Raw genomic sequence first — 119,217 nt, 5'->3', positions numbered from 1 at the left:
ATTGTGCCACAACAGTTGTGAACGGCCATGTGGGTGCTGGAAATTGAACCCGGGTTCTTTGGAAGAGCAGCCAGTGCTCTCAACCACCAGGCCATCGCTCCAGCTCTGACCCTTGATTTTTTGTTTCTTTTGTTTTGTTTTTCGAGACAGGGTTTCTCTGTGTAGTTTTGGTGCCTATCCAGGATCTCGCTCTGTAGACCAGGCTGGCCTTGAACTCACAGAGATCCACCTGCCTCTGACTCCTGAGTGTTGGGATTAAAAGTGTATGCCACTACTGCCCAGTTCCAGGTACATTCTAATGCTCCTGGGTAAAAATCATGGCTGGCTGCCCTGCTGGTGGTGGAGCCAGCATGGGGACCAATGTAAGTCAGTAACCTGGGCTTCCTGGGCTGTTGAGGGACACTTGTAACTGAGACCTGACCTGAGGCTTCTTTCAGGACTGTCCCTGATTTTGGTTTTAATTTTTTTTTATAACTTTAATTTTATTTAAAGCCTACAACACCCGGTATTCCCAGGCAGTCTCCCATCCAAGTACTAACCAGTCCCAACCCTGCTTAACTTCTGAGATCAGACAAGATCGGGCGCTTTCAGGATGGTATGGCCATAGACTGTTTTTAATTTTATTTAACTTTATTTTATGTGCATTGGTGTAAAGGTGTCAGACCCCCTGAAACTAGAGTTACAGACAGGTGTGAGCTGCCATATGGGTGCTGGGAATTGAACCCAGGTCCTCAGGAAGAGCAGCCAGTGCTCTTAACCACTGAGCCTTCCTCCAGCTCTGGTCGCTGATTTTTATATCATTCTCATGGAGGTGGGACACCTCAGGCTTGTCACTTTTCCCGCCTCCCCTTTCCTTCCTTGCTATGCCATTGATCTTGATAATTAGATTCAATAAGCCAGGGCTGGAGTTTTAGCTCAGTTGGTAGAGGCATGCATGAAGCCTTGGGTTCGAGTACTAGCACTGCATAAACCTGGTGTGGTGCTGCATGCCTGTAACCCTAACACCAAGAGGTACAGGGGCAGGAGGATCAGAAAGTCAAGGTCATCCAGGGTCACATAGCAAATGTGAGGACAGATTGGGCTACGTGAGACTCTGTGATGACTACTGTTAATTGTCAGCTTGGTGGAATCTAGAGTGGCCTGGGGAATATCCAGAATCACCTAGAAAATGAGTCTCCAGGCATGCCTGGAAGGCATCATCTTGATTATATTAAAGGGTCTCACCGTGTAGCCCTGTCTGAGCTTAGAGCTCTCACTGGAAATCACCTGCCTGTGTCTCTGGACTTCTGTGATTAATCAATGCACCACCACAAGGGAAGAGCCATTTTACCTGTGGGCGGGACCTTTCCCTGGGCAGCAGAGCCTGGGCTGTGTAAGGGAAGCGAGACCAATGAGTAGCAAGATCAGTCTCTCTCTGCTTCCTGGTTTGTAGATGTGCTGTGATAGCTGCTTCAAGAGTCTGGTATCTTAACTTCTGCACCATGACGGTCCATATCTTGAATAGTGAGCCAAGATTAATTTTCTCTCCCTTAAGTTTCTTTTTTTGTCTGGCCTGGAACCTGCTCAATGGACTCAGCTGGTCTCAAATTCACAGAGACCTACCTACCTACCTACCTACACCTCCCAAATGTTGGAATGAAAAGAATGAAAAGTTTATGGTACTATGCTTGACTTAAAATGGCTTTTTTTTTTTCTGGAGCTGAGGATGGAACCCAGGGCAAGCGCTCTACCACCTTTAAAATGGCTTTTATCAAAGTATTTTTTTTTAAATATTTTATTTATTTATTATGTATAGTGTTTCCTGCCTGCATGTACACCTGCAGGCCAGAAGAGGGCACCAGATCTCATTACAGAAGGTTGTGAACCACCATGTGGTTGCTGGGAATTGAACTCAGGACCTCTGGAAGAGCAGTCAGTGCTCTTAACCTCTGAGCCATCTCTCCAGCCCCTTATCAAAGTATTTTATCATAGCAAATGGGAAAAGAAATTAAGATAGCCAGGCAGCAGTGGCGCACACCTTTAATCCCAGCACTTGGGAGGCAGAGGCAGGCAGATCTCTGTGAGTTTGAGACCAGCCTGGTCTACAGAGAGAGATCCTGGACAGGCACCAAAACTGCACAGAGAAGCCCTGTCTCGAGGAAAAAAGAAAGAAAGAAAGAAAGAAAGAAAGAAAGAAAGAAAGAAAGAAAGAAAGAAAGAAAGAAAGAAAGAAAGAAAGAAAGAAAGAAAGAAAGAAAGAAAGAAAGAAAGAAACGAAACGAAGACCCTGTGTCAAAACAAAGTAAGTACCATTCAATTCAATAATTAATCAATTCTATATCATAGAAGCTTGTGAACGCCTCCTCCCCTGGAGGCTATCAGTAGCCTAGCCATGTTCAACAGACCATCCCCACCTCTTTGTTGACCCCTCTTCTTCCTTACAGTGACAGCCTTCCCCAAGTCCTTGTTCTCTGAGAGGACTCGCAGCTTCAGGATTCTAGGGACTTGAGGCCACACCTGCTGGGGTTTTTACATGGGACCCTGGGGTTCTGTGTGATATTGCTGATGATCCAGATGTTGGGAGACAGGGGACTAGCCCAGGTTATGGTGGTCTGAATTGATCTTTACATGTATATCAGTGTGTCTGTGTACACAAGGAAGCCAGAAGAGGGTGTTGGATTTCCTGGAGATGGCATTACAGACCATCAGAAACTACCAGAAGTGGGTGCTAAGAACTGAACCTCAGTCCTCTGCAAGGTCAGTAAGGGCTCTTAACTGTAGAGCATCTCTCTAGCCCCTTAATGAATAATCGCCTTCTTCCCCCCACTCCCCAAGACAGAGTTTCTCTGTCTGTCCTAGAACTTGCTCTGTAGACCAGACTGGCCTAAACTCAGAGATCCACCTGCCTCCCGCCTCCCGATTTCTGGGATTAAAGGTGTACACCACCATGCCTGGCAATTTATTTGTTTTTATTTCACATGCATTGGTATTTTACCTGTATGTCTGCCTGTCTGTATGAGGGTGTCGGATTCCCTGGAACTGGAGTTACAGACAGCTGTGAGCTGCCATGTGGATGCTGGGAATTGAACCTGGGTCCTCTGGAAGAGCAGCCAGTGCTTAAACCACTGAGCCATCTCTCCAGCTTCCCAGTGTTTTTTTTTTTTCCCCTCTTTTAAGATTTACTTATTATTATTTTATGTGCATACATGTTTGTCTGCAAGTGTGTATGTTCACCATGCACATGCCTAGTGCCTGCAGATCCAGAAGAGGGCACTAGGCTCCCTGGAACTGGAGTTACAGATGTTTGTGAGCCTTCATGTAGGTTCTGCAAACCAACTCTAGTCCTCTGAAAGAGCAGCAAGTGCTCTTAACCTTCCCAAGTTTGACAGTTTCAAACAGTCAAACACAGCTGGGCGGTGGTGGTACACACCTTTCGTCCCAGCACTCGGGAGGCAGAGGCAGGTGCATCTCTGTGAGTTGAAGGCCAGCCTGGCCCACAAAGAGAGTTTGAGGACAGCCAGGGCTACACCAGGGAAACCACGTTTCAAAAACAAACAAACAAACAAACAAAAAAACAAAACAAAAAACCCAAAAAATCAATACTTGGGAGGCAGAGACAGTCAGATCTCTACAAGTTTGAGGCTAGCCTGGTCTACATCGCAAGTTCCATACCAGCCAGGGATACATAGTGAGATGGTGCTGGTTAGTTTTATGTCAACATAGACATATTTGAGAAAAGGGAATCCCAATTGAGGAATTGTCTTTATAAAGTTGCCTATAGGAAAGTCTGTGGGGCATTTTTCTTTATTAATGATTGATGTGGGAGGGCCCAGCTCCTGTGGGTAGTGCCAGCTCTAAGCAGGTGATTATAGGTGTTATAAGAAAGCAGGATGAGCCTGGGTGGTGGTGGTGGTGGTGGTGGTGGTGGTGGTGGTGGTGGTGGTGCACACCTTTAGTCCCAGCACTCAGGAGGGAGAGCCAAACGGATCTCTGTGATTTGAGGTCAGCCTGGTCTACAGAGCAAGTTCTAGGACAGCCAGGGCTGTTATATAGACAAACCCTGTCTTGAAACACATCCCCCACCTTCACCCCCCCCAAAAAAAAAAGTAAAGAAAGCAGGATGAGCGATTGTGCCTTGGGGAGCAAACCTGCAAGCAGCGTTCCCCGATGGCCTCAGCTTCAGTTCCTGCCTTCAGGTTCCTGCTTTGATTTTGTTTTGTTTTGGTTTGGTTTTTTTTGAGACAGGGTTTCTCTGTGTAGCTTTGCGCCTGTCCTGGAACTCACTTGGTAGACCAGGCTGGCCTCGAACTCACAGAGATCCACCTGCCTCTGCCTCCCGAGTGCTGGGATTAAAGGCGTACGCTACCACCGCCCGGCTTTTTGTTTTTGTTTTGTTTTGTCAGGTTCCTGCTTTGAGTTCCTGCCCTGACTTCTTTCTCTCCATGATGAACCGTGATCAGAATGTGTAAGCCAAATAAACACTCTCCTCCCCAAATTGCTTTGGGTCATGATCTTTGTCATAGCAATAGGAAACACATTAAGACAGAGACATTATCTAGGGGGGACAAAAGGGGGCAGCTTGGTTGGGACTGTCTGAGTGGGTGATGTAATGGTGCCTGGAATCAGAGCCTGGAATGACAGGCATCCTGACCAGCGTGTCTGCCACAGACTTCTTGGCTAGCACTGAAGGACCATTGTGATCCAGGCCTGAGTGATTCCCCAGCCCAACCTATACCTAGTCCACAGTGACTTTCCGAGTCAGAGCTATAGCCAGCACCAGCTACTGCTTGCCGTTTGCCCTGTGAGCGGTGCGCTGTGGCACTTCCTGGGACCACATAGGCTCTACTCTGCGTGTGTACGCATGTGTGTGACATCCGCGTGTGTGTACATGTGCATTTGACTACGTGGGTGCGTGTGGAGGCCCAAGGCTGGCGACAGGTGTCTTCCTCAATGGCAATGGCATCGTCCCTAGTTTTTGTTTGCTTGCTTTGTTTTTGAGACAGGGTCTTACTATGTAGCCCTGGACGGCCTGGAACTATCTCGACCAGGCTGGTCTCAGACTCACAGACATCTGCCTGCCTTTGCCTTCTGAGTGATGGGATTTTTAAAAACAAAAACAAGAAACAAACAAACAAACAAAACAACAACAACAACAACAAAAAACATACCCAACTTCACCTTAAAATTTTACTTGTTCTCACATGGCTTTTCAAAGACCTCTCGCTCTCATCTGGAGATACGCAGCTGCCGTGCCTGAGGCGGTGAAAATGTTGGTAGACTCATCCCACTCTCCCACTCAGATCAGGAAGTAAGCTCTCAGATGCCGCTCCAACACCATGCCTGCCTGCCTGCCTGTCACCATACTCCTCACCTCGACAGTCATGGACGAAGCCTCTGAAACTTAGACCATCTGTGTGAGGGAGGAGGCTGCTGCACCTGAAGGCCTTCGTGGACCTGCAACTCAGGATTCTCCACCTCACCAGCACTGAACCACGCAGAAGGTTCCAAAGATGGATGCAAAGAACCCAAAGACACTGTTGGATCTTGCTATCCAGAGTCTGCTGAGAAATGAGTCTGCAGCAATCCAAGCTCTGGAGGATATTCCAAGAGATTTTTTAAAAATTGTAATTACTTTATTTGATAAACTTAATCACTATTTTATTTCAAAATAATCTCATTTTTAGAAAAAATGCAAATAGAATTTATAAATAAGATTTTTTTTCTGGCCCTTTTAGGTTAAGTGCTGACCTGACACCCTTATACCTTTCTACTGTATTAGTGTGGTTTTCCTACAAATTATCATAATCATGCCCATCAAACTCTGGTAATTAACAATGTTTTATGACTATCCTTGAATCCCGAGACCTCCTACAATAGTCATGGGTCTTTAGTCTCCCTCTTTTTGGAATAGTTCTTCAGTCTTTGTGATAAACTTGACACAAACTGGCTATTTTGTAGTTTGTCCTTAAATTCCCTTGCCTCGTGATTAGATTAAGATTATGTATGGACAGTGGTAACATCACAGAAGTGACGCTGTGTTCTCATAGCTCACTACTATCTGATGAGACATGATTATGACTTGACCTATGGGGAATGATATTTTCTCTAGTCACGTCGGTTGTTATGGTTGTTACATGCCAATTTATTTTCCTTTCTGAAGAGCTTCCTTTTCTCTTTGTAATTAAGAAATATTCTGTAGGATTTATTTGAAACATTGAGTAACCCCACTCCAAGAGACCTTTTTGGTTCCACTGTTCATTGCTGCTTTCAAGAGTGGGCATGAGAATACACTGAGTGATTTGGTGAAAAGTTGGCCCTTTTTCTGTCTCCATATTGGGTCATCAACTGTACAGGAGCCTCAACATGAACTCCTGAAAACCATGATTGAGAATCTTCCAGTATGTCCTGCAAAGAACTCTGCTTCTCCGTAAGACTGTATAATAGGAACATGGAGAGACACAGGCGGTTATACCACAGTCTGCTACTCTCCCCGAAGGAGTAACAAGTAAATGCTGAAGATTTCTGTGTGAGGCCCTTGACCCCAGACTTGGTAACACATTGAAGACTGATTGGATTCAATGTTCATTATGAAATCTGTCACTGAGGGTTTTACTGATGGTGAAAATGTTGGTAGACATTACAGTTGTTACATAAGAGAAAGCCAGGAACTTGAAGACTGGAGGGGATTTAGGTGTATAAAGGATTGTCGGGGGAGGCTGAATTTTCATGGGAAAGATTGGTTGTTAGTTAGTACAAGGAGTGTCAGCTATGGATAAAAGAATTAGTTCCTAGATGTCATCGTTGATTCCACTCTGTTTCATTATCGTTGGCTATTTCTCAGCTAGTCTATCTCCTCTTACCCCTACAGGAGACCTAAACTGAAGATCCTAGATTTAAGGCAAGACAACGACTGTAGGACTGTAGCTAGAGTTTTCCTGCCTGGCCCACAGTCAGGACAAATCTCTGTCACCTGCCAGCCCCACAGCCGCTCAGACCCAACCAAGTAAACACAGAGACTTATATTGCTTACAAACTGTATGGCGGTGGCAGGCTTCTTGCTAACTGTTCTTATAGCTTAAATTAATCCATTTCCATAAATCTATACCTTGCCACATGGCTTGTGGCTTACCGGCATCTTCACATGCTGCTGGTCATGGCAGTGGCTGGCAGTGTCTCTCTGCCTCAGCTTTCCGCTTCCCAGAATTCTCCTCTCTCCTTGTCCCACCTACTTCCTGCCTGGCCACTGGCCAATCAGTGTTTTATTTATTCACCAATCAGAGCAATTTGACATACAGACCATCCCACAGCAGTAGGACCACATGCCATGAAGTCAGCATCAAGGAACCTTTCTGTTTTCATTCTTGTGCCTATTCTGACAGCTCTATCCTGAAAATTGAAGGACAGCTTCCTTTTGGAAATCCAGAGTCCATGATTCAGTACCCCAGGCCTGTAGAGTTACTAGTGGACCTTTCCCTAGATGGCTCCTTAGTGGAAAAGAAACTTTTGGTTTTGCTTAAAATTAGGGAGAGTTCAGGGTCTTTGCACATATGCTGTCGAGATTTGCACATTGATACACTGTGTGACAGCAAACGCACCCTGAAATTTCTTGATCTCAACTGTGTTGATCAGTTGTCAATTGATATGGGTTTGCTGAGTGATATCTCCAATGTCCTGTCCCAGATGGCCCACCTAGAGAGCCTTAGTCTGTCTCAAGTCACTTTCAGATCTCTGAGTGGGAAAGTCTTTAAAAATTTCCTCAGTCACTTGCGACGTACAAACAACCTTAAGGACATCAGCTTGTGTTCATTCTTTCTCACAGGTCATCTGGACAGAGTGCTCAGAGTCCTGCCACCTGGTCTGAATTTCTTGTATCTGCCATTCTGTGATCTTTCATACAGAGACTCGGATTTCTGGCCCAGAGCCCTCAGGCCTCCTGCCTAAAGCTGCTGAGTCTTGGCAACAACCGAATGTATTGGGATGATTTGGGGCTCTTTCAAACTTTCCTGGTAAATCTTTCTGGTACTCTTCGGCATCTAGAGATAAATCATTGCCTTATAAATGATTCTGCAATCTCTGTCCTCTTCCCTGCCCTGATTCGTTGTACTCATCTCCCTCCATGTCCTGTGCTTTGCTTCTGACCCCATCACACTGCGTATGCTTGTGACTATCATGAATAATTTAACACCCTTGAAGAAGCTAAAATATGTGATTTATCCCATCCCTGTACATTGCTATGAACTATGGCCTTTTCAGGGGAGTTTAGACCAAAGGAAGCTTGCTATTGTACAAATATCTGAAGGTGATGCTAGAGCTTGCAGAGGGGGCTGACATGAACTGGATCACTTACTTCGAATAAATTTCACAGTCCAACACAGTTTCAGCATGATATGTGCTATTTAAGTACTAAATGCTATTTTCTGGACCCCCCAAAAAATATATATATATAAGGTTCTTTACATTGTAGGAAATTACCCTTAGGGAATATAGGTATGTAACTGATACCTACACAGAATAATTTAGAAAAAAAAAAAGGAGGACTTTGAGAATTCCTGTGTATCACTTGTCTACCATTGATTATTTCATTTTACTGAGCACAGTGATGTGTATTGCATATAATACAGGATGATCAGGTCCTAGGGTGCTCTATCTCTGCCCATACAGTTTGGTTCGCCTGTTGGTACACCACACAAATCAGAACAATGACAGCCTTTCCTGCCTTTATTTGTGGAAGTGGAAGGGGCGGTGTTTTTTTTTTTTTTTTTTTTTTTTCCGAGACAGGGTTTCTCTGTGTAGCTTTGCGCCTTTCCTGGAACTCGATTTGGAGACCAGGCTGGCCTCGAACTCACAGAGATCCGCCTGCCTCTGCCTCCTGAGTGCGGGCGGTGGTTTTTTGAAGACAATGTTTTCATCCTCTAAGTTACTTGAGGCTGGTTTTGGTTGCTTTGGGGACTCCATCGGATTTCACAGTGGGGCCAGGAAAGAGAGACAGCAGAGGCTCTGAGGCTGCAATGGAGCCTTGAAGAACGTAACTATAATTCCCCACTTCGTTGATGTAGGCCCGCTCTCAAGTTTCCACTGCTTCCCACGAAGTCCTCCGCTGGCTAGCCAGCCTTTGTCGCATGAATTTTTTAGATGGGATCTAGGGTCCTTGCCATAATATTCCCCCTACTTCCTTTAGTTCTCGTACTCTACTCCCAATTCTGTTAATTCTGTCATTTCCTTAGCTCTCTAAATCATTCCCTGTATGTATCTCGCTTCTCTCTTTCCATTAGCTATGCCCCATTTGGTGTGATACATACTGGCCATGTGTGAGTACTGAGTCCAACTTATACTCCAGAACATAACATAATTATAAATTCAGTTTGCATATCGTACACTTGCTTAGAAATGATGTATGTAAAGTCTATAGTTAATAACTTACACAGGGCGAAGGAAGTGCCTCAGTCATCTAGTTGCTTACCACACAAGCCTGCCTGTGCTCAGATCCGAACCTAGCATTTGTGTAAAAAGCAGAGCAAATGCCCAGCGGTGGTGGCGCACGCCTTTAATCCCAGCACTCGGGAGGCAGAGCCAGGTGGATCTCTGTGAGTTCAAGGCTAGCCTGGGCTACAGAGTGAGTTCCAGGAAAGGCACAAAGCTACATAGAGAAACCCTGTCTCGAAAAACCAACCCCCCTGTCTCAAAAAAAAACAACCCCCTCAAAAAAAAAAAAAAAAAAAAAAAAGCTGAGCATCCAAGTGCATATTTGTCACTCCAGTGTGAAAAGGTGGAGGAAGGAAGAGCCTTGTGGCCATGTGGCCAGACATTCTAGCAAATTAGGGATTTGAAGTTCAGTGAGAGATCCTGCCTCAGAAAATATGTGTAGAAGAAAAAAAAAAAACCAGATACTGACTTTTGGCATGCATGTGAGCATGTGTGTAAGCGCGCGCGCGCGCGCACACACACACACACACGCAAGTACATGCACCTCCTCCCACACATGAACATGGACACATAAAAATATCTTACTGGTGTGAGCTGGAGAGATGGCTCAGAGGTTAAGAGCACTGACTGTCCTTTCAGAGGTCCTGAGTTTAATTCCCAGCAACCACATGGTGGCTCACAACCATCTGTAATGAGATCCGGTGCCCTCTTCTGGCCTGCAGGCATACATGCAGGCAGGAAACACTGTATACATAATAAATAAATAAATCTTTAAAAAAAAAATCTTATTCATATTGTTAATTTCTTGAAACAGCATACTGCATCGCAAAGACACGGCAAAGATATAATTAGGATTTGTTCCCTCCACATGTTGAAATGCCAAAATGACTGCATTTCATGGACTAACAAAAAGAGCAGACTGTATGTAATCATTTACACATAATGTTTTCTTACTGAAATAAATTAGTAAAAGCAATGGCTTAGATCCTTATATTGTTTTCTTTTTTAAGTGAGGTCATATGCGGTTTCAGTCTGACCACAGATAAAAGTAATTGAATTTTGTTTTTAGTGGTGATACTGGTAAATATATCAAACTATATTTTATAGGCATTATTATAATGACAAAGCTGGCAAGACAGTTAACATGTGTTTTTTATTAATTTTTTGGTGGTAACATTATATTTCCAAGTTAGTAAGAAAAAGCATGTTAAAATATACTGAAATTAATGTGTCATATTTCTTTTGTGATACATTTCAAATTGGTTCATATTTTCCATAATGCTTGTATCATGATACAATGTATAAAATTTCAAAGACCTACTAAAATGCCAGTGTAATGAGTGATTTACTTACATTGTTTCCAAGTTAAAAATTGTGGAGTTTTTGACGCTTTGTATTAAATAAAAATACTAAAAATAGAAAAATTTTTTTTTACTTGTTTGGGTAAGGCAGCGGTAGCACACACCTTTAATCCCAGCACTCGGGAGGCAGAGGCAGGCGGATCTCTGTGAGTTCGAGGCCAGCCTGGGCTACAGATCCACACAGAGAAACCCTGTCTTGAAAAAAAAAATTACTTGTTTGTTTAACTTATGGTGTGTGTATGTGGCGTATGTGCAGACATACTTGCTATGGTGTACAGATCCGACTTCATGGTTGGTTCTCTCTTTTCACCTTTATGTAGGTCCTGGGGATCTAAGTCTGGTTGCCAGAGCTTACACAGCCAGACCCTTTACCCACAGAGCCATCTCACAAGCCCACTGCCTTTATTTATTCATTCATTCATTCATTCATTCATTCATTCATTCATTTAAAGGAGGCACTGAACCTGGAGATTGCCAGGGAACCCCAGGGATCCACATGCAGGTTATTCTCAAATGCTTTTACTACCTTCCAGCCTCCTCATCTTCTTTCATGGTCAGTTGTAAGGCATGGATCAAGGCCTGGCTCAGGCTGAGAGTGGGGCTTGTGTGCCTGTAGTCCCAGCCTTGGTGATACAGTTCAGATGATGCTGAGTTCCCAACCCACCTGGACTATTTAGTTCTGTCTCCCATGTGAGTCCCAGGATCGAACTCAAGTCCTCAGACTTGATGGCAAGTGCCTTTTGCTCACTGAGTGTTCTTGCTGGTCCAGCCTGGACAACTTAAGAAGACACTATTTGAAGAAAAACAAAAGAAAAAAGAAAAAGAAAAAGAAAAAAAAAATGGAGCCTGGCGGTGGTGGAGCATGCCTTTCATCCCAGCACTCAGGAGGCAGAGGCAGGTGGATCTCTGTGAGTTCAAGGTCAGCCTGGTCTACAGAGTGAGTTCCAAGACAGCCAGGGCTGTTACATAGAGAAACGCTGTCTCAAAAAATCAAAAACCAAAACCAAACCGAAAAAACCTGAATGGACTAAAATGTACCTTTACTACCTCCCTGGGCACTGTATTCTTTCCTTCCTTCTTTTTTTGATAGTGAGTACACACGTGTGTAGTGTGTGTATGCAGTGTGAGTTGTCTGTGCCTGTGTGAGTGAGGAGGTCAAAGTACACGAGATTTCCCGTTCTTACCATTCTCTACCATGTTTCCTGAGACAGGGTCTCTCACTGAACCTGGATCTAGGCTGACAGCCGGCAAACCCCAGTGGTCCTCTTCCCAGCCCCCACTGCACTGATTAAAGACAAAGACACCCAGCTTCCCCGCCCCCTCCCGAGACAGGGTTTCTCTGTGTAGTCCTGGCTGTCCTGGAACTCGCTCTGTAGACCAGGCTGGCCCTGAACTCACAGAGATCCATCTGCTTCTGCCCTGAGTGCTGGGATGAAAGGCGTGTGCCGCCACCACCAACCGGCAGACCCAACTTTTCAGGAGGGTTCTGGGAATTTGAATTCAGGTACTCATGCTTGCAAAGCAAGAGCTCTTCTTACCCACCAGGTCTTCTCCCCAGCCCCCCCCCCACTTCTTCTGTTTGTCAGGACCTTCCAATGCGGCTCCAGACGGTCTCAAATTTTATCCTGCCTTAGCTTCCTAAATGCTTAGATTACAGGCCTGTGCCACCACAGCTGGCTTATCCGTGAAATACGAGTACAGTCCATCTGAAAGGAGGCCACCTATAATAAAAGGAGGCAGTGTGGCTACTAAATTAATTAACGTAAGCAATGAATTAGTGAACGTTAAGACAGGGCCATATATCCCTGAACTGGCTGTGCAGCCACAGGTGACCTTGAATTTCTGATCCTCCTGCCTCCACTTCCTGAATTTGGGGAATCAAGGGATACCATCTCCACTCCCTGTGGATGTGGTGTTAGGGGGTGGAAGCCCAGGACCTCATTCATGCTAGGCAAGACTCCAACAACTGAGCTACATTCCCAGCCCTGGTGCCTGGAGCATTCGAGACAGGGTTTCTCTGTGTAACAGCTTAGGCTGACCTGGAACTCACTCTGTAGACCAGGCCGGCCTCGAACTTGGAGATCCGCCTGCCTCTGCCTCCTGAGTACTTGGATTAAAGACATATGCTCTTGGCAGATTCTTATGTAGCCCAGGCTGGTCTTGAACACCTGATCACCCTGCCTCCAGCTGCTGAGCACTGGGATTACAGATGGGGGACTTGCTTGTCTCTGAATGGGTGTACTGGGACAATTGGCCAAACCTAACCTGTCAGTCAGAGATGGGGCTCCAGTCCCACAGCTCCAGCTGCATTCTGTCTGTCTGCTGATTTGTTGGTTTGGAGACAGGGTCTCTCTGTGTAGCCCTGGCTGTCCTGGAACTCACTTTGTAGACTAGCCTGGCCTCGAACTCGGAAATCTGCCTGCCTCTGCCTTCTGAGTGCTGGGATTAAATGCATGTGTCACCACCACCCGGAGGCTTTCCATCTTTTTTTTTTTTTTTTTTTTTTTTTTTTTATTATTATTATTATTTTAGGTGCTGATTACAGGCCATGCTCAGTGTCTTTCATTTTTTCAATTGGAATTATGCTTGACACATGGGTCGTGAACTCTTGCGCCCAACCCCTGCCCACCCACCCCACTCAGCCTCCTGAGTTGACAGGACTGCAGATGCTCTCTACTATATCCTCCTGTACTTTGGAGATATATATATATCTTCCGAGGACCCAGATTTAATTCCCAGCATCCTCATAGTGGCCCATAACCATCTGTAACTCCAGCTCTAGGGGATCCAACAGACTCTTCTAGCCTCTGCAGCCACCAGACATGCATGTGGTACACACATGTACATGCAGACAAAACATTCATACATATAAAATATACATTTTAGGGCTGGAAAGATGGTTCAGCGGTTAAGAGCTCTGGCTGCTCTTCCAGAGGTCCTGAGTTCAATTCCCAGCAACCACATGGTGGCTCACAACCATTTGTAATGAGATCTGTTGCCCCTTCTGGTTTACAGGCATACATGCAGACAGAACACTGTATACATACATAATAAATAAATAAATCTTTAAAAGTACCTATACATTTTAAAAAATCCGATACGTGCTGGACATAGTAGCACACACATATAATTCCAACACTGAGGAGATCTTGGCAGCAGGAAATTGAGTTCAAGGTCAGCCTGGCCTACACAATAAGCCCCTGTGTCAGAGCTCTGCAAGCCTGAACCTCCAGTACTCTGAGAGGCAAGGCTTCTCAGTTCTGAAGTCCAAGGCTAACATGGTCTACATGGTAAGCCAATGCTCCTGGTTCCAAGAATATTTAATATTAAGATGTAGCCATCAGAGGCTGATGGTGCAGCTTAGCCGACAGCATGCGTGCTGAGGAGCATGCATGAAACCCTGGTTATCTCCTATATAAACCAGGGCTGGTGGTTCATATCTATAATCCTGGTACTTTAAAATTAGAGGCAGGGGGATCAGAAGTTCAAAGTAAAACAAAACAGAACAAAACAAACAAACAAACAAAAAACTTCAGCTACAAGGTGAGTTGGTGAAGGTCAGTATGGGCTACGTGAGACCAGAAAGGTCCAGTAGCTATAGCCCCTTACTGTCAAGCTTGAAGTCTTGAATTCAATTCTTAGACTCCCCAAAATTCTCCTTTGCCTCCGACACACTTGCCATGGCATGCACGTGCCCACAGACAGACATACAAATAAAAAAATGTAATTATGGTCTGGGGAGCTGGCTCAGCGGTTAAGAGTACTGGCTGCTCTTCCCGAGGTCCTGGGTTCAATTCCTAGCACCCACAGAGCAGCTCACAACTATCTGTAAGTCCAGTTCCAGGGGACCTGACACCTTCACACAGACACACGTGCAAACAAAATGCCAGTGCACCAAATGATAAAATAAAAACAAACAAAAAACCAGCACAAGCTGGTGAGATTGTTTATCTCAGTGGTTCTCAACCTTCCAAATGCTGTGACCCTTTAATACAACTCCTCATGTTGTGGTAACTGTTAGGATCCGCTCTTACTTTTCCACCAGCCTGGCTTCTCCCTTCTATCCCCTCTTCTTTCTTTCTTTCTTTCTTTCTTTCTCTCTTTCTTTCTTTCTTTCTTTCTTTCTTTCTTTCTTTCTTTCTTTCTTTCTTTTTTTTTCTCTTTCTTTCTGGAGCTGAGGACCGAACCCAGGGCCTTGTGCTTGCTAGGCAAGCGCTCTACCACTGAGCTAAATCCCCAGCCCCCCTCTTCTTTCTAATAAAAGGCCATTCTAACTCTGGTAGCCATGGCCCCATGACTTTTCTGCCGACCAACTACCGCCGTTCATCCTTTCCGTGACCCCCCACCATAAAATTATTTCATTGCTACTCCATAACTGTAATCTTGCTACTGTAATGAATCGTAATGCAAATATCCGACATGCCACCCAGGGGGTCGAGACCCACAGGTTGAGAGCCACTGGCATTAGTTGGTAAACATGTTTGTCAAATAGCTTCCTGAAGACTCGAGTTTGATACCTCAAACTCATGTTTAAAAAAAAAAAGCATATGTGGTGACATCTGTCTGTAATCCCAGCACATACTTCTGCAAGATGGGAGGCAGATTCAAGAATGACCTGGAAGGTCTCAGAAAGCCTAGCGTAGAGAGCGCTGCAAAAACAAGAGAGACATTGGCTCAGCCCGGTGAAAGGAGAGGACTATTCCAGAAAATTGACCTCTGACCTCCACACATGCACCACAGCATGCCTACACGCGCGCACACACACCCACACATACACACACACATACTAAATAAATAAATGTAAAAAAAAAAATGTTCTAAGATGTGGGGGCTTGAGAGATAGCTCAGTATTAAGAGCGCTTGCTGCTCTATTGTCTTAGGTTTTTATTGCTGTGAAGAGACACCATGATCACAGGGACTCTTATAAAGAAAACATTTTATGGGGCGGCTCGCTTACAGTTCAGAGGTTTAGTCCATTATCCTCATGACAGGGAATATGGTGGCGTGCAGGCAGACATGGTGCTGGAGCTGAGAGTGCTACATCTTGTAGGCAACAGGAAGTCAACTGATACACCGTGTGAAGCTTGAGGAAAGAGACCTCAAAGCCCGCCCCTACAGTGACACACCCCCTCCAACAAGACCACACCCACTCCAACGAGGCCACACCTCCTCCAAGACCACACCTACTCCAACAAGGCCACACCTCCTCCAACAAGACCACACCTACTCTAACAAAGGCCACACCTCCTCCAAGACCACACCTACTCCAACAAGGCCACACCTCCTCCAACAAGACCACACCTACTCCAACGAGGCCACACCTCCTCCAACAAGACCACACTTACTCCAACAAGGCCACACCTCCTCCAACAAGACCACACCTACTCCAACAAGACCACACCCACTCCATTAAGGCCACACCTCCTAATAGTGCCACTCCCTTTGGGGGCCATTTTCTTTCAAACCACCACATCTATTATAAAGTACCCCTGTTCAGTTCCCAGGACCCTCATCAGATGGCTCACACTTGTAACTCCAGTTCCAGGGATATCTGATGCCCTCTTCTGGACTCCATGGGCACCTGCACACACATACACATATAACAAATAAACAATTTGGGGGTTTTTGTTTGTTTGTTTGTTTGTTTTGAGACAGGGTTTCTCTGTGTAATGGACCCTGGCTATCCTGGAACTCACTTTGTAGACCAGGCTATCCTCAAACTTACAGAGATCCGCCTGCCTCTGCCTCTGGAGTGCTGGGATTAAAGGTGAGTCACCATGGCATGGCTAGGTTTTGTCTTTTTTTTTTTTTTTTTTTTCTTTTTTTTAATGATAGGATGTTTAGCCAGACGGCGGTGGGGCATGCCTTTAATCCCAGCACTTGGAAGGTAGGGCCAGGCGGATCTCTGTGAATTCGAGGCCATTTTGGTCTACAGAGCAAGATCCAGGACAGGCACCAAAACAACATGGAGAAACCCTGTCTCGAAAAACTAAAAAACTAAAAAATAAAAAAGATAGGATGGGAGCTGGAGAGATGGCTCAGAGGTTAGGAGTACCGGTTGCTCTTCTAGAGGTCCTGAGTTCAATTCCCAGCAACCACATAGTAGCTCACAACCATCTGTAATGGGATCTGGTATTCATTTCTGGAATGCAGGCATACATGCAGGCAGAACACTGTATACATAATAAATAAATGAATCTTTTTTTAAAAAAAAGATAGGATGTCTCCTTGTTCTCTGGTTTCTACTTCTCCAGGGGTCACATCATAAGCATGTACCACCAAACCAGGCTACATAAGTCATAACCTGATGCATTGACCAAATACAAGTCCTGTTAGCTTCAGGTATCTGGGCTACAGAGAGCAGGAAATCACCGCTAGACTCAATGGTATCATCTAGTGATCTCCCTCAGCCTTAGGGTTGGTGGAATCTAAAAGTAAGTTCAACTTCGAGATACCCCCTGGACTTTATCTATTAGAATTTAGGTCAGATAGGAAAGTTCAGGTAACTGACCCAAGATAAAAGGCCTAGATATAGCCCAAGATAATTTTGGCTGCAGACCAACAACATTCCATGTCTGCCGCACTGTACAGCAGTCCCCGTATCTCTAGATGTCTGCCCTCCCTTAGAGATGCAGTTCATATTGCAGAGAAACTCTGTCTCAGAAAAATAAATAAGTAAAAAAAAAAAAAAAAAAAAAAAAGAAAGAAAGAAAAGAAACTTTAAAAAAATGTTATTTTAGGTGTATGGTTGCTTCGCCTGCATGTATGTGCACCACATGGATGACTGGCGTGCTCAAGGAGGCCAGAAGTGGGTGTTGGGTTTCCTGGAACTGGAGTTACAGAGGGTCGTTAGTTGCCACATGGATGTTGGCAATCAATTCAAGTCTTTTTCTTCTTTTTTGTTTGTTTGTTTGTTTTTGAGACAGGGTTTCTCTGTGTTGTTTTGGTGCCTGTCCTGGAGCTCACTCTGTAGCCCAGGCTGGCCTCGAACTCACAGAGATTTGCCTGGCTCTGCCTCCTAAGTGCTGGGATTAAAGGCATGTGCCACCACCGCCCAGCAACTCATGTCTTAACTGCTGAGCCACCTCTTCAGCCCTGACAAATTACTTTTTAAGTATGTATAGTCCTCAAAATTCTTTTAGTAGTAAGGGAAAAAAATCTGAATGCAAGTTATACCTTATGTGTAATAATTAGTAATGTAGCTGTGATCTAAAGTGAACTTCTGCTTCTCATGTGTCTTTGTGTGAATGGTTGAATTATGTTGAGCACTTGCTTAGGTTGCTTAAGCCCCCTTTGCCGGGGCTGGAGAGATGGCTCACTTGGTAATGTGCTTGCTCTCCAAGTATGGGGACCTGAGTTTGACTCAGCACCTATGTAAAGAAAAAAAAAAAAAAAAAAAAAAAAAAAAAAAAAAAAAAGCCAACCAAACCTGAGTGTGATGATATTTATTTGTAATCCCAGTCCTGGGGAGAAAGAGACAGGCTTGGCCAGCTAGCCAAGCCCGGTTAGTGAGTTCCAGACTAATGAGAGACCGTTTCCAAAAAAAAAAAAAAACCCAAGATGGTGGTATATTGTATATCAGGTGTAGGTGTTCACGTGGGTCTGTGGAATCAAGAGACAGTGGCACCTCAATGATGAATCTATACCTTTCCCAACTGCAGGGGGCGGATTTCACCTCTAAGGACTGAACTGCTCTAGTTTAGCAAAGGGCCATTTTATTGTTACACAATTCACACCTTTAGCAAGTCCAATATGCAAATTCTCAGGCAAGGAATTCCCAGGTGTCCTGGGCTGTTCCTAATCTAAGTTTGCATAGGCTTTGATCCCCTAGGAAACTCTCAGATAAGACTTCAAACGGAAGGTACAGGAGACAGGAGGTAGCAATCACAAAGGACAGATCTAAGCTGGGTGCTTACTCTCCGGAGTCAAACCGGCTGTATGTCTTTTTTGTTTCTTTGCGTAGCCCTTGGCTACTGTCCTGGAACTCCATCTATAGGTCAAGCTGGCCTCCAACCCCGAGATCCACCTGCCTCTGCCTCTGAGTGCTGGAGTTAAACACATGCTGGTAAGCACATTTGGGAGGCAGACGCAGGCAGATCTCTGTGAGTTCAAGGCTAGCCTAGACTACATAGTGAGTTCCAGGATAGCCAGAACTGCATAGTAAGACCCTGCCTCAAAAAACAAAAACCCACCAAAAATCCAAGGTGTATGTCACCTAAGAACATCACCTGAGGTTGAACATTGTCAGGAAGTCTGAAGCCCTCTCTTGACCTCCAAGGCCACCAGGCACACATGCGATAAACATACACACATGCAAGGGAAACACTCATACACATAAAAGAAAGAGACCAAGATTTTTAAATGCTTATTTCATTTCTGATTGTGTATATTTGTGTGTCTGCATGTGGGTATATACACATGTGAGTGCAGATGCCCCAGAAGGCCAGAAGAGGGCCCTGTAGCTGAAGTTACAGTTGTAAGCAGCCTGATGAGGGTGCTGGGGAGAACATGGATTTTCTGTGATCTTAACTGCTGAGCAAGCTTTTGAGTCTTCTGGTTTTTATTTTTTATTTATTTATTTTTGGTTTTTTTGAGACAGGGTTTCTCTGTGTGGCTTTGGAGGGAGCCTGTCCTGGAACTCACTCTGTAGCCCAGGCTGGCCTTGAACTCACAGAGATCTGCCTGCTTCTGCCTCCCGAGTGCTAGGATTAAAGGTGTGCACCACTACCGCCTGGCTTGTTTTTATTTTTATTATTATTTTTTCCTGGGGTTTACTTTTTTGGTTTTTTTTTTAATATTTTATTTTTTTCTATTATCAGCTTGATACATTACAAATTCTTATCCTAATAGTGAAATGCTTCACTTTGCCCAGTGATTGAGTAAAACCCAAACTTATTATAAACCACAGTCATCCTAGGGTTCCCCCTGCTATATAGCCTCCCTGGGTCTGTGGGTTGCAGTCTGATTGTTCTTTGCTTTATATCTAGTATCCACTTATGAGTGAGTATATACCATGTTTGTCCTTCTGGGTTTGGGTTACCTCACTCAGGATGACATTTTCTAGTTCCATCCATTTGCCTGCAAGTTTCATGCTGTCATTGTTTTTCTCTGCTGAGTAGTACTCCATTGTGTATATGTGCCACATTTTCTTAATCCATTCTTCAGTTGATGGGCATCTAGGTTGTTTCCAGGTTCTGGCTATTATGAACTTTTTTTTTTTTTCTAGCTGAGGATTGAACCCAGGACCTTGTGCTTGTGTGCTTGCTAGCCAAGCACTCTATTATTTTTTTAAAGCTTTTTTTTTTTTTTTAATATTAAAGCCATAGGTCCCTTATTTTTACACTTTATACTTTATTTGTGTGTGTGTGAGAGAGAAAGACAGACAGACAGAGATTGAGTTTTTAAGAGTTGTATCTGATGATCTCCTGCCATCCTGGGAGGTTGAGGAGGCTAGCCTAGGCTTTATGTGCATTAGTGTTTTCTCCTATGTGTAGGTCTGTGTGAGGGTGCTGGATCCACTGGATCTGGAGTTACAGACAGTTGTGAGCTGCCACGTGGGTGCTGGGAATTGAACCCTGGACCTCTGGAAGAGCAGCCGTTGCTCTTCATCTCTGAGCCATCTCTCCAGCTCATGTGTGAGCCCTATCTTAAAACCAAAACTTCGGCTCCATTCAAAGTAGCTTGAGGACATCTCCAGGGCTTGTAACCACCCTGGATATGATTCACTCCTTTGTCCAGGGCAGGCAGCCTGGGAATGACATCTGCCCTCTGGTCATACAGTAATTGTCTTCCTTATCAGATCTAGGCTTGAAGTCTTGCTGTTTTCTGTGGTTGCATTCAAGGAATGCTTGTTTTCCTAGAAATTGGCCTCAAGTTCAAGTGTACAGATGCTGTATCTTCTTGTCTTTTTGGCTGAGATGAAGGGCTGTAAGAATACTGATTCTGGCTTTTCTTTTCTTTCTTTCTTTTTTCCCCCCACATATGTATGTGTGTATGGTAGGCATATCTGTGTGTGTGTTTTGTGGGTTCACCTGTGTGTGTATGCATGTGCACATGGATGTCAGAGTTAACACTAAGAGTCTTTGCTTGCTTACCACCCTATTTATTGAGACGGGCTCTCTCAGTTGAACCCAGGGCTTGCCAATATGGCAAGTGAGCCAGCTTGCGAGGGGGCTTCTGTTACAGGGATTCACTTGCCTCTGCCTCCCGAGTGCTGGGATTAAAGTTATGTGCCACCACCACCCAGTTTGAAAGCTTTTTCTTTTCTTTTCTTTTTTTCCCTAGAACTGGTTCCGCAGACCAGGTTGGCCTTGAACTCACAGATGTTGGGGAATATTATTTTAAGGTGTGTTACTTTTGTTTATGTTGCATTAACTCTGTGGAGCTGTGTTACTGTGCCTGTCTAAAACACTTGATGGTCTAATAAAGAGCTAAACGGCCAATAGCGAGGCAGGAGAAAGGATAGGTGGGGCTGGCAGGCAGAGAGAAGAAATAGAAGGAGAAATCTGGGAGAAAAGAAGTAGCCAGAGAAGAAGGAAGACAACAGGGGCCAACTACCCAGCTACACAACAAACCAAGGAGTAAGAGTAAGATTTACAGAAAAGAACAGGAAAAGCCCAAAGGCAAACGGTAGACGGGATAATTTAAGTTAAGGAAAGCTGGCAAGAAACAAGCCAAGCTAAGGCTGGGCATTTATAAATAATAAGCCTGCATGTGTGATTTATTTGGGAGCTGGGTGGTGGGCCCCCCCAAAAGAGCAAAAGCAATAACACCCAGAGATCTGCCTGTCTCTGTCTCTGGAGTGCTGGGATTAAAGGCGTGTGCCGCCACCCAGCTGAAAGCCTTTTCTTTAAATAAAAATTTTCAAGTTAATTGGAAAGCCATGACGGGTACACATCTGTAATCCTTAAACCTTCAGGAGACTCAGACAAGGAGGATGGGATGTTTAAAGCCTTCCCAGGCTACAATGTTGAGTTTGAGAACAGCCTGAGCAATTTAGTGAGACTCTGCCTCAAAAGCACCTGTAAGTAAGGGGCGTAGGAGACAGCTCGGTGGTGCACTGCTTTGCCTAGAATGGGGGTGGCCCTGGGTTCAATCTCTACCTCTAAAACTGAAAAAAAAAATTCTAGAATCTCCAGTAAGGAGTCTTTTCTCTATTAAACTGTGAAGGAAAATGATATCATCAGTGTCCAAAGATATTTATATATTATTTATTAGTATTATATACTTATATAAGCCAAGTGGTGCACACCTTTAATCCCAGCACTCAGGAAGCAGAGACAGGCATATCTCTTTGAGTTCGAGGCCAGCCTGGTCTACAGAGAGTTCTAGGACAGCCAGGGCTACACAGAGAAACCCTGTCTTGAAAAACCAAAAGAAAAAAAACCCCAAAAAACAAAAACAAAAAACCCACAAAGAAAAAAAAAAAGATATTTGTATATTGAAGATGAAAAGGGTTTTAACCTGGGGGTTGAAGACACGAACAGAAAATTTGTAGGCCACTGTGACTTGTCATGAAGCACTAAGCATCTATGAAGACTTCAGACCCGGCATGTACTCAGAGGCTGACGAGTAAGGGTCGGAAGTTCAAGGCCAGCCTGGGTTACAGAGTGAGCCCCATTTCAAAGCCAAAACAAAACAATGACATTCAACAAGTCCTCTCCTGAAAGGATTGAGAATGTGTAAGAGACGAAAACCGTTTACTGCAGTAAGGGATGGTTACTCAGGAACCAGTTTGGACTGGAAAATACAAGTCGCTGGAGAGGCACTGCTGGCCCACGAAGGAGCTTGAGTACATTTCCAGCAGTGGAAAAGGCTGGCTGAAGATGAAGGATGCCATCCAAAGCCAGTCTTTCCCTGTCAGGAAAGTGGGCAGAAGGGTGTGGACAACTTTAGTATTCTGAGTGATGTTCACATAGATGTTATGATAGTATATTGTTACAAATGGTTTATCATTATTAGTACTGTTATTATTTCATACAAGGTCTCAGTATCCCTGGCTGGCTTCTGATTTTCTGTATAGCAGAGGATGGCGCCGAACCTCCCTCTTCCTGCCTCCGTCTACCAAGGGCTGGGGTTACCCATATGTCCCACCATGTCTGGTTTATGTAGTGCTGAGGGTAGGGGTTTGTGCATGCTAGGCAAGCACTCTACCAACTAAGCTACATCCTGGCCCTAAATCTTCAATTTTAGTATTACTTATTTTTACTCTTATGTGCCTAATTAAAAAAAAAAAAAACAACTTTGTAATGTTTCCTTTCTTTGTTGTTTTGAGAGATGGTCTTACCAGGCAACCTTGGAAGCCCTGAATTTCTTACTTGGACCAGTCTGACCTCCAACTTGTGTTCATCATCCTGCCTCTACTGCCTGAGTGCTGGAATTTCAGGCGTGTATCACCACACTCTGCAGAACTTTTGTCCTAAGCATGTATAGGGGGAAAAAAAATCATAGTATGTAAGTTTGGACTGATTTCAGGCATGGATCTCAGAACACAACCCCCGCGGCAAAGGAGCAGGACTCTTGTTTCGGGAGTTTGGAATTTGGTTAAATATTCCAAAGATCAGTGAAATCCCAGCGCAAAGAAAAAGTTGTTCTTTTGACAACTTAATGAATAGCTCTGGACAGAGCCGACAAAGTTGAGTCAGTCACAATCGGATTAGGCAAGTGAACGAAGGGTGTAAATATTGTTAGGGGGAAATCGTAAAAAACGTAGGCGGCTTCTGTAATCAGATTGCTTCCCAGGGATCCTTAAAGACTCCGTGGAGTGCAAAGAAATCCAACATGGAGATTCTAGACGAGGCTTTGTGGGTGCGGTTTCATGCAAGAAAGTCGAGCAGGGAACGCCAATCCTTGAACCCGAATTCAAAGGCAGGGTTTTGGAACTACATCAAAAGACTGGCTAGCACGGAAAGTTTTCCAGCAAGCGACAAAGAGGCTGGGAGGCTGGAAAAAGCCTTGTGGCCGCCACCTACCGAGAAGCAGCGGGTGGGGGAGGGCGCCCGAATATTCGGCTGGCTGGCGTAGGGGGTGGGCAGAAAAAATAGGAAAAAAACAAATGAACAAACACTACAAATTCACTCAATTTAGTGTTTTGCATTAACATCCAAGTTCTTCAGACACGGGCTTTTTAAACTTTTGGATTTAACTTAGATGAACAGTTAGTTGTTACTCTCGAAAGTCACTGATCTTATTTAACAGTTGAGAAGTAAAAATAAATTTAATGGACGGAGGAGGAGCTTTAAGTTAAATCTCTTTGCAGTTGTGGGAACAGTCGGAATTGTTCCAATTTTCTTTCTAACTGTAGAGGTGTGCAAAGACTCGAGAGAGGAAAAAGTGGAAATCACGAGTTCCCCACCCCCTCCCATCCGTTGCCTGTCCCAAGTTAGGGCAAGTCCGTTCTGGTTGCTTCTAAAGCCAGCTTTGAAAACATTGAGTTCTTTGTGTCCCGGCGCTGGGGGACTTCCCTCTGCAAAACAGGCGACAGGCCAGCCCCGGGGCTCCCCTGGTCTTTGCAATGCCCTCCAACTTTGCAATTTGCAAGGGAATGTAGGTTGCGAAGAGTTATTTAAGTGGAAGTTGTGGCCTGGAGCAGAAGCAAGGTGGGGAGGGCACCGCGATCTAGATCTCCGTTTCTTTCCACCCCACTCCCCTCCCCCATCCGGACGGCCGCGCAGGCCCCAGGTGCAGCCATGTTCTTGCTCCCACCACCCGCGCTCCTCCATTGACAGTCCTAGCCGGAGAGGGCCGGGCGCCGCGGCGCTCCGGCTCGGCCTAGAGGGGGGCGACGGGGGAAGAGAATCTGGGTTCATCGCGCAAGGCTGCCTGGGAGTTATAGTTCGGGGTACCCACCCGTCGCGTAGGTGAGCGCCAGTCTAGGACTACAACTCCCGGTGGGCGGTGCTGCTCGCGCGCACGCGCAGCGGCACCTTCGAGGAACAAAAAAAAAAAAAAAAAAAAAAAAAAAAAAAAAAAAAAAAAAAAAAAGGGGGAAAAAAAAGGAGGAGGAGGAGGAGGGTGAGAGAGAAGCTCGGAGAGCAGAGAAAAGGGGGCACCGGCGCCCCCCCCCCCCCGCCGCCCGCTTCCCTGCACGCGCTCGCCGCCCGCCTGCCGCGGTTACCCCCGGGCTTCGTCCCTGGTTGTTTTTTTTTTTTTTTTTCTTCTTCCCCCCCGCGTGCGGCGATCCGAGCGAGGAGTGGAGGCCCCGCCGGGGGCGGCCATGCGGCGGTGACAGGAGCACGGCCGAGACGCACGGGGCCCCCCTCGCCCTCTCACCTCCACCCCGTTCGCCAGCTCGCCTCAGCCGAGGCCCCTCCGGCCTCCGCCCGCTTGCTGTCCGCCTTTCCCCCCTTCCCCGACCCTCCCCGGCTGCACTTCGGGTGAGTCCCTGTCGCCTTAGAAGGGTCCCCCTCCTCTTCCCTCGTGTCCCCCACCCCGTCCTCCTCCTCCTCCGCCTCGGGGTGCCATGGCGAACAGGGGCGTCTTTATTCGACACTTTTCTGTCCCGTGTCCCCCCCCCGCCGCGGGGGTTCGTGTGCACCGACCCGGGTGTGAGAGTTGGGGGGTCGCTCTGGCGCGTTGGGAGTGACGGCGGATGGGACAACTTCGGGGTGAGGAGCCGGACGCTCTGTGACCCTTTCCCTCCCCTGACCCCCCATCGTCGTCGTCCGTCCCCCCCACCACCCCAAAGTCCACTCGACTTGGGGGCCTTGGCCGCGGACGCGACGCGGCTCCGGGGGAGGGAGGGGGAGGGGCGGCGGAGGTTGCGGGGCGTGTTGGGGGGGGAGAGGGAGAGAGGAGGCGACAGTTGCACGCGCGCACCCGCGCGCGGTGCGTGGGGGTGGCGGGACGGGGGGGGGTGGCTCGCGGCGTTTTGCGCGTGCGTCTCATATTCTATACCTGGGCTCGTGTGCGTGCGTGAGTGCGTGCGTGTGTGCGTGCGTGAGTGGTGGTGGTGGTGGTGGGGGGAAGGTTGTTCGGGGGAGGGGGTGGTCTCGCGCGCGCGTGGACGAGCGGGCGGGCGGGCGGGCGAGCGGACCCGCGGGGCCGCGCAGCCCCTTCTCCTGGGCTCCGATTGGCCGAGTCGGGCTCTCCGGGGGCGCGCGCCCAGATGGGGGCGCGGTGCCAAGGGCCCCTCCTGAGCCCCGTGGGGTCGCGCTCGGGCTCGGTGTGTGTGTGTATGTGTGTGTATACGTGTGTGTGCGCGCGCGCGCGCGCGTGTGTGTGTGTATCTGGGGCTCGCGGCTCCGAGGGCAGCAGACGGCGCGCGATTGGCCGGCGGGCACGGCGGGGGCGGGGCATCGGTGCCCTGGTAACTGCGGCGGGGGCCCTGGCAGGGGGGCGGGGAGCTCCCAGGCTCCGGAGCCAGCGCCCGCCCTGGCCTGGCCGGTGCTCCGCCCTGCTCCCAGGTGGAGCCCAGCCGTGGGCTTTGTCCCGAGCTGTTGGCTTGCGGATCCCGCGGGGCTCCAGGACTGTTTTTGGGGGGTGGGGTGGGGTGGGGGAGAGGAGGAGATGGAAATAAACACAATGACCGGAAGGAAGACCTTAGCCTTGAGGCTATGGAAATAATCAGTATGGCTTGGGCAAGCACCCAGACGGCGGGGTTAAGAGAAGGGATGGGGGGAAAAAGTTTACTTCTGCACCTCTGTTTTTTTTTTTTTTTTTTCTCATCAAGTTGTTGCCTTTTGGTGGGGGTGGGGGGTGCGGGAAACCTCAGGATGTAGTTTTGGCTGGTCTGGAACTCAGAGAGTTTCGCCTGCTTCGACCTCCCGGGTGCCAGTGCAACCACGTCCTGCCCAAGTTTGTTTGTTTATTTATTTTAAATCTTTGAGTAAGGTATTTTGTAGCTCAGGCTAGCATGGAACTCGCATTGTAGCCGAGGCTCGCTTTGAGCTCTCGATCCTTCTGTCTTCACCTTGTAAGTTTTGGGATCACAGTTGTAGCGCCCAAGTTTTGCTGTTTAGTGTATTTCCCCCCCAACCCCCCGCGCGTCGCGGCTTTGTGCTCCTTGGCTGCTGAGAGTGCAGATCTGAGATGGTGCTGGGGGAGCGCCGGCTGTGTTTGGGAACAGGAGGTGAAGCGAGGTGCAGTGACCGTCTCACACCGCCTGGTTGTCTCCGGGCGTTTCCAGGGCAAAGGGGAAACTAGTTTGCAAATAAGGGGGTGCAGGTACGGTACCCACAAGCCCTGGTTTCGGATGTGGAATGGCTGATATTTCTTTTCAGTTTCTTGCCTCGGGCTCCTTTGTTGCCTGAGTCCCGGGATCTTGCCTCACTCCCTGGAGGCACGGGAAACTTTCTCACTTACCTGCAGTCATTTCTGTAAGGCCTTTTATGTGTTACGAGTTGTTTTCTCTTTCACCCTGTTAAGATATAGACCAACCGTTCTCTGTTCTTCGGGTCATCCTTGGGCAGGGGCATGATGATGATACCCATGTTTGCCATTTTGGGAGACGAAACCTAGTACGTGCCTTAGGCAAGCACTCTACTACTGAGCACAGCTCCCAGCCCCGCCCACCCTCCCCCATCCTCACCCCGTTTTACTTTTTGAAATAAGAGTTTCACTAAAGTTGCCCAGGTTGGCTTTGAATTCCCTCTGTAGCCCAGACCATCTTTAAACTTGGTAATAATTCCCTGTCTCAACTGCTTGAATAGCTGGGATGATGGACCTTGGGGAGGAGGTTAGGTTCTGCCTTTGTCCCTTTGCTCTTTTTATTTTATTTATTTACATATTTCTTTTACATCCTGGCCCCAGTTTCCCCTCCCACCTCTCATCCAGCTCCTCCCCCCTTTGTCCCCCCCCCACTCCTCCCCTTCTGTTCAGGAAAGGGCCAGCTTCCCATTGATATCAACAAAACATGGCATATCAAAGTTGCTGTAAGACTAAGCACCTCCCCCCCCCCCAGTGTCTCTTTGCTCTTTAGGTGGCAAACTCTGGTTAGGTCCTTGTCCAGTCCCCATGTCCTCTGCCAGGTGCCGGGTTTATAGTGCCGCGCAGCTGTATTTGAGTATGTTTTTTCAGCAGCAGGTGTGCGCCTTTGGCCAGCAATCGAGAAGTTAGGGACTTACTCTCCGTAAGCAGGGGCCACGTGACTTCATCTGGGCGGCTCTGGTTCTCTGTCCCACCTCTGTCTGCTTCTGTAGAGGACTGATGAGGTCATTCCAGAGGCTGGGGTTCTGCAGGTCTGGGTTGGGGCCTTGACCATGTCTGGAATTGTGGGTAGCCCAGGCGGGCATGTAAATTACAGTCGTCCTGTGTCAGCATTCTGAGTGCTTAGATGAGAGCCATATACCACTACCACTTGTTTGAAAGCAGGATCCAGATGAAAATAAATGGAACTGTTTATTCTAGAATGCTTGCTAGACTGGTTGAGAGTTATTATTATTTTTTATAGTGTATTTGATGTGCATTGGTGTTTTTGCCTGCATGTATGTCTGTGTGAGGGTGTCAGATCTTGGAGTTACAGACAGTTGTTAGCTTCCATGTGGGTGCTGGGAATTGAACCCGGGTCCTCTGGAAGAGCAGTCAGTGCTCTCAACCACTGAGTCATATCTCCAGCCCTGGTTGAGAATTTTTAAAAAAGTGAATCGTAATTACAAAACTCAGCTCCAGTTTGAAAAGTGACTGTGGGTTCAAGTGCTGAGTTAAATTTGAAGTCTAAATAACCCTGACGGTTATTCCACTCTGAGTTTCTGAGTTATTATTTTAGTCATGACACAGTTTTCCCTACCCTCCGCCCCCCATCTTCCACTCACAGAGCTGGGGAACAAAGCCCAGGCAGTTCACATGGACGTTTCTTACCCGGTCTTCTCCCAGGTGTGCCGGAAGAAGCACCCCACACTCCCCACCGAGTGTAAGGATGGGTTGAGGGCCAGAGTGTGGCAGTTGCACTGTTGGGACATGCAAAGGTGTCTTTGGGATTTGCTCGTCCCCAGCCTTCCGATCTGCCCTCCACAGCTTCCCCCTGTCCACGGACCTCGCCGGGGCCACTCTCCGATGGTTCCTTGTTCCCGCAGCCCTTGCCTGTTCCTGCGCCGCCCGTTTGCTTATTTTCGCTTTGGCCAGTGGGAAAGTGAGAGTATTTGGCCCAGCTAGAGATCATTGGAGGGCTTGGAGGGTTTTCTTGGTTGTGACCTGATTAAAAACAATGTAGGCTGGGTGTGGCAGCTCACCCCTTCAGTCCCAGCATGTCTCTCAGGAGGCCAGCCTGGTCTACATATCAAGTTCCAGGAAAGCCAAGGAGATCTTGTCTCAAAACCAAACCAAACCAAACGAAAATAGAATGGCTGAGTAGGGCACTGCTGAGTAGGAAGGCTGAGAGTTTTATTGTACTCCATATAGGACTCTATATACTTCTGCCTATTATAGATGTGGCAAACACACATATATACATACACACATAAATACCCACAAACAGACCAAAAGCATGTATAGTGCTGGAGGCCTGCTTTACCACTAAGCTGCATCTGCTACTTGGTCTTTTAAAGCATTGGTTTATTTAGACTTTGTATCTTTGAGAGCCAATACTTCCTTAGCATTGGTTTATTTAGACTTTGTATCTTTGAGAGCCAGTACTTCCTTAGGTTTTTGGTGGTACTAAGGATTGAATGAGGGCCTCAGCTTATTCCAAGAGCTCTTCTGCTAGCCCCCCCCCCCCCACTGGTGGATGTAGTAGTAAAGCTCCTAGAGCTCTTCACACCAGCCTTGTTTATTACCCCCCCAACACACACACACCTTTTTTGAGATAGCATCTCACTGTGTTGCCTTGGCTGGCCTGGAACTCAGAGATCCAGTGAAATAAATGCCTGGTCTTAGTCGTAGACTTGATTTTTGCATTGCCTAGGCTTTGGACATGCTGAGCAAGGACTCTGTTACTGAGCTGTATCCTGGCCCTGGTCTTAGATTTTCTGACACTTAAAATTACATTATCTCATTTACGTTTTTTGACTAAGGAGGATGGCAACATATGCCATATGATCACAGAAAGGGGAGGGAAGCCATGTATATAAAACACATTAACTCCATGCATTTCTTTTTCCCCTCTTCAGGACAGGGTTTCTTTGTAGCCCTGGCTGTTCTGGAACTCTTATAGACTAGACTGGCCTCGAACTCAGAGATCTACCTGCCTCTGCCTCCCGAGTACTGGGACTAAAGGCGTGCACCACCATGCCCAGCTGTTTGTTTGAATGTTTTCTTTGGGAAGAATTTGCATAGATCTGGGCAAATCTCTTCCTAGCATAGAAGCACCATGTAGGAATTGTTGGCTCCTTTGTGAAGAAGCAGCCCCAGGCTGCATTTTCCAGTGTTGATCTGGGTTCTCACACATGCTGAGCCAGGCAGAGGCTCCCCTGAATGTCAACCCTGACTCCGAGCCCCAGATTCGCCAGTGCAATCTTCCGTGGTTTCCACATTTTCTCACTTGACAGTTTATTTGTGGAATATTCATACAAGTACATAAAATTAGCTTGGATTCCGGCACCCATTTAACAAATCATATTCATAGAAGAAAGTTGTCAAGGCGCTCGCCAGGCAAGCGTCCGGACTGGGACTTGCTCTTCAGCACCCACATAGGACAGTCAGCTGCAGCAGTGACCGTCTGTGAGCCCACTGCTGGGGAGGTGAGGACAGCAGCAGCCCCACCCCAGCTGAGCCCTGAATTCCAGGTCCAGTGAAAGACTCTCAGAAACAGGTGGAGCGCTAGAGGAAGATCTCTGCTTCTCCACGATGACAGACATCTGTCGCATACTCAGAAGGATGTAGTGGCACTAAGGTACAGCTCAACTTTAGCCTCCACCTTTACTGAATATATGATTTTGCAGAGTGCATTCCCAGCAAAGAAATTTTTGTGGTGGCTAAGTATACACACAAACATCTAAAGTCAGTGTTTACAAAATACCAGTGTGGGGCTGGAGAGATGGCTCAGCAGTTAACAGCACTTACTGCTCTTCCAGAGAACCTGCTTCTGTTCCTAGCACCCATGTTGGGCAGCTCACAGCCTGTTACTCCAGCTCTGGGGTGTCTGATACCCTCTTCTGGCCTCTTCAGGCACCTGAATCACATGCACACACACACACAGACATATTTACTCATAAATAAAAATAAATCAACCCCCTCCCCTAGATATCGTTTCTTTGTGTAATAGCCTTGGCTGTCCTAGAACTCGCTCTGTGGATCAGGCTGACCTCGAACTTAAAGAGAGATCTGCCTGCCTCTGCCTCCTAAGTGCTGGGATCAAAGGTGTGTGCCACCACCACCCATCATAAAAATAAACCTTAAAACACAAGAAATTCAGCTATGTGCTTTAAAAAACTATGTAAGATACATGTTAAGCATAAAAACTAAAATATATTAAAAAAGCAAAAGAAATGGAAATAAATACATCACCATGCACAAATATACCACTAGTCACGGAAAAGCTGAAATGACTGCTAACTCACAAAATAAGACTTTGGAAAAAGCTGTGTCGTTTAGGCACAGTAGAGGCATACCATGATCAAAGGTGAGTTCAGAAGGAATATTACAACACTTTAAAATGGTACACAATGACAAAGTTCCAAACTACGTGGGCGCTTCGACCCCAACTCTGGTCCTCCTGAAGAGCAGAAAGTGTATTTAACTGCCGACTCATCTCTCAGCCCCTACATTTTATTTTATTTTATGTTGTTGGGGTGCTGGGGATTGAACCCAGGGCTGTGTACCAGGCAGGGCTCTACCACTGAGCTACATCTCTAGATCTTAGGCAAAGCAAGTCTTGGTTTCTATACTTTTAAAAATAGGCATTTGGTATAAGGTGAGCAAACCTTTGGCGTGTCAAAGCATTGGTTCATTCTGATGCTGTCCTAGTTATTATGCTTCATCAGAAAATAGGTTATTTTATTTAGTGCAGGGGTAATTAAAGCAGCTGGCTGAGAACTGAGCCACTTTTAATTTATCGGGTTTAGGTATGAAGTCCTTAGCCACATTCTCAGAACAGCCATTTAGGGTAGGGGTGCATACATAGGCTATTGCTGTTTCCTAGGCTACAAAAAGTCCACCCAGATGCAGGTCTTCAAACGCAGGTGACTTTAGTGTGTAGCGTAAGGTCGGAGAACACATCGATTGTGTGCTGGCAGAGCAGGCTCCTCGTCAGGATGCTGGACTGTGGGCTTGAGAAGATGGTAAAGTCCGAGCCCAGGGCCTGAGCTGGATCCTGGAACCTGTGTTCAAAAGATTTGCAGGTGGTGTGTGCTTAAAGTCCCAGTGCTGGGAAGTGGAGCGGGTGAATTCCTGGGGCTCCCTGGCTAGCCAGCTTGATCTGTAAGTTCCAGGCCAATGGAGATTCGGTCTCAAAAACAAATTGGGCACCTTAAGAACAAATGGGAAATTGACCACTGGCTCCACACCTGTGCTCGTGTGCCTGGGAGTGCGCACTGGGGTGAGGTGGGGAGGGTGTTGATTTTCTTTTTTTCTCTCTTGATTTTTGAGACAATGTCTCATGTAGCCCAGACTCCAGTCATACTTGCTATAGCTGAGGATGGTCTTGAACCCCCCGATCCTCTGGCTGGGATTACAGATGTATGCCACCACACCTGGGAGTGGGCATCTTTTTGACTGTTTCCCTGGCCCTTCTAGATGAATAGGAGTTCCCCGTTGGATCCTGTTAGAGCCTCATTAGTGGGCTGTGCGTTCATCTCACCCTGACCTTTAAAGCAGAGCTACTTACATTTTCTACTCTTCATACCCCTTTGCCTGAGAATTCTTATGTGAGCCATGTATAGATTTAAAATCGGTACACAAATCAAACCTTTACTGATGAAAATTTATATTTTAAACCATTTTTGGCGTTCATACAATTTTACTTTTTATTAAAGATGGGACCTGCTGGGCAGAGTGATGCATTCCTTTCATCTAATCCCAGTACTTCTGAAATTGAGTTTGAGGCCAGCTTGGTCTACATGGCGACTTCCAGGCCAGCCCTGACTATCCAGTGAGACTTTGTCTTAGTTCCCCTGCCACACTCAGCCCATTCGAAGGGGGGTTGGGAGGGTTCTGGGTTTCAGCAGCCTAGCCCAGCCAGGGCTGCAGTCCCTGTAGTTCTGGCTTGGGCACCGTGCGTTTCCTGGCAGTTCTTGCACATTTTTATTTTGAAGACAGGTTCTCACTGTAGTCTGGGCTCAGATTCATCCGCTGCTTTAGCACCCCAGGTGCCTTCCGACTTCTGGCTTCGGAGTTCTGTAGGTACCCCCTCCTCCTTTTATTTTCTGAGACAGGATCTCATGCAGTCCAGTGGATGGAACTTCATACATAGTTGAGGGATTTCTGATCCTTTATCTCTCAAGAGCTGTATTCTAGGCATGTACTACCACACTCAGTCCATGGGACTCAGGGGATCAAGCCCAGGGCCTCTCTTAAAGCTTTCTTGACTGACCTACATCTCCAACCCTTGACTCTTTGAAAACCGTAGGAGTCGTTTTACAGGGTCTATGTCAACTTGGATCTGTCCATTTCTTTCTTCCTCATGGTTTCCCGGGTGAAGTGTTGAGGGCTGGGCTTAGTGATGTGTTTTCTTGGAGTTCTGTGTCTCCGTGTCTGGAGTCAGTGTTGTCTTTCTCCCTTGGTTAAGATGGAGGTTCCTCTGTTTCACTTGGTGAAGAGATGGCACTTGGGGACAAGGACATGGTTGTCCAAGCCCGTAGTCTAACCCCCTCTGCTTTTCCTTCTAGGGTGTTGGGGATGGGCTTCAGCACTGACCGGAGTGCTGTGTCACGGAGCCACACCATATCCCTACCGCTGTTCTTAGGTTACAGTGGAAAGTGTGTTTGCCAATTGTATCAAGGGAACGTCAGCCTTTTATAATAAACATCAAGATTCCAAGATAAACCAATAGCATCAATAAACTACCTTAAACGTATCTCAAAACAGAAATTTAAAAACACATTTTTAATAAAAATTACTAAGGAAACAGATTAAATGGAAGTGTGTTTCTAAACTGTTGAGTGTTTGTTGGTGTTTGGAGTTATGAAGAGCAGGTGCTTTTGGGTCAGTGCCTGGTAACTGTAGACAGAACAAGGGGTGTCTAGCACACACCCTTGATGTTACAGGGAGGAAGGCTCGGCGGCCTGAGGTGTTGCTGGAATATACTAGTTCACTGTTGAGAGCCCAGCACACTGCAGTGTGGCTGAACTTGTTAGGACAGCGGTGGGCTTGACTGTTATGTTAGTCTTTCTTTGTGTTGTAGGCATCATTTTAGAACAAAGTGAGCGACATTTTAGAAGATGGATTTTTACTTTATGGAGGACTGACCATTTTGTCCTTTTTTTGTTTTGTTTTGTTTTTTCAAGACAGGGTTTCTCGGTGTAGTTTTGGAGCCTGTTCTGGATCTCACTCTGTAGACCAGGCTGGCCTGGAACTCACAGAGATCCGCCTGCCTCTGCCTCCTGAGTGCTGGGATTAAAGGTGTGCACCACCACCGCCCGTACTAACCATTTTGAAGTATCTTATAAATAAAAGTTTCGGAGCTGAAGAAATGGTTCAGTGGTTAAGCACCGGCTGCTGTTCCAGAGCACCCGGAGCCCCAGCACACACATGGCAGCTCACAATCTCTGACTCCAGCTCCAGGGGACCTGACACCAAGAAAAGAAAAAACATTTCTTGAAGTTGAAGATCTCATTTTAGTTTTTCCTTACAATTAAGTGGTAGTTAAGTTATTCAGGATTTTTCTTGTCTCTTTTAGCCTTTTAATTTTGTAGTGAGTTTAGCAACTTAAATGATTTGATAAAATTTGGAGGTGTGTGTGTGTGTGTTTGAAACAGTGTCTTTCTGTATAGCCCTGGCTATCCTGGAAATCAATATGTAGATCAGGCTGGCCTCAATCAGACATCTGCCAGCCTCGTCCTCCTGAGTTCTGGGATTAGAGCTGTGTGCCAGCACCTTGGGTCTAAGTGCTCTTACTTTTTTTTTTTTTTTTTTCCGAGACAAGGTTTCTCTGTGTAGTTTTGGTGCCTGTCCTGGATCTTGCTCTATAGAGCAGGTTGGCCATGAACTCACCTGGCCCCTCCTCGAGCGCTGGGATTAAAGGCATGCACCACCACTGTCCCTGACTAGTGCTCTTACTCTTAACCCCTGAGCCAACCCTCCACTCCCCATCTCTTTTTGTCCGAATGGTGATAATGTGCAAATCTTTACAAGCTCTCTTCCTTTGGCTCATGATAAAAGCAGAAATATAGTCAGGACAGATTGACATGGAATTCATTACTGATCAGAACTCTGAGGACACAGATGAACCTGATCCCTGATACTCATCTCCACCAGGAAACAGAAGAAGCTCTGAGAGAATGGACGGTGTCTGTTTTCAGAGCTGAGAGGAGGCACCTCATCTATTAGACAGCAGCCTCCTGGGCTGGGAGACGGCACAGCACAGAGAAATCATAGCGGGGGAGTACAGGAGAACTGCTCCTGCAGACCCCCGCCAGGAGACCCAAGGTCCAGAAGAGGTGGCAGCTGGGGCACTCCCGCACGTGACCCTCACCACTCCTGTTCTGGCCTTGTGTGATTTGGGGTCGCTGGGTGGGAAAAGCCAGGGACAAGCAGTCGGTAGTTCCCAGGATGCTTGGCCTGGAGTAGCAGGATGTGGGCTCCAATAGGCTGGATGGGGCTCCTTCCTGTGTCTGGTGCTTGCTTAGCTGCCCTGGCCTCGGATCCTGGTCCCTGGGGTTCACATAATTTCCGTGTGCTTTAACAATGGCTGAGTACTACAAGTACTACAAGTACTCGTAACTACCAGTAACAACCAGAGTACTGTCTGCCTGCATGTGTTTGAGGAGCTTCCGGGGGGCCTCCATTGAGTGAGAAGGTACAGGTCCTGACTACAGTAAGAGCACAGATCTTGCATCTGACAGTTCAATTGGTGAAGGAGAGGGAAATCAACACCATGTTTGTGGCTCTGTAGACCGCTAATGTCATGGCCACCGTGTGAGGCAGGTGCCTGGTGCAGATGGCGAAGGCACTGAGCCTGTGGGTGGAGGACACACCCTGCACCCGTGTGCACAGCTGTGACAACAGGCCAGGTGCCTGTCACCCCAGGAAGGGCTGGCTGCACAGATTCTGCGGCAAGTTGGCACTACAGAACCCAAAAGCCACTGCAGAGGTGGCAGCAGCCCAGACTTTGGCTCTGTTTTGTGCACGGTGGCGGAAGTTGGCCAGAGAGCAAGGATGCCACCCATCCCGGGCCAGTCTTCATTTCCATGACAGGCGGCCTGAGGGTGAGTACGCAGGGATGACCCCACTTGGCTCTCCTTCCTCACAGTGCATTTCAAAATTGCTGTCAGTCTCACCGGGCCTGGCTCACAGTGAAGCTTTGTTCTGGGTGTGTGTCTGAGCCGGAACAAACCAGGATCTGCAGGGTTTGCCCTGTCCCCGGTGGTGGTGATGATGATGATGAGGAGGAGCAGGAGGAGGAGGTCCTCCTGGTGCCTGGCCTGCTTTTCCATCTCTTTCCCAGGATACTGCTGCTGCCTTTGCTTTGTGAGAAGTGTTCAGTTTGCAGTGGACTGGTGCTGATCACAGCTGGTCCTGGGTTATCCTCTTGTGGCTAGTCACTGAAATTGGTCCAGCCTAGGCTCCTGACTAACACATTGTTTTTGCCATGGGGTCATGGTAGAAGCATTGGCAAGCTTGTGGCCCGAGGCTCTTGCTTGTGCTTTGGGTGGGAATGGAGAAGACAGACAATATATTTTGTGTTCTTGAGCCTAGCTGTACATGGAATCTGTGCAACCTTGAGATATTAACTAAATTAATAAAACTGCTTTTATACTTGAGTTGGCCTGAGTTGGGAATTTGTAATCTCACAATTTAAGATCTGCCTGATAATTCATACTGTTATTTAGACAATAAATATATTTACAGCAGGGCTAGAGAGTTGGCTCAGTGGTTACGAACACTTGTTTTTCTAAAAGACATGGGTTTGATCCCAGTACCCACATTTTGGCTAACAACTAACTCCAGTCCTGGGGGATCCGATACCCTTTTCTGACCTCTGTGGGCACATAACACACAAACATACATACAGGCAAAACATTCATACACATAAAATAGTAACTCCAGCTGGGCATGGTGGCACATGCCTTTAATCCCAGGAAGGAGGCAGAGACAGGCAGCTCTCTGAGTTAGTCTGGTCTACGGAGTAAGTTCTAGGGCAGCCAGGGCACACAGAGAAATCCTGTCTTGAAAAAGAGAAGGGGGAGGGATATGTACAACAAAGAATATTTAAGGCACTAATCATTCTTACTGAAAACAACTGAGAGTGCTCTGAAATTATACATTTTTTTTTTTTTTTTTAAAAACAAACCTAAGAGGGCTGGAGAGATGTCTCAGTGGTTAAGAGCTCTTTGTCTGCTCTTGCAGACAAACAAAGTTCAATTCCTATCACCCACGTGGTGGTTCAATCATCTGTAACTCCAGTTCTAGGGGATCTGATGTCCTCTTCTGACCTCCATGGGCACCAGGCATGTACGTGGTACATATAAATAAATACATACAGGTAAACACTCATACACATAATAAAAATCTAAAACAATTGAAGAAAAAAACCCAAGAAATGTTCCCCCAGAGAGGCATTTGGAGAGAAGAGGAAGAGGGCGCAGCTGGACAGTGCACTTAGAGCCGTTCTTCACACAAGACACGCAGTCAAGGGAACGAGAGTGCCAGTAATGGAAATGGGAGCCCCCCATGCTCTGTTTGGAAAGGAAGCACGTTGGGGTAAGAAGTTGAGAAATCAGCACAGGCATCGAAGTCGTTGGTCAGACGTAGGATGCTTCAGGTGAGATCCAGCGGGCAGGGCTGCTGAGGACCCTTGTTTGTGGTGATTCCGGGAGGAAGCGGCTTCATTCTGACTTCAGATTATAAACAGCTTTACAGAATTAAGGTATCAGCACATAAAGACAAAATTAAATAAACAAATGTGTAAGTATAGGAGATATGAGCAAGAACCACTAGAAATAACAAACAACTCTGCCCAGACTGGAGGTCTTTTAGTCACCAGAGACTTGTGAAAATTCTTTTAGGTCTGAACAAATCTAAGACATTTTTAGGGGTAGGAAACACAAACGTGACAGAAGTGAGTGAAACGGAGGGTAAGTCAGAAGAAGTCTGGTTCAGCAGCGAGGGAAGAATGAGCAGTGGTGAGATGGCAAGAGACCTGGGATGAAGGTATCCACTATGCACAGGGAAGCTGAGCCGCCTTTTTGTTTTGAGACAGGCTCTCACTTTGTGGCCCTGCCTGGCCTCTGCCTCCCGAGTGCGCGGTTAAAGGTGTGAGCCACGATGCCCGGCTCAGGCTGAGGCTCAGGCTGAGGCTTCATGGGAGACGGAGAATGGCAGTCTGAAGAGGTGGTGGCTGAGTTTCCCCCAGCCAGACATATATACATATATAAATATAGCCCATCGTTAGCCCTGTGAGTAACAAACATGGAGTGGAAAGAAATCTGCCCTGGATACATGGTGACGCCATAGAGAGTGAAGACAAAACATCTTAGAGATAAGTGGAGGTTATGTGCACAGGGATTATCTTTGAAGGACGCTGTCGATGGCTTTACAGAGACAGCGGTGGAGGACAAAATATGACTCCGAAAGAGATGGAAGGGTTTGAGTGTGGAGAATGGAAACAGCCGTTAGGTGGAGTTTCCATTGCTGTGAAAATGCCCCACAAAAAGACTTTTTAGCAAACAAAACCGGAGTTTGTCACTGGAAGGCAGTTCTGAAGGACTGATGTCAGGCAGAGGGACTATCTGAGACACAAGAATAAGCAGAGAATATCATAAGTAAGTGATTGTTTTAAATAGATATAAATGGTTTCAAACAAAAGTGATGCTGCATTAAAAACTCAGAATGTATGGGCTGGAGAGATGGCTCAGTGGTTAAGAGTACTGGTTCCCATTCTAGAGGACCCAAGCTTGGTTTCCAGCACCCACATGGGAGCTTACAACCGACTATAACTATAGTTCCAGGGGATCTGACACGGTCTTCTGGTTACCACAGTACCGGGCATACCATGGTGCGCATACATGCATACATACAGCTAAAACTCTCACAAATAAATCAAAGGATAAAATAAAAACACTCAGAATTAGGCCAGCAAGATGGCTCAGCAGGTAAAGGCACTTACCACCAAGCTTGGTAATTTGAGTTGGATCCCTGGGATCCATGTGGTGGAAGGAGAGACCAGATTCCTACTGTCTGTCCTCTGACCTCCATATGTCCATGGTGGCACATCCCTACCTCTACCTACACTAAACAAATGAACGAAAAAACGAAAACCAAAACCAAATTCCGAAGGTGTTAACGTCACCATAACAATTTCCAGAATCAAAAGAAGAACAAGGGTTGGAATGATTGGCAGTTTATACAAATAGTGTATAGCCGGCACCAGGATTGGACATCATCGTCTTCACGATGGGCACAGGGTATAGAGTGAAGATGCTTTAGAAAGGAACTTAGGCCGGGCGCTGGTGGTGCACGCCTTTAATCCCAGTACTGGGGAGGCAGAGATAGGTGGATCTTTGTGAGTTTGAGGCCAGCCTGGACTGCAGAGCGAGTTCCAGGACAGGCACCAAAACTACACAGAGAAACCCTGTCTCAAAAACCAAAAAAAAAAAAAAAAAGAAAGAAAGAAAGAAAGAAAGAAAGGAACTTAGCTCTCCTAAATGTTGGTAAGTCTGATGGAGTTAGTACGTTTAAACATTTCTGGTATCGATGATCATATATCAGCTATAAAGATGCTTGTTTGTTTCAGTACTGAGAATTTTAAAAATGTTAAACTAGGGGCTGGAGGTGTTGCCCAGTGGTTAAGAGGGATGGTTGCTCTTGTAGAGAACCTTATTGGGTAGCTCATGCCTGCCAGTAACTCCATCTTCAGGGGCGACTGTTCAGGCACCCCAGCAGGTACAGATACATATACAAACAGTGTGTGCACACACAAACACACTCACTCTTTCTAAATAAGTAGACTCTTTAAAGTACGTTGAGATCGAAAGGTCACGGTACTTTTGCTGAGCTGCTGAGAACTCCATGGCATTATTTGACAGACTGCTGTGCAGGTAGGTAGGTACCTACAACTCTTTGAGAATGTGGAGATCCACTAACGGCTGGGACAAGGTCAGCCCCCTGCGGCAGCTCCCAGCTCCATCCCCAGCCCTTCAGGCTCTTGTCTGCCGACACATGACTTGGAGCTGTGTTTGCGGTCTCTTCTCAGACGACCTGTCCGTTTCCTTCTTTTTCTGTAGGTGTTCTGTGCCAGTAACCTGTGGAGAACATTGTCTCCGAGATGAGAGACTTGCTTACTGGCTGAGGGTCCTTGCTGTTCAACCCTTGCCTGACTCATTCTGTTAGCCCCAGGGTGCCTCTGGGGGCTGAGAAGGGAGATGAGTGTGTTCCATATAGCTTGGTCTCTTAGTTGTCCATGGGGACTTCGTGTGATGATGAAAACGCTCTGTGTGTAGGTGCAGGTGGCTCTTCTGCATTTGAGATGTGGCTAGTGGTCCTGAGGAAGGAACTGAACCTTTAATTTGCTTCCATCTTAGCCTCAATATGACTAACTGCGTGTGGTTGCCGGCTCCCACGCTGGAGGACCCTCCCTGGGCTGTTTCTCTAGTGCAGACTTTCTGCCGTGGATGGTGGATGTCTTCTCCCCACACCCTCCTCCTCAGGAGTGTGGGAGATGCACACATCCTGGGGAGCCAGACCCTCGTGTGACCTCCAGGAAGGGTCTGCTGTGCCTGTGCGTTCTCACATCAGTTCCCCTTTTCCCTTTTCTAGTGGTACTGGGGCTAATGAGAGCTCAGAGTTGGTGGCCAGCACCTTTGTTTATGGAAGACACAGCCGGGCACAGTCCTGGGCTCTGCAGTTTCTGGGAAATGTGAGACGGGACAGTCGCCAGGTGAGGGGCTCTGTCAGTGGCCCTCCCAGGAAGACTGCTCAGGAAATTGCCTCTTGGCAGCAGAGATGGGGCCAGCGAGGTACTAGAGCCCCTGACAAAAGTCTTCCCTGCCCTCAAGCCCAGCTGGACTCCTGCCTCTACAGTCAAGAGCACTCTCCCTTCAAGGAGTCCGTCACCCCCTCCTGAGTAGCTCCAAAAAAGGAGGTTAGCAGCAGGTGGTGGGTGGCACCTGTGGGCTGTTGATGGGGGTGGCATTTGTCTGGATTAGACAAAAAATAAATACGATCTTTATTTGAGAATTTCATACTTGCTTGCCCTCACATATAATATATTTTGATCATGTCTCCCTTCTCTTGTTGAGACAGGGTCTCACTCTGTAGCCCTGGCTGGCCTGGATCTCACTCACAGGGATCCACCTGCCTTTGCCTCCCCAGTGCTGGGATTAAAGGCTCTCCGGTGTCTTAAAGCACATCAAGGTGACTTTAGGGCAGGTTTATGGCAAGCAAGTCTGGAAGCCGGTAGTAGATAAAACATCATCCTAGTTTTTTGTTCTGATTCCAGTTAGGGCCACATGGCTTGGACAGAGCCCTGCAAGTGTAAAATGAGAACGTCTTCTGTATTTATTTAATTATTCATTTATTTATTCCTTGCTGGGAAGTTTGAAAAGTGAGCTTTAGAAGAAATATGAGCTTTCAGAAATGACAGGATATTTTAAGTGAATATCTGTGATTATGGAAAAACGATTATTTAATTATGACACCTCTCTATATTCCATATTTGTACAGGTTTATCGAAGAGAAAAGAATGCAGCACAGGCTTTCCTGTGTGCTGTTTGCGGGCTTGTGGCTCCATCTCCTGACTCTGTCTCCAGTCGTCATGGGGGCCTTGTTTTTTGAGACAGTATAATTCAATAGTTTAGCAGAGGAAAGCGACCTTGGTGGGTTGGAGCCAAGGGGCACCACAGAGTCACACCATGCAACAGAGCTCACTGGAAGGTTTATTGGGGAGGTGCAGAGGTGGCTGCTGAGGGAGAACAGAAGTAGAGAGACAGAGAGAGGTGTGTAGGAGTCTGTCAGAGTCCAGCTTCGACCTGTTGAAGGATTCTTGGGGCGAGGAGAGAGAAATGAGAAAGGATTAGATAGAAATCTAGGCGGAGACAAGAAAGAGACACAGGATAGCTTCTGGAGGGCCCTGGGTCAATACCGAGTCATCTTGAGGTTTATTCCAAAGGGGTTTTTATACAATGCCAAGGGGCAAGGCAAAAGACCTCCCCCTTTCAAGATCAAAGCACACTGTATAGCCAAGTGCAGACCCTTCAAAATACCTGGTAACCATGCCCATAGTCAAATCATCCCCTTATGCAGCTCTGATGGGTAAAGCAAACCCAGACCTTGTGACCTTGAATAAAGTCTTACTAGGAAGCCTCAGTGGGCCTTCACAGAGGGAAGGGGTTGCCTTTTCTAAGGGGATATATATAGCGCATGTGCATAGGGAGGGTACTCTTCGTGGTGGCTGCAGTAGCTACAGGGTCACATCTTGCCTGCTGCTGATTAGGTCCTCGAGAGCAGGCCAGTGTAAATGCCTGAATGCTAACATTCCTCCCTCTTGTTTATTATAAAAAGGTGAGGAAATAGGAAGGGATAGCTGGTGAGGTGGGAATGGGGGCGTCACACTCTAGACTGCTTTCTGCTTTCTGGGGGTGTCAGCATCTTGGGGGGAACCTGAGAAAGCTGGGATGCTGGCCAAGTCCTGGGATAGCTGTCTGTTTCACTGCTGTCTGGTGCTAGGAAAGTGCAGGTCTAGTCGAAGCAGTTGTAAGGTTGGTTGGACCACTTGGGGCTAGCCACTTTGAGGCCGTCCGGGATGCAGGTGTTGAGAGGACCTGGCAGGATGCTGGCAGAGCAGAAGATTAAGTTTAGTAGGGGAATTTTTTCTTAAGTCCTGGTTATTAAGGGAGGGGGGGAGTCCCAAGACCAGGGGAAGGTGGGGGAGATCCCACCCTCAGAAATAGGAAGTAGGTCGGGAAACTTAGGCTGTTGATTGACAATACTTATCTGGAGTGCATCTGACAGTGTATCTGACCTGTTCGAGATGGATCCAAGTTGACTCCCTGGAGCTCACAAGAATTTTTTGAGTTTACAAAAAGATGGTTTAGACACATCAGCATCCCCGCTGTTTGTAACCTGTACTGAAATCCACATTGTGGAGAAGGCAGTCTATTCACGCCTTTGAGACATAGGGGACCCAAAAATGATTCTGGTTCAAAGCACTAATGCTCTTTTCTCTATCCAGAAGACTGAGTGTATATAGATTAGACAGATGTTTTTAGCACAATGAGAAGCACTTTTAAGTCTATAGAAGACAACCAAAGGGAATTTAAAATCCTGAGCTTTTGGCTATGATAATAGTGGTATTCTGCCGGGGCTAGATGAATATCTCATCAGAGTTCCATCGGTCAATGTTAAGACTATGAACTTCTGGAGTGTTAATATACAGTGGAATAGCAAGGGGAAGACATCTGAAGCATTTCATCTTTTATATGCCGTAGATCACTTTCTTTTTATCACCACTTACGCTTTCTCATCCTCAGACCTTTATAACTTTATAACTTGCATTTACACACTTTAAGTCACTTTCTTAGTCCCTAAAACATCTTTCTTAGATCCTCACATCTTAAGCCTTTATATCTTCACATAAACTTTACACCTTAAAACACCTTCTTTGTATCTAATTGCCCAGGTGGTTGATTACTGAGAGAAGGCATTGCAAAGTGAGTTCCTTTAAATAACAGAATAGTAAGAAGCTACATTGGAATCTGTTCTGCTCTTTTCTGAGTCTGGTAATGGGGTACATTGTGTCTAGACCTAGTAGAAGCTCTAGCCGAGAGAGGCCGTGGCCTGAGTTTACACAGAGAACCGAGAAGGCAGAAGGCAGGCAGCCGAAGCTTTGGCTGCTGCTCTTAAACTGACAGAGTTCTGAGAAGGATACATTTTACCCGAGTTAGCTCAAGTGCAGACCAAGCAGCTTCCAAATCCAATAAAAATGACACTTACGCTACCCCAAGGCCCTCCGTGGTGGTAGGAGGTCTCAGGGCAGCCCCAGTCTTCAGCTGCCAGGCCCAGAAGGTCCGTCGGACTTTGTGGAGTAGGAACTTGGGTGGGGGAGGGGGGCGGACTGCCTTGTCTAGGCAAAGCGGGGCAGTCGATTTCCCAGTGTCCTGTTTTCCACAGTCTGGACAGGGTCTTGGCAGCAGTTGAGGTGAAAGGCAGTTTTTTGCTTCCTGGCTGCATTGCCACATTTAAAGCAAGCTCCAGGTGGAGGTTCTGGGCCCATCCATCTTGTTTGGAGGAGATAGGGGTGCTGCCAGGAACTGGCGTGTTTTTCTGTCACGAAAAGCTTTTTTTTGTTAAACATTTAAATGCCACAATCTCCGATCTCTGAAGCATTTGAGGACTATCTGTGTAGTAGGGTGTATCTGCATAGACAAATTTTGCTTGTTTCTAGTTTTTTTTTTTTTTTTTTTGAGACAGGGTTTCTCTGTGTAGCTTTGTGCCTTTCCTGGGACTCACTTGGTAGCCCAGGCTGGCCTCAAACTCACAGAGATCCGCCTGGCTCTGCCTCCTGAGTGCTGGGATTGAAGGTGTGTGCCACCACCGCCCGGCTAGTTACTTGTTTTAAGCTTAACTTTGAGAACTTATATAGAGGACTAAATAAGGCTTATCCCTGTAATTATATCAGTACTTCTCATGTCTACAATTAAAGAACTTAATCATTTATAAGATGACTATTAACTTGTGTTCCTTAACAGTCTATATAGTAAGGTAGTACCTTTTGTAAGACTAGGACTTGACATTCCATTCCTGTCAGAATAAATATCAAAATAAAACCTTTTAATCATAGATAATGGGCTCAGTAAAGAAACCAAAATAGCCATTCTGTGGGTAAAAATAGGAACAAGTTAGTTCCAAACTGCTAAGGCTGTCTCCCGAGAAGACAAGTAATAATGTCAGGGAAAGATCCCCAAGGCAAATGGGAACGGGAAAGGGGCCTGTGAGCTGGGGTGGGGCCTGTGAGCAGAGACTGAGGGAGCCCAGAGGCCAGCACTGTCCTGGACAAGCCATGGGGGCCTCTGCCCAAATGCCCACCTCTGTGAAGGGACCCTCTCTGGGGACCAGAAACTCCATTATAGAATATATATATCTTATTTATCAAATACCTTGTTTATCAAACATGTTGCCACTTACCTAAATTCTCTAGAAGCTTAGTGTTGAACACTTGGCAAAGACATAAATACTTACTTTAAATCTCTAAGTCAGCTTTTGTTAATCTGAGTAGACCTTTTGTAACCGTAAATTTTTATCACCATATAGAGTGTATTCTAAAACCAGAGTTGAATTACATATACAGTATTTTGTAAAAATCTAACCTTATATTTCTATTATCATACTAAAGTCCATACCAACCCCAAATGTTTGAGACTTGTTGCTTTTCTTCCTCTCATCTGCCTGCCTCTCTCAGGTCCCCACTATTCTGGTGGATGCTCCACCTCAACTCTCCTCCCCCACCTCTCTCCCCAGACCCTGCCCCTCAGAAAGCCCCACAGCTCCTCCCCCAGAGATGCTCAGGACCACTCCCACAGGGTATTTAAACTGCACCCTAGAAAACAGACACGTGGTTTTTCGGTCTCTCTTCCCAGTCCCCTCTCTGGGGGGCTGGAAAATCATCCGGGAGCACTTTACCTGTTAAATTGGGGGTTTTTGTTAATTTGGTTTGGTTTGGGCTGATTTGGATTGCTGTGTCAGTGGAGAGGCTTATGGGGTACAGAAACTTTTCACCCACTCCGACACAGCCTTTCATCCTTTCGCTCTTCACTCCCACTCCCCCAATAAACCTCTTGCACTAACTCTGTTTTGTGTTTGCTCAGTGGCACAGCTTGGCAGGGCTGGCTGAAAGGTACCCACTTCATGCTCTTACCAGGGCTTGCAGACGAGGCCACAGAAGAGAAACGAGAGAGAAAAGAGGCAGAGAGGGAATTAGAGACCAAGGTAAAGAGGCAAAAAGAGCAAGCTGTGCCTGGCGGGCATTTTTGAAGGGCGCACGTGTCGGGTAGCTGACGGTGGGAAGGCACCTGGCAACGGGTGGTGACGTGACTAATTGCCAGCAGAGGCAGGCTGCTGTCCCTGAGGGAACTAGCATTCCTCTTTGAGAGTTCACTTAAGGAAAAGGGGTCATGCGTCTTTAGCCAGGCCATCCACCCCAGCTACCTCCCACAAAGGGGGAACTGTGGTCGGGTTAGGCTGGGTGGAGAGAGATGGAGGGGGTCCCACAGCGGAGCGGGAGTGGGGAACGGGGACTGAAGGCTGCTGGTGGAGTGAAGGTGGGTGCCAGATTGGGACGGTTAGAAAGGACTGTTGCAGAAGAGGAGGAAGAGGAGACTGAAGGAGCTGGAGGGGGAGGAGGAATTGTACATTGAGATCGGTAAGGTGGAGCTCATTAGCAGGGTCAAGAGCACTGGAGGGTTCCTCTGTTTCAGACTTCATAGCTACTAGGAGCTGAGTGGAGGCACAGGAAGAACAGAGGGAAGGCTTGGACATAGGGTACCTCCTTCCATCTACCTGATCGCTGGCAGAAGTTGCAAAGGTCCCGTCATAATATCGGGATCTTAGGGTGTCTGTAAGCGGCCACTTGGATTGATAGCGAAGGGGAATTGGGGCCAGATTTGACTGCAAAGGTAGATAGGTTTAGAAGCCCTTAAGTCAGGTGCCAGGTGTAGAGGTCTGAGGTTTTCCAAAAGGCATCCCATGGGTGGAGCTTGGAAGTATGATGGAGGATGCAATTTCCATGAGTGAGGTAGAGGAAGAAAATCCAAAGCCTGAAGGTCAGGTGTCCCAGGGATCCAGAGAGGATTGGATTGTGGGTACAACTGTTCAGTATGTTGTCATGCAAGAACCAAGGGCTTTGAACCCAAGTGAGACATGGTTGCCTGGTACCAGGGCTTGCAAACGAGGTCAAAGGATGAGAGACTGCTCGAGATTTTAAGCTCCACTCATGGGAAATGGCCAGAGGTGAGTGTGAGTGAAAAGAGTCAACTGTAGCCTTAAAGATTGGTTGGAGGTTCCTCTGCCTCCAAGAATACCAGAAAGGTGCCTGGCTCAACAGACACTCCTGCGGACCCAGGGAAGTGTTTACACCAACCCTGGGCACCAATGTAATAGTTTATTGGAGGAAGGTGACCTTGGTGGGTTGGAGGCAAGGAGCACCAGAGTCACCCCATGCAACAGAGCTCGCATGGAGGTTTGTTGGGGGGAGGTTTATGGGTGTGTGTGTGCAGAAGCAGCCTCTGAGGGAGAGCAGAAGGGAAGAGAGAGGGCTGGGAAAACCCTGCCTTTTATAAGGGGATAGATATGGTGCTTGCACGTAGGGAGAGTGCTCAACTTGGTGGCTGCGGTGGTGTCACATCTTGGCTGCTGCTGCTGCGGAAGTGCCCTGCTAGGTCCCCAAGAGCAGGCCAGTGTAAATGCCTGAATGCTAACCGTTGTTTGTAAATGTGAGGTGGGGCTGGGGGGGCTCTGGTTCTCAGTACAAAGCCTTCCTCCTAGGCGGGTGTAAGTGAGTTCCTGGTGGTACCCGAGTCTAGTGTCAAGGCAGGCACAGTCAGACCCCAGCCTGTATTAGCAGGAGACAGTCTCCCTCAGGGAGGGAGGGAGGGAGGGAGGGAGGGAGGGAGGGAGGATTCTCATGAGCTCGTCTGCAGAGCTCACAGCTCTGTAAGTGCCACTCTGGAGCACTGGGCCCTGTTAGAGGCATGCCCAGCAGTTTGCAATGCGGTCACACACACACACACACACACACACACACACACACACACGCACACAGGAGGATTTTAGAACTTAGTATTTCAGTCATCCTTCCTTAAGTTCATCTTATGATAAAAATGCTTGCTTAACTTAGAACCTACTTAAGTTGAAAGATGTTAACAACATGTGATTTGCATACTATTTATAGAAAATCAATTTTAGAGTATTTGGTTTAATTTTACCTCAGATTGTCTTGTGTCTCCCCTGCTGAATGCTAATGGAGTGTCTGTGTGGGGTCCTTGTTTTTGCTTCTAAATTAAGTTTGGCAAAATAGTATCATAAAAATTTCAGCCTTGGCTGTTGTCCAAGTATTGAGGTTCCTGGCCGTCACTGTTCACGTTGTGTGGGACCAACCTTCATAATGGCACCTGAGTTCATTCCTTCCTGTCAGCCTCTCCCCTCTGCTCCCACTTCCCACTGTTTTACTTCTGCCTCACGATTTGACTCTTCTGGGTCCCCTCGGGACTGGAAGCGTTCATTGCACTTGGCCTTCTGCGTCTGACTTACTTCACTTGAAATACTCTTGAGGTTCATCTGTGTTACAGCGTGAATCATATCTTAGTTACTTTTCTCCTGCTGTGAAAAGCACCAAGGCAGCTTATGAAAGACAGCATTTAATTTGGGGCCCACGGTTCTAGAGGGTTAGAGTCCATGACCATCATCTCAGGGAACATGGCAGCAGGTGGCAGGCAGGCAGGCATGGTGCTGGAGCGGGAGCCGAGAATTCACATCTGATCTGCAAGCATGAGGGAGAAATAGAGATGGAGCTAATGGGAGTGGCTTGGGCTTTTGAAAGCCCCCAGTGGCACCTCCTCTAACAAGGTACACCTCCTAATCCTTCTCAAACAGTTCCTTCCACTGGGGACCAATTGTTCAAATATATGAGCCTGTGCAGGCCATTCTCATTCAAACCACAAGTCAGAACCTCCTTTTTTTTTTTCTCTTGAGACAGGATCACTAGCCCAGGCTGGCCCTGAATTTACTACGTGTCCAAGGATGGCATTGAACTCCTGATCCTTCTGCCTCTGACTCTTAGTGGTGAGACTGCAGCTGTACACAAGGACTGGGGGCAGAACCCAGGCCCTCATGCATGCCAGGGAAGCACCTCAGCAGCTGAGCCGCATCTCCAGCCCAGTGTCCTTTCTTTCTTTTTCTTTTTTTTCTCCCCCCTTTGGTTTTTTGAGGCAAAGTTTCTCTGTGTAGTTTTGGTGCCTGTCCTGGAACTCACTCTAGCCCAGGCTGGCCTGGAACTCACAGAGATCATCCTGGCTCTGCCTCCCCAGTGCTGGGAATAAAGGCGTGCGCCACTGCCGCCTGGCTCCAGTATCCTTCTTTTAAAGACTGAGTAATACTCTACATGCATAGCTCACATTTCATTTACTCACATACTGGTAGCTTTGGAGTGTTGCCACTGTTAAGACTGTTAAGAATGTAAGAGTACAATCCCAAATGTGGAATGGCTCAATTACATAATCTCTACCACCACCACCACCACCACCACCACCACCACCACCACCACCACCTCCATCACCTCCATCACCTCCATCGCCAGAATGTTTCTCCATGTCGCCTTGGTGGTCCTGGAACTTGCTCTGTGGACCAGGCTGGCCTTGAACTCACAGATCTGCCTGCCTCTGCCTCTTGAAAGGTGTGCACCACCACTGTCCAGCAATTTCAAGGGTTCTAAGCCTTCTACATCTTTCCCTGTGGTTACTAGTTTATAACTTTTTGTTGTTTGAAGTTTGGCTGAGCCTTCTTGCTGATCCTGTAGTACCAAAAACTATCTCTGAAGTGAGTAATGCGCTGTGTTACAGAGTTCTGGGTGCTACCCAGTGCCCTGCATCCTGTTCCCTTCCTAGAGAGAAGCGGCTTCGCCCAGCCTCAGTACCGCCATCTGTTCCTCCTGTCAGTGCACACAGGGGAGAGGCAGAAAGTTGGTTGCTTTCCTGGGAATTGGATCATGAAGTATGGCGCTCTCCCTAGAGAGCATGTCACTGGGCCCGGCCATCTTCTGGGTTTAGTTGGGATGTGACGTTAAACTAATTTTATGGAAATGACACAACATGGAAAGTTAAGCATGTATCTTATCTTAAAGGAAAAGAGTTTGGGCAACTATGAAGCTCTGAGTGCCGTGGGCTGTGATGGGTCCCTGGGGATTCGTGGAGAATCGGTCATGGCGGGTTTCCCACATTCACTTTCTGGTGTTTCTCTTGTGCAGGAATCATGGCCCAAGTAGCGATGTCCACACTACCTGCTGAAGATGAGGAGTCCTCGGAGAGCAGAATGGTGGTGACGTTCCTCATGTCTGCCCTGGAGTCCATGGTGAGACACTGGTTGTTCATTGTTGGATAGGATTGGGCTTCTAGACAAAACGCTTGTGTTCCTATGAAACATTAATTTAATTAATTATTTTTATCGCATTGCTGGGGATTAAAACCTAGGACATTGCCTTTGCTAGGCCAGCACTCTACTGCTCTGCAGCACCCTAGGCCTTTTTAAAGCCAGCTGACCCTGCACTTTTTGATCATTTTGTCTCAGTTGCTCCAAAATGCTAGGATTATGTTAGGCAAGCCCTCTACCAACTGAGCCACATCCTCCCACTCCAAGATTTGAGCTTTCAAGTCGTATTTTACTGCTGTGTGTTCGAACATTATGTTGCTGGGGGAAGCTAGGCGTGGCTCCAACCTTGTGCTATACCCTACACATCTTGGCCCTCAAATTCTAAAAAATACTTGATCTCAGCTGGGCGGTGGTGGTGCACGCCTTTAATCCCAGCACTCGGGAGGTAGAGGCAGGCGGATGTCTGTAAGTTCGAGGCCAGCCTGGTCTACAGCGCGAGTTCCAGGACAGGCTCCAAAACAACACAGAGAAACCCTGGCTCAAACACACACACACACACACACACACACACACACACACATGCAAAATCTCACTGGAGTAGCTTTAGAAAAGTCAATCAGAAACTGAGTAGAACCCTAACGTTTTGGAAACCGAGGCAGGCAGGAGGATCTTGTGTTCTAGCATAGTTTGGGCATATAATGAGCCCTATTGCAGTATACCAAGAAATACTCCAAAAAAGCAAGAAATCTTAGGAGTGGAATTGCAGAGTGGCCGTATGAGGGGGCCTCAGGTCTCCTCTCAGGATGGTGGCACTAATTCTCTGGCTGCTCTTGACCAGCATCACCTCAGTGTGTCGAGAGTCCCAGTCCTGCCCAGTGTAGCAGCAGCGACCCTTTGGACCCTGCTCTGCCGCAGGCCTCGCACGTGCAGGTCTGCAGATCTGAGCCTGTTCCTGAGGAGTCGGACTTCAACCCACAAAGGTTTTCTGCTTTTGTGGTTGTTCTTATTTTGTTTTGTCTTTGGTTTCGAGACAGGGTTTCTCTGTGTAGTTTTGGTGCCCGTCCTGGATCTTGCTCTGTAGACCAGGCTGGCCTCCAACTCACCATATTAAGATGAGTTTAGATTGTTAGCGTTAGGTTTTTAGATTTAACTAGAAAGCAATGGTACTTAAATCGCTACGTGTACTCTGACTTTGACTGTTTCGGTTTCAGTGTAAAGAGCTGGCCAAGTCCAAGGCTGAGGTGGCCTGCATCGCCGTGTACGAGACGGACGTGTTTGTTGTTGGAACTGAGAGAGGACGTGCTTTTGTCAATACCAGAAAGGATTTCCAAAAAGATTTTGTAAAATATTGTAAGTGGAGTGTTTTTATCTTGTGTAGCTTGTACATTTTAAATATAATTATTTCTGGATAAGACATCTCAGACTTTGAAAGAGTGAGTTATGCCGGAAAGAGACAAGAGACGTTCTGACTTGTTTGTAGGCGTGGTTGGGGACAAGTCACCGAGGTGGTCACGTCAAAGGAAGTATGAGGAGGGTGCTGGCAGGTGTCTGAGTGCATTTGCTGCAAGAGTGGACAGGAGCTGAACAACTCTGGAAGATAAGACCAAGCTGCAGAGATCGAGGGAGGGCGAAGCCTAAGGCTCCAGGCCTGTTAAGGGACAGACCCTGGCTTGGGTTTTTAATAGGGCTCCTTGGTGTCTCCCCTTGCCCTCCTGGTCCTGTTTAGACAGCAGCCTCCAAGCCGCCCTTGCTCTTTCTGTTCACATGGTCTTCTGGGTACAAGAAGCTGGCATTTCAGGGCCTGCCTACCTACGTTCTTCTAACTCTCTCCTTTCTCCTGCTCTTGGGGGACGGGGTAGTGACCTCTAGCTGCTTCGTGGTGGAGTCTGTGGGTGGGGTGTAGGTCCAAGAGAACGAGCACTCTTATGAGGTGTGTCCTGGGGCAGGTTCAGGTGTGGCCGCATTGTGGTGGGCAATGTCTCTCAGTCTCCATCTTCAGAACCAACTGTAGAAGCAGAGGAAGTGGAGGAGAGAGCGCTAGAGGTTAGTAGAGTGTAGCCCTGCAGGGACATTGTTCCCAGGGAAGTCCCGTGTCCCACTAGCCATCAGTCCAGGCTGGTCTCGAGGGATGAGGCCAGGATCTGCTCTCAGGTATTTTAGTAACTGTTGGAGTGGCTAGCGTCACAGTGTGAGGCCCCTCCATAGGGCTTCTACAGAAGAAGTTTAACCATCAATTGGTCCACAAGTAGGCCCTGCAGTGTTGAACTGAGCTAAGGCCATGATGTCCTATTTATTATCTGAGTAGCATTTTTCTTATCCAGAAGAAAACCACTAGAGAGAAATAGTTGCCTAAATAACCTCTCATATGGATTTAAGCCTAATGCCCAGGGAATGTGATTCCTTAAACAATTAAAGAAAGATGCCAGTGGGTGGTGGTGGCACACACTTTTAATCCCAGCAGTCAGGAGGACTACACAGAGAAACCCTGTCTTGGAAAAAACAAATAAAAAAACCCATGCCAACCATTCAACTCCATGGCTATATTTTCCTGCTTGGGTAATAAAGACCACACAGGTAGCAAGTCATATTTATATTTTTTTTACTGTCAAGGTCACTTGAGGATCTGGTCCACAGGATCAGATGGCCTGAGAGGAACCCCTGTCTCCTCTAGCCCACCTTTTAGCAGTTGTTCCATTTATGTGAGGAAAGTCAAAGGCCTCACTTGACTGTGGCTTGAAATCAGGGAGGGAAATTTTCTTCTGTATTGACCCTCCTCTATGTAGACTGGACATTGCTTAGAGCTCTCCAGACGGGCTCTCCATGGCCTCTCTAAACGAGAGAACAGGTGACACTACACATCTTTTTTTTTTTTCACACAGGGTTTCTCTGTCTACCTCCAGCTGTCCTGGAACTTGCTCTGTAGACCAGGCTGCCCTCGATTTCAAGAGATCCGCCTGCCTCTGCCTTCTGAATGCTGGGATTAAAGGTGTGCATCACTATGCCCAGCTGTGACTACCTACAATTATAAAATATTTTGAGAGATGCCCTAGTCCTGGGACCTATTGACTTTGGAAGGCAAGGCAAAAAATAGTCTCTCTTTTCATCCCTCTGACCACGTTAGTGTAGCCTCTAAATGGCAGTTGAACACGCAGAAGGAATTACACCAGTCTTTTAACTACTGTGGAATATTTAGATAAAGCTTGGGCAGAAATGAAACAAATAAGCTTCGATTCTGTAAGCCAGTCCTTGTAATTGTTACTGAGAGTAGATCAGTAGGTACTCTACTGCTTGAAGCACAGGCTTGACGTCAGTGTTTTGAACTTTGACCTTTTGTATCCCTTTTATTTATTTTTTAAAAAATATTTATTTATTTGGTTTTTGAGACAGGATTTCTCTGTAGCTTTGCGCCTCTCCTGGAACTCATTCTGTAGCCCAGGCTGGCCTCGAACTCAGAGATCCACCTGCCTCTGCCTCCCGAGTGCTGGGATTAAAGGCGTGCGCCCCCACCGCCCGGCTGTATCCCTTTTATAACTTGTTCAGACTCTGGTAATTTGCTTAAGTTTCCCAGCTTTCTTTTCTGGAGAGGCATCCAGCCATCTGTAAGACAGATAACATTAACAAATGAGCAGTCAGCAAGCCTGACTGTGGGGATCTTTTACAGGTTGCTGCAGCTGACGTCATGGCAGTTGTTTGGCTTAGAAGATAGTGCTATGTAGCACCATCTTAATAAAAACACATTGGAACCAAACTATACACATGATAAATCAGTAGTACCTGTGTACATACGTACGTACGTACGTACTGTTAAGGTCTGTTCCCAGGTAAACCTTCGAGAAAACACAAGGTAATCTTTTATAGTACACGGAGTGATCTACCCTAACGGTGCTTTAGGTTCTGAAGGAGTGTAAGTAACAGATACCCAAAAGGCGTTTGTTCCTTTGTAAAACCTAATGGTTTACACTGTGAGTCCGGTGACAACTGGCTGGACCCAAAGGACCTGGCTGACCTCCTTATAGTCAGCGTAGATTTTTGCAGATGAGTCTGATCACCTGTTGGGTCTTACATTGGGAATGGCATTGATAAGCTTTCCTTTCAGAGTCTAACTTTTATGAGGTCATGAGTGAGTGGCACTCTTAGTTACTGTCTCCCCTCCCCCTCCCCCTTGTGACAAAACACCATGACCAAGGCAGCTTATACAAAGAAGCATTTAATTGGGGGCCTGCTTAGAGTTTCAGAGGGTTAGTCAGCATGGCAGGGAGAGTGGCTGCATGCATGCATGCAGGCAGGCATTGGAGCGGTAGCTGAGAGCTCACATCTTATCTGCAAGCTGCAGCAGACAGAGACAGAGATGGACTGACTGAGACAGACCGACTGAGATTGGGCCTGAGCCTGGCAGGGGCTTTTGTAACTTCAAAGCCCACCCCCACTGACATACCTCCTCCAATGTGGCCACACCTCCTAATCCTTCCCAAACAGTTCCACCATTTGGGGACTAAAGATTCAATCATATGACCCTATGGGGGCCGTTCTCATTCAAACTACCACAGCTGGTAAACACCCACGATCAAAAGGAGGGTCGAGCTAATAGAAGTATCTGCCTTTACCTATGTCTAACCTGACTAGACTTGGGGTGACCAACTGCTTGGAAGCTTGGCACACCCTCTCTTCAGACTGTGCTAATGAGAAGGCTCTGTGGATGTGGTGTGTCCAAACTGCAAGGGAAACATCCCATGGGATATTGGGTCCTTGCCTCCCTCCCACCTAAAGGTCTGAGGGTCTAATTCTGCCCAGTGTGTGAGCAGCTGAGGGGCAACTTCAAAGAGTCTTGGAACTTGTTTGCCCCATTAGCAGTGAGATAGAGAAGAAACTGAAGTCTTGAGCATGGCTTGACCAGTCTGTCAACGGGAAGCAGCTGGTGTGATCTGTCTGGTCTGTCCCAGGGAGAGGCCAGACTTCGTAGGATTACCACACCTACCATGGAGGTCTCCTGCCATCTCCCAGGTTCCTCCTTTAGCCTTCCTTAGGAGTCATATTGTGGTCTTGTCCCCTGGCAATGGAGAATCAGTTCCAGGTCTCCTTTAACTGTTTCCCAAGATATTTATGATAGCACCCATGCTCAGAACACTTGGTTAAAGCACACAGCTCTGCCAGGCATTAGAAGCTCCGGTTACTGAATCCACTAAGCACATGCTATGTGATAAGACATTTCTAGGGATCCGTAACTCACCCAGTTTCGTAGAACTGGAGACCACCAGATGCAAAAAGGGAGGCAGGTAAGCTCCAGTCCTGTAGGCGTGATCTCGAGCATCTCAGAGAGAGGCACCGCCACTTGCCGAGCTTTCCCAGGGGCGGGGTCTGGAGAGAGAAAGGTATGGCCGAGGTGAGGCTTCCACCTAACCTGTCATCACGTTCCTGCCTGATCTCCAGATGGGCAGGCTGAAGGCCTTTGGAGGTGACAGCTCCTGGTGTGCCAAGTTTCACACCCGTGACATGGCTTGAGTCAAGTGTTGTCCTACCGAAACAAGGTACAAGCAGCTCATGGGTCCGTTTAGACTTGGCGTCAAGGATTCAGGCACATAGCGGGCCTGCATTTGGCCTGTGCTTCTCTGCCCATTTTCAACAGCAATGGCTTTTCAGATCCACCTTCCTTATTGTGTCTCACCGACAAGAGGCCAGGAGTTGTAACAAGCAGAACCTATAACATAGAAAGCAGTCACAGAGAGGGAGATGCCTCAGCGGGAGAGGTCTGCAGCTGTCCCTGGTGGGACAGAGAGTGACTGTGCTCTGAGCTCTGCCCAGGCCAGGCGCAGGCCCAGGGGCTGGTTTAGGAGGTGGAAAGGCAGCACTGGGACCAGTGTAACTAGGTGCTGGACCCTTAGGAGAGTCACTCCAGGTGCTCAGGACACAGTGGCCTGATTTGAAGCCACCAGGTTATCTAAGCCGGAAAAGTGACAGCTCTTTACATCCACAACAGGGAGAAGCCTAGGACTAGGACCCAAGCTAGGTGTTTTATAGGGTCCTGGGTCCTCCCTATCCCCACTGCCCCTCTTTAGATCCCAGAGTGCGGGGCTTACAGGAGCGCTGGGGATCGAACCCAGAGCTTCCTGCATGATTGTCAAGTGCCAGCTAGCTGTGTTCCCCGCCCTGTTTCCTTGGGATACCGTCTCATGTGGCAGCCCTGGCTGGCCACCAAATCTCTCTCGCTCTCTCACTCTGTTTATTTTTATTTTATGTGCATGGGTTTTTTTGACTGCATGTGTGTCTGTATACCACATGCGTGCAGCACCCACCAAGGCCGGAAGAGGGCATTGGAGTCCCTGGAACAGGTGTTTCAGAGGGTTTTAAGCTACTAATGGATGCTGGGAATTCAACCTGTATCCCCAGTCTTCCTGCCTCAGCCTCCCCAAGAGCTGGGATTACAGGTGTAAACCACCTAGCCCAGCTAATTTTATTTTTACTATATTTATTTATTTTTGGTTTTTCGAAACAGGGTTTCTCTGTGTAACCGAGCCCTAGCTGTCCTGGAACTCACTCTGTAGTTGTGGAGTTGGCTGGCCTCCAACTCCCAGAGACCCCCCTGCCTCTGCCTCCCAAGTGCTGGGATTAAAGTCTTGTACTACCTCACCCAGCTCTAAGTTTTTGTTTTTAAATTTCCCCTCATTCCTTTCCTCCCTGAATTTTCATAAGAAATTATGTTAGGATGTAGTGCCTGGGCGTGGTGGGTCATGCCTGTAAACCAGCACTTAGAAGACCAAGGCAGAAGGACTACCAAGAGTTCAAGACCATTGGTGGCTACATTGAGGCAAGGCTAGGTGATTTCGTGGTACCTTATCTCCAAAAGGGAGGAGGGGAGGCAGAAAGTTAGGAAGGCCGGAAGAAAAAGGCGTAATAAAACTATTCTTCCTAAAGGTCAAGTGGTAAGTTGGTGGCTGTGCTAGTTAGTGTGTGTCACCTTGATACTAACCAGTTCCCTAGGAAGAAGGAACCTCACTTGAGAGATTGCCCCCAGCAGATTGCCCTGTGGTCATGTCAGTAGGGGCCTTTTCTTGATTGATGATTAATATGGGCGGGTCCAGCCCACTGTGGGCGGCGCCACCCCAGCAGGTGGTTCTCAGTTGTCTAAGAAAGCAGGCAGAGAAGGCAGCAGGCAACATCCCTCCATGGCCTCCGCTGTCACTTCCCTCGGTGACGTCAACGGTTTTCCTGCCATGATGGTGTTTATTGCGGCAACGGAGACAAACTGGGACAGTGGATGTGAGCCTTTGCCCCACTGGTTATTTTACAGGCGTTGAGGAAGAGGAAAAGGCAGCCGAGATGCATAAGATGAAATCTGCAACCCAGCCAAATCGGATGAGTGTGGACGCTGTGGAGATTGAAACACTCAGGAAAACGGTGGAGGATTACTTCTGTTTTTGCTATGGTAAAAGCACAACACTTTGCCATTTAAGAAAAGTGCATTCTATAATGGTATTTCCTTCTTTTAAAAAATTGTGTTTGTGTGTACACACGTGTGCATTTATGGGTGTGAAGGTCAGGACAACTTGATGGAGTTGGTTCACCCTCAACTTTGTGTGGATTGGGAGATTGAACTCAGGTTTGTGCAAGAGTTCCTGTCTCTTCCTCTGGGCAGCCTCCCTGGTCAGTAAGATGCATTTCCTTCCTTCCTTCCTTCCTTCCTTCCTTCCTTCCTTCCTTCCTTCCTTCCCTCTTTCTTTCGTTCTCTCTCTCTCTCTCTCTCTCTCTCTCTCTCTCTCTCTCTCTCTTTCTTTCTTTTATTTTTTGAGACAGGGTTTCTCTATGTAGTTTTGGTCCCTGTCACAGAGATCCGCCTGGCTCTGCCTCCTGAGTGCTGGGATTAAAGGCGTGCATCACCGGCGAGATACATTTTCTAAATGGTGGATTTTATAATTGATTTGACATTCATATAGCATACTTTTACAAATTGAGTAGATTCATTTGTGTATTTAAGAGATTAAGTCAAGAGAATTCAGAAATACATATAACTTACTTATTTTTTTTTTTTCCACTATTGGGCTGGCATGGTGGCATGTGAGTGGACCTCTGCGTTTCAGGCCAGTCTGGTCTACATAGTGAGAACCTATCGCAGAAGACAAAAAGAAAAAAAAAAATCAGCTACAAATTTCATTGTTCTTCTTGTGCGTATGTGTCCGGGAGGGGCTTGCGCCTGCATGTCCTGCTGTGCATGAGGAGTTCAGAGGGCAACTTCGTGGATTCAGTGCTCCCCCAGTATGTGAGGTCTGGGTTCAGACTCGGGCAACGAGGCTTGCATGGCGAGGACCTTGATCCTTTGAGCCATTCGACTGGCCCGAGAGTTCCTGTTTTTGACATCAGTGTTTGTCCTCAACTCTCTGCACAACCCCTCTGCCTTTGTCCCATCATATGGCACAGCCAATCGTACTGTCATCTTCATAATTTGTTTTGGTCTGGGGGTGAACCCTGCGCCTCACTGAGCAATTGATTGACAACTGAAATGCGTCCATCCTTAGCCCGATTTTTTTTTTTTTTTTTTGTATGACAGGGTCTCAATAATCCTCATTCTCGTCAGCGCAGGCAGGCTTTGAACATTCCTGGATCCTCCTGCCTCAGTCTTCCACTTAGTTGGACTTATGGATACACCATGCTGGCTGGAGTGAGGCCTGTTGTGCATTTTGTATTCTGGGCCTTTGGGGTGATTTCAGCTTCCGGAATTAGCTGACATGGGGGTTGACGTAGTGTTTCAGAGTGTTACTGGAAATTCTATTTTAAGTTAGTGTTGAAGTCAGAGACTGTGAGAAAAATCAGACTGCCACTTACTGATCTCTGGCAAGCTGTTTTTATATATTTATTTGCTTTTTTATTTTTATTTTTTTCTCTTTCTCTGTGTAGCCCTGGTTATCTTGGAACTCACTCTGTAGACCAGACTGCCTCAAACTCAGAGATCCTCCTGCCTCTGCCTCCAGAGTGCTAGTGCACCGCCATGCTCTGCTTGTGATAAGCTCTTGACTGGTTACTTTGTATGTGTGTCTGTAGAGGGGGTATATGTGTGCAGATGTGTATCCGGTGAGTCTGTGGAGGGGTGTGTATGTGTGTGTGCATGCAGATGTGTACCCGGTGTGTCTGTGGAGGGGTATATGTGTGCAGATATGTACCCCGTGAGTGCATGTGGAGGGGTGTGTGTGTGTGTGTGTGTGTGTGTGTGTGTGTGTGCGCAGATGTGTGCCCCGTGTGTCTGTGGAGGGGTGTGTGTGTGTGCATGTGTGTACCCAGTGAGTGCATGTGGAGGTCATGTGTCTTTGTCATCTCTCACTACTTCATATTTCTTTGAGAAGTTTTTTAATATTTATATTTATTTATCATGATTGTACACACCAGTGTGTCTATGTCCTCGTACCCCACAGTGTTATCCCGCTCTCACCTGCTGAGCCATCTTGTCAACCCTCCTTTACTGATTTATTCAGTTAGAAGTTAAAATGTTTTTATTTGTGTGACTTGTTTTACCTGCATGTGTGTCTGTGTATCATGTGTGTCTGTGTACCGTGTGTGTGCCTGTTGTCTGTGGAGGCCAGAAGAGCATGTTGGATCCCTTGGAACTGGCCTTACAGACGGTGGTGAGTGGCATGTTGTGGAATATTAGTTGAAGATGTGTTACATTTGTTTATGCTGTGGTATATTTGTCTAATGATGCAAAGATGTGTTGCATTCTTATATGTTGCATTTGTTTAATTCTCTAAAGCTGTGTTACTTGCCTGCCTAAAATACCCACCTGATTGGTCTAATTAAGAGCTGAATGGCCAATAGCTAGGCAGGAGAAAGGATAGGCGGGGCTGGCAGGCAGAGAGACTAGCTAGGAGATATCTATGGAAAAGAAAAGGATGAGGAGGGAGAAAGGAGGAGAGGAGGAACCCAGGGGCCAGCCACACAGCCAGCCATGGAGTAAGAAGATAGGAGATATATAGAATAATGAAAGGTAAAGAGCCCAGAGGCAAAATGTAGTTAAAGAGAAACAGAATAATTTAAGTTAGAAAAGCTGGCTAGAAATAAGCCAAGCTAAGGCTGGGTATTTGTAAGTTAGAATAAGTCTCCATGTATTTATTTGGGAGCTGGGTGGTGGGTCCCCAAAGAGATAAAAACAACAACAGCGGCAGTGTGAGTGCTAGGACTCGAACTCAGGTCCTCTGGAAGAGCAGTGCTCTTAGCCACTGAGACATCTCTCCTGGCCCTGCCATCTTACTTTTTTTTTTTTGAGACAGGGTTTCTCTGTGTAGCTCTGGCTGTCCTGGAACTCACTTTGTAGACCAGGCTGGACTTGAACTCACAGAGATCCACCTGCCTCTGCTTCCTGAATGCTGGGATTAAAGGCGTGTGCCACCACCACCATCTTACTTTTTGAGATTGGTCTTCTTACTGAATCTGGAGCTCACTGACTGCCTAGACTGGGTAGCCAGTGAATCCCATAATTCCCTTTTTTCAACACTGGGTTATAATGAGCCTACCTGGCCCCGCTTTTTATGTGGGTGGTTGAGATCCAAATATGGGTCCTCATGGTTAAGTGGCCATCAGTTTACATACTGAGTTATCTTCCCAGTGGCAGTTATTGAGTTTTTAATTGTGACCCTGGGGTCATGCTAATTCCATGTTTTCCTTCCATAGGAAAAGCTTTAGGCAAATCCACAGTGGTCCCTGTGCCGTATGAGAAGATGCTCCGTGACCAGTCAGCTGTGGTGGTACAAGGCCTTCCCGAGGGAGTTGCCTTCAAGCACCCTGAACATTACGACCTTGCAACCTTGAAGTGGATTTTGGAGAACAAGGCGGGGATCTCGTTCATCATTAAGAGGTGAGGTGCCTTCCCCTCTGTTACCCACATACTTAGTACATACGTGTTGACCGGATCTGTACAGCTGTGCAATCCAGACGCTGTTTGTGTTGCTGCTTCTGCTAGTCTTGGGTTTTCATAGGTGGTTTTGTCTTTTGTTTTTATGCAGACCTTTCCTGGAACCGAAGAAACACCTCGGTGAGTACATTCCTTTGTTTACACCTTAGCCTGCTGGATTCCTGGTTATTGTCTTTGATTTTCTTTGAGTCAGGGTTAGTGAAAAACCTGTGGCAGCTTACTGAGGTAACTGAGTGGAGGCTACGTGGTGTTTCCATTTCCCGGGTCCCGCTTCCTCTGCCAGATCCTAAGAGGGACTGGCGAGTGAGTATCACTGGAAAGGCAGAGCAGTGCTGAAGGCAGGCGTGTGTTCACCACTGAATGGAGTATGTCCACCTTTGAGTGTTGCTCATGTGTTAGGAGATGTCCACTGACATCTGACCGTGACCAAAAATGTAACGTCCCTACGTCAGAGCTGCTGAGAGGAGTTGAGGAAGATCACTGCAGGACTGTTACAGCAGGGCTTCGTCTGGGGTGGGCTGGCCATTCCACTTAAGTAAGGCAATGAACAGGAGACAGTGGTTCCTTCAAGCCAGGTCCACTTGACATGCTGTAGATGTAACCAACTGTCTTATTAAATAAGAAACACAGAACCAATGTAAAAGAGAAAGCCAAGGGGTCAGAGCTCAGAGCTAAAATCTTACCCTTCCTCCTGTGGTGCTCCTGCTTCTCCGAAAGAGACCTATTTCCTGTGTGTTTGTCTTTACATAGTCTTTCTGTTCTGCTTTCTCATTGGTTGTAAACCCAAACACGTGATTGCCTCGTCACTGCCTGTATGTACAGCCCCCCAGGTCTTAAAGGCGTGTGTCTCCAATGCTGGCTGTATCCTTGAACACACAGAGATTTACCTACCTCTTCTACCAAGTGCTGGGATTAAAGGTGTTTGCTACCACCGCCACACTCTTGCTATGGCTCTAATAGCTCTGACCCTCAGGCAACTTTATTCATTAACATACAATTAAAATCACATTTCAGTACAAATAAAATACCACTATAACATGCCATGTTAGTTGTGTGTGTGTAGGGGGTGGGGTGGGGTTAGGATTTATTTTTCATGTATACAGTGTTCTGGCATGTACATGCCAGAAGAGGGCACCAAATCTCACTGTAGATGGCTGTGAGCCACCATGTGGTTGCTGGGAACTCAGGATCTCTGGAAGAGCTGCTAGTATTCTTAACCTCTGAGCCATCTCTCCAGCCCCGTGTGTATGTATTTTTAAAGTTTTATTTATCTATTTATTTTTTAAAGTTTTATTTTTATTTGTGTGTGTCCATGGAGGCCAAAGAGAAGGCATCAGATTGCCTGGAGCTGGAGTTGTGGGCAGTTGTGAGCTGTCCGTTGTGGCTGCTGGGATCTGAACTCGGGTCCACTGCAAGAGCAGTGTGCACTCTTAACCCTTGAAGTGAGTTGCTGGCCCCTACGTGACATGTTTTAAAGGTGATACTCGGTACCATAGAAGACCTTTCTAGCACATAAAGATGGAAGGGAAAAGACACATGGATATGAGTACATGTGTGGGTGTGCACATGCGCGCACGTGCACACACACAGCCTTTTTAAAAAAAAAATTGATGCCTGTTCCTCCTACTGCCTTTAGCTATGGCTCTAGGGTTTTAGGTCATCATAAATTACATTGATTTTTTTCACTCAGAGAATATTAAGATATTGGGATTATCTATATATTCTCTGAAATTTGCGGGATCAAACAGTCTTTTTTAAGTTGCGTGTTCTAGAATGTTGCTGCCTCCTTTTCTTTGTTATTTCAGAGTTTGGAAGTTATTTTTAGTTACTGAGATTTTTTGTGTGTGTGTGTGTGTGTGAGATGTTTTCCTTTCTGTCCTTTAATTGCTTGGATTATGAGATGAAAATCAGAGATGTATAGTTTTTAATTGATACACATTTCTTTTTAATGTTTAAAATATTTTAAAATACATTTTTAAATATTAAAAATTTTCCTTTTGATAATGTGTGTGCTTAGTTTATTAAGAATACAAAAGTGGGAATCTTCCTACAGTGGCCATAGTTTCTTTGGAATAAATATATTGCATCCCCCCCCAAAAAAAAAAAATCTGAGGTAGCTGGGTGGTGGCGCACCAAAACTATACAGAGAACCCCTGTCTTGAAAAGCCAAAAAAAAAAAAAAAAAAAACTGAGGTAGTCAGCTTGTCCTTGGACACATTGTGAAGTCTAGGCTGGCCTCAGATTCCTCATCTTCCCACTAGGTGTGTGTAACTACATCTGACTTATACCTATTTTCTGGTAATTGAAAAAAATTAATTTGATCAGGTTTTTTTTTTTGTTTGTTTTGTTTTGTTTTTGAGACAGGGTTTCTCTGTGTAACAATCTTGGCTGTCCTGGAACTCACTCTGTAGACCAGGCTGGCCTCGAACTCACAGAGATCCGCCTGCCTCTGCCTCCTGAGTGATGGGATTAAAGGCGTGTGCCACCGCCGCTTGGCTGGATCAGTTTTATTAAGATGCAACTGACATATTTAAATGCACAGATTTTAGGAGTAGAAGACATGATTTTTAGCAGATGCACAGTCTGACCATTCGAAATCCGGGCTGGAACCCAGCTAGTGGCAGAGTCTCGGCTCAGTGTGGGAGGCTGAGGTCAGTGTCTAGCACTGGAAAGGCAGCAACAGGTCGCTTCTTGTTTGGTTATTTGAGCCAGCGTGGCCTCACAGCCCCAGACCTCAGCCTCTCCTCTGGTGCCGGCCATTGTGGTCAGCACCGCCATGATGAGCTCAGTGGTGGCCAGTCACTGACAAGCGCTGTCTCCAGTTCTGTGAATTGTCTTTTTGCTTGCTTGATGGTTTTTTTATTATGTCTGTGTACTTGTGCATGTGTGGATCTGTGCAGATGCTAGAGTTAGCCGATACTGGATTATTCCACGCCATTCTCCTTGTATTTGAGACAGGGTCTCTCACTGACCTTGGTGCTCACCAGCCAGCCAGTGAATTCCTGGCTCTGCCCTACTTCAGCTCCAGCTTTTATGAGGGTACAGGGGATTTAAACTCAGGTCTTTGTGCTTGTGTTACAGATCCTTAAGCTACCGAACCATCTCCCCAGCGCCTAGTTTTACATTTAAAAAAATATTAAATTAAATGTATTTCATGGCAGGAGGGCACGTGTGCTACAGCACATGGTGGAGGTCAGAGGGCATCTGACTGGACGTAGTTCTGTCTGTCATAGATATTCTAGGGACCGAATGTGGGTTTTCAGGTTGGCAGCGAGTTCTGTCGCCTGCTGAGCTGTCTCGAGAGGCCCGGTCTGAATGTTTAGAGGAAATGGTTTTTCTCCGTTTGTCCCTGTGCCCTGGATGTCTGTCTTCTCTGACGAGCTGTCGTTTGCGGGGTGGGAGGTGACTGTAGCATGAATCTTCAAAGTTCTTATTAATAAAATCAAACCCGAGGCCAGTTATTGGGGTCAATGCTGGTAGATCAGAGAGACAGAACAAGCCACAGCTATCTCACCTTGCCAATTCCTCAGCTGGTCCCGTTTCCTCAGACTGGAAGCTTCTGTGTCCTCATCCCAATGGCTCTCAGCTGAACTGTGCTGCTAGAAAGCCTGAAGCTTAACCAGCCACATGCTTAACCAGCCAAATGCTTAACCAGGCCAAATGCTTCTAGTTTCTGGTCCTCAAGCCTTATATATCTTTCTGCTTTCTACCACCACTCCCTGGGATTAAAGGCTGGCTTTCTGGGATTAAAGGCGTGTGTCACCATGCTTGGCTATTTCCAATGTGGCCTTGTACTCACAGACATCCAGAGGGATTTCTATCTCTGGAATGCTAGGATTAAAGGTGTGAGCTATCACTGCCTAACTAGTGGCTTTTCTGTTCTCTGACCCCAGATAAGTTTATTAAGGTACACAATATTTTGGGGAACACAATACCACCACAGGTGACTCAGTCCATGGTGCTTGCTCACCACTCATGCTGTGGGGTTGTATTGAAGAAAAAGAAGGAAGACATCACCTGCCCTTGGGATGTGGACCTTGGCCTTGCAAGTGTTCTTCTTCTCCAGGTTACAGCTCTTTAGCTCCTGGATCGAGTTCTTCCATTTCCAGTGGTGCTAGGACTGGAACCCAGGGTGTCGGTCGGTCGTTGCCAGTCACGCGCTCACTGAGCGACACCTCCCAGATCTCCAGTCTATTTTGGGTTTGTGTATTTCAGAATGTAAAGGCATAAATTTGTCTCTGCATCTGGGTCTCCAGTGTTCCAGCAGCCGTCAGTGAAGAGCGCACGCTCTCTCTTCGTTGTCTTGGTAACTTTGCTGGAAGTCAGCTGACCCTGACTCTATTTCTGTGCGAGTGAGCGAGCGAGCGAGAGAGTGTCCCTCTCCTTCCTGCCACAGTGTGCCCTTTGTTCCTGACCCTTTGGTCTGGCCAGGGTTAACACCTTAGCCAGAGGCCACCCTGATGTCTGTGCTGGGAGAGAACAGTCTGTCAGCTCCACATTGTTCTCCGTGTTAGGTGAACATTCCCCTTCGACCATTAAGAGGGAAGGCATCAGTGTGTGGGGTCTGCATCAGTGTGTGGGGTCCTTTTTAAGACTGAGAGAGAAGCCGGGTTGTTGCCCAGGCCTGCGATCCCAGCACTCAGGTACTGAAGCAGGAGGATGAAAAGTTTGAGGCCAGCACAGACTGAATGAAGAAAAATTCAGAGTATTTGTTAGGTTTAAAGTTTAATTATGGCCACAAAAGTGGCACAGCCAGCCTGCAGGACAGCTCAGCACATAAAGGCACATGCTGCCAGGCCTAATGACTGAATTAATTCCTGGGACCCATGTAAATAAGCTGCATACGTTAGAATGAATTTGTAGTACCAGCCGGGCGGTGGTGGCCCACGCCTTTAATCCCAGTAGTCGGGAGGCAGAGCCAGGTGAATCTCTGTGAGTTCAAGGCCAGCCTGGGCTACAGAGTGAGATCCAGGACAGGTGCCAAAATTACACAGAGAAACCCTGTCTTTAAAAAACCAAAAAAAAAAAAAAAAAAAGGAATTTGTAGTACCAGAGCTTTGCTGTGAACTGGAAGGCAGAGGTAGGAGAATCTGGACACCCGAGAGCCAGGTAGTTCTGAGTACACAGAGCAGCAGAAAAAAAAAAATAGGAGAGAGACCATGCCTCAATAAGGTGTCCTCTGACCCCTCCTTGTGAGATGCACTTGGACACACGGTTCGTGTACACACACGTGGGGGGGGTTAGGGTAGGGGGGTCAGGAATGACATTTACTGTGAGTGACTTGGAGCTTGTGTTTGATGCGTTCATTGTGGTGTGGCTGTGCCAGCTGAGGAGCGTGCCCTACTCTGTGGGCTTTGGTTATGAGTGATCATTCATTTTGTGATCAGCCTTTTACTTAAAATAATAGAAGCCGTCAATTAAATTACTGAATTGAATTTTAGTTCTTGCAATCGGTCCCAAGATCTTGAGCATGGTAAGCACATGGTGTGTCAGTTTTTTTATTTTGTGTGTATGTTTGTCTGTGTGCATGTCTGTGTGTAAGGGTGCACCTAGGTGTGTGTGCATACATGTGGAGGCCAGAGGTTAACGATCAAGTGTTGTCCTCTACTGCTCTACACTTTCTTTAAAAAGTAATTGAATTTATTTATTTTAGGTCTGGGTGTGGGTACATGTGGCACAGCCTGTGTAGGCCAGAGAGCCTTATTTACTTGTTTATGTTTATGTATCTGGAAGCTTATTTAGAGACACTCTTGTTCAATAAAGTTAAGATTCTCCTGTCACAACCTCCTGGGCAATCAGGAATTCGCTCTGTAGCCCAAGCTGGATTTAAACTCACAGAGATCCTCCTGCCTCTGCCTCTGGAATTCTGGGATTAAAGTCATGTGCTGCCATACCTGGATAAAATAAGTTTGTTTATTTATTTTTTTCTTTTTTGGTTTTTTCAAGACAGGGTTTCTCTGTGTAGTTTTGGTGCCTGTCCTAGATCTCGCTCTGTAGACCAGGCTGGCCTCCAACTCACAGGCTCTGCCTCCTGAGTGCTGGGATTAAAGGCATGTGCCACCACCTCCTGGCTTTGTTAATTTTTAAAAAGCAAACAGAGTGTGTAACGTATTCTCAGATGGGGGGTGCAGTCTGGTTGTTTCTTTGTTGTGGGAGGCCAGCTCCCACCTTTTCTAGGGTTCTTAGGAGGAAGAGAGAGGGATAAGAAAATATCAGAGAGACCTAGCCACTAGATCCAGATAAATACTCAGCGGCCTCGAGGCTTTACTCAAAAGGCTTCTTATAACAATGCCAACTGAATTGTGAACTTAAAAATGGTTACAATTGCAAATATTATGTTCATTTAAAAAAATAAGGAGGAATGTAATCACCATACATTGTGGTGGTATTGTGTTCCCCAAAATATTGTGTACTCTAATAAATTTATCTGGGGTCAGAGAACAGACACTAGATACAAAGGCTAGAAAATGGTGGCACTCACACCTTTAATCCTAGCATTCCAGAGATAGAAATCCCTCTGGATGTCTGTGAGTTCAAGGCCACATTGGAAATAGCCAAGCATGGTGACACACGCCTTTAATCCCAGAAAGCCAGCCTTTAATCCCAGGGAGTGGTGGTAGAAAGCAGAAAGATATATAAGGCGTGAGGATCAGAAACTAGAAGATTTTGGCTGGTTAAGCATTCAGGCTTTTGAGCAGTAATTCAGCTGAGACCCATTCCGGATGAGGACTCAGAGGCTTCCAGTCTAAGGAAACGGGACCAGCTGGGGAACAGGCAAGGTGAGATAGCTGTGGCTTGTTCTGTCTCTCTGACCTTCCAGTATTCGCCCCAATAACTGGCCTTGGGTTTGATTTTATTAATAAGAACTTTTAAGATTCCTGCTACAATACATTATATGTGTGTATGAAATTGAAGACAGCAATGTTCTAAAATAGAAAGTGGTGATGGTGTCATAGACCGATGAGGATGCTCGACTAAAGTCTGTCAAACTGTGCAAACAGGCAAATTGTATACTATGTGAATTCTTGGTCAATAAACAGCAACAACAAAAGGAGTCGGATGTGGGCGGCATGGGGGTGCACACCTTTAGTCCTGGCACTGGGGTGGCAGAGGCAGCCTGATCTCTCTGAGTTCGAGGCCAGCCAGGTCTACAGATGAAGTTTCCAGGAACAGCCTCGGCTGTTACACAGAGAAACCCTGTCATAAAACAAAACCCACACCAAACAAAGACGGTGGAGAGCGGTTTGGGAATGTTAAAATACCAACCCTACTTAAAATGCTGTTAAACCTGAATGTAATTTGCTTTCGTTTGTAGGTGGCCGAGTGATGGCGTCAGATCCTGAGAGGACCATCCTGTCTCCTGGTGGAAGGTAAACCATCCCTCACCAGCACTGTTGTGCCTGTGCCCAGAGTTACCAAAATAGCAGGCAGCCTCGTGCCACACATCCAGAGTGCAAATGCAAATTTTGTTTATGAGAAAAAGCCTTTTTTCTAGTAGCTCAGGGTAGTCTCATATTGGAATAACTGTGCCTCGGCCTCCTACATGCTGGGATTGAAGGCGTGCGCCACCACCGCCCGGCAAAGCCTTTCTTTCTTTCTTTTTTTTGGGGGGGCGGTTTTTGAGACAGGGTTTCTCTGTGTCACTTTGCGCCTTTCCTGGATCTCGCTCTGTATCCCAGGCTGGCCTCGAACTCACAGAGATCCTGGCTCTGCCTCCCGAGTGCTGGGATTGAAGGCTTGGGCCACCACCGCCCGGCATGCCTTGCTTTGCCCAGGTATTGGAATCCTCCTGCCTCGGCCTCCCGAGTGCTGGCTTCTGCAGGTGTGTGACACCAGGCATGTAGGTTCGCCTCAGGAGTTGTGCACAGTGGCACTTCTTACGTAAGGCCGCACGTCGGGGAAGCTGTTGACCACTGTGCAGGTGGCCCTCACACGTGCATCCCGTGATCCACGTCTCCTCCTCCTTTCAGCTGTGGCCCCATCAAAGTGAAGACGGAACCCACGGAAGACTCTGGTATGTACGAGTAGTACTCTTAGAATCGCTTACGCACAGTCTTTTCCTCTGTCGAGGACGCTATCTTCTGAGTTGCTAGTTACTGCGTCTTGTTATGCTGACCAGACTGGCGTCTTTGGAGCCTCCTGCCTCGGCCTGGCCAGTGCTAATATTTCAGGCATGTGCTGCTCTCCCTGGTTTCATTGTAGGAGGGGCCTCTAAGGATTTATTTTTAATTAATCATTAATTTCGTGCATGTGCCTGTATGTAAATATGGTATCTTTGTATGCATGGGCGGGGCGGGAAGTTGTGTGCCTGTGCATGCTCCAAGGACAGAAGAGGGCGCCCAGTGTCTTCTCCTCTGACTATTCCTTTGAGGCAGGGTCTCTCAGAACCCAGGGCCGGCTATCTGGGAAAGCTCAGTCCCCTTACCCTTGCCTCCCTCCGAGCTGAGGTGACAGGCACTGACCGGTTTGGTCCACTTGTTCCGAGAGTCCTGAGATCGAAGGAGCTCTGGTGCTCGGGACTGGGTAGGAAGTATTCTCAGCCACGGAGCTGTCTCTCCAGCCCCCTCACTGTGGTTGGTTGGAATTTGTGATTTCCTCATGGGAGATGATGCTCAACATTTCTTTCATGCACTCATTGGCTGTTCCTGTGTCTTTGATAACATGTTTTTTTTTTTTTTTTTTTTTTTTTATTTTTTTTTTAGTGTGTGTGTGTGTGTGTGTGTGTGTGTGTGTGTGTGTGTGTGTGTAAGAGAGAGAAAATGAGAATGTGAGAGACAGGCAGTGGGGGGAGGGAGGGAGGGAGGGGATGAATCCAGGCACATGTGTGCCACGGTGTGCCTGTTGAGATCCGGCAGCAACCGCAAGTGTTGGTCTGAGGCGTTTTGCTCCTGCATAGGCCAGACTCTCTGACTGAGAGTTTCCAGAGATTCTCTGCCTTCCATCTCACCGTAAGAGAGCGGGCATCAGAGACACACAGCACCATCTCCAACTTCACATGGGTTCTGGGGTGCAAACTCCAGCGCTTCCGCTGTGTGGCAAGCTCTTCACCCAATGAGTCCTTTCTCCAGCTCCTGTTTGCTTTATTTTTAACCTGTGGTTATTGGTTCCACTCCCCCCCCCCCACACACTTTTCAGAAGTTCTGCATATTTTTTTGGATACAAGTCAGAAACATGGTCTTCAAATGTTTCTTAGAGCCTATGCTAGGTCTTTTTATTTTCTTTAATGGTGTCTTTGAAACTCAAAAAATAATAAGTTGTGGTCAGTATGTGTCCAAGGTTGTGATTTTGTTGTTGTTGTTTTTTTAGATTTAAAACATGTTTTACTCTTTATTTTTATTTTTATTTATTTTTTTTTGAGACAAGGTCTCTTTATGTAGTGCCTGCCTCTCCATCTCCAATTTCTAGGATTAAAGGTGTGCACCACCACGTCTGGTTTAATTCATCTAATTTTTTTTTTTTTCTTAGTTATATTATTTCTTCTTTTCTTTCCTCCCACTAAACCCTACTATATACACTGCCTTTCCCTCTTTCAAATTCAGGTCACAGCGTTATTACATTCTCCCCTCTCCCTCTCTCTCTCTCTCTCTCTCTCTCTCTCTCTCTCTCTCTCTCTCTCCCCCCTCCCCCCCCAATGTAACCTGCTCCGTCTGTGTAATGTTACTTATGTGTAAGTTTTAGCAGAGAAGACTCTTCCTAATCTCAGTATTTCTTAGTTGCCTGTGTTCTTTGTATAGGATTGAGGTCTCATGGGTTTAAAACATTTTTTTTTAAACTTAATTTTTAAAGTTAGCATTCAAGGTGGTGGGTTTTTCTGTGGCTTTTTTTTTTAAAGAAAATATTTTTTAAAGCTGGTTGGTGCTGCACACCTTTAATCCCAGCACTCAGGAGGCAAAGGCAGGCAGATCTCTTGAGTTCTAGGCTAGCTTGGTCTTCATAGTGAGTTCCAGGACAGCCTGGTTTACAGAGCAAGTTCTAGGACAGCGGGGCTGTACAGAGAAACTCTATCTCAAAAGCTAAAAATTTAAATATATATATACACATTTATTTTTGCTTAAAAACATTGTATGGGTGCTGCTGGAGAGATGGCTTCTTAGAGGTTAAGAACATTGGCCGCTCTTCCAGAAGACCCAGGTTTACTTCCCACCACCCACATGGCAGCCCAACTGTAACTCCACTTCCAGGGAGTCCAACAACCTCCCCTTACACAGACACACATGCAGGCAAAACACCAATGCACATAAAATAAAAATAAAATTGATGTGTATTTGTGTGATTCTGTGTAGTTGGATGTGAGTGCAGTACTTATAGTGACCAGCAGGGGCATCAGAGCTTCCTGGAGCTCGTGAGCTGGAGGAGTCCACGCCCCTAACCCAGAGCCATCTCCCAGCCCCGCCACTGCGGCATTTTCGTACACAGATGTCATTAACGTTTTTTCCTATGCCCTCCTCCGCAGTGCCGCCCCCATCCTCCCGCCCCCTTTCTGTTTTATTGTTCCTTAGAGACAGTATGGCTCTGTGGCTCTGGCTGTCCGCTGATCCTGCAACCTCCCAGCGGCTGAACCAGACACAGGGCTTCCTTTTATTTTCTTTTTTCCTAGAAAATACTTGTCGAACCTACAGTCAGCAAAGCTTTGCGATTAGGTCTCTTCTGGGGGTTTCTAGCGTTAGCTCGTAGGCTGGTTTGTGGGATGGAGAGAATGTCGTTAGGCATGTTGCGAGGTAAGAGCATAAATCACTCAGCTCATGTGAATGTTGAAGACCTTCCTGCTCTACCGAGTGGCTTTGAGTCTCTGTCAGAGGTAGTGGAGTTTTACCTCACTCTTCCTTCCCCAGCCGAGAGCAGTTGGGCAGCCATATCCCACTGGTGCTCTGTGTTCTAACGTTTCCTTCCTGTCCTGATGGGATGAGACGAGGTAGGCCTTCTCCCCTTCCTCTCCCCTTTTTCCATAGAGCTAAGTTGATTTTTACTGTGATGTTTGTTCAGGCTGGTCAGTTGGTTGGGTCTGTCTGTCTGTCTGTCAGTTGCCAAAACCTTGGCTTGGCTGGGGTTGCAGATGGCTTCCTTCAACACCTACCTGATAAGGATTTGAATGTGCGGTGCCCTGGAACCGTGACCTGCTGGAGACTGTCACTTGTTTACATGTGTAAGGATTTGAATGTGCAGTGCCCTGGAACCGTGACCTGCTGGAGACTGTCACTTGTTTACATGTGTAAGGATTTGAATGTGCAGTGCCCTGGAACCGTGACCTACTGGAGACTCACTTGTTTTGTAGGCATTTCTCTGGAAATGGCCGCTGTGACAGTTAAGGAGGAGTCAGAAGATCCTGATTACTATCAGTATAACGTTCAAGGTAACCATTGTTTAATGGGGTCTTTCTTCCTGACACTTGGTGGTGGCGTTCAGCTCTCTGAGCCGTCTGTGCCGCAGTGCCTGTTCCTAGTTTCCGTCTGAGTCAGGCGAACGTGAGAGTTCTGGTCCCCATCCGTGTCCTCACTTGTATAGTCAGCCCGGGTCATCTTAGCAGTCTCAGCGTGGCGTGGTTGGCACAGGCTTGTGTGCTCAGCACTCGGGAGGCCAGGGCCAGCCGGAGCTACGCAGGGAGACCTCGCCTCAGACAAACGAACGTTTCAGTGGCTGCTTCAGTGTGTGCATTGTGAAATGTTCACGGAGTTCTAGTTTTCACTTGCCTGGGAGACTTGATTTTCTTTAAAGTGATAAGCCTTACTGGCTGTGGAGTATTTTACAAATGCCTAGAATAATATTTCATGACGTTTAAGTGTGCAAATATCTGTGTACATGCACTGCTCACTGTCAGTGACAAAAGTTGGGGGTAGGGTGGCCTCGTATGGAGGTGAAGGACAGCTTGGAGTCAGTTCTTTCCTTACACTAGATGGCTCCTGGGGATTGAGCTTGGGTCATTAGGCTTGGTGGCATGTGTCTTTGCCCCAAGCTCTCTTGCTGGCCTTTGAACAGTCTACTGATTGTGATCCTAGGACTTAACGCTGGCATCATCATCATCATCATCATCATCATCAGGGATTCTTTTTATGGTTTTAGAGTCAGAATATAGCTAGACTTGGTTGGTAGTGTCTTGCTCATGTGTACATAAAGGTAGCAGGTAGATGGATGTTTGAAATAAAATGTCCCTGTCTTTAGTATTTTCTTCATTGACATCATTTTCATTACCTGCTGTGAGTACAAGTCCCCACACCCCTCCCCCCTCGCGCACACCCTCAACACTCACACTGGGAAGGTGATATTTCTTTGGTATTTTTTGAAACAGGGTTTCTACTATGTAGCTCTGGCTGCCCTGGTACTCATTAAGTAGATCAGGCTGGCCTCAAATTCGCAAAGGTCCACATGCCTCTGCCTCCTGAGTGCTGAGATAAAAGCATACGTTTTCACTCTTGGGCTTAATTATCTTTTATTGGTGTGTGTTCATTGTGCAGAATGGTAGTTGGCTTGGCTTGACTTGAGTCAAGGTCTCATGTATCTCAGGCTGTCCTCAAGCTCCGTATATTGCCGAGGATGAGTTCTAACTTGGGATGCTCCCCCCCAATCCCCCCCCCACCCCGACTGTTTTCCTCATTGAGCTGACTGTTTCTTTAGTGTAGTTGAAGAAGTTAAGCTACACATTCCACTGGCCGTTCCCCAGGCCAGTAGAGCAGTGCCTTGTGGGTATTTCCCTTTTTCCTTTCCATCCTTCTCCCTCTGTCATCCTCTCTCCCACACTCCCCTCTTTGGGCTGGAGATTGACCCCAGGGCCTCCAGCTGTGGGGCGAGCAGGTCCCCGGCCCCTGAGCCACACCACAGCCCCACGATGTCTCTTCTTTGTGATGTGTCTCCTGCTTGTCCTGTGTGTTGGTGTCTTTGTGAAATTCCCTATGTGCTGTTGCAGACTGTTCAAATGCAGTGCTTATCAACCTGTGGGTTGTGACCCCTTTGGGAGTGAATGACCCTTTCTCAGGGGCACCTAAGACCATCGGAAAACACATATTTATGTTACGATTCATAATAGTAGCAAAGTGACATTTATGAAGTAGCAGTGAAAATAACGTTAGGTTGGAGGTCACCACAGCATGAAGAACTATATTAAAGGGTTGCAGCATTAAGAAGGTCCAGAACCACTGGTCTAGGGTGTTTTTTGTGTTGTAATTAGATAGTGTTTTGTGTTCGCGTTTTCTTTTATTATGGATATGTGGTTTTGCTATGAGCCGAGGTTCCCAAACCCAGGAGTCTCGGTGCTCTCTTGAGTGCTGGTGTTACAGACTTTGGCTTGTTTATTTGTTTTATGTTAAGAACTAGCCATTGAAAGTAGCGCTTTGCCTCTTTCAGTTGATGAATTCTAAAAAGCCTGTTCAGGGTCTCGGGCTTTAGCTCAGGGGTAGTGTTCATCCAGTGTGCCAGAAGCCCTGGCGTCCATCCCCAGTACCACGTAGACTGGCCACACTGGAGCACGCTTGCCTTCCCAGCACTCCAGAGGTGGAGGTAGCAAGACCTCAGAAGTCAGAGGTCAGCCTGGGCTCCATGTAACTGTCTCACGTACAGTGGAAACTTACCTGTACTGTGTTATTAGATCTGTGACTTTGTGTTCTGTGTTTCCTAGTGAATGAACCTTCATTATGGCATCATCATACATATGTGTAGTGCACTTGGACCATAACCCTGTGGCTCTGTTTTGTCTCTTCACCCTTTGTGTACCCAAATCCCCTTCCTCTCTCCCAAGTAATCCCCCTTCTGTTTTTAATGTATTTTCGAAATACTTTGACTAATGGGAAAACTTTGTTAACTTAATGAAGAGGATCTCGACCAGAAAGAAAGTGCATCGATCCCTGCCTGGTGGTTTGTTGTGTACGCCTCTGTGGTGGTTGAGGTTTACTAGTAGTGGATGTCCTTCAGCAAGCCTGGGGGAGGTTAAGAGTCTCAGTAATCCTTGTGTGGAAGAATCAAACAGTAGGCGTGTGCAGTCAGTGTCCGCCTTTCCTGTAGCGAGCCCTTGTCCATTTGAACCACTCCGAGCCTCCATTACAGACGTGCCGTTACCATGCCATCCCGTCCTGTCGGTCATCCTCAGTCTCCTTAACTGTGTACACAAACCTTTACCAGAACACACTCCTCCCATCAACCAAGACCATCAACTAACACCCCCCCCCCCCCGCCTCTTTTTTTTTTTTTTTGCCTGTTTTTATTTCTAAAAAGGCCATCATTCCATACACATCACCCAGATAGGCACTAATGTGACCAACATATGCTTTGAAATTCCTTTTGAAGCTTATCTTTGTATCCCAAAGCAGGCCCTTCTGAAACTGATGATGTTGATGAAAAGCTCCCCCTTTCGAAGGCTTTGCAAGGTATCGCCTTTCACTTCTGCTCTCCCACATCCTGTTCGTATTTACTGTTTCTTTATATTGGACAGACTGTTTTAATAATTATAACTATATTACTTTTCCGAATGGAAAAGGAAAAAAAAATGTATTGGCCTTTTTTTTTTTTTTTTTTTTTTTTTAACATAAATGAACTTCACAAGCAAAATTTTTCAAAACCAATTTTCCCTTTTGTGAATCTAGTAATGAATCTCGAAATGGGTACATGACACACTTTCCTATTGAAGGTAAAGTACACTTTATACCTTTATCAGCATAGTCAGCAGGCAGGCTGTTACTGGGGTTAGCAGTGTGAGCAGTGCTAAGGCGTGGTGATGCTTAGCTTGGGAAGGATTGCAGACTGTCACTTGTGAACCCCTGTGCTTACTGAATGACCCCTTGGATAACTTTTGTGCTGTGTCTCCAGACTTGGTCATAGTCTGTTAGTTATGGCTTCTCCTCTGTCCCTTCTGGCTTTGATCTCATGCGATGTATTTTCTTTAGTGTCACGCTAGAATGTAGATAGAATGGTCTCTTCCATTTTCATAGATTTTAGTAGACCGGAGAGGACACACAGGGTCATAGTATGCATCAGCAGCCTCCCTAACCTGCCCCCGGTATCTCGGCCATGCTGGGGACGGACGGCTGGCCTCTTCTCCCTTTTCTCGTGTTTTGGCTTCACATCTGTTTCTTTTGACTTTACACAGTCAAAGGATTTACAGCTCCGTAAGTGCACAGGTGAAGGTCCACCAACCATAAGCACGTGTGCAGAGGAAGCACACCGCGCCTGTGGCTCGCAGGTCGGCTTGCGAATACAGCGCTGCCTGCCCTTAGCTGTGAGTTCCCACTGTAGAGCCTGTGGGAAGCATCCCGAGACAGTCAGGCCATGACCGCCCAGAGCATTGCGACACAAAGACCTACGCTGGGCACTGGGAGAGTTCTGAGGCCCTCCAGGTCAAGTGTACCGATGACCTTGGCCTACCCCTTAGGCAGGAGCTGAGCATGGTCATCAGGAGACCTGCCGCCCGCCCGCCTGCCCACCCGCCCCTCGGTGACTCCTGTACCGGCAGGTGTCTGTTTTCCTTTATGCACGATGGTGTTTTTCCTCTTTTCCTGTCCCCAGCTTAGACACTTAGAGATTGAGGATGCACTTGGGGGCAGCTGTGCACTGGATCCCAAGGGGCCGTTTGGTGTCCTGGCTGGTGGCTCTCGTGCGGTGCCTGGTTGGTCCTCTTGCTCCTCCTGGCTGCCTGACCCAACAGGTGGCTGGATGTATGCCCCATGTCCAGAAGCAGGCAGGTTATTTCCTGAACTAAAATGCTTTTGAAACTAAAAATAGTCTCTAGAATTTTAATTCAAGTGTTTAAGTACAACTTTGATAAAATTATGGACTAGTGTCCGTAGCTTCTATCACGGTAGAAAGGGAAAGAGGGAACATTCCACACACAATAAGCCTTGACTTTGTTTTGGTTTGGTTTTTTTGGTTTTGACACCTCGTTAAGTCTCTAGGCAAAGAAAGACTGTCTTCTGATTTGGTGGTTTGTTTGTGGGTTGTTGCCCGATGAGCATGGTACCTGGACTGTAACGGCTTCTCAGCTCCCAGCATCCCTCGGCAATCTAGCATGCGGTGGCAGTGACTAACACCAGAGCCAGCCCTGCATAGCCTCATTCTGGATGTTTGCCTTTCCAAAAGTCCGCAGCTTCCGAATAGCAGAGTTAAAGATTTTTCCGAGTTAGAAAACATTGTTTGAATTTATTGCTGAGTTAAAAAATTCTTTGCGTGTATGTTTATTATATTAAAGTGTATGGTCACCTAGTTTTTCTTCTTTTACTGCTAGTTTTTTTTTTTTTTTTTTACTGGTTTAGTATATATTGTTCATTTTCTTTGTAGGAAGCCGTCATTCTTCAGAAGGCAACGAAGGAACAGAAGTGGAAATACCCGCAGAAGGTTAGGAAAGAAGGGCCTTGACTTTTCCCGTCTGTTGCCCGTTCTTCGGAGATGAGACGGTGGTGGTCCGCGCCTTCACGGCCAGCACCCTCAGTTTTAGAGAGGAGGCATGTGGTGGCCCGCCCTCACTGGGCTAAAGGCACTGGGCCTGGCCGCCATGGTTAGTGATGCTCTTGGCCGTGCCAAATCAGTGGGTCCTGTTTCTTTTTAGCTTTCTTGTGCCATATTGAAAGAGGAGAAAAAAAAAAAAAAAACTCCAACATTTTATTTTATTACATGAATTATTTTTCAGTAGTTTACAGTTAAAGTGGTTCCATTTACCTTTAAAACGTGCTGTTTATCATCCCCAGTTTGTTCGTAGGCAACAGGTAACTTTGTGACTGAGAAGTTTTCCGTCTTCTCACTGTTAACACACCCGCAGCTACCCCAGGAAAGGCTGCCACTCAGCCACTGAGCTCTCCTTCGCACTGGCTGGGCAGCGACACACTAGGAGTGTAAGCACCTGACTGCACAGCGTGCGGGAGCGCCCCCTGCTGGGTGGCTGGCCGGCGTAGTTCTTAGTCCTCCCAGGAGATGGCTGGTGGGTCATCTCTTGTTTCAGAATCAGTATTCCTCTCATTAACTGTTGTTTATACAACACAGGGGGATTTATCCTGAAACTTGGCATTCCTTGTATCTGCTGTTTCGTTTTATTTAAGAACTCATGGATTTGACCTTTGACCTTCTAGTGAAGGGGTGGGTGATCTTAGCAAAGACATGGGCTGATCTATGCACATTCAGCTGCAGTAGGCTTCCTAGTAGGAATACATTTCTCTCAAAAATGTCCATGTTCTAGTTGGGTGTGGTAGCGCACACCTGTTATCCCAGCACTTGGGAGGCTGAGAGAGGAGGATCACCCATGAGTTCCAGGCCAGCCTGGGCTACGTAGTGAGACCCTGTCTCAAAATAATAAAACAGAAAAAGAAATACTTGTGCATCCTTGAGATGTTCTTCACAGGTGATTGTGTGGTGGGCGCCCTGTTGGGTTTGGGGAGGTAAATGTGATGGCAGGTCTTAGATTGGGGTGGGTGATACTGCTAACAACAGGCCTCTGTACAGGACCTGCATGGTTCATCCAGAACCCAGACTGCTGCACGGTTTCACAAGTCTGTCAACACATCCTGGGTCTTGGAGACTCATTTCTGATGAAATTCTTACTGATGTGGTCCAGTGTTAACAGCCAAGTTAACTTGAGTGCACTTGAGTCCTGCTCTTTATTCCTGTACTAACAGCAGACATCGTCTTTGGCAAATCAGTTAATCTCTCAACCTTTGCAAAATGAAAGACCGCTAACGAAAATTCCCTGTGCTTCTAGCACTAACATTTCCCGTGTACGTACGTTCTGTGTCGTAATACAAATCCCGGTCAGAGTCCTGCAAGAGAGTCCGCCGCAGTCCCGCATGCAGCTGTCACTGCCTTCCCCTTTGTACGAAGGTCTCCTTTGCACAGAGTTGGCTGTGGTTTTATCTAACAGTGTATATAAACCACGCGTAGGGTTCCTGGAAGGAGAGAGGCCATAGTGTCCACACTAGAAAGCATGTTTTTATCTGGCATCCTCCAGTTAGAGCAAGGAAACAATTGTGAGTCTGCTGTACCCACGTTCCTCCAAGAACACGGGGCTCTTGAGTCCACCGATGCAGGTAACTTGGTGTTCCCTTAACACCTTCCAGCGTTTTCTACGTTTTGTTTTCTTTTATCCCTAGTGGTAATCAAGGGTCAAACCTTTTTAATGAACATGAAATGAATTCAAATGCCAGTTGCCTTTTATTGTAGGCTTCTTTTGGAGCACCAGACAGTAAGTGTTGGAGCACATGGAACATGCTGAATAATGAATGTCATTTTAGAATTTTATTTTTTTCAAGATTCTACTCAACATGTCCCTTCAGAAACAAGTGAGGACCCTGAAGTTGAGGTGACTATTGAAGGTTAGTTCTTCAAGCCTTGACTCCAAGAGTCCACTTCTGGTCATGAGCGTATGTGTCACAGTCACCCTTGAGTCTGCATCTCATTCATTCTGAAAGACAGAGCAGCCCACGCCCCAGGAGGGCTCTCCCCGGTTGCTTTAGGAGTGCTGGGTGACAGGTTTAAGCTGTGCAAAGTAGATTTGGCCCGGAGGTAGACCAAACTGTGCTTTCTGTCAGTAGTAATTGAAAAGTGGAGGAAAAAAGGCATCCCAACCTAGATCCACGCACAGAGACAGATTCGAGGATCCTTTGGGTTGTGATAGAAGAAAGCGAAGAGGTGCTGGAGGTCCTAGTGTCTCAGTCAGCAGAGGGGAGGAGAAGGCTGCCCAAGGTGGCCTCAAACGTGGAGGCTCCTGCCGTCCTCCTACCCAGCTTCCCCAGTAGCTGAGACTGTAGGCATACGCCATCATACTGGGCGAGTCAGTAGCTTTTAATGCAAGTCCGTCCCCCCCCCAATGCTACTTACTTGTCTTTTGAAAATGTTTGGAAGCAGTGGTTACGAATAAAAATTAAAATAATCCCCAGTTGCAAAGTTACCTTAATACTTGTTTGTTTGTTTGTTTTGAAATGGGGTCTCACTGTGTATCCCTGGTTGGCCTGGAACTTAAGTATGTAGACCAGGCAGCCTTGTATTCAGAGTGATTTGCCTGCTGAGGTTAAAGGCTTGTGCCTTTACTATTTAAAAATTTTTTTTTCTAGAGTAAGTTCTCACTATGAGGCCTTGGCTATCCTGGAATGGCTTTGTAGACCAGGCTGATCTTGAACTCTTGGAGATCTGCCGGCCTGTTGTCCAGTGCTGGGATTAAAGGTGTGCACTGCCATCCAGGTTTTCTTCCCTTACACTCCAGTGTCTCCTAGGACTCTTCTGTAAGGGCCCCTCAGTGTGGTACACTTGTACAGCACTGGAATCTAGGGACTGAAGTTCTCACCAGTCTGCCCCTTCATCCGGGGACGGTGGCAGTACATGGCCGATAGGTTACTTATATGCACATGCGCATATGTGGATCTCTGCATTTTTGCAAATATATAGGTGCATTATGATACAAGTTTTTGTCACAAAGACCCCCACCTCCCCAATACATGCAGTTGACAGTTCTTTTTTCCTAACCACAGCATAACCTTTCTTGGTTTGGGAGCTTGGGTGTGCTCTGTCTCCCTCTCTGTCTCTCTCCGTGACCTGTCCTATTGTGTCTCCATTGTATTGAAAATGTATGATGGCTTTCACGTGATAGAAGATATCTTTTCATACTTCATGTATCAATTGCAGTAAATTAATGCATAGATTTGTCTTCCTCATTAACATAATTTTATTAACCTGAAAGCTACTTTGAATTCTTTATAGTCAATTAGAGAATTGAAACTTTGTCACCTTTAGTTAAAAACCTATTAAGGACTGGTGAGGTGGCTCAGCTGGTAGAGGTCCTTGTCACCAATCCTGATGACCTGAGTTCAGTCCCCAGGACCCACATAATAGAAGATGAGAACCACCTCCTGTTCTCCGAATCCTAGTGATAGGTGCCTGCCCCCCCAAACACATACAAAAATGAATAAATAAATTGTACATTTTAAAAATGATTTATTTATTTTTATTTTTGTGCATTGGTGTTTTGCCTGCATGTATATCTGTGTAAGGGAGTCAGATCACTGTGAGCTGGAGTTACAGACAGTTGTGAGCTGCTGTGTGGTTGCTGGGAATTGATCCCAGGTCCTCTGGAAGAGCAGCCAATGCCCTTAACTGCTGAGCCATCTCTCCAGCCCCAAATTATAAATTTTTCAATAAAAAACCCCAATTAACTTCTAGCAGATTATAAGCATGTAAATGAGATGGTAATCAACTTTATCCTTTATATAGGAATGAGAAAAGTAAGTTCTTTGAATTATAGAAATAAAACTGGATAAGATGAAGAAGCAATTTGGGTTTGGAGTTTTGGGTTTTGTTATTTTTTGTTGTTATTTTTGTTTGTTTGTTTTGAGACAGGGTCTCTATGTAGGCCCGGATGTCCTGAAACTTGATATGTATGTAGACCAGGAGACCGGGTTGCTCTGGAACTCACACGGATCCACCGGCCTCTGCCTCCCGAGTGCTGGGATTAAAGGCGTGCGCCAGCTGGGCGGTGGTCTCGAAAAACCAAAAAATAAAAAATAAAAATAAAGGTGTGCGCTACCATACCTGGCACCGAGGTAGTATAGTGGCTGTGTTGATTATTTACAAAGTACACCCTGTCTTACAGCGCCAAAGTCACACAACTAAACAACCTGAAGGATGGCAAAAGGTCCCTGATGTGTATTATGTTTAATGACAAGGAAAATGCCTGTCTAATGTGAAGGAAACTATTTTCAGAGGAAAAGCCCAGGGCTACAGAGATGTGTCAGCAGTTAAGAGGGCCCGTGTGTTGCTGACAGTCCTCCATAACTTCAGTTCTCGGGATCCAGCGTCCTCTTGTGGACTCCAAAGGCACCAGGCATGCATGTGGTGCACATACATTCATGAAGGCAAACACTCATACACATAAAATAAAAATAATAAATCTTAAAAAACATAAAGGAAAAGCATGACTAGAGAAGAAACTTGGTTTTCTTTAGGGATGTGCTTCTACTTTGAAGAAAGGTTTAAGAAGAATGAACCACTCCTGATGCCCGGGACGACTGTTAACCCTATTGTATCTTTCTACATTTTCTTCGGAGTTTATAGAAGAGAATAAGGAAAAAAAAAATACTTGTTGGGCAGTGGTGGTGCACATCTTTAATCCCAAGACTCAGGAGGCTGAGGCAGGTGCATCTCTGAGTTTGTGGACAGCCAGGGCTACACAGAGGAACCCTGTCTGGAAAAGCCAAAAACAAGAAAAACTTAGTCGTATTTTATAGTGTTTGACTTGACCCTTCTTCCTGTGTCTGTGAGTTTTTGGACTCTTCTTTGTGGTGATCCCTCTGCAGCTAGAGGCAGTGGTTGGCAGCTCTCGTCTGCCGTAAGTGAGCTGCGTTTGGGTGGCTCTGGGGCTGTCTGACTGGCTGCGTAGGCCTCAGGCCCAAACATCACGCTCACAGCTGGCGCTTAGGTCGGGTGCTGTTCCCTTTGGCATACGCAGAGAAGATAGATGTTGGGCGTGTGCAGCGCACTCAGGAGGACACTGACGGAGGCTTGCCACGGAGTGACTGTCCAGATCTGTGTACGGGGATACATGGGGGAGGGCGGAGCTTGGTGAGTTGTAGCTGGCTTTTGTGAGAGTTCTCCTTAGCTAATAAAGAGACTTTTTGGAAAAGCTGTTTCCTTATCCCCTAGTTGTCTTTAAGGTGCTGCTCCCAAACCGAGTCCTGTATGCACACATGTGCGCAGCCCAGCCTCGGACCCTGACTTGATTTCACTGTTTGCTTGAAGTTGCTTTAGAGTAAAGTTGCTTTCTGACTCGGGTTGTGTTTTCATGGGTGAGCTACCTTGACTCTTTTTCTGTTACTGTTTTTTTGTAAGGCCGTACAAATATTTCTGCATGCTTTTGGTCCTTCTGACCACTCACTGTGCACTGCCACAGACGGCAGTGCAGAGCGGCGTGTGCCACACACTTGGACAGCTGTATTATTCTGCTTCAATATAGGAGCCATTTTCTACCCATGGTGTATGTATTTTCATAGCATGAACAACCGCTTAATTACATGCAAATGAGAGGTGTGAGTTTGCGCAGTCTTCTTCAGAGCTGTGGTGTCATCGGAAAGCTTAGGGTGGACAGTTGGTAGGTGTCATGTCATTTTCCAGAGAAGACCTCTTTCTTTCTTTCTTTCTTTCTTTCTTTCTTTCTTTCTTTCTTTCTTTCTTTCTTCTCTCTCTCTCTCTCTCTCTCTCTCTCTCTCTCTCTCTCTCTCTCTCTCTCTCTCTCTCTCTCTCTCTCTCTCTCTCTCTCTCTCTCTCTCTCTCTCTCTCTCGTGAAATTAATGCTGAGGGTATTGGCCGCTGCCTGAATGGAAGCCTTCATTCCACAAACAGTGGAGCTTTACATATGCCTGGTGGTGCTCCTGTCCAGTAGAATGCTTTACCTGGAGCAGGAACAGCTCATTCCCTTCCCCTTGAGGCCACAGACAGGGCCACGGTGCGAAGCAGTGGTATCGGAAGGAACCCGGGCAGGGCGGGTGGAAGCCATTGGGGCTGCTGTTGAGTTTGTGGGCGCTTGACTCAGCCAGCATTTGGAATGCTTTAAACAGTTTGTGCATAACCAGATATGAAATTCCAAGTTCTGGATTGGAGCCCAGGAAAAGATGAGCCCTCCCTCCCCCTGCAGCCCGACTGGGGGCTTTGTAAGCGGTTGCTTTACCGCTGAGCCGTTCCTCCAGACCCAGTTAGGTCATCTTCGTAAAACATGCATCAGTGTATCTTGAATTCTGAAATGGGTTTGGCTGACTCAGGACTTAAGTGAGGTGGTTTTGTTTGTTTGTTAGTTTTTTTAGGCAGGCTTTCTCTATGCAGCCCTGACTGTCCTGGAACTCACTATGTTGACCAGGCTGGCCTTGAACTCAGAGACCGCCTGTCTCTCCCTCCCAAGTCCTGGGATTAAAGGTGTGAGCTACTATATCCAGCCTTAGAAGTGACCTCTTGACACTAAAGAAAATCTGCCATGGTGTTTTTCCTCAGCCTCAGTTTGTAGTAGACCATCTTTTGAGAGGCCTAGTAGAAAGAGTTAAACCCAGAGTCTATCTTCAGTCTGAGCCCCAGTTTTTTGGGGCCAAATCTCAGCCACTGGCTAGCCTCTCTTTGTTTCTTTTTTCTTGTTAAAAATGAGACGGTGTCTAATGCCCCCAGGCTGGCCTTGAACTTCCTGTGTAGCCTACCTTGAACTTCTGTTGTGTGCTGGAATTACAAGTGTGTGCCATGACACCTTTTCCTCCCTGTGTTTGGAAACCCAGACTAGCCTTGACATTCTCTCAAATTGAGTACAGATTACAGTATTGGGCCACCTGGCTTCAACTTGTTTGCTTTTTTTTTTTTTTTCCAAGACAGGGTTTTGTTTATTTGTTTGTTTGTTTATTTGGTATTGGTTTTTTTTGGGGGGTGCAGTTTCAAGACAGGGTTTCTCTGTGTAGTTCTGGTGCCTTTCCTGGATCTCACTCTATAGATTAGACTGGCCTCGAACTCACAAAGATCTATCTCTGCCTCCCAAGTGCTGGGGTTAAAGGTTTGTGCCGCCACCACCTGGATTTTTTTTAAAGATTAATTTTATTATGTATACAGTATTCTGCCTGCATGTATGCCTGCATGCCAGAAGAAGGCACCAGATCTCATTACAGATGGTTATTAGCCACCATGTGGTTGCTGGGAATTGAACTCAGGACCTCTGGAAGAGCAGTCAGTGCTCTTAACCGCTGAGCCATCTCTCCAGCCCCCATTGATTGATTTTTGAGATAGGGTCACTTGTATTCCAGGCTGGTCTTGAATTTGGTGTTCAGCTATGGATGACCTGGAATTTCTGATCTTCCTGTTTATACTTTTCTTTTTACCTTTCTGAGACAGAATCTCACTGTGGAGCCCTGGCTGGCCTGGAACTCACAGAGATCCGCCTGTCTCTGCCTCCCAAGTGCTGGGATTAAAGGTGTGCACCACTATACCTGACATTCTACACTATGTCTTTAAAATAAAGATTCTGTGAGCTACATTTGCAGACGATGTTGGAGCTGACAGCTTAGCTATGGGTCCTGACCACCTTGGGACCAGATGATAGTGGCTGTTCTTCCTTGGGCCAGGTGTCCTTGGCGTTAGTGTCAGGTGCACTGAGAGACGGGATTTTCCTTGGAGGTCCCTTCCGTGCCATTGAAATAAGCATGAACTTCCCAAGTGTGCTGACCTGTGTGTACTCCATGCTCCCGTCCTGCTGGGTATTTGTACATGGCCCTATGTCGAGGGAGTCAACATCTCTGTTCCTTTCTTTCTGGAAACTTTGTGTTCTGGAGACTGTTTACAGAGCCAGCTTGGTGGAGCTTTAGGAAGCTGAGGCAGGAGGATAAAGCCCCTTTATCTCAAGTAACAGCAACAACAAAAGGCTGGTGTGTGCCTTAGTGGGAGAGCCCAATGCCATGGAATGTCCCAACAGAAACAATTAAAAAAAAAAAATCCCCAAACTAACCGTATCCATGGGCAGGCAGTATTGACATAGTTCCCCTCCCCCTTGTTTGAGGCCATTGGAATAATCTGTAAGCTTCCATTCAGGGTTCATCTTCCTTTTCTCATAACACACCTGCATTGTTAGTAGTAGAAATCGCTGCCTCCATTGAAACCTTTCTTTCTCAGAGCACTTTAACCGAGCACAGCTGTGGTCATGGAAGCTTTTAGAGGAGAGAAACTGGTCAGAGGGGCCGAGCAGCTGGCCTGCGGGGTGGTGCAGCTGGTGGTCGCGTGCCGAGTTCCCCTGAGTGCCGAGAGTTGTCCTCTCCGCTGCACTGTGGCTCCGGCAGCTGCTTCCTGCAGTAATGAAGGTTTTCTTTCTCAAGATGACGAGTACTCCCCACCCACCAAGAGGCCAAAGAGCAACGAGCCGCCCCCTCCGCCGCCAGTCCCAGAGCCCGTTAACGCTGGCAAGCGCAAAGTCAGGGAGTTCAACTTTGGTAAGGACCTGCGGGGTGCGGGGGTTGGGGGGGATAAGGGAGGAGGACTAAGAGGTGGGCCGTGGTCAGCTCTGACATAGGAGGTAGTGGATCTGTGTCGCCTGCAAGCAATGGCACTGTGTTGGCATTTGGCGCCCCATTATTCAACGCCCCCAGACCTACATTTGTGAACTTCATCTCTCCTGGTGTTCTGTTCCGCTCTGTTGCCCACCGGCTACTAATTGTACCTCCAGTGGCCAGTATATTTCTCCTAAGGGACCAAATAAAACGTTAGGGGTGAGTTAGTTTTGTGGTCCATCGTTTGAAGACCACTTCACTTTTGAAAATGTCTTTGTTTTGTCTCTCCTGGGGTAGACCCCAGGGATTTATCTAGGCCAGTGCTCTCCCAGCACTGAATCCCATCCCAGCCTTGATGAAGGCAGCTGGATCTCCCACATTGGTTTTGTTGCATCTACTGGCTCTGTCGGGATTTTGTGTATGTGTGAGTTTGTTGAGTGTCTCCAGTGTAGGGGGAAGTTGCAGTTACCTCCCTATGTGGCCTTGCTTCCCCACAGCTGGCATGCTTCAGGGGGTGCCCCCCAGGACCCCTGGAGGCCTCTCTTTGCTGCAGTTTTGCGGTGCTCAATTGGACTGGTCTTTTCCAATCGCCCATCTTTAAGAAGTTTAAAAGCTACAAAGGCAGTCTGTAGACGGTTCTAAAAATAAGTTTCAAATGTCCCTCAGCCTCCAGTGGCTTTTAAGAGGCACAGAAAAGGGGAACACTTGGGAAGTCGGGAGAAGCAGCCTGGGATGGGCTGATAGGCAGGTCGTTGCTATTGAGAGCGCCCAGTGCCAAGCCGCCCTCGTCCTGAAAATAGCCCCTCTCGTTTGCAGAGAAATGGAATGCGCGCATCACTGACCTGCGGAAACAAGTGGAGGAGCTGTTCGAAAGAAAATACGGTATGTCTGCAGAGTCGTCCTCCCAGGGCACTGCTCAGGTCAGCCAGGCGATGAGCCAGGCGGGTCTGCCGGGAACTAGGTCTTCCTCACAGCTGTCTCTTAGAAGGGCATATCAGAAGCCTAAGTTTCCAGAGTACCATGAAGTGGAGGTAAAGCGCACACATATACACACACAAACACTTCATGCTCTAGTGTTTTGTTTTGTTGTTTTTTTTTTTTTTTTTTTTTGTCTTTGTTTTTTGTTTTTTGAGGCAGACTCTGGCTATGGGGCCTGATTCCCGGAATTCACGATGAAGACCAGCTTGGCATCCAATTCACAGAGATCTACCTACCTCTACCTCTAGAGTGGTGGGATTAAAGGTGTGAGCCTGGCTCAGATCCATACAGATTCAACTTTTGTTGATCTTGGCTCTTGGAAACTTTTAAGACAGGGTTTCTCTGCAGCTCTGGCTCTCCTAGCTAGAACTTGCTCTGTCAACCAGGCTGGCCTTGAACTCACAGAGAACCCTCTGCCTCCGCCTCCTGAGTGCTGGGGTTAAAGGTGTGCGCCACCGCTGCCCGGGAACCTTGTTTAAAAAAAGATTTATTTATTCTTATATTAGCTTCATCAGTGTTTTGAGTGCAGGTATGTTCTGTTCCCCCATGTGCCTGGTATGGAGATGGCTGTGAGCTGCCGTGTGCACACTGGGAACTGAACCTCTGCAAGAGCAGCAGATGCTCTTGACCGCTGAGCTGTCGCTCCAGCCCCCACCTGGATTTCGTAACTGTGGCTGAGAACTACAATGAAAGTCTAGAGTCACAGTCTAATGAATTTGCTAAATGGTACCTATTTTCCTTTATTCCCTTGATGGCTCCCTTAGTTAGGAAACACAGACACAGTCTATGTAAAGGCAGTGAGGTCCAGCAGGCAGGGCATGGCTAGGCCAGGGTGCCATGTCTTCATGCTCCTGGCCGCCTCTTCTGAGTAGACATCTGGTAAGACAGTCCTTGCAGGATGCCGGCTGGTAGATGGTCTGTGCTCAGTCTTTGTGTTTTCATATTTTAATTAGCCCTGTTCTGAGCTACAGTAGTTTAGTATCACGACAGTTCCCTACCCTGTGCTCCTCAGCCATGGAGAACCAAGGCTGCTGTTGAGACTAATGGATTGGATTGTTTGTTTGCTTGGGATAAGATCTCACCATGCACAGGCTGGCATAGAACTCACAGCGATCCCCCTGCCTCCTGGGTGGTGGAATCACCACCATGCCCATCAAGATTCTTTTGTATATAAGAAAATAAATGTGTGCCAACTACTATGAAATTATCATAACAATCTTTATGTTTTAAGAATTGAACGCGCCGGGCGGTGGTGGCGCACGCCTTTAATCCCAGCACTCGGGAGGCAGAGCCAGGCGGATCTCTGTGTGTTCGAGGCCAGCCTGGGCTGCCAAGTGAGCTCCAGGAAAGGCGCAAAGCTACACAGAGAAACCCTGTCTCGAAAAACCAAAAAAAAAAAAAGAATTGAACGCAGCTTGGGTGGTAATTGGCTGAGGAGGAGGAATTCTCACTGTGTTCTATAACCTGGTGTGTGGGCCCAGGGGATTAGTGAGCTTGTGCTTAGTGTCCAGCTCAACCACTGACATGTGTGATGTACTTGCAACTTTAACGCACATGGTCATGTTTATTGGGTGCACTCGTACGCAAAGCAGCAGCCCACAGTGATGATGCTGGTGTGACGGGGACCCCCAGCTGGGACGCTTCTGTAACTGTTGCGTCATTTTACCCTGGGGTAAATAGGTGTTATCGTAACTTGTGCAGATCAAGAATGTCTTCCTTGTGTGAATAACGAGGACTCAGCAGTTCCGTTTGTACCGTGCACATTAACCACGGTGGTTTGGGCTTACAGGGCTCAGGAGGACAAAGCGGCATTGCCTGTTCGAGTGACGTTCTGGAGTTTGCGCAGACCTTGTCTTGTACTGATGGTCCCTTTCTCTTTTTGTCCTAAAGCTCAAGCTATAAAAGCCAAAGGTCCGGTGACGATCCCATACCCTCTCTTCCAGTCCCATGTTGAAGATCTTTATGTAGAAGGGCTTCCCGAAGGGATTCCTTTCAGAAGGCCATCGACGTACGGCATTCCTCGCCTTGAGAGGATATTGCTGGCAAAGGAGAGGATCCGCTTTGTGATTAAGAAGTAAGATGCGTGCACTTGTATGGGGCTCTTGTCTGGTTTGGTTGGTGCATTTTTTTTTTTTTTTTTTTAATGCTGGCAGATACTCATTAATCACAGATTGTATTTTAAAGGTCGGATGATTTGTGTATCTCTTTATGTCCCACTCTGTTCCTTTTCCTTGTGTTTGTATGTGTAGTATGTGTGCGTTGGTGGCACATATTTGCATGTGTGTGTGCTGGTGTGTGGGGGGCCTTGAGGTTAATATCGGGATGGATCGCTCTTCCACCTTCTTTTTTTTTTTTTTTTTTTTTTTTTTTTTGGTTTTTCGAGACAGGGTTTCTCTGTGTAGCTTTGCGCCTTTCCTGGGACTCACTTGGTAGCCCAGGCTGGCCTCGAACTCACAGAGATCCGCCTGCCTCTGCCTCCCGAGTGCTGGGATTAAAGGCGTGCGCCACCAGCGCCCGGCCCACCTTCTTCTTTTGAGACAGGTCTCTCAGTCAAACCCAGGGTTCCTCATTCAACTTGTCTATGTAGCCTATATTGCTCTGGGGATTATATCTCTGCTCTCTGAGGCTGGAGTTACAGGTGGGCCACTGTGCCTACCTGACACTTGTTGAGTGCTGAGCATCTGAGCTCTGGTCCTCTTGCCTGCGGGGAAAGCGTTTTACTGAGCCGGCTGTCCAGCAGCCTGACTTCCACCTTGGAATGTGTGTGTACATGACTGGGCTGGCTCCTGCCCACCCGCTAGGCCTGCGGTCATCCCTGTCCCTCTCTGTTTCCATGCTGAGGGGAGTAGCCACAGCATCTGTGTAATGCTTTTAAGTCTGGAAAATTGAAAGCACACGTGAACCTAAGATTGGAAAATTAAAATAAGGAAAGCTGGTAGGAAGAGTAAAAAGGAAAATGAGGCAAAATGTTGGGTTAACAAAAGCTTTGTTCAGGGTGCCTGCCCAGAGTCCCGAGGGGGAAACCACTTACCGATGGATAAATCTCCCCACATGTGCTCTTTCGGTCGTCCACTGTATGTTCTAAGCAAGCTTCTGATCTCTCTGCTGTTCTCTCTTTTTCCACTGCTTCTCTAAGTCTACAGCTTCTTTTCAGCTCTCTTTCTTAGCTCCTCTCTTGCCTGACTATCCATACATCTCTAACAGGAGACTCCTTGTCATCTGAGAAAAGTTTCAAAACCCTCAAGGCACATTCCTAGAATAGACGATAAGGAGCAGAGCCATTACCATGGTAACGCAGGGTTCCAAGGTCTCAGGACCAGAGGGAGGGGGCACAGTGCCCAGTGTGACAAACTCTGAGGCATTGCTTTTTATCAGCAGACTTGGCAAGCGAGGAATTGGCAGGCTTTTCTAGGGTGTTTTGTGTTAGTTACCTGGGTAGACACCTGCGACTCTGACCTTGTGCATACTGTAAAGTTTTAAACTTGTGATCTATTTACAAAGGCCTTTAGTCTAGTTTGAACTTGCTGTGAGGTAAAAATGAGCTAAACATGTGCAGTTTGTGTTAGACTCAGGAGAGATTATTATTTTCTGTGTTAGTCTGAGCACAAGGAACAAAGCACGCTTTAAGTGTCTACAGTCTCGTGGGACAATGGATCTGTCTATCAAGCATGTCGTAGTATATTTCTATATATCAAAATTATACAGCTAAATGAAAAGTCATCTTCCTGACCACCCACAGATTTATGTGCCCATAAGATTGAGATGTAATCATGAGATTACATATATACATTTTATGAAAATGCTTGGTAATGGGAAGATGTCATAGCTGTTTTTGCACAAGAAGTTTACAAGAAGAAACAGCCAGTTCATTCATAAGGCAATAATTCCAACATGCCTTGAGTGATGGCTTAGTCCTCCACTAGAACCCTTGGTTCTGATAGGTTGGCCCTTTGAACACTAGTTGTCACCTACTGTATACTCCCATGGCCTTTTGCTACCAGCAGCTCTCAATGTCGGACACCCTTCACACTAATTAGAAAAGTGTATGAGGACGGCTCCTTCACTGCTGAGCAAGTGCAGCCATCAGAGGAGGTGGTGGTGGTGGTGGTGGTGGTGGTGGTGGTGGTGAATCGCCCCCCTTAAAATGTCAGCCACCCATACAATGCCATAGTTCCTTTTTCCTTCTTTGTTTTTTACATTTTATTTTTCTGTGTTTATGCATGCTTGTGCATGCATGTACACGTGGAGGTCCAAGAATGTCAGTTCTCTTCCCACTGGGTGCATTTTCATGGATCAAACCCAGGTTGTCGTGCTTGGCAGTATATTCCGGAAGTCATCTTGCTGACCCCACTTCCGTGTTTCTTGACTAAGACTACGGAGTAAAGTGTAAAGATCTGGGAGGGCGTTTGTAAAGTGATAGAACCAAATGAAGATGGAGGAACACTCCGGTGTCCGTGAAACAGTATGTGCACTGTGAAGGCGTAGGTGGAATGGAGTCCAGGAAACTAAAATACAGCAGCAGACATGCATTTCAGATGAGAGGGCCGGAAGACTGTCAGTCTAGAGAGTAGGTCCGAAAAAGTATGCCAGGGCATGGGAAGGAAGTCATGTTTCTGTAACATGGACCTTTAGTTTCACCATTCAAGAGGCAGAGGCAGGGGGATCTTTATGAGTTTGAAGCCGTTCTGGTCTGTGTAGTGAGTTCCTGGCCAATGAGGGCCACATAGCTTGACCTTGTTTCAAAAAACAGGAGAAATGAAATGAAATATTAAAAGTTTGTGATGGTGGGTTGGAGAGATGGCTCAGAGGTTAAGAGCACTGCTTGTTTTTCCAAAGGTCCTGAGTTCGATTCCCGGCAACCACATGGTGGCTTACAACCATCTGTAATGAGATCTGGTGCCCCCTTCTGGCCTGCAGGGATATGTGCAAACAGAACACTGTATACATTTAAAAAAAAAAAAGTTTGTGATGTTTTACAAGATTGAAAAAAGTCTTTGCTTTCTACAGTACTGGGCGATGTGAGTGAGAGGGTCAGAGTTCACAGGGGTCAGTGTCCCTGTCTACAGTAATGGGCTGTGTGAATGAGGGGTCAGAGTTCAAGGGAGTTGGTGTCCTGAGTATCTAGGAAAAGCTTACCTGCTTCGCCTGTCGGTTCCTAGAATTAGCAAGCGCTTTCCAGCACAGCCCACCATCCTTTGGCTTGTGCACTGACCCTCACTTAGCTTCCCTCACTTCCTCACGCCTCAGGTTGTTGAAATAGCCCTCCTGCTCTCCACTCCAGTAAAGAGCTCCTTGGGACTGTGTGAATTAGGGTTTGTTTGATGGGCCGTTTGATTGTTCAGAAAAATACAGTGTGTCTCTTGCCTTGCACCTACAAATGTTAAATATATGCAGAGCTTTAAAAAAAGATTATAGATGTGTGGAAGAGCATATTTTTGAATATAATATAAAGTTAAAGGACTAAGTTTAAAAATTTAAAATATTTGTGGCATGTGAGCACAGAGGCTCCATGAAGCACGTTCTGGGAGAGACAGCTGGCACTTAATGCTCTGTAGAAACCTGTGTAGTTCAGTGTAACTGTGCTGGGGTGCAGGCCGTCTTGACGACTGAATGCTCTGTGCATGCTCTGTTTGCTCCCTGCCAGATACCGTCCGCCAAGTACTGACCACTGAACTCTTGCCTTTCAGGCACGAGCTTCTGAACTCCACACGGGAAGACTTACAGCTTGACAAGCCGGCATCAGGAGGTGGGTCTCTGGCCTCGGTTACTCACAGCAGCGTGCATGGCAGTCGTGACCACTCAGGGCAGTATGGCCTCCTCTGCAGGTTGCTATCCTCATGAAGAAATAGGCCTTTGGGTGGTGGCGCACGTCCTGACTTTGGAGGCAGAGTCAGGTGGATCTCTGAAAGTTTGAGGCCCGCCTGGTCTACAGAGTGAGTTTCAGAGCAGGCTCCAAAGCTACACAGAGAATCCCTGTTAGAAGAAGAAGAAATAGGCCTTTGACTAGCAACTGTGAGTCCTTAAAGTATTGGGTACTGTGGGGGTCCAGCCCCCTGATAGTCCCCTCCCAGGGCCCAGGAAGAATCTACAACCAGCTGATAATTAATCTTTGATAAAAAGAGAAGAATCTATGTACACGAAACTCCTTAGTCGATACACTTTATTATTCTGTCAGTTCTCTCTCTACATAGCTTTTGTTCTGCTCTCAAGCCTAGTTCCTGTCTTGCTTGATTTGTCTCTACTTTAATCTGCTGTCCCCTCTCAATTCTATCTTAATTCTGTCATCTTAGTTCTGCCCCATCTAGGTTCTCATTCATCTAGTTCTTTCCCAACTCAGCTCCTCTCCCATCTCCTTTTCTCTCATCTCCTTCTTTCTCATCTTGTTCTTCCCCATCTGGCTCTTCCTCATCTTCCATCTCGTTCCTCTAGTACTCTCTTCTAGCCCTTCAATCTAGTTCTCCCATCTTGTCCGTTCCTTCCCAGCTCTTACCCTTCTAGTTCTTCTGTTCTCTTTTCTATTCTCTGTCTCTTCCTCAAGTTCTATCCTCTAATCCTCCTCCAAGTCTCCTATATAATCCTCTTCAGTTCTCCTCAAGTCTCTAGAGTATTCAGTTATAAACTCAAGCAAAGCAATCCTCCCCATCCAGCCAGGTTACCAGGCTTGAATTCTTACAGGGTTATAAAGGCAGGTAGGGATTTTCATCAGGCAGTGACCGTCAGGCATTCTTTTACAACCCAAACAGGGATTGGTTAAAGGAGGAGGTCAACTGAGAGCTAATGATCGGTTAGTATATCAAGAAGGGGATCTATGTGCTCAGTCGACATTCCTAGAAGAAGTTGGGTAAGAAGTTAGGAGTCTATCATGTTAGTAATAGGAAAGGAGGGTCTCAGCACAAGAAATAAAGCTATCCACCTAACTAGGGAACAGGCGTAGTTTCCAGGTAGATCAGGAGATTGCTTGGCCTTGGATGCTTGATAGGTATTTTAGATAAATACACTGTTAGGAGTTCTTGGAAGCATGCAGAGCATTATAAGAAAATCACTGTAGGAACCAGCTAATATATATATAAAAGCTAAAATATCACCAAGACTTCTAAAGCCATGGCTTGACCTTTGGAAGACTTTTCCATGTAGTGGCTTTTGTGATAGTAGTTGAATTCCATTACGTTTTCCTGCGGCTTGCAGCATTGCAGAACCTGAGTACCCCCAAAAAAGTAATACTTGTTCTATTTATAGCCACAGATAGATGGGTAGATTGTGCCCTAAAACTAGAGTGCTAAAGCTTCTCTGTTGCTGCGATAACACTGACCAACAGGACTTGGGGAGGAGAGGGTTTATTTGACTTACAGGTTACAGTTCATCACCACAAGGGAAGCCAGGGCAGGAGCTCAAACAGGAAGCTAGAGGCAGGAACTGAAGCAGAGCCCATGGAGGAGTGCTGCTTACTGGATTGCTCAGCTAGCCCTTACACAGCCTAGGCCCCCTTGTCCAGGGATGTAGCACCGCCCACAGTGGACTGGGCCCTCCCACATCAATCAGCAGTCAGGAAAATGACCCACATAGCCCCATAGGCCAGTCTGGAAATATTCCTCAAATTAAGATTACCTCTTTCACCCAGGTGTGGTTGCACACACCTTTAATTCCAGCACTGGAGGCAGAGGCTAGCATGGTCTACAGAGCAAGTTTCAGGATAGCCAGGGCTACACAGAGAAACCTGGGAGACAAACAAACAAACAAACAAAAAGATTCCCTCTACCTGGGCATGTCTACTTTTAGGTCAGGTCATCGAAAGCTGTGACACATAGACAGATAGCTACTGTATTTTTGGACAGACCTGCACAGATGGCATGGTGGGTCATGCTTTTAATCCCAGTACTTAGGAGGTAGAACAGGCTACTCTTCTTGGCAAGTTCCAGGCCAGCAGGGCTAACAGCTACTGTTGCAGAAATACACGAGCTAAAAAGTATATTGTATGCTGGGCGGCGGTGGTGGTGGCGGCGGCGACGGCACACGACTTTAATCCCAGCACTCGGGAGGCAGAGGCAGGCAGATCTCTGTGAGTTCGAGGCCAGCCTGGTCTAGAGAGCGAGATCCAGGACAGCCACCAAAACTACAGAGAAACCCTGTCTCGGGGAAAAAAAAGAAAGAAAGAAAGAAAAGTGTATTATAAAATCTACATTTGTCAGTTGGATAAGGGGTCATTAATTCTATCTAATTTGGGACATAGAAAGGCTATCTTTTTAGAATATGGAGCCATGAATTTTGTCATGTGGTTTTGAAGGAAAGAGGTCATACTTTGTCTTGTGTTTCTCTGGATGGAGTGGGAGTTGCCTCATGAAGATTAATAAATATTTCCTGAAGCTTTTGAGATAACTTCTGTCAAAGAATGGGAGAAAAATTAACTTAGGGTGTTCTTGTAACGTTTGACCACCTAAGTAAGTAAAAGCTGTTGAACTGAGGAACCTCCACTGTTCCCTCACAGTGAAGGAGGAGTGGTATGCACGCATCACCAAGCTGAGGAAGATGGTCGACCAGCTCTTCTGCAAGAAATTTGGTGAGTATGTTTCTCCCCCAAAACAAACGTTACGGAGCGACTGTTAAGAATTGATATATGTGAGTTTATGCGACTTTGTGTGAGGGCGTGGGTGCCCACAGAAGCCAGAAAAGGGTGCCGGAACTCCAGAACTGGAGTCAAAGGCAATTGTGAGCCGTCTCACAACTGAACGCGTGTCCTCTGAAAGAACCACAGCACTCTGAGCTGCTGAGCCATCCTCACCAGCCCCAGAGGATTGGTTTGTTTCGTTTTAAGAATTGTTTCATTTTAGGGATGAAATGAGGTGATTTGACTTAACCTCGTGTTTTCCTGTTGCTGTTAGTGAAAAGTAAGTCTAAAGAGTTTTAAAACTATATAGAAGACAGCTAATCATATGCCTTTAATTCCAGCACTTGGGAGGCAGAGGCAGGGGGATCTGTGAGTTTGAGGCCAGCCTGGTCTACAGAATGAGTTCCAGGATGGCCAGGGATACATAGACAGAGATACCCTGTCTCAAAAAACCAAACCCTCCACCCCCAAAAAAGACTATATAGAAGACAGTAGAATAAACCCTCAGTATATCCTTTTTTCTTTTTCTCTTTGGGTTGGGATGGATTTGATCCTGCACACCCTAAGCTAGTGCTTTATCTCATCCTTGCCAATGTCAGGCAGGTCCTTCATTGTGAGCCACACCCCGGCCCTGAATAATTGCTTAGTACAGTCTCTTGTATGCAGTGTAGCTGTGGGACCGTTTGGGTTCATTTCTCTTCGGATCCCATGCCATTGTGTTCTATGAAATGAGAAGGGCATCAGGGCCAGGACATGCATCTGTCCACTGGCTCCTAAAGAGTCACCGTGATCGGGTTTTATGTTATCTTGGTTTTTGTTACTTATTTATGTTGTTTTGAGACAGTCTCACTATGCAGATGGTATGTAGACCAGGCTGGCTGCAAACTCACAGAGATCCACCTACATTGCCTCTGAGTGCTGAGATTAGAGGCACAGTTTACCATCTTGGGTTCAGAGCTTGGTGCATACTAGGCAAGTACTCTCCCACATCCTCAGAACCCACATTTTGGGTGATGGTTTGTTTTGTTTTGTTTATTGTTGTTTTGAGACAAAATGTAGCTTTTGCTGGCCTCAAGTTTGCTCTGTATCCCAAGCTGGCCTTAAACTAAAGGTGTGAGCCACCGTGGTTTGCTTTTAGTCTTACACGTTTGGACACGTGTATTTGGTTGTTAACATTGCAGTGCCTTAAAGAGGAAAGAAATCTTATGTATAGGTGTCTATCTACCTGTGTGTCTGTTTCTCACTGCAAAGTCTGGTGTCCATGGAAACCAGACGAGGCCTTGCATCCCCTGGAACTGCAGTTCCAGGTGCTTGTGAGCTGCCATGTGGGTTCTGGGGACCTCACCCAGGTTCTCTGCAAAGGCAGCCGGTGCTCTCACTGCTGGGCCATCCCTCCAACCCCCAAAATATCCTTTGTTACTGTTCTCTGCACCAGGAACGAATCAAGTTCCTTTTCAGAAGGGGAATTTTATTTTTTCTACTCCACTGGGGTAGTGGCCAGGTTGTAACTAAATACCATCCTCCGACAAGTCAGAGTTTGAGGCTTCTCATCCTCATCAGTTTCCCGGCTGTCCACGTGAGTCGGGTCTCAGCAGTATCTTCCTTCCCATCTGGGTATAAATCAGTCAGGGAACAGTCAAGAGTCCCCACTTCGTGTGTGCGCGGTCTGTACTTTCCTAGACATTTAGCAACCTGGGTCAAGTGATGGTCCTTGTTTGTTGTTGGGCCTGTCCCCATTGTGTCATCGTGGTTTGTGTGTAGGAGAGACTCGTGGTTCTGAGTGTCTGGCACCCTGGGAGTAGTGCTGGTGTTGGCGGCTGTCGACTTCACCCAAGGAGTGGGAAGGAAGGAAGAGGGAGGAAAAGGAGAAGTAGCCGGTGGGAGGTGGCTGGGCTTTGTTAGACCTCTGAGGAAACAGACTCAGGGCCTGGGCTGGCTCTTTGTAAGGTGTTTGCTTGGTGGGCCTAAGGCCCTGGCTTTGAGCCCCAATACTATAAAATAACTTTGGAAAACTTTTTTTTTTTGGTTTTTGGTTTTTCGAGACAGGGTTTCTCTGTGTAGTTTTGGTGCCTGTCCTGGATCTCACTCTGTAGACCAGGCTGACCTCGAACTCACAAAGATCCGCCTGCCTCTGTCTCCCAAGAGTGCTGGGATTAAAGGCACGCACCACCACCTGGCTAGAAAACTTTTAAAGAGGGGAAGTAGATAATTAAGAGGGTTGACAATGTGGTTTGGTTAGTAAAAATGCTTGCTTGGTATACATGAAACCCAGAATTTTATTCCCAGCGACCACCACTCAAAAAAGAACTTTAGTGGGCTCACCAGGTAATATTTTTGGTGGATCTGGAATTGTGGCTATTGGGATGAGAACTCAGCGGCTTTCGGTGCCCTTTCTAAGGTTCCTAAGGCAGGGGGGAACTCGACCTCACCGTTTTCATTCAGGAGCTTGCTCCACTTCCTCCAGCATCCAGTGCCTGTAACCGGCGTCTGTGCGTTCCTGTGCACTCCTGTGTATGGTGCAGACAGCTCAGGAGGGGAGGTGACCCTGCCCAGCCCCACCTTGGGAGCACTGGTTCCTGTCGGGTGTGGGCAGGACTTCCTGATCCATGAGCAGACTAAGGGGGGTGGGGCCCAGAGCTCACTGACTGGTAGGCAATGTCCTTGACCTTTGCCCCTTTCTTTCCTTTTGTTCTCTATGGAGACAGGGTCTCACTGTGTAGCCCAGGCTGGCCTCAGACTCATAGCAATCTCTCTGGCTCTGTGAGTGCTGAGATTAAAGGCCACTACAGCCAGCGGCCACCTTTTTTCTCTTACCTGCTGTCAATCAAACATGATTTTAATTCATAAAAAGCCTGTTAAAATTAGGTGTCAAAATTGTCTTCCCTAGCAGGTACGATAGTTGTAGATCTGAACTGTAGCCCTGTTTTTTTTTTTTTTTTTTTTTTTTTTTTTTTTTTTTTTTTTTAATGTATGAGTGCTTGCTCTGCATGTACTCTAGTATGCTAGAGAGCACCAGATTCCATTACAGATGGTTGTGAGCCACCATGTGGTTGCTGGGAATTGAACTCAGGGCTTCTGGAAGAGCAGCCAGTGCTCTTAACCACTGAGCCATCCCTCCAGCCCTGAACTGTGGCCATTTTCTGACCCTTTGGGCATATTCCTTTTACTGCTGTGGTGGTGATGACCTTGTATGTGGTTTTCCTAACACTAGAGCCCTTCAGATTTGGTGTTGCTAATACAAAGGGAGGATTAAGACAGAGTGAGTTGGGGAGATAGTTGAGTTGTTAAAGTGCTTGCCTCAAAGACATGAGCTCTAGAACCCATGGTAAAGGAAAGTGGACATGGTGGTGGATGCCCCGTATCATCAGGGTCGGGGGGTGCAGACAGGAGGGTCCCTGGAGCTTGCTGGCCAGCCAGCCCAGCCTCCACGGAAAGCTTCAGGGTCACTAAGAAGACAGTGAACCTGTCTGAGACACAGGTCGGCAGCTCCCGAGGAACTACACTCTAGACTGGCCTTTTTCCCCACATGTATGTGCATGTTCACAAACACATTCTCGCCCACTTGGACAGAGAAATTAGGGCAAAGACCTTAAATGTGAAAGGAAAAGTCCCTCCGAGAACAAAGCAACTCAGGCTAGTTGTGAGTCCTGGCCGTTAGATGATGCAGAGGTCACCTACAGGTCCAGGCGCCGTCTGTCTGTCTGTCTGTCTGTCTGCCTGCTGGCTTGCTGCCAGTTGTGGAATATTTCTTTTGAGAGCTGTTTGGATGTAGTTTCAGACTACAGATCAGTAAATTTGTTAGCTCCCTCCCTTCCCACACAGGGTTGGGGGTCGTCTTCCCCCCCCCCCCCCCCGCTGCTGCTCAGGTTACCCTGGAACTCCATATCCCCCAGCCTCAACCTCCTGAGTGCCGGATTCCAGGCTCACACCCCAGGCTGGCTCTTCTGTGTTTGAGTGCCCTGTTTGAGCTTCACCAGGGGGTGTTCCTTGTCTGTGACTCGGCCTGCGTCTCCTGACCTGCTCTCCTTTTCCACAGCCGAGGCCCTGGGGAGCACTGAAGCCAAGGCTGTACCATACCAAAAGTTTGAGGCCCACCCCAATGACCTCTATGTGGAAGGGCTTCCAGAAAACATTCCTTTTAGAAGCCCTTCGTGGTATGGAATCCCAAGACTGGAAAAAATCATCCAAGTGGGCAATCGGATTAAATTTGTTATCAAGAGGTGAGATTATTATCTGTGGAACGGATTTAATGTAATAATGTTTTTCTCTGACATTTGAAGATGGGTCTCTTCTCCTGAGTGGTTCTTTCTGTGTACACGGTAAACACGTTTCATTTACGTGAGCTGATTGAGCAAATGTTTCTCTAGTACGGTACTGGGCCCAAGAGCAGCTGTGTTGTGAGCTCAATACTCACAATGGGCAATGAAGAGAGAGAGAGAGCATCTGGAATGCAGGGTGGGCACACTCCCACACTCCCAGGTTGTCATTGGTGTAGAGCTGATAGCAGTGGAGGCAGGGGGTCAGCTGCGGCTGCACTCTCTCTCGGTGTGAGGAGCGGGAGGCCACCGCAGAGGAGGACGGCGCACACAGCGGTGTGTGTATAAAGGTCCCGAAGCAAAGTCCCCGCTGGTCGTTTGTGCTGGCTCTGTCATGTGTTTGTTTTTAAGAGATTTATTTATTTATTATGTATACAACATGTATCCCTGCAGGCCAGAAGGGGGCACCAGATGTCATTGCAGATGGCTGTGAGCCACCTTGTGGTTGCTGGGAATTGAACTCAGGACCTCTGGAAGAGCAGTCAGTGCTCTTAACCTTTGAGCCATCTCTCCAGCACCTGTCATGGTTTTATTTTTGTTTGTTTGTTTGTTTTTGATTTTTCAAGACAAGGTTTCTCTGTAGTTTTGGTCCCTGTCCTGGATCTCGCTCTCTAGACCAGGCTGGCCTCGAACTCACAGAGATCCGCCTGCCTCTGCCTCCCGAGTGCTGGGATTAAAGGCGTGTGCCACCACCGCCCGGCGACTGTGTCGTGGTTACAGTGGCTGCGCTCTGAAGGGTGTGCTGCAGGTTGGTGATGTGTGTAGAGATCAGCACAGAAGGCTGGCCTCACTCACTCCCGGACGCATTTGGGTGGTAGTCAGGATGGGGTGATAACGTGCGACAGCAGTGTTCCAGGCGTCCAGCTCCGGTAGGACAAGAGGTGGCAGGGGAGTTGGTGTGGAAGAGAAAGTGACGGGCACACCTTTGTTTCTGCAGACAAAAACCCCATAATCCACCTGAATTTGCCGTTTTCAGAGTGGTCACCAAAATGGTTGGTTTCGCGGCCCAGAAGGCAGAGGGGGCCATACGAAGAAGTAATTGAGCGTGTAGAGCTGTGTGCGAGTCTGGACACTGCTCCTCAGAACTCTGACCACTAATGTTGCTCATACTTTCGCAGGCCCGAACTCCTGACTCACAGTACAACAGAAGTGACTCAGCCACGGACGAATACGCCAGGTATGGTTGCCCGGAACCCGTCCGTCCGTCAGTCTGTCCATCCACCTTTCTGTCCGTCCTTCCTTCCTTCCTTCCTTCCTTCCTTCCTTCCTTCCATTTTTTATTTATTTTCTTTCTTCTTTTTTTTTTTTTTTAAATACAGGGTTTCTCTGTGTGGCCCTGGCTGTCCTGGAACTCCCTCTGTAGTCCAGGCTGGCCTCGAACTCACAGAGATCCACCTGCCTCTACCTCCCGAGTGCTGGGATTAAAGATATGTGCCATCACCACCTGGCTCCTTCCTTTTATTTAAATAATTAAATATTTTTGGAGATTTTTTTTTTCCATATTGATGGGAACCATGCCCAGTGCTCGTGTATTTGCCGAGAGCTCTATGTTGAATGATATCCCTAACACTCTTTTGCCTTTTGATTTTGAGATAGATGCCCTCTAAGTTGCTCAGACTAGCCTAGAACTCACTTTGTAGCTCAGGCTGACATTGATCCTGATTCTGAGGTCAAACCATGCCTGAGGAGTTCTCCAACACTCCGCCCCTCCCGCCAGCCCGGACATTTCCACACCTGTCTTCTGGGATGTTCCCGCGCCGCGCCGTGGAGGGGGTGCTGCAGGCTTGTCTCCAGAGCCTTAGGTCTTCGTACCAGGGCAGCACAGCAGCCTGGCCGCTTGCCCACAGTAACCACTTCAGAAGTTTCTTATGCTGGGCAGTGGGGGCTCACTTGGGAGGCAGAGGCAGAGGCAGAGGCAGAGGCAGACGGATCTCTGTGAGTTCGAGGCCAGCCTGGTCTACAGAGCAGTTCCAGTACAGCCAGGACTACACAAAGAAACCCTAGCTCAAACAAACAAACGAAATTCCTTAGCTGATGTTTTTATGTTCATAGGCCATGGCAGGACTTCTCACCTGTTGGAGATATGTATACCTCACCCAGGAATTTCACAGCTGAGCCTGTGCTCTGCACCCCGTTAGTGTGCTCACATGTATGTCAGATGCTTTGCTTTTTGTTTGAGACAGGGACTCTTTATAGCCTGCACTGGCTTTAGACTTTTGGCAATCCTCCTGCCTCAGTCTCCTGAGTGCCCGCATGCTTGTCTAAATTGGTGACACCCTCAGAGATGAGCATTATGTAATGGGAACTCTACTAGCCACACTAGCTATTAGCCACAGTTCAGTGTGGGTCCTCCCGGCACCCTCCGTGGTCCTCACTGGCAGATGCCTGTGGCCAACCCGGTAGAGACGGGACAGGATCAGTGATGGCAGCTACTCTGGTTTCAGGGTGGCACCGCCATGTCCTACCTGGAGCAGGAGTCCACGGCGTCAGTCACTGGAAAGAAGGCGTCTCTTTTGTCCCTAACTCCTGTGATTTGTGTCAATCCCGTGAACAGCATTATTGGTTACATGCGATTTTGCTTCTTCTTTCCAGTCAAGGAAGATTGGAATGTCAGAATCACCAAGCTTCGCAAGCAGGTGGAAGAGATCTTTAATCTGAAGTTCGGTAAGTGAGGTATAGTGGTTACGTCTTAGTTTACAGACAGTGGCCGTGTTCCGAATGAATTTTAGAGGTTCAGACCGTAGTGAAGGAAGGTGCCAGAAAGCGGGCCTTCCTTTACTTCTGGTACTGAGCGCACTCATGAAACCAGCCGCGTACTTCATGTCTCTCTGCCTGTTTTCTCCTGTGTCACAGGGAGAGGGAGGGGTCGGAGTCCCTTAGGGCCGCCGTTCTCACCTGGAGAACACATGGCTTCACCGTCCGCCTTGGCTTAGAGGGGTTGACAGTGTTCTGGAGTGCTGTGGAGAAGGACGGTTTCAGTTGGTTCTCCAGTCCGTCATGGAGAAAAGGATGACGGGAAGTAGTGTACATGCGGATCGAGCACTCTCAGACATAAAATACATAAATAAATAAATCTTGAGAAAATAAAAACGTCGTTTTCAAAGTACTGTTTGTTTTCCTGGCTATGGTAGCTCATGCCTGTAGTCCTAACTCTTGAGAAGCTGAGGCAGGAGGGCTAATATATGGTGGGCTATATAACAAGAACCTGCCCTGAAAAAACAAAACAAAATACTAATCTTAAAAAGAATAATGGGCTGGGCGGCGGTGGCACACACCTCGAATCCCAGCACTCAGAAGACAGAAGCAGGCAGATCTCTGTGAGTTCTAGGCCAGCCTGGTCTAGAGAGCGAGATCCAGGACAGGCACCAAAACTACACAGAGACACTGTGTCTAGGAAAAAGCCAAAAAAAAGAATAATGGGCCGGTTGGGGGTGGCAAATGCCTTTAATCCCAGCACTTGGGAGGCATAGACAGATCTCTGTGAGTTCAAAACCAGCCTGGTCTACAAAGTGAGTTCTAGGACAACCAGGGCTACACAGAGAAACCCTGTCTCTGGGTGTGGGGGAGGGGTATAATTTAATTCACTTTTAAAATTCTAGTTTTCTTCGATTTATTTTATGTGTATGAATATCTACATATATGTATGTGTACCACATGTGTGCCTAATGCCTGGGAATGTCAGAAGAAGGAAACAGATGCCTGGAACTGGAGTCATTGATGGTGGTGAGCTACCATGTGGGTGCTGGAAACTGAATCCCAGGTCCTCTAAAAGAGCAACAAGTGCCTCTTACTTGCTTAGCTCTCTTTCCAACACTGACTTTTTTTTTTAATTTACTTCCATGTTGTATTAAGCTAGGTCTTAATAGCTGTCTGTGTGGTTAGATTGCCAGGAAGGTAGCGTGACCTGGTTGATTACAGATACCAGCAGAAGGGATCCAGGCCTGTGTGAACTTGTGCGCTCATGAGTCCGCTTCTCTTTGTCTTTCAGCTCAAGCTCTTGGCCTCACAGAGGCAGTGAAGGTGCCCTATCCTGTATTCGAATCAAATCCGGAGTTTCTGTATGTGGAAGGGCTGCCTGAAGGGATCCCCTTCCGAAGCCCCACCTGGTTTGGGATTCCACGCCTCGAGAGGATTGTCCGTGGCAGCAATAAGATCAAGTTTGTTGTTAAAAAGTAAGCTGCCTTTGCCCCCATGGCCATGTGCCGTGGTCCTAGTTGCTGTGCCTAGGAGAGTTCTTGGCTAGACCTCCTGCCCTGCAGAGAGAGGCTGCAGTCCCTCACTCCGGGTACATGCAGGCTCAGAACACCAAGCTTTGCCAAACTGGGCGTCAAACCCAGGACCCTGCACGATCTAGGCAAGCGCTCTGCTGCAGAGGCCCTGGCTCCTCATTGTGGGGGGATTCAAGGAGAAGGTTCTCTTGCTGAGCTGTGCCCCACCTCCTCACGATAGATTCTAGGCAGTCACTACCACTGAACCTCTCTCCGCTAAAGCCCAGGCTGTCTCCTGTTTCCCCAGTTCATCAGTGATGGAGTCCCTTACTTTCCCGCAGAGATTCAGTGGTTGAAGGAATTGATCTCGTGTTCATTTGCCGTTTTTAAAGGAGTCACAGGAGCTGGAGAGGTGGCTGTCTTAGTCCCTGTTCTAGCGTGGTAAAGACACTGTGACCATGGCAACTCTTATAAAAGAAAGCCTTCCATTGGGGCTGGCTTACAGTTCCACAGGCTTCGTCCATGCTCTTCCTGGTGGGGAGCGTGATGGCAGCCATCGAAGGCATGGTGCTGGAGAGTAGCCGCGAGCTACATCCTCATCCACAAGCGGTGGGCCTAGTGTGGGCTTTTGAAACCTCAACAGGCACCCCCAGTAACACCCTTCTTCCAGCAGAGGCCACTGCCTGCTGACTCAGCACTCAACTACAGAGCCTATGAGGGCCATTCTTATTCAGACCACCACATTCCGCCCTCCGGCCCCCATAGTGTTACAACCACATCCTAATGCAAAATGCAATTAGTCCAACTACAGACGTCCCCAGAGTCTTCCACAGTCCCGACACTCTTTAAAATCCCAGTGTTCAGAGTCTCTCCTGAGTCTCATGGCAGTCTCTTGACTGTAACCTCCTGTCAAGTAAAAAGCAGATCACATACAGGGTATATATACAGGGTATATATACGCTGCCATTCCAAAAGGGAGCACAGTAAGGAAATCTGGACCAAAGCAAGACAGAAACCCAGCTGGGCAAAACCCAAACTCTGCGTCTCCATGTCTGATGTCAAAGCACTCTTCAGATCTCCAACTCCTCTCAGCTTTGTTGACAACAACACACTTTTTCTCTTGGGCAGTTTCCACTCCCTGTTAGCAGTTTTCCTCAGCAGATATTGTTATGCTCAGATCTCTGGGATCCCCAAAAGACTACCACAGAGACCGAATCCCATATGTAAAAGCAAAGAGCCTTTATTTCAAGCTTGGAGGAGCTTGGTCTCTCTGTCTACAAAGAGGCGATGAACCCAGGCAGGGTGCGGTTTTTATCATAATAGAGGTTGGGGTGAGGGGATTTCCAGGGTTCAGGACTCTGGTTGGCTAACATTTGTCTATGTGTATAGGAACAGGTGTGTGCTGGGAATGTTCGGAATATCAGGTATTTTCCCTTAGGTGCTGGCCCCCCCACACATGGGCTCAGCTTATGGCTTTTCCTGGGTCCGGGTGTTGCCTGCCAGTTTGTCACAGAAGCTGTGTCTGGGCCCCTAAGTCTGTCACGGCAGCTGTGTGGTCACGCCATTTGGGGCCCCCCACAGTATCCCATTGCTCTGGTCTCTCCAGCTCTTGGGGTCTCCAGGGCAATCCTGGCCCCTTCTCTGGGCCTCCATGCAGGGACACCCCTGATACACGCCTGGCCTCAGCAGCTTTCCTTAGCCATGGAGGGAGATTCCAAACCCCTCTCTTGTATTCTTGACTCTAAAGCCAGAACCACGTGGCCGAAACTCTAAGTTCTTCTGCTGGATGGGGCTGAACTTGCCCCAGTCCTCCAATTACGTTTTTATCATCAGCTTCTGCTTCTGGTTTCCGTCACTGCTTAAGCTTTTCTCTAATTCCTTTTCACGGGTTGAAAGCTTGGCTGGCTGGAGTCTTGCCCTGAGGTCACCACTCCCTTTATTCTGTTTAGCATCAGGTTTTTCTGTCTCCTTGAGCACTGGACTTAGCCACATTTCTTCTCCTGGTGCCCCTTTCCTCCTCATACTGTACGTTTTGTACTTCTCTGTCCAGCTTGCTCCTGTTCATTAGAGTTCTGCCGAAGAGTGATTACTAATAACCTCACGACACAGCCAGTACCAGGGCGTCTGGACATCTCCTCTGCCAATAGCGTTCATCCAGACCTCGTCAATTTAACCTCAGGCAGATTTTTAGGACAGGTCAAGAAGCAGCCACATTCTTTGCCAAAAATATCCCAAGAACAACCTCTAGGTCATGTACTGATAGTCTTCCTCTCTGAAACCTCTTGAGCTGGGCCCCCACGGTTACCTTGCCCTCAGTACTAGCTTCCATATTCCTACTACCATTAACCCTTGCTTAAAGCCTTCAATCGAGTCTCTAGTTTAAAGTTCACGTGGTCAGGCTTGTCACATCAACACCCCACTCCCCGGTACCAACTTCTGTCTTACTGTTCTTTTGCTGTGAAGAGACACCGTGACCAAGGCAATAGAAAGCATTTAATAGGGAGCTGGCTTACAGTTTCAGAGGCATAGTCCATTATCATCATCATCAGCAAGAGTGCTGGAGAAGTAGCTGAGAGCTACATCCTGATCCAAAAGCAGAAGGGGGGGGGGCGGGGACTGGCCTGGTGTGGCCTCCTGGGTGTCCACCCTCCAATGGCACACTCCACCAACATGGCCACACCTACCCCAACAAAGCCGAACCTCTTAATCCTTGTCAAATAGTGCCACTCGGTGGTGACTAAGCATTCAGATCCATGAGCCCATGGGGGCCATTCTCATTCACACCATCACAGATGGCTCCAGTTAAGAGCACTGGCTGCTCTTCCTCCCGAGTTCAGTTCTCGGTACTCACACGGCAGCTCACAACTGTCTGTCTCCAGTCCTGGGGATCCAGCACCCCCTTCTGACCTCCTGGGCCCTCGGCATGCACATGGTGCACAGACAGACACACATGCAGGGAAAACACCAATCCATGCGCTTTCCGTTCTTAGACACGGCTCTGGCTGTTTGTGCTGTGTGTGGAGTGACGCACTGTGTGTTCTTTCTAGGCCTGAGCTGGTTGTGTCCTACCTGCCTCCTGGGATGGCTAGCAAAGTCAACACGAAAGGTAAGAGGCAGGCAGCACCCCGGGGCATGAACACACGGCCTTCTCGGCTGCTGTCCCATGTCACCCGAGTCCTGTTCCACTGACCCCGGGGGCCCTCGGTTTCTTTCTTTTAAGCTGTTTCACTTGGTGGATCTTTTTCTTTCTCCTGTTTTCTCTGCATCTCACCGGAAGTTGATGTTTGCATCCCCCCTCATTCATGTCTCCACAGCTTGTTGGCACTCATGTGGAGGGTTACACTACCCGTTTAATGCTTCAGGTTTCTTTGAAAAGAGCCAAGCTGTATGGCTTTCAATACTCCGCGTTTATAGAGCACACACACACACACACCCGCACACACCCGCACACACCCGCGTTTCACGATGCAGCCTGCAAAGGTGACCTTGCACTTTGCCTTACAGCGTTGCAGTCCCCCAAACGGCCACGAAGCCCTGGCAGCAACTCCAAGGTGCCTGAGATTGAGGTCACGGTGGAAGGTGAGGTGCTTTTTCATGGCTCTTTACCTCACAGTTGTGTGGACTCCGGAACGTCTGTGCATGTGAGGTGTTATGTCTGAAAAGCAGCTGATGCTAAGTTTATGAATTTTTTTAATGCATGAGTATGTGTGTGCGTGTGCAGGTGTGCATTGTTATAGGGTATCCCAGGTGTCACCATCAGGAACTTTGTCCACATGTTTTGAGATCGGTTCCCTTTAGGCCTAGATCTAGCTGGGTAGGCTAGACTGGCTGCCCTTGAGGCCCAGGGATCCACCTAGCTAGGGATCAAACTCAGGTCCTCGGGCATTGCAGTCACGCACTTCAGGGACTGAGCTCTCTCCCTGTTATAATTGATGCCTGTTTGTAATTTGTGGGTCCTGTGAAAACGTACTTGAGGAGAACCTCTCGAGTTGTTTTTCCATAATGATAAAGTGAGGCAGACGTAGCACACAGAGATGTTTCCCATCCTTTTTCCTATTTTTCCTGCTTCTGGTGGAATGTGTTTATTGGTGTTTGAACGGCAGTGCGCTTGCTCAGAGCAGGTGTGCGTCTTGATGTACCTTCTCCTTCCAGCCTCTGGTGGGCGGCACTGGCACCCTGGGAAGTTCGTTGTCTAAGGTGCCTGACTGACACAGGAACAGGCGTCCTGAGCCCACTGCTGGGCACAGTTTCCATTGATGCAGAAGGGACATCTCCCCAGGGGCCTCCTGTCCCTTGATCCTCACTTTCCGGTGTTCTCCTGGCCGTCCCCACTTAGTTATACTTGTACAGAGCCCAGCTTCTCAAAGCAAAGTGAGAGACAGTCGTGTCCAGTAGTTGGTAAATAATGGACCCTGCGAACCGGATTAAACACCCCTGATGAGCAGTGGCCCATGGGGAAAATAAACTTCCTTTTCTGTTTTTGGAGAAGATCTGAGAAGGGTGACTTGTCCCAGGATTCTGTGCCTTCCTCGTGATCACTTGTAAAGTGCATGTGATGTTCCTGTTAGTCCAAAGACTTCACCCAGAAGCCAAGCCAAACCCGGGCCAAGCCCTGGTGACCCGAGCATCATCAGAGACGCTGCATCAGCCGGAGATTTCATTCTAAGGTCCTGGTCCACAAGGAGATGACACCGCTTTTGGTCTAGTTGTCAGATACATGTTGAGGCAGAGACACAGGAGGCCCCTTCCTGGGAGGCAGGGGTGGGAGTAGGTGCTGGTGATGCAAAGCCACAGCCTGGCTGTGTGTTTTGTTCCCATCTGTGCCGGGTCTTGGGAGCCAGTACCCTAGGGTCAGCTGAGTTAACGTTCAGGTGTGTGTGTGTGCGTGTGTGCGTGTGTGCGTGTGCATGCATGTGCTGTAATTTTTGTCATATACTAACAACAGTGAGCGCCCGCCCGCCCGGTGACTGTGGTTCGTTCGCCTTTGAATTTTCTCTAGGTCCCAACAACAACAGTCCTCAAACGTCCACCGTTCGAACTCCGACCCAGACCAACGGTTCAAATGTTCCCTTCAAGCCTCGGGGGAGAGAGTTTTCCTTTGGTAAATACATCTTTTATTTCTCTCGATTTCAGCATTTCAGATAAAAAGAATTAGCCTGTCGTGTCAGCAGGACAGTGGTTTTTCTCAGGTGAGTCAGTGTGTGTCAGATTTTCACGTGCAGCAAGAGCCGGGCTGCCAGAGTGTGACTCTGGTACCTTCGCTTTCTCCTGTGCTGTGGCTGAGGCTCCTCTTCCTGTGGGCCGTGGACAAAGTGTGCACCCCAGAGGTGCCTGAGGACTGTAAGTTGGGTCGCTGCATGTACCCAGAGCCAGAGCTGGCACATGGTGGACACTGTAACAGGCCAGGAGAGATCCTTTGTTCATTTCAGCATGGGTCAGACTGTTGGTAATCCAACCTGACAGCTTAGTTTAGTTGTATGAGGATTGGAGGGGCGGGCAAGACAGCCGAATTACAAAGCTGTGTGTTTCTTTTTGTTTGTTTGTTTTTCGAGACAGGGTTTCTCTGTGTTGTTTTGGAGCCTGTCCTGGATCTCACTCTCTAGACCAGGCTGACCTCGAACTCACAGAGATCCTCCTGGCTCTGCCTCCCGAGTGCTGGGATTAAAGGCGTGCTCCACCGCCGCCCGGCCTGTGTGTTTCTTCCATGGAGACTTAGAATCATGTGTGGATACATGATGCGGAAGGAGTGAAGCTGTCTGTGGGACGTGGATGCACCGGGAGCAGGGTAGGGGGGAAGGGAACATGCCCCCGTGCTCTCTAAAATGTCTGTCACACAGTGACACACATGTGGATGAAGGAAACAACTCCTGTGTGTTCTCCTGGGCTTTGTAAAGCTGCAAAGTAAGGAGATGAAACCAGGGGTTGGCGTGCTCCTTCAGTCCCCGCACGCGGGAGGCAGACACAGAGTGAGACCCTGTCTCAGAACAGAGTGAATGGAGAAACTCAATTCAGTCAGTGAAACGATAAGGTGGAGACCTTGCTGACCCGTGGCTGTTGCTCTCCCCTCACAGAGGCCTGGAATGCCAAAATCACAGACCTGAAGCAGAAGGTGGAAAACCTTTTCAACGAAAAATGCGGTAGGTTTGTCCGGGAACATCAGACATGAAATAGTTCTCTAGTAGAAAGGGTGTGAATTTGACGTTTAATGTCTTTGGAATTGGGTTTCAGCCTTCCGTTTCTACCCATTTCCCTGAGTATCAAGAATTCCAAGACCATTTTCCACAATTGAAATGAATATGATTTCTCCCGTACATACGGATTTGTAGCTGCTGCAGGATGTTGCAGTGGCTTTCTAAGTCTTGCTCCGGAACGAGAGTGTCGTCGTCGTGTGTTACAGGGGAAGCTCTGGGCCTTAAACAGGCAGTGAAAGTGCCGTTTGCGTTGTTCGAGTCCTTCCCGGAAGACTTCTACGTAGAAGGCTTACCCGAGGGGGTGCCCTTCCGAAGACCATCCACATTTGGCATTCCGAGGCTGGAGAAGATACTCCGGAACAAGGCCAAGATAAAGTTCATCATTAAAAAGTGAGGCCTTAGGTGGAGAAGACGTCCGGGGGCTGGCTTCACAGAGTGGTGGCCTGGGTTGACCTAGCTCTTCCGGGGCCTAAGTGATCACAGGGGTGGAGAGACGGCCCAGTGGTTAAGAGTGCCTGCTGCACGGCTTTGAATTCAGGCACCACCTCCCTTATAATGAGCTGGGAGGAGCCTGTAATCTTAGTGCTGGGGGTTGGACAGAGGCAGGAGGATGACTGGGGCCTGCTCCCTGGGGTGGTCATTGAGCTGCAGGTTCTAGGAGAGATCCTCTCTGAAAGAACTTAGAGATTAACAAGGACTCCTGGCGCCCTCCCATGGCCTCTGCACACACAGGCCTGTGCACCAGCACACACGCGTACATATGTCACAGGCCCTTGTGTTTGTTTGTTTGGAGGCAGGGTGTTATTTGCACATGTGTTCTTCATGCATGTACCGGGCAGTGGGCAGTGGGCGTTTCCTGTTTCTGCTCTTGGGTCTCACACTGATTCTCATGACATGCTCTCACCTTGGGCAGGAGATGGCAGTGAGACTCTGGTGTGTCCAGAGAGGGTCCACCAGCAGTGGAGGCCGGTGTCGTTGGCCTGCTTGGGCCCAGGTTGCACCCAAGTGCTGCACATTGTTTGCAGAGCTGCATGCTCCAGCATGCTGCACCTTCCCCAGATGCAGCATGCTGCACCTTCCCTGGGTGGCTTGCCCTGGGTTAACCAGCCCACGCCTTTTTCCTCTTGCTTGTAGACCTGAGATGTTCGAGACGGCCATCAAAGAGAGCACCTCTTCCAAAAGCCCTCCGAGTGAGTGTCCTTTGAAGGCAGCAGCGTGGCAGCTTGGGCAGTCAGTCGTTAATTCTAGAGCAGTGAACGCTGTGCATGGTGTTGCTCCACACCAAGACACAGCAGAGCAGAAAGATGGCCCCGTCAGAAAGTCTGCCTTCCTTAGTGTCTTACTGGACTAAACCAGCATGCAAGTACCAGCCCTACGGGGCCAGGCTGCGGCCAGGTTGCGGCTGACCGTGGGCATGCGGCTTTGGGTTATTAGAGAAAACTCTGACTGTATATGTTTTGTCCGAACCCTAATCTTTAGCTTTTGCTTTCAGGGAAGATAAACTCCTCACCCAACATTAATACTACTGCATCAGGTGTGGAAGACCTTAACATCATTCAGGTGACGATTCCAGGTATGATTTCTGCCTGCATCGTGGAGTCTTTTGGACTCAGAATCCTTTGGGGACAGCTCACGTAGTACAGCGTGTTGTATGCTTCACCCAAGCCATCCCTCTGTCAGCCTGGCTGCCGAGCACCGCACCTCCATTCAGCCCTGCTCACTACTCCGGGTCTCTGTTCTTCAGAAAGTCTCTGCGGAGCCTGGAGAGGTGGCTCGGTGGTTAAGAGCACCTGCTATTCCCGAGGACTCTGGTTGATTCCCAGAACCCGGATGATGGCTCACAACCATTTGTAACAGATTCCCATGGGACCTGCTCCTCGCTGCTCGTCACCTTGGGCACACACGTGGTGCATAGGCATACATTCAGGCCAAACATCCAGCAGTCTTTGAAAAGATAAAATCTTTTTTTAGCCAGGCGGTGCTGGCACGCACATTTTACTCGGGTAGTAGAGGCAAGTGGATCTCTGAGTTCGAGGACAGCCAGAGCTACACAGAAATCCTGTCTTAAGAACCAAGTAAATAAGATCTCTTTAATAAACAATCGGTGTGAAACAGTCGGGGATATTTGCTCAACAGGAATGGAGTTGTACCCTCTTGAGTTGGTTTTAGAACTTTTTTATTTTAAATGTTATTTTATGGCTATTTCTTTTTGTCTTGATGTCATAATGTGGAAACCCTCCCTCCCTTTTTATTTCTTTGCTTATTTGTTTGTTTGTTTATTTTGGTTTTTCCGAGACAGGGTTTCTCTGTGTAGCCTTGGCTGTCCTGGAACTTGGTCTGTAGACCAGGCTGGCCTCGAACTCACAGAGATCCGCCTGCCTCTGCCTCTGCCTCCCAAGTACTGGGATTAAAGGCGTGCGCCACCACCAACCAGCTCCCTTTTTTTTAAAGGTCAGAGTCTCATTATATAGTCTTGGCTAGCGTGGAACTCAGAAATCCACCTGCCTCTGCTTCCCGAATGCTGGGAGTAAAAGGAGTGCTATGCCACGCCTGGCTTACAGACCTTCCTAGAAAACACGTGAGTTGGTTGCAAGCACGCTCTCAGCTCTCCTCTTGCCTTTCAGATGACGATAATGAACGACTCTCCAAAGTTGAAAAGGCCAGGCAGCTGCGCGAGCAGGTCAACGACCTCTTCAGTCGGAAGTTTGGTAAGTTTAAAACCATCGAGGAAACTGGTTCCATCCAAGCCTTTGAGTAGATTGCCGCCAGGTAGTTGTGAAGCATTAGTGTTCTGTTGGGGCGTTGTGCGTTAAGACAACATCAGATGTCAGCTGCCCCGCCTGATGGCCAGGGCGGCTGCTCGCTCTGTGTCTGATTGCTGTGAAGATGACGTCACCGGTCCCTGTGCTGTTTGTCTCGCTGCAGGTGAAGCTATTGGGATGGGCTTCCCTGTGAAGGTTCCCTACAGGAAGATCACCATCAATCCCGGCTGTGTGGTGGTCGATGGCATGCCCCCCGGGGTGTCCTTCAAAGCCCCCAGTTACCTGGAGATCAGCTCCATGAGAAGGATCTTAGATTCTGCTGAGTTTATCAAGTTCACTGTCATTAGGTGAGAATTCCTTGCTTAGTCAGAGCGTGTGTGGAGGAGGCCACAAGGCTGGCATTTCCCAGAGGAGTCGGCAAAGCAGCACGTGGGTGACGAGGTGACAGGCACGCGTTTAGTTAGTCAGTGTTCGATTTCTCTGCCTGAGTTCCCTCACTCGGCCACTGTTTGTTTAGTGCCGGGTCACCAGCCCAGTGTCCTGCTGACCGACACGCTCAGCTCCTGTGGACTCTCTTGGTGTTTTTGGACAGTGTCCCACTGGATCCATGGCTGGCTCAGAGCCCCAGAGATTCCCTGCCTTCCCAGTTCCGGGGTTAGGGGTGGGGTTAGGGGTGTGGGCCACCGTGCCTGGCTGTGTCAGCTTCTCGGACAGGACCTTGCGGTGCAGCCCAAATTGTTGACATTTTCAAGATGTTTTCTCATGCCGCTTTAATGAAACACCAGAGTAATGGCGCCTACAAAACCTCAAATACCTGTTAATTGTCATGGAAGAAGTTGGGGTCATAGAGCATGTGGTTAGGGCCTTCCCGGCAGCTGATGGTCGGTAGACCTGTCATTTTATCTGATGGCGCCCATGACACTCCCAGCCAGCCAGCCACCCCATCCCCCAAGGGGGAGCACTTTTTTGTTTTCTTCCTACTTTAGTGAACCTTTTGGTGGGTGTTAGGTGGGACAGTGTCTCACCATGTAACCCTGACTGGCTTAGAACCCACTGTGTAGACCAGGATCTCCTTCCGCACTCAGAGACCTGCTCGCCTCCCTCCCATGGGCTGGGATGAAAGGCATGTGCCACCATACCTGTCCTGGTTGTAGCACTTTCCAGTAGTGACCTGCATATCCTACCACATGTGCTAAAGGTAACTGGTCACACAACACATCAAACGCAGGTCACCTTGCCATGTGCACTATACACATTCCATGTAACCAGTTATAAATAACTGATGTGTACACTGTATGTGATGCATATTAACACAGCTGGAGTCACTGTCACGAGATAGCAATTTCATATGCATCTTCTATGTCTCTTCCATAGGTTATAAAGTAGGATATAAATAGCATAAATTAAGCAAATGTTCTTTAAAAATAAAAACATTACATTATACAATTTGTTTTTCCCTTTAGACCATTTCCAGGACTTGTGATTAATAACCGTGAGTATTTCATGAAGTTTGGGTTGTTTTGGTTTGTTTCTTGGGATCCGAGAGTGCACGTGGGTGTGGGTGTGGGTGCGGGTGCGGGTGCAACCCGCAGAATAACAATGACGTCCTCCACCTCTTAGTGCGCCGCCTCCTTGTGAAATTGCTCCTGTTGCCTGACATCAGAAAATGGTAGCTGGGGGAGGGGGCGTGGGCGGAGACCATTTTGAAAGGGCTCGTTAGGAGCAGGACTTGGCCAGGGCCTGCCTGGGTTAATAAAGCTCCATTATGCAGTCACAGCAATAAAGTTCAGGAGGACTGAGGGCCACAGAGTGCTGGGCCTGGAGGAGGAAAACTGTGATTCCAGTGCTTGGGAGGCAGAAGCAGGAGCATCAGGATAGAGTTCAAGACCAGCCTGGGCCACATGAAACCTCTCTCCAAAAGGAAAGGGAGGAAGGGCTGATGATGGACCCACATAAAGGTGGAGAGAACCACCTCCACAGGGTTGTCCTCTGGCCTTCGCACACACGTTGTGGCATGCATGCTCACACAGGCTTCATATACACACAGTTTTAACAGCCCATGGTAATTTTTTTGTTGTCGAATCTCCCTTGCAGATTTCAATTCCTCTGGTTTTTTTAAGACAGGACACATAGTCCCCCTGGCTGTCCTGGAGCTCAGCTTGTAGACCAGGCTAGCCTCGAACTCAGAGATCCACCTGCCATCGTCACCATGACCAGCTCCTGTACCTCTGTATGATTTTAATTTCCAAAGAACATTGTATTTCGTAACCTACTGTTGAGAGGTTCCTATGTATGACGCTCAGCTTTATTCTTTGTCCTGTACAGGACTCTGTGGTTCGACTTTATGGTAACTACTGTGAAATTTGTGATTTTGGTGGCGTCTACTAGGACCATTCGTGTTCTTTTTTCCTCTTCCCTTTCATTTATTTATTTGTGTGGGGTCCTGAGGTGCTCAGACCTTGCCATCTCACGCACAGTGGTCAGAAGACAACCTGTGCCAGTCAGTTCTCCCTTCCACCTTAGGGGGCCAGGGATCGATCGCAGGTTGTCAGGTGTGCAGACAGCCTTTACCTGAGGGGTTGACAGGCCAGCATAGGGATGGTCAGGTCACAGGTCACTAAGTCATCTGACAGTCCCATTTCCTTGCAGAGCTGGTTGATCAGAGCGAGTCCGAGGGCCCTGTGATACAAGGTAAGAGAAGCAGAGGGCCCTGCTTACATGGCTGCCCCAGGTCCTGGTTCACACTCTGCCTGCTTTCAGTCCAGTGCACACCTGCACACGCTCAAAGTCACACTTGGTTTCTTCCTCTCCTGCCATGCAGTAGGGAGTAAGAAGGCCAGTAAACTTTGGGAGACTTGAGCTGTGGCTCCTGCATGGTAACTGGGCCAGACCATGTAAACCTGTGATCCCAGGTCATTCGTAATATCCTGGTGCTCAAGACCAGTGGCCTAAAATAAAACATCAAAATGAGAGGGCCACCTGTTGAAGTGTGTGTTTGTGTAGGTGTGGGTGCACACGCATGTGGAGGCTTGGGCTGGAAAGATGACCCAGCGGTTAAGAGCACTGGCTGCTCTTCCAGAGGGACCAGGTTCAGTTTCCAGAACCCACGTGGTGGATTACACTGTCTTTTAACTCCAGTTCCAGGGGCTCTGAAGGCACCAGACATGTGCCTGGTAGACACACACGCAGACAAAATAACCAGATAATTACAAGAAGAAGAAAGTTGACGGGCTGTGTCCATCCCCGGGGCCTTCTCCTTCCTTCTCGCCCTCCTCTCCTTCTCGGCTTGTAGATAGTTTAAAGCAGCCTTTGAAAATTGTCCAAACGAGACTTGCTGTGTTTCTCTTTAGAGTCCGCTGAGGTGAGCCAGTTGGAAGTTCCTGCAACAGAAGGTAAGGGCTGAGCCGCTCCCGTCCTAGAGATCTGGAGTGACTGGTGCCTCAGGACAGCATGACCACACGTGTTCACTATGCTGTTCATGCTGTCACTTCTTGGCCGGGTGGTGGGTTTGTGTTGTGTTTATCGTGTATGGGTGTTTTTGCCTGCTGTGTGTGGTGACCATGTGTATGCAATACCCAAGGAAGCCAGAAGAGGGCATCACACACGCATACACACCCCAGCATCTAAGTTAGGTGGTTGTGAACCATACACACCCCAGAATCTAACTCTGAATTAAGTGGTTGTGAAATGCACGCATGCATGCACGCCCCAGAATCTAGCTCTGGTTGTGAACCTCCATGAGGGCGCTGAGAATCGAACTCAGGTCCCCTGGAAGAGCAGCTAGTGCTCTTTACTGCTGAACTGTCGGTCCAGCCCCAAATGGATAAGACCTCTTCAGTGGAGACTCCAGGCAGGCTGCCTCTGTCCTCCGTGGCTCTGGCTAAATTCTAGATCCCTCTCGCCTAGACCAGGCATGACCCCAAGTACACAAAGCAATATGGAATCTGTTACTTGCAAATGAAGTCATGAGCTGGCTGAGCCTCAGATGAACACTTGGCGGGCATGGGCAAGGCCCTGGGGTCCATAAGAACACATTGGCGGCTTCCGGGCAATCTTAGGTCTGTGTGGCTCCCTTTACAGCCGGCGGCTCCTCCCATCAGTAGCTCCGCTCATCGTCCCCTTTTCTCTCTAGAAGTTAAAGACACGGAAGGGAGCTCACAGATCAAGCAGGAGCCAGACCCCACGTGGTAGACACGTCTCCAGGGTAAGCGCCTCCCCCAGCTCCCCGTGGTCCGCACCCCCCTGCAAGCAGGTAAGCACCTGCCACTCTGCTTTAGCTCCAAGGTGGCGGGGAGGCCACGCTCAGGGGACACATGGCCCTGACAGGCCTGAGTGCAGGCCAGCTGGGAGCCGCAGGCTCTGTCACTCCGAGATGTAGAAGCGGGTGGATCTGTCATGACTGCCAGGCTACATCGTGTGGCTTGTCTTGGCATAGAGGGGGGGAGGTAGCGTGGAAGTCTTCCTCCTTGGGGGACATGTTTTGGATCTGTATGCCAAGGTCACCCCTCTCTGGACTGACCTCTTCAGGCCAGTGACCAGCCCAGCACCGCTGTTGCTGACTTGCTGAGCGTGACCCAGCCACTCCCGGGAGGGTTATCTGTAGCCCGGGAGCGAGGCGACCGCCTCAGCCCGCCAGGTCCCAGACCAGCTTTCACAGCTGCCTTTGAGCCCGGCACTCTCATCCGACGTGTGTGAGGGTGTGCGAGGCTTGTCTCCCCTGTCGTCCGTCCGTCCGTCCGGCTTACCCGGTGCCTCTTTGTTCTTTTTCTGCAGCTCGGCTTCCAGTGAGTGGTGGAGAAGAGCTTTCGGCCCCGCCTGCCGGCTCTGTAATATACTTGTATAACAGAAATACCTTCTATACAAACCTTCTTTTCTACTTCTAGATAGAAATGTCTACTTTCTCAGCGGTTCTGTGAATTGAACTACGCAGCAGCGTGACGAGAGGCGCGTGCCTGGCTGGCTTGGGGATGCACTAGAGGAGGATTTCACAGCCGTGCTGGAAAGAGACAGGGAATGGCAGGGACGACTCGTAGATTTTTTTTATGCATTGGGCAGAGCCTTGGGCCGCGGCGCGTATTCCAGCCAGTGGAGTACACTCCTCCAGCCGGGCATCTTGGCTTCCGCAGCGAAGAAGCCCGGGCTAGTCAGTGCTTTAGTTCTTCTCTTGAAAATCATTTCCGCGATCGATCGCGCACTCGGCTCCCCTTCCCGCCCGCCCCGCGGGAGGGCTGCTGTCTGTCCGTCTGACTAAGCCTTTGCCTAAGCTCTATCATGGTTCCTCTTGTTCTCGCTGTAATTAAGAGCAAGGCTGGCCGCCTCACCCGACGGGACGGCCAGTGAGCAGCCGGCGTCTCCGCAGAGAGGAGACGTTCTCAGAGCCCCTTTTCCCCCTTACTTTGCAGCAAGTACATGTCTGGGTGTGCCCTGAAGGTCAGAGGTCGGAGGTCAGGTATGCATGCTTTAGCGGCTGGCTCACTAAACCCTCCCCAGCTGGGAGCCACAGTGGCCTGGGGTGCTCTGGGACGCAGCAGCCCGGGGTGGAGCAGCAGCCCTGGGTGGAGTCGGGCCGGGCTGGGTTAGAGACAAACCCCCACCCCCTCACCCCCCACCCCACCCCCCTCTGGCCGGTGTGGGGAGTGAGGCAGGCAGGCTCGTGTGCACCTCCGTGTTCACACCCTCTGGGCCTGAAAGCGGAGGCTCCCGGACGGAGCAGTTGTAGAGAATCACAGCTCTGGAGAGTTAGAGGATGTGAGGGCGCGGCGGGGCGGCACCACGATGTTCACGATGGGAAATTATATCACACGTAGCAGAGATAGGCATTTTTATGTGTTCCTTATATTTTACCTCAAATTGTAGATATAGGGTAATAAATAAAATCCACCCATGCCTTTCACACGCACATTCATTCTTTTTAAGTTGTCTTCATGTGAGTGTCTGGGCACGGGGGTGTGGGCTGGCGGCGGGAGGCGGCGGAGGGCAGGCCGGGGTGTTCACCTCCTCGGTCCCGCTCAGATTGGACGCCTTCGTTCCGGGTCACGTGTTTGTCCCAGAGCGGTGTCCAGCCGCTCCGCCCCTGTGTCTTACCAGTGTTGGAGACAGAACTGAGGTAGAAGCCTCACCACAGAGGGGACTTGGAGTCCCTGCACTTAGACGCCATCTGTTGCCCAGAGCAAGGGAAGACGGGAAGATGTGCCCACGCAGGCTGCGGCCACCCAAGGCTGTGAGGGGTGGCAGGCCTGCTGGCTCCCTGCCCCCCATGGTACCCCAGTGCTCGCTGTGCATTCCCTGGTGGGGGAGTGCCAGCAGCAGGGTGTCCGCTGTCATGGTAACAAGAGGCCCGGGAGTGCCAGCCGGGAGGGCGAGTCCTCCTTTGTAACCTGCGATCCCTCAGACCATGCTCTTTGGCCCGTAGTGGGCAGCATGGGGTCACAGGGCACAGTGGAGAAGGCGC

At 47.7% G+C, this 119,217-nt stretch overlaps 1 protein-coding gene, 1 non-coding gene and 2 pseudogenes across 17 annotated transcripts; 3 read left to right on the top strand and 1 right to left on the bottom strand.

Annotated features, from left to right (window-relative positions):
* Positions 1-490: 490 nt before the first annotated feature.
* On the bottom strand, positions 491-609 carry LOC114693723 (annotated as a pseudogene).
* Positions 610-5,489: 4,880 nt separating this feature from the next.
* LOC114693714 lies at positions 5,490-8,335 on the top strand (annotated as a pseudogene).
* Positions 8,336-24,722: 16,387 nt separating this feature from the next.
* Gtf2i (general transcription factor IIi) lies at positions 24,723-118,665 on the top strand. 16 transcript variants are annotated; one of them, XM_028870116.2, is made up of 35 exons: positions 24,723-25,138; positions 49,744-49,847; positions 51,077-51,215; positions 57,151-57,285; positions 60,516-60,699; positions 60,848-60,876; positions 68,072-68,126; positions 68,727-68,770; positions 72,029-72,106; positions 75,051-75,107; positions 77,011-77,067; positions 78,969-79,031; positions 85,539-85,652; positions 86,526-86,591; positions 88,578-88,761; positions 92,375-92,433; positions 95,170-95,241; positions 99,326-99,509; positions 100,724-100,782; positions 102,198-102,269; positions 103,594-103,777; positions 106,861-106,919; positions 107,318-107,392; positions 108,813-108,914; positions 109,885-109,950; positions 110,211-110,394; positions 111,139-111,194; positions 111,497-111,577; positions 112,629-112,712; positions 112,930-113,113; positions 114,230-114,258; positions 115,416-115,457; positions 116,117-116,158; positions 116,899-116,970; positions 117,540-118,665. In XM_028870116.2, the coding sequence occupies exons 2-34, from the start codon at positions 49,749-49,751 to the stop codon at positions 116,955-116,957; spliced, it is 2,997 nt and encodes a 998-aa protein (XP_028725949.1). In that variant the 5' UTR covers positions 24,723-25,138; positions 49,744-49,748; the 3' UTR covers positions 116,958-116,970; positions 117,540-118,665. The 16 variants fall into 16 exon arrangements, 15 of the variants coding, with proteins under 15 accessions (XP_028725949.1, XP_028725954.1, XP_028725955.1 ...); XM_028870115.2 differs by having other exon boundaries at positions 24,817-25,138; positions 75,048-75,107; XM_028870114.2 differs by lacking the exon at positions 24,723-25,138 and adding an exon at positions 25,348-25,369.
* LOC114693722 lies at positions 62,365-62,506 on the top strand. Its single transcript, XR_003734592.1, has one exon. It is a non-coding gene; the product is annotated as a small nucleolar RNA SNORA79 (small nucleolar RNA).
* Positions 118,666-119,217: the final 552 nt, after the last annotated feature.

This window comes from Peromyscus leucopus, chromosome 23 (genome assembly GCF_004664715.2).
Source record: "Peromyscus leucopus breed LL Stock chromosome 23, UCI_PerLeu_2.1, whole genome shotgun sequence".
NCBI lineage: Eukaryota > Metazoa > Chordata > Mammalia > Rodentia > Cricetidae > Peromyscus > Peromyscus leucopus.
The sequence above is the reverse complement of the archived record's forward strand: the minus strand, read 5'-3'. Positions and strand labels throughout refer to the sequence as shown.

Excerpts from the sequence above, each read along its gene's own strand:
- Gtf2i (XM_028870114.2), top strand. Across the intron at positions 60,700-60,847 it reads ATCTCGTTCATCATTAAGAG|ACCTTTCCTGGAACCGAAGA; the intron begins GTGAGGTGCCTT and ends GTTTTTATGCAG. Across the intron at positions 60,877-68,071 it reads GGAACCGAAGAAACACCTCG|GTGGCCGAGTGATGGCGTCA; the intron begins GTGAGTACATTC and ends TTTCGTTTGTAG.